Raw genomic sequence first — 121,294 nt, forward strand, 5'->3', positions numbered from 1 at the left:
ATAGATTTTTAATAAACACACACACACACGGAAAACCAAGATCCCATATCTATCAAATTGGCAAAGTTTTCTGTGTTGGGAAGAGTCTGCTTAAGGACGCAAACGCACAGACGGTGGAAGGATCCCTGAGGCCCCGCGCTGGCCTACAGGTTTGCAAAGCAGTCTGTCCGTCCTGCTCTGTGCTGGGAATGAGGGCGTGTTCGATGGCAGAAATGTTGACGGAGCCCAGGGATCACATCGGTTCACATGCAGTTCTTCCCGGGCTGTGTTCACACCGCCATCAGCTGAGCCCCAAGGCAGGGCGCACAGCTGAGCAGGGGACCCCCGAGCTGCCTGCCCACCAGAGCGCCCTTGGGCCACCGCTGGGTGCCCTCTGCCGGGGAGGCACTGTCCACACCCCACCTTCTCTCCCTCGCTCAGCACTTCATCTCCAGACCGTCCCCACACCCCTCTCCGGCAAGCAGCTTCTACAAGTAGAGCAGTTCTTGCTCTCTTTGTTAGAAATTCAATTAATTTTTAAATAGCATTTTTATTAAGATGGTTATTTTTTGTTAGTGTTGTGCTTACAACAGAGCATAATTTTCAGTGATCTGCCTTAAACATATTTTTTTCCTGTAAGTTACGTCATTTTTACTGCATGACTTTACAGAACACAATATTTTTTGGCATTTTATATGAATATATACATATATATCATATTTACACAGAACAGCTCCATATGATAATCAAAATATTCAAAAAATTGCACTCACAGCAATACGTACCTAGGGGAAAAAAATGGAGACACGCACAAAAATTTATGCATGAGTGTGTTCCTCAAGGACTTATTTATAAAAGTAAAAAATTGGGAAAAATTATCCAAATGCCTAATAGTTGATTGAATACCTGATATTCCAACTAAACAATGGAATGTATGAGCTATTAGAAGTTGTCTTTTTGGAGAGCCCTTGGAGCAATGAAAATGTTCATAATCGTTCATTAAGTGGGAAGAAAGCAGTCTATAACAATGAAAATTTCATAATATACATTATTAAATTACGTTCTTACCATTTACATGTGGCAAATATATAAATCTGTGCAGCAGAATATAAATGATTGTCAGACTCATAGGAGATGGGGTCGAGGGCATGCATTAACCAGCTCCTAGTGTTCTTCCAACAATTTCCAGGTTTTCCCATTATAAATAAAAGAAAAATGAACATTACGTTTTAAGCAAATAAAAGTCTAATGGATCTGTTTTTTGATACCGAGAGGCAAGGACAGAAGGAAGGGCGGGTAAGGGGAGAGAGGATCGGGGTGGGGGAGGCCACCCTCAGTTGGAACGCTGGCGCCACGTGCCCAGACTCTTCCCCCGGCCTCCAGAAACCTTCAAGTCCCGGAAACGTTCTGCCTTCTTCCCGAGCCAGCAATGCCTGGACACCAGGATTTCTTAAAGCACCCCCCGCCCCCTGCGGATTTTTTGCGTTCACGAGCGCAAGTCGCATATACGATTTTATGTCCCTGTTTTAGAGCACCAGAATGATCCATACCTTCCTCCATGTCACTGACAGTCTGAGCTACTTCCTCGGCATCTATGTGCCCTCAGGAGACACCCTCACAGCCCGACGTCCCCGCTCTGTGGCCCCGCGCTCTCAGACCGGTGGGTCTCATCCTTGTAGAAATGCGAAGAAAGCATCCAAAGGCTAACGGACTTGCTCCTGGGGGGTAGAATAACGGGTTACTAATTTCTACTTCTTTCCATGCTTCTGAGACATCAGTGTTTGCTATCATAGGCATGTATTAATTTTATAATCAAAAAAGTAGAAATTTTAAAACTGGGGGGAAAATCACAGTTCCCCTACATTACAAGCAAGGCCTCCAAGATGGAGCCCTACCTACAGCTCAGAGGTTCCCTGCACGCCCCACACCTGGGGATCTGCCCTGGACACCTCAGCCCGCACGTGGGCTCACCCCAGCCGCCAGACAGTCTGGCCCTCGCTACGGGGTCTCCGAGGTGTCTCCCTCCCATTGGCCCAGGTGGAAGTCCTCCGAGGATCTCCTCTACCCTCCCTCAGGGAAGCGACACCTCTCCATCCCAGAGGCCAGGGTCTTGTCACCGGCCCTGACATGCAGCTGGGGGGCTTTGCTGTGGCCCTGTCCCAACACAGGGTGCATTCCTGGCCCCCGGACTGGCCCTGCCAGAGGCAAGGGGCCCAGGTGTTTGCTCCAGTCCATTCAGATCTTAGCAGAGTGTACGATGAACTTGCTGGAAAATTTTAAAAACGTGTGATGTGCAATGTATCCATAATAAACAGAGCTCGCCTCTCTGTGCAGAAGCCCCTCAGGACAGGTCACAGGCAGTGTCCCTGAGACCTCCTCCCCCGCAGAGCGACTGACCACCAGGGAGCCTTTGAGGCAGGCCAGCAGGAGCAACGCCTGCAGCCTCGGGCAGGACCAGCCCCCCCAGAAACCATGCTGCTCCATTGCAATAAGAGGATGAGAACTGAAATGCCCTGAGCCCCCACTGCCCCCCAGGCTGGCCACCAACACATCAGGGAACTGGCTCGGGGGAGGTGGGCGGAGGCTCCTCTCCCCGGACACCTGCCTGTAAGTGCTCATCAACTCCGTGGGCATCGTGGGGGCTCAGAGACGGGCCCTGGGCTGGTCAGCACCTGCTCCCAGCTGTCCTGCTCAGACACAGCTCCCACGGAGTCCCTGGCAGGGCAGCCCGTCCGGACTGTCTCACTGGCCTGGGTCCTGAACGCCCAATAGGTGCCGGACTGTTGGATAAAATGCCGCCGGCAGGACCGGCCACAGCTACCAGTCTGCCGTGCCACTTTGTCCTGCTGCCACCGCGTGGGTCCGGCCCACTCCTGTCCCGGCCCACTGCCCCCACCCCCCGGTACTGGCGGCAACATCTCCACCAACAAGCTGGGGAAAGAGGAAGCCCGCCCAGGACTAGGAGAGTGACCCCTTCAGCCCTCAGTGGCACCTGCTAAGGAGGCACCTTTGGGGCGAGCCTGGGGGGATGAACGGAAGTTCTCAGATCGGAAACGGGGAGCGCACAGCAGCGAGCTAGGGCAGAAGGGGCTGGGGGGGGAGCGGTCATCCCACTGCAGACAGTGGAGGGAGGGCCCCGTGGGCGCTTTCTTCCCCCAAGTGCGCCAGGGGACACAGTGTAGCCTGCTAAGGTCCAGGGCGGGAGGCCACCCTGTTTCAGGGCTCTGGCATGGACAGCGCGGCCGAGCACAGCCGCCCACTCCGCACGCTCCTCTGCTCCACCCCTGCCCAGCTTCTCTGCCCGTCAGGCTCCACCTCTTCCTCCTGGGAATGGCGGGGGAAGCACGGGGTTGGGACCCAGCCACCCGAGTCTCCCACTGTGTGATGCCGGCAGGGGCCCCCACCTCCGAGCCCCGCTTTTCTTGCCCGTGAGGCGAGGATCACGAAACCCGCCTCCAGCTCTTGATTATAGAACAGAAGCCCCTCGAGGGATGCGCGGCACAGAGTAGTGCTTGGGAATCAGGGTCTCTGCTTATCACACATGTCTCATGTCCCAAGCCCCGTGGCAGCCCACCTCCTCCAGGAAGCAGTCCCAGCATGTCCACATCTCCCTTCTGGGCTCTGACAGTCCTTGCCATCTGCCCCATCAGTCCAAAGCCTGACTCCTCACTCTCTCCGAGAGCAGACACCACCCCCTCCCCTGCTCCGGCCTCACCCTCGAGAGAGGGTCCGGCACACGGTAGGTGCTCGGGCAGGGAGCTCACGGAGCAAGGGCTCTGGGGGAGGGGTTATGAGGGAAGGGGCTGAGGGACAAGGCTGTGGGTAGCAGCTCCACCAGATTCTCACCTGTTCCCTTCCTCCTCTCCCGGCAGGGACCACGGCAGAGTGATGGATGCGCCAGGGGCTGTGCTTTATTAATCACCGTAACGGCGCACATTCATCTTGGTGCAGGATTTTTACTTTTCTCCTCTAATAATGGATTAAAGCGCCCGGATCTGAATGGGCCAGATAATTTATGTTTTGCTTAAGCACAAAAAACAAACCATCAGGCCCTCAACGGCAACAGCACTCTCCCACAGATGGAGAGATCCGCCAAATAAATCGCTGAAGCTGGAGCACGCAGGGCACTCGAAGGTTCGAGGGTTCGCAGACATTTTGCAGCAAGTGCAATAGGACCTCTGCACGCAAACAATTACGCGCTCCCACCATGGGGTTTCCCCTCCTCCTTGCCTTCCCAACGGCTTGGGGGCAATTGAGCTGTTAATCCCTGGACCTCCTGTCCCTGTGCCCTGGTCACAAACTGAACAAGTCAGTCCTGGGAGCAAACACTTCATGGAGGCTCTGTACCACCCAGAGACAGCAAGACGGGCCAAGACCTTGCTCCTCTCCCGGCATGTCTCTCCTGACAGGGATCTTGGGGAGAGAGGTTTCCTGAAAGAAGAAGCCAGAGGGAAACTCTTCATCTTGACCCTCTACTTTGCACACACCGTGGAGCATCAGCCATGGTGGGCTGTCTCGGATTCTGGCCCGGGGACCAAAGCTCTGTAATGCGCCAAGCCATGGAGAGGGGACAGGAGAGCTGGTACTTATTTCCTGCGTGGCACCACTCATGGTGTGACCTTGATCAATCCCCTACCACCTTCTGGGTTTCGGCTCCCCATCTGAACAGTGAATGCTCGGTTTTGATAACTCCAGACTCTGCCATATGTGGTTTAACCACTGCTGGGCTCCAACAGTCATATAGGAGCCCCAAGGGTTGGAGCTGAGCATTCAAAAGGACCGTGCATGCTTGGTGTCCACAGGAACTGCCCACTGTCATGCTCAATGCCAAGGCAGGCAGGTGCCTCATTCAAGGCACCAGAACAGATCCTGTCTCACTGGGCCTGCTCGGTTGTAAAGGAAGGGGCACTAGGCACACTTAATCACAGGCAATATCCTGCCTCTGGTGAAAGCTTACCCTCTCTCCTCGAGTTCCCCAGAGATACAACAGATACACCAGAGGCCCTCAGCAAGTAGTTGACTTAAACAAATCAAGCAATCTTTATCTGCTGGCTTAGATAAACTCCAAGTGAGATACGCGGGTCCTGAGTAAAAGTGTTACACCAAAGCTTCATCCCCTGCAAGTAAATCTTCATCCACCAACCCTGCCCCCTGCAACACAGAGCATGTCCTCCTAGACCATCTTCACTCTCCTATTTGTAAGAATATAGAAGATTTGAACAATACCATCCACCAACTTGACCTGATTAACATTGAGAGGTCACTCCATCAAACAGCAGAATTCACATTCTTCTCAGGAACACAAGGAATGTTCATCAGGTCAGGCCATATGTGTGGCCATAAAGTGTGTTTCAAATTAAAAGATTGAAATAAAAAAAAAAGATTGAAATCATACAAGTTATATTCTCTAATAGAATGGAGTTAAATTTAAAAGTAATAGCAGTAAGCCATCTTGGAAATCACCAAATATCAGGAAATTAAGCAAAACACTTAAATAACCCATATATCAGTGAAAAAAACAACAAAGGGAATTGGGAAATATTTCAAACTGAATGATAATGAAAGCAAAACATATGAAAAATCGTAGGCGACAGCTAACACATGGGGCTAAAAGAAAGGTTAGAGCTCTAGATGCCTGTATTAATAAAGAAAAAAGGCATGAAATCAATGATCTCAGCTTCCACCTATAAATGCAAAAAAGAAAAGCAAATAAAACTCAGTGTAAGCAGGAGACAGGAAACAACAAGAAGAGAGAAAATCAATGATATAAAATTGGACGAACTAATGAAAATCAACAAAGTCAAAGTTGTCTCTTTGGAAAGATAATAAAATTGATAGCCTCTCTGAGGAGATTAATCAAGAAAAAAGGAGCGAAAACACACATTATCAATATCAGAAACAAAGAGGGGATTTCACTACAGATTCTGTATCTATTAAAAGAAGAGTAGTGGCGCCTGGGTGGCTCAGCTGCTTAAGTGACTGCCTTCGGCTCAGGTCATGATCCTGGAGTCCCGGGATCAAGTCCCACATCGGGCTCCCTGCTTGGCGGGGGGTCTGCGTCTCCCTCTGACCCTCCCCCCTCTCATGCTCTCTCTCTCACTCTCTCTCAAATAAATAAATAAATTCTTTAAAAAAAAGAAGAATAGAAACAAATCAAGGGTTGCTAGAGGGGAGGTGGGTGGGGGGAATGGGGTAACTGGGTGATGGGCACGAAGGAGGGCATGTGATGTGATGAGCACTGGGTGTTATACACAACTGATAAATTATTGAACACTACATCTGAAACTAATGATGTACTGTATATTGGCTAATTGAATTTAAATAAAAAAATTAAAAAAAAAGAAGAATAGAGATTATTAGGAACAACCTTACAGCAATAAGTTGGCAACTTAGGTGAAGTAGACAAACTCTTTGAAAAAGATAACTCACCAAAACTAACAATATGAAAGCATAAGTTTAAATAACCCTACATATATAAAATAATTTTTAATTCAATTCAAAAACTTTCCCACAAAAAAAACTTCAAGTCCAGATGGATTTACCAATGAATTTTATCAAACATTTAAGGAAGAAATAGTACCAATATTAAACAAAGTCTTTCAGAAAATCAAAGAGAAGGAAGCATTTCCCAAATCATTTAATGAAGCCAGAATAATTCTGGTACAAAAAGCTGAAAATATATTAAGAAAAGAAAATTACAAACAAGGAATCCTTATGATTAGAGAGAGAAAAATTTTTATCCAACTACTAACAAATTAAACATAATGGTATATGAAGGTGTAACACATCATGATCAAATAATGTTTATCACAAGAATGCAACATTAATATAACATTGGGAAAATGTTTGAAAAAATCAAGTTGAAAAAGTGAAATTTTCTAAATTAATGTAAAGGAAGAAAATCAGTATAATTTGCAACACTTGTCATATAAAGGAGAAAAATCACATGATTTATTTATTTATTTATTTATTTATTCATTTATTTATAAGATTTTTATTTATTTTCTGACAGAGAAACAGCAAGAGAGGGAACATAAGCCGGGGGGGCGTGGGGGAGGGAGAAGCAGGTTTCCTGCGGAGCACGGAGCCCGATGGGGGACTTGATCCCAGGACCCCGGGATCATGACCTGATCCAAAGGAAGACACTTAACAACTGAGCCACCCAGGCGCCCCGAAAAATCACATGATTTAGATAAAGCATTGGACAAAATGCAGCATCTACTATGGTTATAAAAAAATTAAACTATGAAAGAATTTCCTTAATCTGAGAGAGGTGTCTATTAAATCCCTAGAGCTAACAATATCCTACTTAATAGTAAAACATTGAATGTTTTTCCTATCAAATCAATAGCAAAGTTACCCAATAATTGTTTTCAACATTGTACTGGAAGTTTTCGACAGTGTAATAGGAAAAGAAAAATAAATAAAAATCATAAATATTGGAAATTGAGTAAAACTGTCATGATTCACAAGTGACATGGATGTATATATAGAATATGGAATCTACAAAAAAATACCAGGATAATTGAGTTATCAATCTTGCAGGATACAATGCCACTGTATAAAAATCAATGAGGGGTGCCTGGGTGGCGCAGTTGGTTAAGCATCGACTCTTGATTTCAGCTCAGGTCATGATCCCAGGGTCCTGGGATTGAGCCCCATGTTGGGTTCAGCACTCAGAGGGGAGTCTGCTTGAGATTCTCTCTCTCACCCTCTCCCTCTGCTCTTCCCTGCTTACACGCTCTCTCATTCTCTCTCTCTCTCTCTCTTTCAAATAAATAAATCTTTTTAAAAATCAATGATTGTTTTATGTACTAGCAACAAAAAAAATTAGAAAATGGAAGTGTTTTAAAATACCATCTGCAATAGAATTAATAAAAGCAGATACCTAGCAATGAATGCAATGAACAAGGAGCAAACCCGCTCTACCGAAAACTATAAAACATTGTTTTTATACTGCTGTGAGAAATGAAAGATCTTCATAAATGGAAAGATATACCATGTTCATGAATCAAACAACTTGACATTATTATGATGTCTGCTCTCCCCAAACTGATCTATAGATTACAATCCCGGATTCCAAGAAGAGTTTCCTGGGGAACTGACAAGGTGATTCTAAAATGTATAGGAAAATCCAGGTTACCTAGAATAGCCAAAACAGTATTGAAGAACCAAGTTGGGAGACTTTAACTGATTCCTCTAAAGCAACAGTAATTGCTTCAGTACAGTTTTGATAGAAGAACAGATAAACAGGTGAATGGAACAGAATACAAAGTCAAAAAAATCGACCCACACATATGGTCAATTAATTTTTGACAAAGTCGATTCAAGAAGAGAAAGGAACGTCTTTTTATAAATGGTGCTGGAACAACTGGATATCCATATTGAAAAAAAAATCTAAGCACCTTCCTCACTCCACATGCAAAAATTAAATAGAGGTATGTCATAGTCTTAAACATAGTGCTAGAACCACAAAACTTCCAGAGAAGACAGATGTTATTTTCAACACTTGGGGCAGACAATGTATGAAATAATAGAATATGTAGATATATGATGGTCTCTGCCCACCCCATCCCCCCGCCATTTCTGGCACAGAGCTCCTAAATCCTTTGGCATTGCCTGAGTGGTCAGAATCTCCTTTGTTCTAAGGAGGTGACTCTTGGTGGCTCCTGGATGGGGACTGGTCTCCAGAGAGACCAAGCCATGAATAAAAGCTTGGAATTTTTTGTCTCATTCACTGTTCTCTGGAGAGAGGCTAGAAATTGAGTTAATGATTGATTATGCCAATCATATGAGACCTCTGTAAGAATCCCCAAAGTATAGGGTTTCAGGAGCTTATGGGTGGATGAACATGTAGGGATGTGGGGAGAGTGGTGCCTGAAGAAGGCATGGTGGCTCTGCCCCTTCCCCACACGTCACCCTGGGCGTCCATCTGCTGTTCCTGAGTTATGTCCTTCTATGGCAACATGATAACCTATTTCCTGAGGTCTGGGAGCTGCTCCAGAACATGAATCAGACCCAAAGAGGGGGTCGTGGGAACCTAGAGCTGGCTGGTCAGAAGCATAGGTGACACCTGGATCTGCAATGGGCACCTGAACGGGGTGGGGGTGGGGGGCAGACTTGTAGGGCTGAACCCTACCCCCATGGGATCTGATGTTGTCTCCAGGTAGGCAAGCTGAGAATTGAGTTAAATTGTAATGTCCCCAGCTGGTGTTGCAGAGAAGTGGTTGACAGGGGGAAAACCCACACGTCTGGTGACCAGAAGTGTCAGAAGTAAAGAGCTCTGTGTGAGAAGAACAGGAGAGATGCACCGAACAGTGAGCTTTTCCTGCTCACAAAGTCTTCTTAGAACACAGAAAACAATACTCATCAATTTTTTTTAAAATGAACAAACCAAGTTTATCAAAATTTAAATTTCTTCTCTCGAATATATACCATTAACCACATTAATAAGCAGGCTACCAACTGAGAGAAGGGGACTTGTGCAGAATATGTAAGGAATTCCAGTAATCAACAGCAAAAAGACAAGTGACATGACTTTAAAAATGAGCAAAGGACTATTTTCATGAAAGAAAGTAGATGACTAAGCACTAAGACATGAAAATGCTCAATACGTCCATCGGGAAATGCAAATTAAAATCACAGTGAGATACATTTCATACCCACTGGGATGTGTTTTAACTGACATCAGGTGGGCACAAGGAATCTTTCTGGGGGAGACGGAAATATTCTAAACCAGATTCGGTGGTGATACATTTATGAAAAACCTTCCAAGCACCCCACGTAGATGATTTCTCATCGAGCTCCATGGGGAGCATCAGCCGTGGATTACAAGGGAGAGACACAAGCCTATGGGGAAATTGTACCAAATAGCTGGAGAAAGGTAAACAGAAAATTCAGGCAGTAATTACCTCAGAAAGGGTGGGAAGTCCTAAAGACAAAGAGGAAACTTCTAAGGTATTTGTAATCATTTTCCCCCATATTGGCAGCAATAGGTGGGTCGTTCATCGCATCAATACTTTTTATGCCTTATGGATAGTTTATAAATGTTGTCTTGTTTCCACCCTAGAGTTAATGCAGACAACTTCACTAAACAGATCATGGAAGAGATTGCGGTGGACCAGATAGGAACTCTCATTAGAGTAACAACCTGCCCGGCGTGGAGTGGGTGGGTGAGACTTGAGCCCCCACCAAGAAACTGGTACTAGCACCACAGGCAGAGTTAGGAGAGCCCCCAGGGATGAAAGCCAGTGGGGGCCACGTAGAGAGACAGGCGGATGGACCTGACGGGGTTGGGGGTTGCCCAGTGAGGCAGAGAAGGTGGTGAAAGACAACAATGCGTTGGCTCAAGACTGCGGACGCTCTACTCAGGACACGTGGCCTGATTTCTCCCAGCTCCCTCAGCTCAGTGCCGGTTCGACGTCACACCTTCACACTTCAGTTGAGCTGTGCGCACATCCTCCTCAGGCTCAGCATCCAGTCTGTTTGGAGAAGGTGAACGGGGATGTCGGAGACGGGGGCTGATGGTGGTACCTTTGGCCCCGAGCAGCACCGGCTCTGGGATTTCTGAGCAAAGCGCAGTGTCTGCATAGCTGGAAACACAGACGTTCCAGGCAGGGTGAGCTGCGAGGCATTCACGGTGCAAACGCAATGGGCAACCATTTCTGCCACACACCACCAGCCCGAGGATGGGGTCCTGGCTGTCGACTCCCTCATGCAGCGATTTATTTATTTATTTTTTTTTTAAAATATTTTATTTATTTATTTGACAGAGAGAGAGAGACATCGAGAGAGGGAGAAGCAGGCTTCCTGCCGAGCAGGGAGCCCGATGCGGGGCTCGATCCCAGGACCCTGGGACCATGACCTGAGCCGAAGGCAGACGCTTAACAACTGAGCCACCCAGGCGCCCCTGCAGGGACTTAAATCACACACTGGTGGTCACCTGCTGACAGCCAGGGACGGGGAAGAGGAACACCTCTGTTAGAAGCTGTGCTCCAGCGACCTTGGGGCCGATAGGGATTCCTTAGGCAGCACAAAAAGAACAATGCATCAAAGAACAAACAATGAATTGGTCTGCATCAGAATGAAAACGTTTGCCTTTTCCAAAGACACCATTAACAAAATGAAAAGACCAGAGGCACAGAGATTCCTGGGGTCCCTATATCTGATGAAGGACGTGCACTCCGAGTAGATAAAGCACTCTGCGGACTCAACCAGAACACGACCACAAATGTTTAAAAGGCCAAATGGCTTTAAAACATTCCCAAAAGGAGATACTGGGATGACCGAGAAGGACATCAAAGGATGCTTGGTATCTGTGGCCAAGGAGATGCAGCAGGAAACCACAGCGAGACGCCGTTTCCTCCTGGACTTGAGCTCCTGTCCCTGGGGCCCTGGCCCGTCTGGTATTCCAGCGGAAAGACCCGGAGTCTGCCAAGTCTTCCCAGCCTGATAGGACTCAAACTCTAAACCCTGTCGCCCCTAAAATCTGTGTTCAGCTCCCTTGGGCTTGTCACTGTTGCTTTCTCAGGCCGGGGCTCCCTGATGTGTCCTGACAGGTGCATTGGCCATCAGCCGAGGCTCGAGGGGAGTGTGTGCAGTCGGGGCTCCTTTTCGGCACCTCCCCATCCAGCCTCTGTCCACTCTGGAAGCCCTGAACTCTGGGCCAGTGAGACCGAGGTCCTCTGCCTCAGTCCCTGCCAGCCCATTCAGGGGTCCTGGGGCGTGCCACTGGGGAAAACCGTAGAAATGCACATCTCTCCCAAGGGCCGGACACCCCCCATTAATCCATGCATTCCGCAGAGCGCTAAAGCGTCTCCAGCAGTTACCACCCACGACCTCTGGGGTTCACAGCCGGTACCTGGAGGCAAGGTATTCTGATATAAACCATTCCACCAAGGCCAGAACTAGGAAACTGCCCCAAAGTATGTTTATTTTATGATCCGTGTTCTTTCTATTTCTTTGCAAAGAGAACAAAGGTAGCTATAAGGAAAAATCAAAACTTTGTTGGACTTGTTTCCACCTCTTTTTTTCCACCACTTCTTTTAGAGCTTGGTGCTGCTTTGCTGTCCCCTCCTCGACTGCAGGCCGCCATTCTCTGGTGCCCACTCTGACCTGAGTGTCTGGTCCAGCAGCAGGGTCCCCGTCCTCCCCCTGGACCCAGACTTTATAAGCCACGCCTCGGAGTCACGACGCATGGTGCTCTGTCCAGCATACATCAGGAGCGCCAGTGATGAGCCAGCGGTGTTAGACCCTTAATTTTTTAAATCAAACATTTTGTAAGGTCCCTGTGTCCATTAATTATTGGTAGAGCACAAACTGCTCCAAAGCAAAGTGTCTGAATGCACAGCACTTTGTTATTCCTCCTGTTTCCGTGGGTCGATTCCGTCGTGAGCCTGCGTTAGCTGGTGGGCTGGCGGGGCCGGGAGACCCAACATGGCTTTGCTCGCACGTGTGGGCAGTCGGTCTGGCAGTCAGCTTCCCCGCCCGGTGGTCTCGGCACTGCTTTCCAAGAGCGTTGTCCACCCAGAAGCTGCAGGGCATCTGGAGGCCAGCCTTGGATGTCATACACTATCCATTCTGCTGTCATCTGATGATCAAAGCAAGTCGCAAGGCCAGCCCGGAATCGAGGAGGCGTGGAGAAGTGGGCTTCTCCAGGGCGCGAACGGGAGGGGTGGCCAAGCCACGTGGCAAAGGGACGTACACCTTGGCAGGACTTTGCAGCCATAAACCATTCCCCATGGCACCCTTTATGACCCTTAAAACAAAATCACTCAACTAACCATAATATAAGGTAAGAATGGAGGAAAAGCGAATCCTAGTAAAACAGTACGTGTTTCAGTATTCACCGTGTAAACGCTTGGGCACGCTTGCGCCTGAAGACAGCGTGAAACCATCAGCCCTTTCCACATATGTGCAGAGCCCCACACAGTGTTCCATCGGGAATGACTTCCAATGCGCTAAATGACTGTTGCGCACATTCAAAGCAAAAGGAAACACAAAATTCCCACGCTTTGTACCCTAGTTGCGTTCCTGGACTATTTGGTGTAGATGAAACACTGAACCAAAAAGGATGGATGTTCTACGTTCACATACGTGTGAACAAATACCCTACAAGAATGTCTGGCCCAACGTTCGAAGCCCAGCAGGACAAAGGATCATTTGTCGAGAACATTGCAGAACAACGAGGCGTCCCTCCGTCTTTGGTGCAACAAAACCGCACCCTGGAGCCTGAGGGGTCCCCTCAGGAGTGGGGCTGCCCGTCGGGACGTCAGATTGGAGGCTGTCATGACCCGAAATGCACGCTATGGGAAACCACAAAGCATCACCCTCGAGGACCCCCAGGGAGACACAAGGAAGCAAAGCGGAACAGGTGCCCTGGGGGGTGGGGAGAGTGATAAGAGAGGCAGGTGCAGCTCCCGGCAGATCACCGAGCCCGTGGCTCCGTGTTTCCCGCCCACATCAACGGGGGGAGACTCAGTGATGCAGCCCCTTTGGGAGGTGGCCGGCCAGGTTGCTCACTGTACCTGTGTGGCTCGGGGACCCCATCCTGAGGGCATGCAGGTGGCCCACTCCCAGCTCCGAAATCCAGAGCTCACCCTGAGAACGAGCTTCTGCTGGGCTTGAAAGACGGGCAAATTCAGGGCCTCTGGATGGGGGTGGGGTGTCTGGGGCAGGTGCATACATCAAGATTGAATTTTTATGTCTATGCCCCCTCCCCCAGAGCTTTTCCCGAGAAATGAGGGAAAGTCACGGCTTGATTTGATGGCTGTAGATGACTTGGCCGGGTCCCCAGGGGCAGAGGGAGAAGCCAGAGCCCGTGTGTGTCTGCACACCGCACACACTTAGACGGTGATCTATGGGTTATGGAGTCGTTTCTGTTAATTAAACTCCGTAATATAATTTAGAGGTAACAGAGCTTGGCCTGTATTTCAGATGGTCCCTGGAGGACGGGGAAGTGGGAGAATATGCCATCTGGCAAAGCACCATGAAGCTTAATCACGGGGGGGACTCTGCCAGAAGTCACACTGACAGAAGAGGGACACGCGGGTGGACAAGTCCTCACGCAGAATCCCGACTCACTTCACCGAACGCTCAAGGCTGAGAGCACGTTTCGGGGTCCCCACCGCCTGCGAATCCCCCAGGGGCCGGAGCAGGCTCCCTCCACACCCCCATGGGAGCCCTACAGGGGCCAGGCTCCCCTGACTGCCCCCCGAATCGAGCCCCCTTCCTGCTCAGACGGTGTTTCCTTGGGGCCACAGCCGGGCCACGTTGTCTGAAGGCCATGCACCTTCGGAAGGAAATCAATACATAATTATGTGTCGTGTGTGTGAAGCGGGGCCCAGAGCCAGGCTATTGGGAATTAGATTGAGTAGAAGCCGGGGGGTCAGGGCTGGACCAGCAGGGACGAGCCGGGCCCAGGTCCCGCCTGAGATTTTGGAGCCGTGGCCCCCTCGTGGGCCTCCCCCACGGACATGTGGGTCCCGAGACACATCAGGACAGACAGAGCTGGGGGTGACGGCTGCTTGGCTTCTCCCTGTGGGTCTGCCGAGGGCTGGACGCCGTACAGCCACCCCGCGCCCCGCCTGCCGGCTTCCCCGCAGGGTGAAAGTCAGTCTGTGCCATCAGAGAGGCCCAGACCTGCATCCTGCTGGGTCACTGCCAGTCACCGGCCCCCCGTGGAAAAGGAGCAAACGAGAACAGCGGCTGGACGGGGTTGTCTGCGAGCGTTCCGCGAGACGGAAGACGCAAGTTGGCCTGGCACACAGTAGGCGGGCACCACGGAAGGACGAGCCATCGGCCTCAGTACCTCGTACGGCTTTCCCACGATAGCGCCGGATGAGCTGGGTCAGTGGAAGAGCCGCAGAACCGAGAAGGGACGTGCTCGAGGTCCGCCCATGCTTTGATGAGTTCTGACCCTGTGATTGAATTCTCGGGGTTCCGGAGGCTCGAGGTGCCCGAGCAGGGGGTCCGCAGACCGCTGTCTCCCCGCTTCTCCTGATCACAAGGGCACTGACCCCACCTGGGGCCACGCTCCTGGCCTCCTGTCACTCCAACACTTCCCAAGCACCCCCCCCAATACCATCACCCTGGGCAACAGGGCTTCAACATATGGGTTTGGGGGAACACAGCTCGGGCCCCAGCCAGAGTGGGCGATGGGGTCCTGAGCGGTGCCAAGCCCAGCTGGGTTTGGGTCAATGCTCACTTTCTTCATCCTCTCCAGGCCTCCTGGCAACTCGCCCACAGCTGCGTGTGCGACTCGGGGAGCCTCCGCTGTCGTTCCCGCACCGTGGAGGCTCCGAGCCTCACGTCTCCTCTCTTTTCTCATCCCCGACTTCTTTTCCTGAGGTGGTTCCAGAAGGCACACTCTCCCACAGCATTAAAAAATAATATATAGAAATAATGTTCCTTTAATGAAAGCACACTGAATGATACAATTTTTACGGCGCATGGCAGAATACGAAAGAGCCGAGCTCTTGCAGAGAAATGAATCTCTCCCACTCCGGTAGGCGCTGAACACCACGACCTCCTCAGGTGCATATAATATATTGACTTGGGAAGTTTAACTTGCAGTGTAATTGGGCCAAGCCGGCCACTCAGTTCTGCTCCAGAGAGTCCTCCGAAGACAGGCTCTCTCGGCCAGGCTCATAAATACGAGGACAAGAAGAACAAACTCAATTCTGCTTGTTCTTCATCTTCCTTTTTTTTTTTTTTATAATTAAACAGTGGATAAATTGCACGGTAATTGATTGCAAAATTGCTTTTTTAATGAGATTTAGACACTAGGAAATAGCTTTTATTCTCCAATACACCCAAAGTGAACCTGGTCATTTTGACAACAAGTCGCCTTGCTGGCCTCCTGGGCACGTGCACCTCGGGGAGGAGCAGAGAGTGGGGGACGCGGCTGAGACTGTCTGAGGCTGTCCTGCCCGCCCCCTCATCATCGGGACGCCGAAGGCCGCTCTGGGAAGTGTCTGCTGCATCTCGCCCCAGCTCACCATGTGCCCGTCTCCGGAGGGAACCGTGAGGTCCCCCGGCCCCCAGCACCCGGCTGGCAGGAATGGTCAGAACCTCAGGCTTCCCAGAATCTAGCACGGGGAGGTCTTTACATTTAGCGGATGAAGACACGGAGGCACCTCTCGGGACCCACCCCAGGCCTCCCTAATGGAATTCCAGCCCCCGCGAGTCCACGGCTCAGAGGCAAGACGCAGAAATAGGCACACCAACAGATCAGGAGGCCCCGCGGTTGGTAGAGCCCGTGTACGAGAAGGAGCTCTCGCACGGGGCCTTGCAGGGTGAGTAGGAGTTGGCAGGATGAAGCCAGAGTGAGCACTGTGCTCTCTGCTCACACCGGGTGTCCGGTGGGTGTGTCCGCGAGCGAGGCAACCGTGGCAGGAACCTGGCCGGCGCTGGGAAGAGCTTGACCAGAGTCCTTGCTCAGCCACACCCTTGATCCATTTCGGCTTCTCCACTGCTTGCCGGGGCTGTGGGTGTGAACTAGCAGAGATGCCGTCTCTGCCCTCCTGAAGCTCAGCGGGAGACGTGCCCACGTAATTGTGCGTATTCCCACTCTGCGCGGTCTGGAGGAGGAGACAGCCACCCCCCAAATGGTCACACGCACAGAAAGTGCAAAATTCCAGGATGGGGCTGATCCTGAATGGGGTGGGGGGCAGGTTCTAGACGGCTGTTGGAGGCACCCTCCCCAAGGAAGATCCGGACATCACCAGCACCCCGGCGAGGCAGGGAACGCTGCTCCGCGTGGAGGGAACAGTGTGTGCAAAGGCCCTGCGGGCAAGGGGTCGCAGCAAACCCTGGGGTCTGGGGGCCTCTCAGGAGGGTAGGGAAGGCAGAGCGGTGTCCGTGGAAAGGAGCTGTGTCTCCGTCAGGGAGGGCTTCGAGGCAGGAGTGACGTGGACAGGTCTGCGTCCAGACGAGGCATCACTGGCGGCTGTGGACTGAGCATCTGGGGGGACGCGGGGCGCCGGAGGGCAGGCAGGAGGGTCTGCAGGCAGCGCCGCCCACACACTGTCCCGGCCCCGGGAGGCTGCGTGGTCCCATGTCTCCTGTGCCCTTGTGTGTTCAGGGACCCTCCCCAAATACCGGAGGCAGGTTCGGTTTGTCCCGAGCCCCTCACTCCGTCCTGCGGCTGGGTCGGTGGCCGCGGGGAGCCAGCTCTGCACAGATTCGGAAGGAGACTCATCATCGAGAGGTCTGGAAACCGTCAGCAACCCAGCTGCACGGATCCCCGGCACACCCCCGAGCAGCTCGGGCGTCGGGCGAGGCTTCCCGCTGGGTGAGCCCCCAAACGTACGGCCCCAACCCTGACGGCCTCCTCCCGCCCACGTGAGAGTCCAGCCCAAGTGCTTGCTCCCGGCGGTGATGCATTCCCTCCACATGAAGAATGCCTCTGTCACGACTTCTCGGCTCTGCCACCCACCGTGGTGGGGAAGCAGGCACAGACTAACCCCGGGGAGGAATGGGCGTGGCCACGTGCCAGTAAATTTGACTTAGACGAGCAGCAGATGGGAATGGCTGTGTTCCAATAAAACTTTATTTGTAAAGTTTTAAGGACCAGACCAGATTCAGCAGGTGGGCTGTATTTTGTCCCCTGCTCCCCGCTGGCAACAGGGGTAAGGAGAGGGTCGAGGAACGCTCCTTGGTAGGTTCCTTCGGCCAGGATGGCCCCGTGTTCCTGCGTCCCTGCCCAGGTGAAAATCCCTCCCAGGCTGGGCAAGTGCCACTCGGGCGAAGGGCAGTGGGTCCTGGTGATGGGCTAGCCACCGGCCCCGGGACCTGAGGTACTGAGTCCTGTCCAGCCAGCACTTCCCGAGCACCCACTGTGGGGCAGGCTCTGAGCTCCTTCCAGGGAGACTGGCGGGCATAGGACTCTGCTCCCGCCTGGGAGGAACTGGGATCCAGTTTAAACAGAAAATGCAGTCTTTTTCTAAGAGCAACAGAAGCTCCCTTTCTGAGGCTTTTGGTTTCCAGACAGGTGCCCGAGATGCCGGAACCACGGCCCTAGGGGACGCTGCTGGGAGAGACACAGAATCAGCAGGGCTCCCCAAGGCAGGAGCATTCTGTTTAGTTCTCTTGAAGCCCCCGAGCTCAGCACCGCCCCCCACCCCCCACCCCCACCCACAGACGGCCCCCAGGATTGGCCAGATGGGAGAATGCACCCCGACCCCTCCTCAGAGCTGGATCCTGGGGGTTTCTTATCCTCCACAGGTTCCTTAATCCAAGCCAGAGACCCCCGGATTACTGCAAAGTCAAGGGGAATCATTTGCATCCCAAAACAAGAGTAAACACAGGTCTCTCCAGCAGGTGTTGGGGCTGGACGGGACTCCGGCCTTGCCTGCAGCCACAAGGTCTGACTCTAAGACTCTGTAACAGGAACTTGAGGATTCTTCACGCCTTAGGAAAGGCAGGCACACCCACAGCTCGAGGGGACCCTCACAAGTGACGATGGACGAGGTCAGCTCTAGTCCCTCCAGCTTACAGGAGACCACAGCCAGGGCCTAGGTGGCGAGGCAGGTCCCCCAGTGCCACACCAGGGCCTGGAGGCCAGGGCTGAGTCTGGAATCTGTGGGGGTCCGTCCCCTCCCCGGGCCTGTGGCTCCAGCCCCGAGGACACCATACCACTAAGTACCCATTTCCTTGCATCTTCTCTAAAGAAGAGTGATCCAAGGCCGGTGCATGCTGCAAACACTCAGAAGCGGTAATCTCGTGAAGTTTATAAATGAGGTGCCCTGGGGCGTGGCACAGAAGGGATGGGGTTTACAGAAAACCCAGGGACAGGGGCTGGGGGATGCTCTCCGTTCCGTGGCCTCTGGTGAGTCGCCCGCACCCTCCGTCTATTCCCAGGCGTCGAAGGAGGGGTGGGCTCAGAAGTTCCCTGGAGTCTTTCCTACTCAAGGAAAGTGCTGCAGTCGATTTTCTCAGGGCATTAGGCCAACGTCTTCACATTCCCTTAGAGGCTCCTTAGCCCCCGGAGGGGAGGCAAAGGCCCGCGGGGAGGCCGGGGCGAGGCCCCTCAGGCAGCCTCTGGACTGAGGCCCAGCAGAGAGAGCAGGGGCCCTGGGGAGGGCGGGTGGAGGGCCGCCAACTCCCCACAGGTGCCCAGAGCCCGGGAATGCTGCAGGTGCCCAGCCTCAGCTCCAGAGTAGCGGTAGCGCGGTAAGAACGAATGTCGGGGGGAGGCCCACAGGTCCTTGCGCATCCTTGGAGAGGGAGGGGGGCTGGGGTGGGAGGAAGCCGTCCCGTCAGGGGTGGGAAGCTGGGCTGGGGCACTTTCCAAATGGGAGCCCCCGCGCCGGGGAGAAGGTGACCATGGGACTTCGTGGGCGTCTGTTCTGAAAGGTCGCGAGCGCCAGGCCAGAGTCAAGATTTGTGGTATATTTTGAAAGCCGCGTGGATGGGTGCGCTGGCTGTACCAACAGTGGTGATTGCAGTCACTTGCCGTTCCCATGGCAACAGGCGAGATTAAAAGAGCAAACAAGGAGGGGAACTCTCTCCAGATTCAACTCCGCAGATTTCGGATTTTAACCACCAAGCAGCCTGCTAGAACACGGCGCCCGTGGCTCACCGTTCAAGTTCCTGGGTAAGTGACCGGGGGCCTCCAGCCTGACCGTCCCGTACTCACTCCTCCCATCCAGGGCCTGAAGGCATCAGGTAGCTTCTTGAATATCTCCAGCGACGGGGAGCTCATTCCGCCGCTGGCTGGATATGGGTGCTCAATAAAGGGGGACTCTAGGCGGCCAGGGGTAAAACCATGAAGGCATGGGGTCAGGCCGCAGAAACAAGGATGAACAGACCACGGTGGCTAATGGTTCATCTTCCTCACAGCTAACGTTTATGGAAGCATGGTTCCCAGTGTTCCACCCTCGACTGACCGCAGAGGACCAGGTGCGGTAGCTAGCGAGCAGAACAGTTGCACAGGTCACGCACTGTGCCAGTTCCTCCCTATGCAGGACCTCCTCTAGTCCCCGCCACACCCTGCAGCAGCAGCATTACTATTCCTCCTTTGCAGACGAGGGGGGGAAGCCTGGGGAGGTGAGGGCCAGGGTAGCAGAACCACGATGGAAGCTCAGACGCGTCTGACCCCAGGGGCCACGTTTGAGGGAAGACCCGGCTGGGTTTGGCAGAGGCAGGTGGTGGCGAGAAGGTGGGGCTCGGACGGCCGGGCTGGGAGATGCTGGTTGCGCCGCGAGCCTGGTCTCTGAGCCTCACGCCCCCCTGCAGAGAGGCACGCCGTCACCAGGGAGGAGCAGATTTTTGGGAAAACATCACCAAAACAAAACAATGAATTCACAGAGAAAAGGACAATTACATACACTGCCCTGGGGCACCTGGTGTTCAGCCGCAGATGAACAAGGTCCAGTCCCAAACTCAGCCCGTCTGGTCACTGTGTACCTATTGTGCACTGGGTGCTGTGGGAGCTGCTGGAGATTCAGAAGGGATGAGGCCTGGCCCACACAGAGGGAGGCTGGCATGGGGAGAGGTGGTCAAGGCCGCAAACCGCCACAGGGCAAATCAAAAGCAAGTGTCACGAGAGTGAGGTGGACTGTGGGCTGAGGCTGGGAGAGGGGGTACCCTGGAGGCCTTCTTGGAGGAGAGGGCCTTTTCAGTCCTCTTGGTCTGGCCCATCCGGAGAGGCACAGAGAGGGCCAGACAGGAGCAGAGATGCACCTGTGGAGTCAAAGGGACAACAGCCTGGGAGGGATGGGGTAACACAGGTGCCGGCATGGGGAGCGACCTCTCCAGGCCCCACGGACGCACCGGACAGAGAAGGAGCAAGGGGAGGACAGCAGAGTCTGCAGCTACGACCGTTCCAGCCACAGGCATGTGGGTTTGCCCCCACTCAGGGCCGACGGCAGGCAGAGGATCGGGCGTGAACATCTGCACCCTGAACACTGAGGGTCTGCCGGCACATACAGACCTCCAGATGAGGCCTGCGTATGCCTCCCTGGGTAACCCGCTGAAGCGGGGAGCCCGGGAGCGGCCAGGCCTCTGCTCGCTCGTCCTGCAGGGAAGCCCCCCACGCCCCCCGCCCACCAGCAGCCCAGCCCAGGTGCGGACACTGCAACCAAACTTTCACTGTCTCGCCTTAAAAATGCGCTGGGCCAGCAAGGGTCTCTAGACCCTGGAGATGACCCCCGGTGTAAGAAAGACTGAGCAGGGACCTCCGATTAAATAAGGCTAATACAGGAGTAAAAGAGACATTTCAAAAACCTTATCATCAATACCCTCAGGGAGATAAAAAAATATATATGTAAGTATATATATTGTTCCCCACAAAACTGGAAACAGAATTCCATAAAACAGAAATGACCCCTCCATAAGCAAGAGCTCTGAGAAATTAATACTAGAATAGCAGTAGTACAAAATTGAGTGGAAAGTTGTGCAAATAAGGTTGAAGAAATATCCCCAAAAAATAAGACAAGAAAAGACATGGTCAGCAGGAAATCAAGAGTATAAGGTCTGGAATATCAGTGCACGAGGTCCAACATGGAACTGATTCGAGTTCCCGATGGAACAGGGCGGGGGGGTGGGTGGCGGGAAACACAACAAAGCAGATGACAAGCGTTGCAGACGGAGCGGCTTACTGGTGGCCCGCGAGAACGGAAGTCAAGGACACGCCAAGGCATGTCATCGGGCAATTTCCTAGTGTCAGGAGTAAGGAGGGGCCCGAGAAGCTTCCAAGGGAAGTCACGTGCAGTCACATCCAAAGGCTCAGGAGTGAAAATGGCTCTCTGTACGCTCCAGGCTGACCCGCATTCCCCCAAAACCCATATGGGCAAGTCCTCACCATGACACCTCGAGTGCGATGGGATTTGGGGATGGGATCAATACTGCCATCTCTAGTTAAGATGAGGTCACGCTGCAGCAGAGCGAGCCCCAAATCCAACAGGAGGGATGTCCTCGTAAAAACTGGACACGGGCCCGCGCACAGGGAGATGCCACGTGACGGTGAGGACAGAGGTTGGGGTGATGACAGCTGAGCAAGGCCAAGGAGCACCAGAAACCTCCAGGGGCAAGGAGACGGGTGTGGAATGCATTGGCCCCCCGCCCCCAGAAGGAGCCCGCCATGGTCTTGGAGTTGCTGCCTCCAGAAGTGGAGGGGACGGAAGACTTTTGTGCAAGCCCCCGTTCGGTGGCGCTACCTCGTGGCAGCCCAAGAAGGCTGAGTCATAGCCACTGGAGGACGCTGACAGAGTGGCACAAAGCCCCCAAAGCAGCCCCCAGCCTCAAATTCTCCAGCCAGCCCAAGACCAGTCGAGCGCGGAGGAAAAATAAATACCCTCAGCCATGCGCGATCTCCATCTCCCACGCACCTTTTCTCAGAAACCCGCTGGAGGATGCTCTGTCCCCGAAACGAAGGAGCAAATGACAAAAGAGAAAGACGGGCTCCAGGAGGTGCGGAAGACAAGGCGTGCGAGGCAAAGGGGTGTCCCCAAGTGACGCTGGGCGGCAGGAACGGAAGGAATGTCACCGGCGGGAAAACCAAAAGCTGATTGATCACGGGGGAGTACCACCGAGACGGACTGCACGGAACCCACGGATGTTTGGAAGGAATTTCTGGTAGAGGCGCAGAACGCTAAGCCAGTCCATCCTTGGACAATTACTGTCAGTGCCTTCCGTGGGTCGGACACTGTTCTCAGCTCCGGGAACACGGCAGCAAGGTCGGCAGATAAACTCACCTTTGTGGGTTTACCTTCTAGTGCAGGAAATCAGACCAGAACGGAAATAGGGCCGCCTCTGGAAGTAAAGCCGGAACGGGTGCCGGGGGAGGATGGGGGCTCCGCTCCAGCCAGAGCAGCCAGGGAAGGCCTGACTGAGAGGGGACCGAAGGGGGTGAGGGAGGAGGTCTGTGGGCATCTGGGGAAACCGAGGCAGAGTCAGTGTGAAGATGCCCCAGCACGGGCAGGTCGCCGGCGAGCCTGTGTGCTGGAGGGAGCCGAATCCGGGAAGGAGCTCACGCTCCAGGAGCAACCTGATCTAACCACCTTGCCGCGGAATCACTCCACCTGCTTATTGAAACAGGGAACGGCGAAGCACGCGCAGGGACCCAGCATGGGGCGCGGCCTGAGCACCGGGTGGGAGCCCGTGGCGGTGTGGACCAAGGGGGCGGTGGCCAAGGGAGGCGGTGGGAAGCAGGAAGAACGCAGCTGCCACCCACTTCCCGCGGCCGCCCCGTGCAGACGCCGGGGAGGAAGTGCAGGAGCTCAGGCTTGGCTCAGCCCAGGCGGCACAGCCGCTCATCACCGCCACGCAACACGTGGCCGCGGCCTCGCTCGCCCCTGCTGGATGCGTGGTTCCCACCACCGCTCTGGAATTAATGCTTGGACACGTATTTACTTGGACACTCGCTCTTTACACGCCGCGCGCCAGGAAAGACGCACTGTTTTTTCCCGTAATACTGTGCTTTTCCGAGGCGATAATGTTTCAGCTAGCGGACAGTTCCACAGAAAAAAACGTTCCGGAACCGTCTGATAGAAAATGCTGTTACAAACTGCACCCTCATGACGACGGAAGGATGATCTGTGGGTTCAGGTGTATTGTTTTAAACCACTTCTTTCCCTTAAAGACACACACCTGTGACTCAGCGATCTCGCCGCAGTAAGAACACGACAGAGATGAGTTGCTTCTCCCAGTTCTGTTTTCCAGCGTCTGTGTCCCTTTCAATAGTTTGTGTTTTACTCACTCGTTTTACTTTTCCTTTACTTAAAACCAGGATGAGTGGTTCTGTCCTGTGTAGATTTTAACGAAGCTGCTGAAGGCTGCAGGAAGAAAACCCCACTGGTGAAAGATGTCCCGTTAAGGTAAGATTGAAGCCAAAATTGAAAACCGAGAGCTAATCTTTGTGTACCTTCTGAGTGGATGTATTTTCAAATTGGCAATTGGAAAAATAAAATTAGCTGGAATCACACAGTGCGATGGGGGGGGCGCGAGTTTGGCAGATTACTGTAATTCTAATTTTATTTTCCCTGTGGTGGGCTCGCAGGATGGGCGGTTAGGGACAAGGCGCAGAGCCGCTCTTTCCGGCTGGTGCCTCGGACTCTCACACCCCGAATGCTGTGGGTTCGCGGAGATCCTAAGTAGCCGGTTTCTGGGTCTTTGTGCCAAAGCTACGGGGGAATTAGGACTTCATGATGTTGAGGAATACCCACCGGAGAGCCGTGTTTGCAGACCACCCGAGACCTCCCGTGACCTCCCAAACGCAGTGGCGCCCGTCCATCTTCCTAAAAGAACGGGTCCTGGACTTGGGACCTCGCTGGTGTCATTGCCCCGTTCTTGGCAGCGTGGACTGGACTTCCCCGGCTCCCCCAAGGGTGTCAGTCTCGAATAGTCTGAAAGCCAGGACTCTCGTACCGAAGGGGTAAAATATTCTGTGGGAGACAACTGAGCCATGGAAAGACAAGAGCGGACATGGAGACCCAGGTCTCTGGTCTACAAGGCCGTGGAACCAACGAGGGGCTCGCCAGGGAGAAGCTCAGGCCAATCCCCTCGCCCTGACCGGGCCCTGGACGCTGCTGCTGACCGCCCCTCATCCAGCCGCTAACGCAGATGCTGAGCCGTCCCGAGCTCAGGGACGTTCCTGTCCATCCAGAGTCAGTCCCTGTGTGACACCGTCCACCTGGCACGCTGCCCCCACACAAACCCCGCTGCGCTCAGCTAGTCCTCCCCAGCTGTGGTAGCAAATGTCCACAAACAGAGTGGCTTAAAACAACACAACATTTACCATTTCACAGTCTTGGGGTTCAGACGTCCAAAATGGGCCTCACTGGGCTGAAATCAAGATGTTGGCAGGGCTGGGTTCCTTCCAGGGGGCTCTAGGGGCGAGTCCGTCTTCCGGGGAACATCCACGTCTCTCGGCACGTGGCCCCTTCCTCCACCCTCACGGCCGGCAGCGTCTGGCAGAGTCCCTCTCTCAGGCCCCTCGCGGTTCCGATGACCCACCAGACACTCCAGGGTCATCGCCCCATGTCGGGGTCTGCTGATTTCACTCCTCAGCCGTGGGGGCCCGGCCCCCAAGGCAGCGGCAGACCCAGACGTGGAGCTGGGGAGGAGGGCTTCCGGCAGCCGGTCCTCCAGCCGCCGCTGGTACAGAGACGCTGTCGCACCAGCTCCTCATCCAGGAGCCCAGCAAAGGGATTCGCCGCGAACCAAGAAAAGCAAGATGGGGGACAAGCGCCTGGAACGGTAAAGGCACAGGGTGTTCGAACCCCCCAGAGCCTGTCCCTTCCTCTGCACGCTCAGGGCAAATGTCAGACACTTACGTATGCTTGGACCCCGTCTCCTCCACACCCACGCGGGGGCCGTCCCAGCACGGCAGACCGTGGGCTGCAGGGCTCCGCACCTCTGCACCGTGGGCAGTGCTCATCCTCATCGCCGACTTGGCTGTCCTCACCCAGGAGAGCCTCAGCCCCTCATCTCGTCTGAAAACTGGGACGATAATCCCCACGCACGTGCACGTGCACACTCGCGCACACTCGCGCACACTCGTGCATGCCTCACCCCTCCCCCTTCGATTCCCTGGTGCCCTCTGCCTGCAAGTGCAGCTGGGACGTGTGTACCCCACGTGGGACCTGCTCTGGCGGGCGCCCCCTCCCTGCTCCGAGGCCCCGCTGCTCCGCACCCTGCCGCCCTCCAGCGTGTGCATCCTGAGTCTGAAACGGAGCCGCTCAGGGGTGGCCGGTGGTCTTGCGCCTGTGATTTGGCACGAGGCCACCCTCTCCTCCAGGGAAGCCACTCAGGGCAGGAGCCTGAGCGAGCCCCTCACTGGACTGTGACCTCCAGTGAGGTCGGGAAACAGTCTGCCTCCCGCTCACCTGCCTACACTCAGGCCTGAGGACCTGGAACGTAGTAAGCAAGCTCTCAGTCATGAACCCATGAATCAACTCATCGCTCATGGTGGGTCTGCGAAACTTCCACTCTCGTCCCCGCGGGGAGGGAGCGGCTGACGAGGGCCCCCCCATTCCAGCGAGGACAGCCGCTGACCACCATGCGGCCAGCTCTGAGTCCCTTGGCCCTGAGTCCTTTCAGGGAATGACTCACGCAGGCGGGGACGTGATGGCTAAAGACAGGGCCAGGGACAACGGGATGTGTGCCCGCTCTGCTCCGGACCTGCTGCTGGGCCCGGACCACAGGACCTCACACCTGCTTCCGCAGAAGCTCGCATACTGGGGGGGAGGGGGTGGCGGAGAGGGGGCTGGGGGCTGTGCTCACTGGGCACGACCCCGGACCTCCTCGGTCACAGCCACCGACAAGCGTTGGGAAAGCAGGTTTTGACAGAAGGCTCCAGAAGGGCATCCTAAGCGCCCACACCCGGGCCGCACTGCGGTCCAGAGCCTAACCTGCAAGAAGGAAGAGCCTCCTCGCCTCAGGTAAGCGGGGAGCCAAGCATGTTCTAAGTGGTTCCCACGGGCACAGAAGTGGATTCCTGTAAACAGGAGGGGGGTACCCAGCTTCTGGTCTCGGATTCTTTCCCTCCACCCACAAGGGCTGCACCCGAGTTACCCAGGGGCACGCACGTCTGACCGCAGAGGGGACTCCCGTTCTCCCGCGTCATCACGGTCCGACCTCGCGCCAGGGAAGCATCGTCCTCCTCGCGCACGACTTTGACCCTACAGATCGCGGGCCTGGTCATGGAGTGCTCGGGAGCACCGACCCCGCGGAGCCGCCCACGAATGAGTCGTCGAGTGGCCTGAGGCCGCCCCGAGCAACCACTTTCTGCTCCCGGCCCCCGGCCCCCGACATCAGGGCCCGCCCTCTGTTTGTCACCCAGACATCTTCCAACAAGCGACTCATGTCCAGCCCTGAGCCGTGAGTCGTCCTGGGGTCTGGGCACCCTCTGTGCAGGGCTCTGTCCTCGTGACACAGGGCACCATCGGCTGCCACAGAGGAAGGTGGGGGGCCACGCCCAGAGCGGCCCACGGCGCCACCGCCGCGCTCCACGGGCCGGGCTCAGGCCCGCGGGCATCCACCCAGGGTCACACAAGCTTCCCTCCGCAGCGGCAGGTTCCCAAGCCGCATTCACGCCCCCCGGAGTGGCGGAGACTGCCTGCTCGCCCTGCGCCGTGGCCCACCCTGCGAGAGCTGGTCCCTAAATCTCCAGCTAACCGCTGCCCCCCTCTGGCAGCCTTCCTGGGAAGCTGGCTTCCGCACAACCCCAGAAGTCGGTTCCCACTGCGGGCAGCTGATCTTAAATTAGCCAGAACAAGGCATGGGGGGAGGGAGCGTCTGGAGAGGCGGCTGACGGCTTCACAGAATCTGAGGGGCCTCTCTCCCGCCCCTGCGCTGCAAGCCTCCCCTCCCTCCCCCGTTTGGACTCGAGGGCGTCTGCAAGCCCAGAGCTGGGGCCTGGGGATGTGGGCCCAGGAACTGACAGGGTGGCCCGTGGGGCGGCCGGAGATGCCAAGTCCTGGGAAAAGAAAAGGCATTTCTAGGAGACAAAAGCAAAACTGTCAGCAGATGAATACAAAGTTTCCGGATCAGGGTCACTTTCCTCGCTCCGAACGCCCCACAGGGGTCCCGAAAAGCCCTGCGAAGGAGGTGAAGACTCAGGGTCGGCCGTTTGCGGGACTGATTATGGAAATGGCCATTCACATTGGCACAAAACATGCAGCAGGCTCCCTGAGGCCGCGGATCCCTCCTCCCACGCGGGCGGGAGCTGCTGGGCTCCAAGTGGGCTGAGGAAGTTCACGCTTGCCCAGAGCCCAAATCCAGAGGTGCCTGAGCACGGGCTCGCAGGCCGCACACGGGGGGCCGGGGTGGCTGGGGTGCGGCCTCAGTGTGCGAGGGGGTGACCCTGGGCCCACAGCACACGGGGTGGTCGTAATAATGAGTGAGCCCATCGGCTGGGGTTCGGCTGGGATGCCAAAACACCGTCAATGTGGGGAACTCGGGGAGAGTTTCTCGAGGGGACTTGGCGGAGGTGCGGGCAGGACGCAGCGAACCCGTGGGGACCGGCCCCCAGACCGCGGCAGTCAGGGGGCCGCTCCAGGCCCAGGACGCGGGGGTGTGGTTACCGGAGCCCCAAGTACAGTGGGTCGGTGGGAGCACGGAGTGGAGGTCGGAGGTCACAGAGGGAGAGCCGCAGGGGTGCCCACCCGCCCGCCCTCGTCCGGGCTTACCCACCACCGCAGCCCAGCCACCCTGCCAGGAGCTTCCGCTGCATGAAACAAGGACCCAGGGGCCCCGGCATCACTGGTTGGCGGTCGCTCCTGCGTGGCCCTGGCCAGTGTCAGATGTGGACATCGTCAGGCCCTGCCCTCACACACTGACTTCTCCAGGCCCGCCGAGCGGAAACGCAGGGCCAGCACTAGCCAATATGGCAACCGAGCAAATTAGGAAAAGCTGTGCCTTTCTCAAGACGCTTCCCTGCCATCTGCTGGGCACTTGCAGTAACTACATGTACCTAAGATGACAAGGATGTAAACAGGGGCCCCCCCGGATTGTGCAGTGCACAATGTGCACAACTGTGAAGGGCAGCCCGGTGGCCTTTCACAGAGCCCCATCACAACCGGAATGATGGTGATGATAGGTGGCGTCTTTTGGCCTGTTGTCTGTCCCCCTGGGGCCCACCATCCACACCCGCCAGCAAAGGCCACCAGGAGAGCGCCTCTGCTTGAACACACTAGGCTTATTCACTAACACAGTGAGAAAGCGCAGGAGAGAATACACTGTCAGAGCGTGTCCATATGAAGCTCCGGAAGGAGTCTAATTAGTGTGTGGGACCGGAGCGGGACAGGGTGCGGGGCCCTCCTTCCCTCCCTCCCGGGGCGCCTGGTCAGTGTCGACAAGTGCCCCCGTGCCTGGTTCTGTCCGCGACTACTGCGGCGACCTCAGATACGCCCCTCCTATCTGCGACCTCAGTTTCTCCATCCACAAAACAAGGGCTTGGGCTGACGGCTTCTGAGGGTCCTTGCGTGTGAGGCCTGAGATGTTTCCCGTGAACAAGTGCTCTGGCTCAGCCGATGCGCCTGAGCCCCCGTCCGCGGCGGGCATTGTCCTCACAGCTGCCACGGCGCCCACCCAAACAGGCAGATGGCGCCGCCTGCCCGAGATCGGCACGGTCTGCCGAAGCCGCTGGGGAGAGACCGGTGCCCCAGCCGTCCTCCGACAGGGTCTTTATTGGTGGTGATTCTCGGCAGACGAGGACCTGAAGTCAGGAGCTCTGCACACGGCCAGTGGCCACCACGAAGACGAGGCTCTGCCTGACCTTCTAGGGGCGCCTGCAGCGGGCAGGGTCGGGGAAGGAGGCCCCCCAGACCGCGCGGGCGAGGCGCTCTCTACGGCCTGTGCTTGGACCATCCGGTGCAGGTGAGACTGAAGACCGTCTTTCCCCAAAGATGCCTGCGGCCTAATCCCCAGAACCAGTGAACGAGTCCCCTGTTGAGGCAGAGGGACCTGCCGTGTGACCCAGCTAAGGGCGCTGCGCAGGGAGACCATGCTGGGTGGTCCAGCAGGCCAGTGCATTCACAAGCGTGCTGGCAGGAGGGAGGCCGGGGGCCGCAGACAGGCTGGGGGACCCAATGGCCGCCCGTGGGGTGCACAGAGGCGGGAAGGCGTCTGCCACCGGCTTGAACCCAGGGGCTCCCAGCCCAGGTGTTCGGGTGGCCTCTAGGAACTGCAGACGGCGGGGAAGCCAGCATAGGGGCCAGAGGCCAGGGTGGGGCAGCCGCGTGCTGCGGGGGCCCGGGCCAGCCCCCCACCCTGCGCTAGCCAGATGTGAGATGCCATGGTTCCCGAACAGTGTCCTGTTGTCCTGCCCTTGGCCTTTGGGTGGTAGTAACAATAGGACGAGGTGATCCTGCTCACTCGCTCTCTCTTTCGTGAACACGCACACGCACACGCACACTGGTAAGAAGCGTGCCTGGCAGGGCAGACATTACCAGGGACGAGTGCAGGGAGGCTCAGAGGGCCGGGCCTCCAGGAGGAGAGGCCGCGTATGCCTGAGGCTGTCACAGGCACGGGACCCTTATGTCCACCATAAAAACAAAAGGCAGGTGGAAAGGCTGGGGGCCGGTGGGGCTGGGAGAGAGCGGACCTAGAAAGACATGAGTGGAAATGTGGCTGATCGTAATCTGCCGGACGGTGTGGCCGAGGAACCCCAGTGGACCCTGTGACGAGGGCAGGGTCTCCAGCTGCGCGGGCCCATCCCTGCCTGGAGCACTAACACCAGAACAGCCCTCAGTGTCCCCTCTTCTCTCTGGGTCTTGCAGAGGTCCTGGGGCATCAGGAGGGGAGATGCTCACAGGGGACCAGGCGGGGTCGTGGAACACATTTGGGCATCGGCCCTGCTGGGTGGGACTACAGTTGGGGGCGGTCCTCGTGGACCCCAGAAGAGAGGACAGCCGGAGGGAAGGCACACACAGGAAACGGGAAGGACCACGGGGGCTGGGAGTCCTCAGGCCGTAGGTCCTCAGGCAGGCTCTGCGTCTGCCTCTGAGCCACACTGGAACCTCTGCTCGCCCAGCCTCGCAGGGCCGTCGGGAGGCAGGTGACCGTCCCCCGCCAGCCTCCCCAGCTCACAGCGTCCCCTTGCTCTGACCTCCTCCCCTCGGGCCTTGCTGGCCATCCCCCCGGGCGGCCCTTAGCCATGAGCAGAGCCTGCCAAACATCAGCCCTGCTTCCTCCGCAGGGGGAGGACCCACACCTCAAACCTCCTGGTGCCTGAAACGGGGGAAGGAGAGAGAAAAGAAAACATCACGATGTGCGTGGCCGCTCCCGACACCTGGAACAGCCTCATTCTGGTGGCCCTGGGGGCCGTGGATTTGGAACCACAGCAAAAGAACTGTGATCACAGTGCCACGCGGGGCCTGTGGGGAAACTTACACTGTTTATTGTTTTTTTTCATTTCAGAGTCAGCCCTCGGACAAAGCACAAAAGACTCAACTTTGGCTACAGACGGAGCACGGGTGTTAACAGGGGGGAGAGGGGGAGGAGCAAAGTTCCAGCGGTCGCCCTGCGCAGAGGGAGTGGTAGAGACTCGAGAGAGCATTCTAGAGGAAGTGTATAAAGCTACAAAAATGACCAAGGAGAGGCAGGGGAGGCAAAGGAGGCCAAGGGAAGCAGGGGAGGCCAGGGCAAGCCAGAGGAAGCAGGGGAGGCCAGAGGAGGAAAGGAGAGGCAAGGGAGGCCAGGGAGGTCAGGAGAGGTTAGTGGAGGCTGGGGAGGCCAGGGGAGGCCAGGGGTTGCCAGGGGAGGCAAGAGAGGCAGGGGAGGCCAGGGGAGGTCAGGGGAAGCCAGGGGAAGCAGGGGAGGCCGGGGGAGGCCGGGGAGGTCAGGGAAGGCCAAGGGAGGCAGGGGAGGCCAGAGGAGGCAGGGGAGGCCAGGGAGGGCGGGGTAAGCGGGGGAGGCCAGGGGAGACCAGGGGAAGCAGGGGAGGCCAGGGCTTGCCAGGGGAGGCAAGGAGAAGCAGGGAGGCCAGGGGAGGCAGGGGAGGCCAGGGAGGCCGGAGGAAGCCTGGGAGACTAGGGGAGGGCAGGGAGGCAGGGAGGCCAGGGAAAGCAGGGGAGGCCAGGGGAGGCCAAGGGAGGCAGGAGAGGCCAGGGGAGGCCCATTCTGCACCCTAGCCCAGCATGTTCCGGCATCGGAGCCGCTCTTCCTCCCGCTTCTCCTCCATGCGATTTTCCAAAAGCCTCAGCTCCCTGCGCACCACCTTCCCCATGGACGGCTCCAGCTCCAGCACTTTCTGGAGGTCCGCCCTGGCCTCCGCCTCGTTCCACACCTCCGCGTGAGCCCGGGCCCGCACGTAGTAGGCCTTCGCGATCCCTAAGGGAGGATTAGACTGCACCAGCTGAGCCCCTTGGAGGCACACGGCCTTAGCAACTCACAAAACTCTTAACCTTGACCATGATCCTTAACCTCTCTGTGCCCCCTGAGCCGCCTCCTCGGCTGTAAATGGAGGTGATAACAGCCATAGCAGGACCTACTCCCCTCCCTTGCAGAGACCCTGCCAGGGCCGCGGAGCAAATCCTAAATCCGTAACTTCCCCTGGGGTTACGTAGGCTCCCCGCATTGCGCGGGCTGCAGGGCCCCCGTCCCGGGCCCCGAAGGAGGTGAGGAGCGCAGGGAACCCCCGCGCCTGGCGCACAGCGGAGCGCCGTGTCAGACCCCACCCGCGGCCCCTGCGTGAGTCTCTGCGTGACTGCCTGGCTCTCAGAAACACCTGCTGCGGGCCAGTGGCGCGAGGGGCCCGTGCACCTGCGTGCGTGCGTGCGTGTCCCAGCCGCCGCGCAGGAGCGCAACGGCCTCCCGCAGGGGCCCCGCCAGCCCGCCCCCCCCCACGGCCCGCGGACCCCCCCCCCCCCCCCGCCTCCTCCCGCCCGCGCGGCGCCGCGCACCTGGGTGGAGCCGCAGGATGTCGCTGGTGTGCTCCAGCACCTCGTAGTACTCCTCCTTCTTCAGCAGACACTGACAGTAGTTCACGATCAGGGTGTTGGTCATTTTCTCCAGCTTCAGCCACTGCACCTCCCAGGGCTTCTCCTGCGGGGTGGGGGGCACGCCTGCCTGCCGTGAGCTGGGCCGCCCTGACCCTAACCCTGCCCCCCGACCTGCGCCGACCCCGTGGGCAGCCCCCCACCTTGGTCTGCAGGTTCCTCAGGCAGACGATGGCCTCCTGGTACTTTCTGGAGGCTTCCTCGTAACGGCCCAGCTTGAAGAGCCGGTTCCCTTCCCCGTGGAGGATGGGCACCGCCCGCATCTTCTCCTCGTTGTTCAGGCTCCACGTCTCCCTCTGGTACTCACTCGGGGCCTCGACCTGGCCCGAGAGCGGCAGGCGGCTAAGGCGGGGACTCCGGGAACCTGTGCCCCCGCAGCTGGCCACGTCCATATACAAAGGGGACAGAAGCCTTGGGGCCCTGCCTTAAATCAACACCTTTGTATAAGTTAGGAATAGACAGCCCTTTGTCAACACTTGACTTCCAATATTCGGAAGACTGTCTCCATACTCATTTGGGTAGAACAAGACACTTTGCCATCTGCTGGAAAATTGTCATCAGAAAAGTTCAGACCTACAAGGTCTATAATGAGCACCTCAGAGGTGAGGCCCTTGTGCAGTGCACAAACCGCACAACTGTCCTAGCAGGCCCACAAAGGCCCTTTTGTTGACACAATTCTCATTTGTTCCCCCATGTAGCCCTCGGGCTGCACCTCATGCTTGGCCATAAGCTGAGTCCCCACCTGGGCTGGACTTTCTCCCACCACCCCACAAACATGGCTGTGGTTTATGAGCCCTCTCGTGCTCTAGAGAGGAAGCGGGTGATGCCCAGCGACCAGCGAGGCGGGGCTCCCCGTGCTGCCTGCTTGCCCCGCGTGCTCCCCCCATGCTCCCCGAGGCTGGGACAGCCCTCTGCCCACCCCCATCCCCAGGCACACCTGCAGCAGCTCTATCACGAAGATCAGAGGCTGCGGCTCCTTCTGCAGCTCGTCCAAGTCTTCGTAGCCCAGAGTGTGGTAGGCGAACATGTTGGCCAGCCCACACGTGTGTACATGCCACTCCGTGGGGTCTTTGCCCTCTGCCACCTGCCGCAGGCTCCGGGACAGGATGGGGTAGACCCCTGTATGCTGGGGGGAAAGACGGCCGATGGCGTCTGGCCCGTGTGCTCGGAGCTAGCCGGGCCACAGGGAGCCCCCGCTGCGTCGGGCTACAGCCGCCCCTGCCCCGTGGTTGTTCCTGCCGATTGCCCCCAACATGCCCCCACGAATAACCGTGGTGCGCCGTGTTCCAGGCCGACGGCTCTACCGGGTCCTCTGTCAGCTCCTTCCATCCTTCAGACGCCCCAGTGAGGGAGGCACTTACACCCCTTCTATAGGTGGGGAGACTGGAGCCCAGAGACATTAAGTAAGGGGCTCAAGGTCACACAGCTGGGAAATGACGGAGCCAGGATTCACGCCCGGCTCCAGAGAACACGCTCTCGCCTCAGTGCCATGCTGCCTCTTGCTGGCCCTTGTGGTCAGCCCTGACCTGTTTCTCTCCCGGGGAGACCTGAGCCCACGGGTCGGTGCCCTGCAGGGAGGGAAGTGTGGGCAGTAGGGGAGGGAGCAGGCCCCAGGGGCCAGAGGGCCGGATTGGCATCCCCAAGGTGCTGTTGAATAGCAGTGAGCCTGGGCACCTGTCTGAGCTACGGTCCCCTTGGCCGCACCTGTAGAGCTGGGTTCGTGGGTTAGAGGCGGGACTGGTAGAGGCCCGGCTCGTCCCAGCCTCCCCCTGCACTGGGCGCGGGGCTTGCCACCCTCGGGGTGGAGGAGGGCCAGGGAAACCAGCCCCTTGGGCCTCAGCTTGCCCCTCTGTGGGCTGTCTCTGAGAGCCCCCCTCTGCGTGGACGGGGTTCAGAAACGGCCCATCTCAGGCGCCTTCACGGCAGCTCCAGGACCTGAAGGGGCAGAAACAGTTCAGCTTGTCCTCCAAGTCACCAGCGCGGGGATGAAGGTCAGCCCTCCCAGCCCCCCACAGCCCCCCACCCCCCGCCGCTGGGATTAGCCCAGAAAGCCCTGCGGAGACTCCTTTGTGAGAGAGGCCACCAGCTGGTAGTTAATCCCGCGCGCGGGGATCAAGGCTGACCTACGGCAGGGAGAGGCCCAGCAGCAACTGGCCAAGGGAGGGGCCGCTCCTGGCCCTACAGGCGACCCCAGCTCCCAGGCCCTGCGTCCCGGCAAGTGCACTGAGCAATCGGGCCCCAGGGCCAGGTGGCTGCCTGGGCAGAACCTCGGGTAAAGACTTGTCCCATGAGGTACCCACACCCTAGCTCTAGCAGAGCCTCAGGGCAGCACGGTGGGCTGGGGGTGCCGCCAGGAGCCCCAAAAACTCCAGGAAGGAGGAGGAAGGCCAGAGGAAGGTCCCGAGTCCTGTGCCCAGCCGGCTGGCACCTCCTTGGAGGGAGGGAGCAAGGGGTATAGGAGTCCCAGCTCTGTGTCAGTCTGGAGGCCAACTTGCCTGGCTGGGGGCCACAGAACAGCCAGAACCACACGTGGGGCTCTGTGGAGCTCGCCTCCAGCGCTGGGGACAGAGACCAGGCCTGTGACCGAGGCAGGGGGCCCCGGGATCCCCACACTGGGTCTCCTTCTGACTGCAGGGCCGTCTACACTGGCGAGGCTGCAAACTGGCGAGCCACGGGCCATATTCAGCTCGCAGATTGGTTTTGTCTTATTCCTCACCTTGTGGAGCTGTTATCGACTAGCTCACCAGCATTCAGATGCTGAGGGAGCTCGCATGCTAAGGAAGACTTCTGGCTCATCTTAGGAACTCAGAATGGCCAGCCACGCCGGGCCTGCCCCTTTCACAAGGTGACCATCCAGTCGGAGCTGAGGACTGGCTGCCCCATTTGGATGAGGCAGATGATCTGCAGTCAGCCAGAGCTCCTGGCCCCTCGTGGAATCTGAGTTTGCAACCCGTGGCCTCACAATTCCGGGTACCAGCACAGAAGTCCCACACAGAGACCAGCATCCTGTCGAGGCTGGGGGCGCGGCTCCTCACTGGCCCTGTCTCCATGGTGTAGGGGCAGGGGAGGGAGGGAGGAAGCCCCCTGCTCTTCAGAGTGATCCCGTGAGGACTATCCAGGAGGAGGGCTCTGCGGGGAGTGATGAGCAGCACTGCTGGGGGAAAGCCAAGCCCTCCTAAGTCCTCTGTCGAACAAAATGATCATCCCCCTGAATGCTGCCGTCTTTCTAAAACTCAGATTCTTAAATGGAGAGATGCCCCCGGAGGGGAAAGGGGCTAAGCAAATTAAGCATGCCAAACCTTCTCACACTTCCTGGCCTGGATGCCACCCGCTCCCTATGGGCAGACCTGGTGAACTCCTATGCATCCTTCAATACCCAGTTCAATGTCATCTTGGAGACGTTCCCCCAAGACTCTAAAGAATTAGTTGCCCATCTCCTGTGGCCCTGAAGCAGTCTGCCCCTCACCTGCTTATGTCATGGGACTGGCTGCCCTGCCTCGAAATTGCTTGAGTGTTCGCTCCTCCTCCAAGAACTGAGGTTCCTTGAGGGGCAGAACTTGGTCTGTTTCATTCCTAACACACAGCAGAGTCCAAAGCTGGTGTCCAGTGAACGTTTCCGGATAGATAGGCACAGACCACGATGCGAGGATGCTTAGTGAGGTGGGCAGTGCCCTCCTGTGACTGTGGCCAAAAGGACGTAGACAGCACATGACACACAGCCATGCTCACTTTAGGGGAAGCTCTGCAGACAACAAATCAATCAGCCAATCCAGGATTTATTGGCAGCCCTCCATGCACTCAGCTCTCCTGCATTAGCGAACATGCACCCTATGGAGGCAGGGCCCTCGCTGGTGGCCAAGCCTTGTCTACCCTGCGGCCTGAATGACAGGTTCGCGTGGGTCTAAAACGTGCAGGGCATCCTCACTGTAAGCAAAGATATTGCTTTAGATAGATATTATTTTAAATTATCTGAAGCCGCAAAAAAAAAAGCCCATTTTCTGAAGACTTGGCTTGTTAAAAACAAAACATCTTTAACATCTTTCTAAGCACCAGGACGAAGAACAACACAGACACTGGTAGGCAAAGAAAAGTCGCTCACCTGGTATTTGCCAGGTGAGTCAAGAAATGAGGGACGAGGCGGGCGGGCGCCCCTGGCGGTAGACGACGGTACTGCAACCTGACTCCCCGCTATGATGGGCAGCCTCCCTGGATGGGCAGTGAGGGGACCAGGGTCCCACCCTGACCCTGTCCCTTACCTTGTCTGACCCAGAGCAAGTCACTCACCTTCTCTGCCTCTTACGCTTCCTCATCATCAAAACAGGGGAGTCTGTCTCCGAAATTCTGCAAGCACTTTTCAATTGCCTGGTCCTATGACTTGTCTTAGTCACCACCACCTCCTGTAATACCCCCAACAGCTGCTTAGTGTAGGGTTTCCGTTATTTATAGATGAACGAAAGAGAGTGCCGGAGGGAGAAAGGACTTCCCCGGGGCCACACAGCCAAATGACAGAGCAGAGCTCAAACTCAGATCTCTCTGTCTCTCTCTCCCAAATTGCTCCTTCGAAAGGTCAGCGGCCCCCGATGAAGGGATGGGTCTGAGGATCTGCCATCAACGGCTGGTTAGGTGAAAGCCAAGGGGGAGCTTCGTCATGGCTGGATCGGGCTGGCGGCATCTCGACCCGTCAGCCGATCACGGTAATAAGATGCCTCCCGGCGGGCGAGGCCAACAGACAGGGAACGCTGCCCAGTGGGAAACACGCAGCACGATTTCTAGAAACTATGGGGACAGAGGAACATGGCAGACAATCCCATGGCAAAGCAACCACCAAAATCAGAATGTGGGGACTTCTGTCGGACAAGTGATCCAATTCCTTCAACAAATCCATGTCAAGGTAAAAACGGGGAAGGAAACAGAGCCCCGAGACATGCACCCACAAAGCCCTGGGCACGGACTTTGTTTGGGTCCGGACTGGAACAAACCAACCACAAAGAGTAAATGAGGTGACGACTGGAGAAATTTGAACAGTACCAGAGGGTAATTGGCATGAAGGAATTATTGGGGTTTTAAAAAAATGTAATAATGATACTAAGGTGATGTTACTTTGATATCCCTTTTACAGATACAAATTTTAGTACTTTTAGATGTAACGGTAGGGAGTCTGGAGTGTGATTTAACCTTTCGGGATAAGGAAGAGCAGGGGACAGGGGTGGAGGAAGCAAGCCTGGCTGGGGTCCACGGTGGCTGGCGTGGGGGATGGGCGCGGGGGACGTCTCTGTACTTTCTGTCGACTTCTGTGTATGTTTGAAAGTTTCCATAAGAAATGTTTGCTTAGGGCGCCTGGGTGGCTCAGTCGTTAAGCGTCTGCCTTCGGCTCAGGTCATGGTCCCAGGGTCCTGGGATCGAGCCCCGCATCGGGCTCCCTGCTCCGCGGGAAGCCTGCTTCTCCCTCTACCCCTCCCCCCAGCTTGGGCTTGTGAGCGCTCTCTCGCTCTCTCTCGCAAAAATAAATAAACAAAATCTTAAAAAAGAGAGAGAGAGAGAGAGAAATGTTTGTTTAAACGTTCTGTGGCCCATTTCTGTCTGGGCCACGGAATGAGGAGGCGATCCCAAGAGGGCCACAGATTTGCGGATAGTTTTAGATGTGGCTCACGGGAGCAGGGAGGAGGGCGGGAAAGTGACCAGTGGCCAAAAGTGCTCAGGATCCGGTAATCGTGTTTGGGCACGGCCCTGGTGCCACGCTGCCCCAGCCAGCCACGACAGCGATGGTCACTCTGGGGGCGTGTGGTTTTGGGTGACTCTCCTCCACGTGCTCAGTGGCAGAGGGAGAGGGTGCAGGGTTTTACCTTCACCCCACCTTTGCTGAAAGGCAGCAGCCCCACAAAGGGGCGGGCAAGCCCTGCAGGCGGCGGGGGCGGGCGTGGCCTACTTACGATGGAGTCACACCAGAACTCGGCCACCTCGCCGAGCCGCATGGACGTCAGCAGCACTTCCCAGACCTCGAGCTTGAACATGTTCCCAAGGATAATGTGCATGGGGTGGCCCACGCGCTTGCTGTCATCTATCACCGTCCGTTCCTCGTCGCATTTCGTGGTGCGGAAGTGAAAGATCACCTGGCCAGCAAGAGGGGGACCCTGGTCTTAGACACACCTCCCACTGTCGCTCACGCAGCTGTCCTCAGGGCTCCACTCACTCAACCCCTGCCAGATGCCCAGACCCCACAGCTAGCCCCACGCTGCCTGCACTCACTGGGGCTGGGAACCCCCCCCCTGCTGAGAGGACCCCGTCCCACTGCCTGGAAGCTCTGCGGGTCCGGACGGCCTTGCTTACAGAAGCCCTGGATCTGGGGCCACAGACCCCGCCACGCCGCCGTCATCCAGGGAAGCCCACCAGAGATTTGTGGACAAAACCACGAATCCTGAGGGCCTCTCCTTTCAACTCAACATTTGGGGCTCCAGAAAAATTCCCAAAGCCCTTCCCCCAGCCCACGCCGGAGTTTAATTTGCCAGTATCGAAAACGTCCAGCGAATGGGCACCAATTCCGAGTTACCCAGAAGCTCAGGGGTTGATAATTCTGGGAAGGGCCCTCCTGGCCCTGTTTTGGCAAAGCCGAAAGAGGCACAGCAGGAATGCAGAAGGCTGCCGTGGGGGGGCCCCGTCTGGTACGGGGAGAACAGGCCCACTCACCCGGGACCCCGTGATGAAGTTTGGGAGCTCGCCTGTGCCTCCATGCAGAATGGTCTTCTTGACCCCTTCCACGTTCAGGAGCAGAGCGGCATCCATGGCTCCCGGCCGAGGGAGGTGTCGGGCTCAGGCTGAGATAATCTCCCGGGAGGGAGACACCCAGACCCCGGGATTGGCCCTGCCCCGGGGGCGGGTGTGAGCCAGGAGTAAGCCGGCCGGCGCCTAGCACCTGCTCCTAGCAAGGGTGACGTGAGACCTCCACCTGACACCTGCCTTTGGTTTTCCCCCAAACCAAGAAGAAAGCAGCCGGAGTGTTCTCAGGGAAGACGGGGAGAGGGGTGGCAGGACAGAGGCCTCAGGCCAGCCAAGGGGAACAGGACCTGGTGTCCGTGCCAAGGCCCTGTGGTCTCTATGGTCCCTGCCTTCCCCCCTTCTTCTTCCCTCCTTCTCTCCCGCAGACTCTGTGCGGAGAGGGTGCGACCCTGGGGCGCGGGGCAACCAGGTTTCTGGCCTGGGAGGCTCTAAAATGAGTAAGACAAGGGGCAGATGTGGGAAAAGTTAAGGGCGCCCCCCAGCCCCTCTCCAGCCCCCACTCCAGGTCCTGGAGGTGGGGAGCGGGGCTCCCTCTCCCCCGCTGGAGGGTCTCATCCCTGCGCCCTGTGCCCTGTGCCCGGGAGAGCTCAGTCCCTGCACCTGGGATTCCCCTTTCTGGCCTCGGTGACAGGTGGCCTGAAGGTGTGGTGTGTGGCGCCACCTTGTGGCCAGCGGAAGAGGCTGCGCTCGGGCTCCCAGGGTCCGTCCTCTGGGGGACCCCAGACTGAGAGCGGGAAGGGGCGGAACACTGGATCGTCGGAGCCACATACAGCCGCTGACCCCACCTCTCATTTCCTGACCTGCGGCCTTGGGTGTCTGCCACCCTCCTTAATTCCATCGTCCCCACCGAAACGTGGAGATCCATCTGCCCTGCCTCCTTCCCCTGGAGCAGCAAGTGGGACCCCAAACCCAGCCCCCCAATTCTCCCACGAAGAACCACTGGCATAGAGGAGGCCAAGCCTGAGCGCCCAAACCCAGCCTGGACCAAGGGCCCAGATCCAGCCCTCCCTGGGGGCAGGGGGCACGGGTGCCGGGGTCCTGGGGTCCTTCTCCTCCGTCCTGCCCTTGCCTAGCCACACAGCGACCTAGAGGGGTCCGAATGCATAGGAAGCAAGAGGGAAGCTCAGATGCTGAAAGCACACAGGGAAATAAAAGTGATTACCATGAAAGTGGGGGGAGGGAGAGACGGAGGCAGGACCCAGGGGGTGGGGGTGGGGGCTGCTTCTGGGGTCCTGGCAGAGTGCCGTCCGCTCCCCCGACGATGGTGGTGTGGCTGTTGGCTTTGTACGTGTTCGTCATGCTAGACTTTCCCGCCAGTGACAATTGATTTTTTTTTTTTTTTTTTTGCGAGAGAGAGAATGAAAGAGAGAGAGAGCACATGAGAGCGGGGAGGGTCAGAGGGAGAAGCAGACTCCCTGCCGAGCAGGGAGCCCGATGCGGGACTCGATCCCGGGACTCCAGGACCGTGACCTGAGCCGAAGGCAGCCGCTTAACCCACTGAGCCACCCCGGCGCCCGACAATTGATTTCTTGATGTAATCCGCGGTGGAAGAGAAAGTTGACTGATGGCTCTGCTCTAGATCCGGTAGATCTGGGCCCCGGTGGGCAGGGGTGGGAGTGGGGTTGGAACAGAGGCCAGAAGAAGGAGGTGCTCAGGCCACAGCCTCCAGACGGGCCCCCAGACTAACCTCCCAGGGGACTCCAGGGAGAGGCAAGTCGAATAACCCCACCCCTCTTAAAACCCGTCAAGGCTTTCTGCGGCTCTCAGGATAAGCCCCAGGCTCCTTCCCGGCAGTGGATCAACCCCTGCCCCAGGCTGCCTGCCCCAGGGGGCGGGCCCTTAGTCCTCCCTCCGTTCTCGAAGCGGGTGGCGCTCGGGCCCCTACCCTGGCCTTGGCAGGGCCCTGTGTTGGAAAGCCTGGCCACCCCCCTCCACCCTGCACTTTGTCCCCTAGCGCCTCCCCTAAAACCCCGCATGCCAGGGGGAGCCTGCCCTGCCCCCGCTCACGTGGGGTTCCCCACGCCCCTTACTCCCCTTCCTCACCCCGAGCACCCCTCACGCGTGGCAGCTGGCACCATGTAGTGTCTGCTTCTTCCAGCACCCACCATTCTAGGAGGTCACGGGAACTGGCAGGAAATTCTGCTGCTGGACGGGGAGCCCCCCCCCAGGACAGGGCAGGGCTGGGGCCCTGGTCCTCTCCGCCTGGGACTGCTTTGTCTCCTTTCGCAGGAGCCCCTGTCCCCTCCTGCAACCCCCCACTAGGACCCTGCCCCCCTCAGCACACCCCCTCTCCTTCCCCCGCCTGGCCTCACTGCCCCGACCTGCTCCTGCAGGGGAGAGCCTCTCATTCAGAAGAAAACGTTTCTTCCTCCCCTCGTTGCCACGGACACTGCTGTCCCTTCACCTGGGCTGCCGGGGACATTCTGAGGGAGGGGGTGCAAAGCCCCACGTGGGCAGGGGGCCCCCGTCAAGCATCCCTCCATTCACGCCTGACCCTGAGGAGGTCCCGCCATCCACGACGGTTAAGCATTCGGGGTGGGAAGCCGGACTCGCAAGGGTTTCTGTTCCAGCTCTGGCTGCCGTCCGTGTTGGGCCGGACACTTTGCCTTCCAAATCTGCACTGTCATCCAAAATGGGACTAAAGGGGCGCCGGGGTGGCTCCGTCGTTAAGCGTCTGCCTTCGGCTCAGGTCATGGTCCCAGGGTCCTGGGATCGAGCCCCGCATCGGGCTCCCTGCTCGGCGGGAGGCCTGCTTCTCCGTCTCCCACCCCCCCTGCTGGTGTTCCTGCTCTCGCTGTGTCTCTCTCTCTGTCAAATAAACAGGTAGAATCTTTAAAAAAAAAAAAATGGGAGTAAAAATAGCACCTCCTTCGTGGGCTTGGCCCGCGCTCGGGATGGACAAACGCAGGCTGTCCTGTGATGGCCGGACACAGCGGGGACCAGCCCCTTGGAGCTGAGGCTGTTTCCCTTTCACGGAGCCGCAGGTTAGTTTTCAGAAGAACAATGGGCACTCACTTCCCCCCCCCTCCCCGTGTCACTGGTGAAAGGCGGGACTCGAATCCCCTAATTACAACCCGCACGCCTGTCCCCAACAGGCCACAAGTCAGCCTCAGCGCGCGGAAGGCGGGGACAGGCAGATGAAGCAGCAGAGCCCAGAACCCCAGCACACCGCTCAGAGTCCAATATTGTTTCCGGAAACTTCTGTCTCACACATCTGAGAGCTGGTGTCCGACCGTGGGTGCTGGCCCCTCTGTGCCAGGACCCCCCCGCCAAACACATTCTCTGCTCCCTTAGCTCATTCCGACCGCCTGAGGCGTAAACGGGCCATGTGGGCGCCTTCACTGCGTCATCATTTTCCTTGATTATTGGTTCTTTGGTTCATTGACACCAGTCTCTCCGCACACGCTAGATCTGAGGAGTGGGTGCAGGGACCCTCATTCCCCACCCGGGGAACCCTGCCGCCCCTAACTGAGGGCCACTGGGGCCCACCTAACCTCCCCAGACCTCAGTTTCCTGGTCTACTCCTAGGCTGCCCAGTGAGGTCATCACGGAAGGGCACACGAGCACGTGGGGCGCCCCTCCGCCACCCCCCGAAGGGCACACGAGCACGTGGGGCGCCCCTCCGCCACCCCCCGAAGGGCACACCAGCACGTGGGGCGCCCCTCCGCCACCCCCCGAAGGGCACACCAGCACGTGGGGCGCCCCTCCGCCACCCCCCGAAGGGCACACCAGCACGTGGGGCGCCCCTCCGCCACCCCCCGAAGGGCACACCAGCACGTGGGGCGCCCCTCCGCCACCCCCCGAAGGGCACACCAGCACGTGGGGCGCCCCTCCGCCACCCCCCCCCCGCTGCGGGGAGGCTGCCCCTGAGCCCGAGGCCTGGGGTCACCCAGGTCTGTAGCGGCCGGCACAGAGCTACGGTGAGGGGGGAGCGCCGGTGGAGACCCCGCCGGAGAGGGGGCGCGCTGCCCGGTGGGGAGCCCTGTCGCGGCCCGGGACAGAGCTACGCGGTGAGGGGCCCGAGGCCGTGTGAGGTGCGCAGCGAGGACGCCGGGGGGCGGGGGGGGCGCAGCAGGGTTGCCCTGGGGCCGCGGAAGCAGGGAGGGGCTTTCCAAGGGGCTAGGTTGGGGGCTTGTGCGGATGCTCGGGGGAGGGGGGAGGGCTCGCCCTGGACTGGGGGGCTGCTCTGGAGGAGGGCGGGGCCGCGGGGCCGAGTCTGCCCCCCCTCCAGGATCTTCCGGGGTCCAGAGTGCGGGGCGCGTTTGGGGAACCCAGAGCAAGGACTGGAGGCAGAGACACACCCGCGCGGGAGCGGGCACGTCGCGAGCGCACCGGGGAGACCCCCCTCGGCGGGGCGCCGGGCCGCGGGCACCAAGGGGCGGCGCGGCCCGAGGCAGGAATGGGGCGGCCAGCCAATCGGAGGGCAGCATTCCCGCCGCGGGGGCGGGGGCCAATCGGATCCCGGGCGCGGCCGCGCTGCGGGGACAGAGCCAATCAGCTACGAGGACGGCCAGGGGGCGGGTCCGCGCGGAGTTTCAAACCGGCCGGGTGGGCGCCGAGCGGCCGTGCGGGGCGTGCGGTCGGCGCCGGGCGCTCTTGGGTGAGTGCACCCCGGGGGCTCGGCGGCCCTTCCGTTCCCACGGGACCCGGACGAGGCGGGGGGCTCCGGTCAGGACGGGCGCGCATGCGGGGCCGGCCGAGGATTGCAGGATGCGGATCGGGGGCTCCGCGCGGCGGGAGCGCCCTGGGCCCCCGCGCGTTCGCGAAAGGGCCGCCGATGGGGCCCCGGCGCAGGGAGGCTCGGCGGCGGCCGGTCCGGACTCTGCCCGCCTCCGCGCTGGGGTCAGAGAGCCGAAAGGAGGCTGATGGAAAGACACGGCTGTCGCAGACACGCGGAGCGGCGCGTCCACCCTCCGCCCTCTTCTGGGCCTCGCTGACCCCTCTTCCAGGAAGCACCCTCCTTTCCGCACCCACGGCTGCCAAGGGCCTCACGCCCAGCCCGGGCTGCCTGTGTGTCCGTGGGGCCTGGGGAGGTAAGGGGGATGCCTTGCTGACCCTTTGGCCTCCCCCGCAGGCTCTGGTGGGCTGAGCAGACCCTTGACCACGCAGATGGCTTCCAAGTGGCCGGGCGTGGGGGCCTCGGTGCGCCCAGGATCGCTCCAGGACCAGCAACTGCTGGAGGAGAAGGAGGTGCTGCCGCCTGCCGCCTGCCCTCCGGAGACCTCCGGGGGGGCCCTGGGCTCCCTGTGCAGACAGTTCCACAGGAGGCTGCCCCTGAGAGCAGTCAGCCTCAACCTCGGGGCAGGGCCCTCCTGGAAACGCCTGGAAAGCCCCGAGCCAGGCCAGCAGGGCCTCCAGGCTGCGGCTCGCTCAGCGAAGAACGCCCTGGGTGCCGTGTCCCAGGTAAGGCCGGCGACGTTAACTGTCCCTTGGCTCAGGCTTCCATGGTGCCAGACGGCTGAGGCCTCCAAGGGCCCCTGTGAGGAGGCAGACCCCATGAGGACAGGGGCACTGTACAGAGGAACCGAGCCCCACGACGCAAGATGATACAGCTGCGTTGTGCTAGGGTGGCAGGCGAGGGCGAAATGGGGGGACACCAAACAGGAGGGCTTCCAGAGGAGAGGACTCCACGGAACCACCCAGGACAGGGGCCGTGGGAGGAGGTTGTAAGGCAAGCGAAATAGCTTGAGTCCAGATCCAGAGCTGGGGGAGAGCAAGACGCAGGAGAGAAGTCTGGGTGTGGCCAGAGGGCAGAGAGCCAGGACGGGAAGGGCCGGGGTCCCGGGGCTGGAGGTGTTTCTAGACTCTCCCACGAGCGCTGGGAGCCAGGCGGGAAGATTTTCAACAGGGTTGGAATCTGGCCGGATTAGCAGATCAGCACGGTTCTTCAGCTAGGTGGTAGAGGGCGAGAAGAAGCTTCACCTCCGAGAGGCCTGGGGGCCTCCTGGCCTTGCAGAGGCTCAGAAAGGTCTGCAGGGATTCGTGTCAGGTGACAGGTGCGGGGTGCTGGTGTGAGGTGCCCGTGGGCTTTCTGGGTGAACAGGTCTCCAAACCCAAAAATGAGGGAAGGTGTCACCTAGGAGGGACAGAGCCGTGAGGACAGACCGACCCCCAAGGAGAGAATGAGGGTGGGTATCTCCTTGGGGTCTGATTGGGGATCTGAAATCCACAGACCCTCCGCTGAGAGGTCTCTGAGCCAGACGTCAGTCTCGTCTGTAGGAGCCCCGGGACGGTTTTATTCCCGGGGGCTCAGGGGCGTGAAATGAGACGGTCCGCCCACAGCCACACCACGCTCCACACGGAACTCGGGTCTTACTCTAACCTCCGGCCTCTGGCTCTGCCGGGGGCACACGTTCTGGCTGAGAGGAGCCCAGGCGGGTCCGAGAGACCCCAGGGCTCAGGCTTGCCCCGCAGGCCGTGAGGAGCCCCAGAGGGCTTCCGAGCCCTTGAGCCTCCTGAGAGCTGGCCCTGCAGAGGACTCTGCACCAGCGTGGACGGGGAACTGGTGTGTGAGGCCAGAGGCAGGTCCTGGGGGGCAGGCCTGGGCTCTGGGCCTTGCTGGGAGAGCCAGGGTCCTTATGGGTCCCGGGAGAGGGTTTGGGCTTGGGTGAACGCGGACTCTGACCAGCGCACTCACTCCCCAGGTGGTTCTGAGTCGCCGGCTGCCGCAGGCCCGGTTCCCACGGACTCACCCTCCCCCGGGACCAGGGGCCCAGAGCTGCCAGGCTCCGCAGGCCCGCTGGGGGCCGAGGGGTGGGAGGTACAGCCAGGACACTGGGGAGTAGTGCCCGCTTGGCTTTGGTCCCTGCTCAGCTCTCCCTGTACCCGCCACAGAGAATCCAGGAGTCCTGCCACAGCGGCACCAAGTGGCTGGTGGAAACCCAGGTGAGAGCCAGGAGGCGGAGGAGGGGGGCACAGAAGAGCACCCGGCTGTCTGGAGCTGCCCCCGCCTACGTGGCCCTGGACCCGTGGGAGAGGGACGGTCACCGGCTCCCTGCCCACGGGGGCCCACGCGCCTACCCCCTGCGGCGGCCCAGGAGAGAGGCGGCCCTCCGCGGTCCCTACTCCTCGACAGAGCCCCTCTGCTCCCCCAGGTAAGAGGAGCAATGCCTGGGCCCCCCAACGCGAGCTGGGCCCCCTCCTGCGGCTGCCAGGGGCACCCTGAGCTGCCGGCAGCGGTGCTCTGGCCCAGCTCTGCCCCAGTTGGCAGGGGGCCTGGGGGGGGGGGGGTCCTCCAGGGCCTCAGTTTCCCTATCTGTCAAAGACGCGAGCCTCTCGGCGAGCCCAAAGCAAGTCTGGAAGCCCTCTGGAGGCCGAGGCTCAGGTTCCAAGGGGGCAACAGCAGGGCTGACCTGTCTGCAAGGTCACCTGCCCTTGACCTTCTGGGCCTTGAGCTTTCTGTTCTGTGCCCTGCGCTCCAAGCCGCACCGATGTCACTTCCTGGGGGGAGGGGAGGGTCTGGGACAAGGTGTTCCCAGCTCCCCGGGCATCTCCCTGGCCTGCATGCCTGGCCCAGTGCCGCTGAGGGGGGCTGGGTTGGCTACAGGTTTCCACGAGTCTTGGGGGCGGCTTTTCCTTGTTTCAGCGAGTCTGACGGTGACCTAGAGCCTGTGGGAGCAGGACTTCAGCATCTCCAGCAGCTGTCCCAGGAGCCGGACGAGGCCAGCGTGGCTGAGGAGAGGTGAGCCGGCATTTCTGGGGCCCGTCTTTGCCCCTGGGTCTGACCTGCTGTGGGACCCTGGCCTGCCCCTGCCCATCTCTGGGCCCCCCTGGTGCCACATTTGTCCGTCACCTGGAAGCCCCCCAGGCCAGGTACCTGGTTCCTGAAAGACCTGCCCTTCCTCCAACTTTCCCCATGGCTCCCCGACTCCTGCCTGCCCGTGGAACTGGGAAGAGCTCCGGGGGCTGGTAGGGAGTTTCTGGTCTGTGCTCAGGACCCCCTCCTGGAGGCAAGCCTCGGGTCTGCAGCTGCCCTAAGTTGGGGCCAGTCCCCCGTCCATCCAGTGGCCACGATGGGCTCCTGGGTGGGGCGCGGCCAGTTCTGGGGACACGGCGGGAGGGCCCCTCGAGCCCACGGCACCCACGGCATCTGTCTCTCCCGCCCTCCCACCTGTAGCGGCGACGTGACCGTGTCTCTCATCCGAGACTGAGGAGGACGGTGCCTGCAGGTAATGCCTTCCTCCGAGCATCTTCCCTGGGCCCCCTCCTCCTCACGCACAAACATGTGCAAGAACGGAGCCTTTTCTGGAAAACCCCCCGGAGCTGACGGGCCCAGCAGGCAGGAAGTGTGCGAGCCCCGCCCCCCCGCCCCCGGAGCGAGAGCTGCTGACCTCACCGACCCCGTCAGTAGCCGAGCACACCGGCCACCTCCTAGCTCCTGCTTCCGGGGGACGACCGTGGGGCCCCTACGTCCCTGCTCTGAGCATGGGGAGGGGGCACGAAGGGAGCTGTGTATTTGCAGGAAGCGGGCCACATCTGACCACCACGCCCTCACACCAGGGCCCGTGTGTCCCCCCAAGCCCCCGAGCACTGCCCTTGGGCTCCCCTCCAGGGGGAGGCCGCTCAGGAGCCTCTGCTCGGCCGGTTCTGCCCTTGAGCGCCCGCCCCAGCCTGAGACTCACTGGGTTTGGAAACTCATGCCGCACTCGAGCTCCGTGGCGGCATCTACAGCAGGAAGCCCGGGCAGCAGAGATTCTGGGGAGCCCTGAGCCGTGCACCCAGGAGGGGGACCTGCGAGGAATCAGCCCCTGGGCGGCCCAGGGACCCCAGCTCCCGTCCCCGCGGCCCCCCCAGAGCCCCGAGACCCTGGGCCCACAGACCCCTACTTGCCCTCAGCACACGGCGCCGTGGTGTGCGGGCAGGGGTAGCACTGCTCAGTGGCGGTTTCTGCCCTCGGTAAATTATTTAAGAAACCCGCTTTGTCATTTTATCAGAAAGAAACCAGCGTGTGACTTCCCTGGAGATAACACTGCTTTTTCATAATAAAGACTCTGCTTCTGAGTGTGACATCTGTTCTCTGTGTCACACACACACACACACACACACACACCAGTCGGGGCAGTGGGGCTGCGCTCCCCCGTCCTCCCCGGGCCAAGCGGCCGGCCCCCAGCTCGCGGGGAGCACGAGCAGCAGGAACTGTCTCTCAGCTTCACTCGAAACCAAGAACACCGTAAAGGCAAATAAGGTTTTTATTTAAGTGACAACATCCGAGAGTTAAAAACCAGCTCACGTCAAAATCAAGACCAGTTGTAAAAATCTTTTAGCTCCGTAACGCGGTGTGTCTTGTTAGAAACCTGGTATTTTACATTTTCTCCTCTAACGGATTTTGTACAAGGCAGCCATGAGGAGTAGGGGAAGACCTTTCTTTCACCACAGAACCATCCACCACAAGTAATACTGAGAGTCACACATTTAGGAACAGCCAGACCACGGACAAGGTCAGACAGGCTGCCGCCGCGGAGTAAACAGAGAACAGGACAGTGGGGTCCCGGGGTGGAGGGCCCCTCGAGCGGGCTGCCTCCTGTCCTGCCCCTCGGTGTCACCTGCCGATCCTCGTGCCGGTGAGGGTGGGGTCCCACTGCGTTCCCTGCCGGCCCCAATGGCAGGGCCCGGGCCGGGCCTCGCTACTGCTCGGGGACATCACCCCAGCTGTGATTTTTAAGAAGGTGTCCCCAAGCCAGAGGGAGGGTAAGGAGAGAGGGGTGGCTTCTTTTGGCTGAGCCAAAGAGAATAGGTTTCCAGAGCACTTGGCACCCAAACCCCCAGGATTCGGCGGGAAATTGGTTATTTAAGGCGGGGGCAAGCTGCGAGGCTCTGCCGCAGAGCCCCTCCGGGGCGGGGCGGCACTGAGGCTTGGGGCAGGGGGGGGGGCGTCCGAGCAGAACCAGTGCCACCTCCCCACCCGCTGGGACTGGGTTTCTTTCAAAAACCGGCGCCCCGTTTTGCCTGCAGGACACGTCGGGAGCGCAGACTCTGGGCTCCAAGGCGGTAGAAGGACCGTCTCAAGACCGTGAGACCCGGCCTCCCCTCTTTGAGGGAGCCCACGCCCCGGCAACCTCCGGAATGCGGGGTCCACACCTGCTCTTCCACGGCCCGGCACCCAGACAGGAGGGCCATTCATCCAAACACATGAAAAGAGTCAACTTTTTTAAATACGTGTTTTGTGGAGCCTAAGGGAGGGGTCGTGAGATCTTCCAGAGACAACCCATGATGCCGGGAGAGCAGGCGCCGGCCAGGGGTGCACCCCGAGCCCCCAACAGGGTGAGTGTGGGCGAGGGCAGCAGGCAGCGCTCCGGCAAGGACAGCCCCGGATCGGGAAGAACAAACATGCCACGCGAGAGACGAGGAGCTTTGGTCAGGCAGGAAGAGGGGTTCCCAGCCCCCAGGGAGCGGGCACACCGGGAACTGGAAGGGTTCTCTGCAAAACAGCCAGACCAGGTCAAGGAACTGCTCCGGGGAGGGGCAAGCCCCCTCCAGAGGACAGCACCACTGGGTGCTTTGTTTTTCTCGGCCCGGAGTGGACGGACACACAGAACAAGCCACTGGTACAGGAACGTGTGTTGGTTAGAGTCTCCGGGAGAACCGAGCAGCCTCCCGCTGCAGAACCCCACCCCGCACGCGCCCCAGCTGGGGCTCCCGCTCACTGTGTCCCGCTGTACACCTGCAGCATCGGGGCGTGGGTCCTCCAAGCCCCAGACAGCAAGGCGGTGGCCTCCGGCCAGGTGCCCCAGCCCAGCTCGAGCCCAGGCCCTGGAGCCCTGCTCACGGGACGCAGGCTCCCCTGCAGGGTCCTGGCGCTCTGTCTCTGTCTGTCTCTCCCAGGCTTCCGGCCTGGGGTTCGCAGGCCAGAGGAAGCCTAACTCGGGAAGAAGGAACTCCTACTAAGGACTTTATCACCTCCATCAGCAGCTTCCGCGTAAAGGGACAGGAGGCAGCATCAGAGAGGCCGGCCGTCTGCCCACGCTCCGTCCAGGGCATATTCTGGAAAGGGTGGATGCGGCTATGCCCTAAGCGCTGGGTCCTCACGGAGCGCCCCGCAGAGGGAATGTGGAAGGAAGGGTGGCCCGTGGGAACCGGGAACCGCTGGGAGGCAGGGCCAGAGAGCGAGCTGCCCGCGGCTTGGGCTCGGGTGCCGACAGCCCTGCAGGTGGAGCAGGCCAGCCGGCCGTGCCAGAGAAGGCTCGCGTCCCGGAGAGCGCGGCCTGGGGGCTGGGAGCCTGGACCCCCCCACCCCGGCCCCAGCAGGGTGCCCACTTTGCCAGGCAATTCACAGGGCAGTCGCCGTCTGGGGAGAACACGGGCCACGCAGGAGCTGCGAGAGGTAGACGCCGAGCGGAGGCGACATGGGGCCCACGCGGGTGCCTATTGCGGATGCAGAGGTCTGGGCTCTGGGGCAGCCCGGCCGGACGCAGCCCTGCTTGGAGGAGCTGAGCTAGCCTTGGGGACGGCCGGGGGGGGCCAGAAGCAGGCCGCGGCAGCCCCCGGGGTTGGGAGTGGGCCCAGCCGGACAGCAGCGGGGTGCAGGGACCCAGGCCCCCCGGCCAGGGGCTCGCAGCAGGACAGCTTGGGCAGGCTCTGAGGGGCCCCCCCACCCCGGGAGCCAAGCCCTGCCAGCCTCAGGGGACGAGCCAGGAGGAGGGTAAGGGCACCAAACCCAGCGGGGTGGCAGGCAGAAGGGAAGAGAATACAACAGTTTGAGCCAAAAATCACATGAACCCCCAGAATGCCGGGATGTCAGCTCTGTGCCTTCCAGGAGCCAAGAGGAAGAATCAGTCTGAGCAGAGCTGGGGAGGGCGAGTCAGATCAGTGCCCTCTGGGGCAGTGTCCCCGTTCCTGGGACACCTGGTTCGGGCATCAGAGCAAAGCAAACTGCCCCGTGGAGCAGCAACCCCTTCCCACCTTCCCATCCCCCTCCCTCCCCACAAGGGCTTCCTGTGAACTGGTGGGGCACTCGGTGCCCGCGAAGGGCCCCCAGAGCCCCCTCTCAGACTGCGTGCAAGGTGCACCCTGGGCTCTGTGAGAGGCTCCTAGTGCGAGACAGCCCAGGAGTCAGAAACCCGCACCAACCTCAGCAGGGAGACCCGTCCAATCCCATAAGGAAGGCGGGGCCCAGAGAGGGCGAGCAGTGGGCTCACAGGCAGCCCAGCTGGGCCAGAGCCTGAGGCTGCAGCCTCACGGGGGAGGGCGCCAGGCGGGACCCTGGGAAGAGGAATGACTGTCCTCACGGGCCACGGGAGGGTGGTGACAGTACCAAGGACAAGACGGGGACAACGGACAGCTGCAGGAGGACAGACCGTCAGCACCAGACCCCGCCCCCCCAGGGTCGTGGACAGACACTGCGAACACACGAGGACCCGGGGATAGCCTCTCACTCCCAGAAGGTGGCCACTCGGCCCCAGGAAAGCCAGGAGGCCCAAGACGGTGACCCGGGATGCCACAGGGAGGGCGTTGCCAATGCCGCTCGCCCCTCCGGCAGGAGCTGTGCCCGCCGGGGCCGCCGGGGCCCGCTCTGGGGGCTTCTCCCCGCCGGGCCTGCCCAGCACCTCCGAAGCCTCGGGGCCCCAGAAGGATGGTCGACTCTGCCCAACCCTCCCGCTCCGGGCAGGCCCGCTCCCCAGCGTCGCACACGCACCGGCGCTGACCCGGCTCGCGGTCACGGGCCCCACACGGGGAGGCAGCCGCGGCTGCACACAGACCCTGGGCTCTCCCCCCGGGGCGCGGCTGGGTCCCTCCCCGCTCTGGTCGGACACTGCTGGACAGACACGGGAGGGAAAAAGCAGGAAAAGTCCTGTCTCGGGGAGAAGCAGCCCCCCCGGCCCACAGGCAGGGCCCCCCTGCTCTGCGCACAGCCCGGCCCTCAGGGCACTGACTCGAACTTGGGGGGCCCACGCGCCCAGCTGAGCGCGGCCAGGGGCCGCTCGTGGTCCTTGTCGGACTCGGGCTGGCTCTGCGCCCGCTCGGGCTTGGGGTTGGCGGGCGGGTCGGGCTGCTGCACGGACATGGTCCTGCGCAGGTGGTTACGCTTCCGCAGGAACTCGGGCTGGGCGTGCAACCCGAAGCTGCCCTTGCGCAGGACCATGCGTGAGTTGTTCTTCTTGGGGCGCGAGCGGTGGCCGGCCTCCAGCGCCGCCAGGTGGGCTGCGTAGCCCTCGCTCAGGAACTGCGGGGGGGGGGCGGGGGGGGCACAGGCGTCAGGCGGGAGGAAGGGCTGCGAGCTGCCGCCCCTGCACCGCCCATGCCCGCCCTACCCGGGTCCCCAGCTGCACCGTGGAGCCTGGCGGGATGGGGAGCTCAGGACCCAGAATGGCCCCCCGCGCACCCTGAACCTCTGAGCACACCCATCCGCAGCCCTGGGGCGCACAGAGCTCTGGGCTCTTGATGGGGGGTCCCTGTCCCCCTTTGCCACTAAATCCCCCAAATGCAAGTTTGTGCCGTCACCCAGCCCCCCTCCACGGACTCCATCAGGTCCCGGCCCCCACGGCGGCCTTCTTGCCCATTCCCCCGCTGGGTCCTCACACCCTGCTCCCCAGAAAGTGAGCTGTGGACCCGCAGCAGCTGCAGGCCCTGGGCCGACGGGCAGGCTCTCCGGCCCCACCCAGGCCTACGGATGTGACCACGCCCCAGGACACCTGTGCATCAGCGCCTGAGAAGCCCCGGGTCCCACTCTGGGGGGCACCGTCTCTGCGCTGCACCTGGGGGTCGCTGTCACACCCCGCAGTCCGGGGAGTCATCACCTTCCCTTCAATCCCCTCGTTCTCCAACCTGCTCTCAGTCCCCGTGACGGCAGCACCTGTCTGGTCCCCCGCGCCAGAAACCGGGCGCCGTCCGCGGCTCTCCCTGTCCTTCAGCCCACACGTCTGACCCGGTCACTTCGGGCTCCAAGCCATCCTGCCTCGCACTGTCTCTCGGACGCCTCCCCTTCTCCCGATGGGCCTTCCACCTGCAGCCTGGGGATCGCTCTGAACCACAGACTCACCGCCAAGACGTCGAGGACACGGGCCGTGAGACAGGCGCGCGACTGTGGCCCCCAGCCAAGCCGGGGTCCTGCCACCACCCCCCACCTCTGCTTCTGCTGCTTCTGCCGCCAGTGCCCCTCCCACCTCAAGCCTTTCCTGGACAATTCCTTCAAAGTCCCGAAACCCGCCCCCCATCTTCGCTGTTCCTCGCTGGGGGCCCATGACCCCCTGTTCCCCGCCACGCATCAGGCCTCCGTTTCATTCTACCCCGCTGGACGGGGTGACGTGACATCTGGTCCTACCAGGAGCCTCCCGGCGCCCACACGGGGCCCGGCCGGGCACGTGCCCACTAGCGCCGGTGGAATGAAGGGCAGAGCAGACAGAAGAACCAGCCGCCCGTGCCGCCCCCCCACCGCGCCCCCCCACCAGCCGCCACCCACCTGGCACTGGGTTTGGTACTTCTTGGCGGGCCGGCCCACAATGAAGATCTGGGAGGGCGGCAGCCCCAGCACGCTGTAGACAGAGATGTCCTTCGTGGAACCGTAGGCTGCACTGATTCTGATGAAGCACTGGAACACAGGGCGGCCGGCTTCACCCCGCGTCAGGAGGCGCCCCTGCAGGAGCCGCTCCTCCCGCCCTGCCCTGCACCCCAGGCCAGCTCCTGCGGGAGTCGGAACCTCAGCACCTCTGACCCCACTGGACAGAGCGCTACAGGACCCAGGGCCAGGACTGGAGGCCGGGTATTCCTGGCCCCCGACCCCCAACCCTGTGCCGCCCGCACCCCCCAGACGGTGGTGCTCACACAGCTCCCGGTCGGCTGGCCACCCCTGATGCTCACCCTCCGGCTGCTCACTTTGAGCCCCCACTCTGGTCCCACCATCGCTGGGGAGAGCCCACTGACCACCTCGGCCTCCACCTTGGCTTCTTCAAGGGCACTGGCCTCCAGGACTGAACCCAGAACTGCCTCTCTGGGCTCTGAAGGTCCACCTCCCCACTCTGCCCCTGCTCCTTCCCTTGCAGTCGCTCACAGCATCACCTCTCAGGGGCCTGGACCCTTCCTCATCCCCCGCCCCGCCGGGCCATGCCTCCGCTGCTGATGACCTCCAGGCCTCTGATCCTGCTTGACCTGGGCCTGACCCTGTACACACGAGCCTCTGAGACCATCCCAGGCTCGTCTACCTCAGTGCCTTTGCACAGGCCATTTCTTTGGCAAACTCACACGCACGCTTCAGGACTCAGCTCAGAAGATGCCACCTCCTAGAAGCCTTCCCTGCCCCTGCCCGCAGCCCCCGCCGCCCCAGGCAAAGCCACCTCAGTCCTTCTGTTTGCCCAGAGGCCTGTGCCAATCTTGGACCTGCAGGCTGTCGGTTCACCTTTCTTTCTTTCTCTGGGGCAGGGACTGGCAGACTTGCTGTGAAAGCCCAGATAATAAGTACTGTGGGCTCTGCACACGCGCACCCACGGTTAACACCACATAAGCAAATGACGTGGCCGTGTTCCAACACAACTGTTTACGGGCGCTGTGCTGGGGCCTGGGCCCCACGGTGAGGACCGCTCCAGGTCACCGCTCCGGAGGAGAGGACAGCTCGGTGCCCCGAAGCAGGACTCGGATGGAGCACAGTGGCCACTTAGGTGTCCACTGAATGAATAACCAGATGCAGAGACAGAGTTCAGGCTTCGGAGTAGGAGATAGAAGAGGACACGTCTGACTCTGGGGTCGTGGGCGCATCACTGAGCCCCAGTGAGCTGTGTCGTCCTCATGGGTCCCTGTGGACAGCACCCACCTTGCGGGGCCGTGCGGGCTCGCAGCGAGACGCACGGAGGTGCTCTGCACCCAGGTGCGGTTACGGGTGGAGGGTGGAGGGGAGGAGCGTGCAGCAGGGTCTGGGGGCTGATCTCTCCCCTTCCCTGCTGCGGGGACTCACCTCCTGCACGAGGTTGCGGAGGAAGATGGCCTTCTGCCGCAGCGGGTCATGCACCAGCCCGTCCGAGAAGAAGATCATGCCCTGGGGGAAGTTGTGCTGAGACAGCCAGGACACCACCCGCTGTTTCTGCATGTCCGGCCGGCCCGTGATGTACAGGATCAGGTAGCCCAGGTCCTGCCAGTGTCTGTGGACACACAGCACGGCGGGTCCAGCCCCAGGGCCTGCAGCCGCCGTGCTCCCCGCCTGCCCCTGCCCTGGGCAGCCTCCCCCCGGTCTGCAGCCCTCCTGAGGAGCCCCCAGGGAGAGCCAGGGGGAAGGACTCCAAAGCCACACTGGGGCTGAGCCCCAGGAGCCCCGGACATCTCCCAGATGGCCAGCAGACACCGCATGCCCACCACCAACTGACCCCCACCGCTGCCCCCTCTGCTCCAGTCCCCGCCCTGAGCACCTCTCCTCTTTCCAGCAGGATCTGGCCACCCTCCCCCTCAGCTTGCTTCTCTGCCCTGGCTCACAGCTCCCCCACTCCAACCCAGCCCGGGCAGCCCCCAGGACTGCAAGCCCATCTGTACGGTGGGGGCACAGGGGGAACTGCCACCCAGGGCTGACCTAGGGCCGACAGCTGGGCCTGGCAGGGCGTGCTGCTGCAGCCTGCGCTAGAGGGCCGCTTCCTCATTATCCTTGGGGCTGTTTCCACGGAGACTTCTGTCCATCACAGACCTATCCCCTCGCTCCATCCTGGCTCCCCTGCCGCGTCCTCAGGTCTCCCTCCTCTGCGCACCTGGGGCCCGCCACACCACACACACAGCAGCTTTGCTGCCCACAAGCCTTGTGCTCTGCGGCTGCCGCCCCCTCCCCTGCACAGCCTCCCTGGCTTCCTCTCTTCCCGTGCCCATCTCCCTGTCTTTCAGGGCCCCCTCCTCCAGGAAGCCTTCCCAGCCTCACCCGGGATCCCGGCTGCAAGACACCAGCTGGGCCCGACCTGCTGGGGCTGCTGGGGCACTAGCCACCCCTGGCTTGTCAGAGACCGGGGTTTCCAAACCTGGAAACTGACCTGAGAGATCGGGGAGGTTTTGCAACAAAGCACGGGCCCAGGGGTCACCCCGGGGACTCCGGTGAGCTCTGAGCTGGGGCCCAGTCGTCTGTTTATCAAGAGCAGCTTCTGATGAGTGGCGAGGTTTGCAGAGTGCCACCGTGTGGCCCAGGCACCCAGGCGGACAGGCCCGAGCGCTGGAGGGTCCCGGCGGGGCAGGACCACAGTCTCCCCTTCCCAGCTGTGGGAGGGGGACGTTCACTCACTGATTTGGGCGGGGGCTGGAGATGTCGTAAGAGGAATGAATGCCCCCCCCAGGGGGAGCTGGACCCTGTCCAGGGCCTGCAGGAACAAAGGGCATCTAGCAGTCAGCTGACTCTGGGAGCCCCTAACCCAGGCTGGCCTGCTCTCCCCACAGTGCCCACGGCTACTGCGTGCGAGCAGGGCCTGGGCTCTGTCCTGTCTTGGGGTTCTGTGCGCTTGGAGTCCTGGGTTACAGTTTCTCGTGCCCGTGACTTGTCTTCCCCACGGGACTGAGCTTCCTCTCTCTAGGAGTTCTGTCTGCCTCAGTGCCCAGCTTGAGCCTGGAAGGGTGGAGGCAGGGAGGGAGGGAGAAGCAGGGAGGGAGGGAGGCAGGGGTGGAGGCAGGGAGGGAGGAAGGTGGCCCCTCTCTTGCTTTCCTATGGGCAAAACCTTTCTGCGGGCTGTTTCCAGCCACAGCTGCCGCCCCGTCCGAATCCAGCTGCCGACCCGGTCCCGCCTGCTCCCCGCACGCACTCTACCCTTCCCTGTCCTCACGCTGCATCGTCTTTCTGGCTGATCAAAATCAGCAGTGTGTTTTCTTCTTCTTGCTTTTCTACGTTTGCGACTCTGTGCAACGGCGTGGACTGGAAACATGCATCCATCCATCCTCTAGAGGCTGTTTCTAACGCCACCTCTCTCAGGAAGCCTGCCCTGCTTTCCCCAGTCTCCCACTTAGCCCTGTGCATTAGCTGGTCTCAAAAGGTGGCCCCCAGGGAGCCACAGGTCCCACATTCACACCTTCACATGGCCCCTTCCCCGTGAGTCAGAGTGGATTCCACCACTACTTACAACCCATAGAACGCAGTGCAAAGGTCACTGCGACCCCCAAGGCTGGGTCATAAGAAGGCTTGCAGCTCCCCCTGGGTGTCCAGACTAGCCACGGAGGGCAGCCATGTGGGCAGAGAGCGAGCCCAGCCAAGGAACAAGAGCTCACATGCGTCCAGAAGCCACATCGAACTGCAGCCTAGGGGGCCTGCAGACGACCCCAGATGGCCACCTGGCGGCGAGTCATGGGGACACATGGCAACATCAGCAGAGCCCTGGCAACCCACAGAACCACGAGAGATGGAGTGATAAATGATTATTTTTGGCTGCTAAATTTGGAGGCATTTCTCACAGAGATAATCTGAGTACACCCACTGTATCCTGACCAGGATCGGAAGGCGGGAGACCAGGCCTGATTCGCCGCAGAGATAAGTGGACGCAGGGAGGGAGCGGGGAGCTGGGGTCCGTGAGTGGCAGGGTGCTTCCGGGGGGCCCTGAGTCACTGAGACCAGGACTCCCCAGCTCCCAGCCCAGACAACATGCGGCCATCTCCCCGGGCTGTGGGTTCCTGCCCCCGAAGGCAGGACACCTCCCTCGCAGGGAGGGAACACTCACCGGACAACATCCACTGCCCCTGGCCGAACCTTGGGGTCACTTCCCATGATGGACACGCTGGCGGCGAAGGACCCGTCGATGCTGAACACCACGCACTCCATGCCCCGGGGCAGCACCGTGAGGTAGCTCATTGCAAAGGTCTGGTCACCCCTAAAAGGCACCTGTCTGTGGTCAGCCGTGCATCCGGGTCAGGTGTTAGCCTGAGGCCAGAGGTCAGCCTACAGCTGGGGCCAGAGCTCGTGGGGGGCCAGGGTCAGAGGGAAGCTGGCTGGGCCTCCCGGTGCCACGGCGGAGACCCTGTCCATCTCCGTCTCTCCCCACAGACAGGGATGAGCCCGCGGGAGAGCACAGTCCGCAGGTCGTGAGATCGTGCCCGGCATCTCACCTGACAACCATCTTCACCGGGTAGACGCCAACCCCCAGGCGCCGGGGCCGCGGCACGCTGTATGTGATCCGGCCACTACTGTTGGTGATCTCCGTGTCCAGGTGCACCCAGCGGCCCGAGGACGGCTCTGCCATCACCAGGATGTCCACCTACATGCGGCGGGGGGCGGGGGGCTCCCTGAAGGCCGGGGAGCTGCCAGCATGGCTGAGGGGTCAGGCCAGGGGGCTCTCCGCCCGGTGCCCCTCCCGCCTCTCAGACACACCGAGGTCACGCCTTCCGCCAGCTCACCTCCGCGACCTGCTCCGGGCTCCACCACCCGCCTGCCCCCCCAGCCTTCGCCCCTCCTGCCCCGTGCAGCTCGCGAGGGACGGCGCAGACCCCATACCTTCTCCCCGGTCAGGGCCACCATGTCGAGGGGCCCGTACATGAAGCGCCCCACCAGGACCTGGGGGCCGTCTTCGGCCGCGATCACATCGTTGGCCCGGTGGTTCGCAGTCACGTTCTGAAAGGACAGAAACGGGCTCGGCCGGAGCTTGCTTCTTCCTGACACCGTCCTTAGGACGGCCGGAGGGACGTGTCCCTGCCGCATCACGCCTTCCCGGGTAGACCTGAGCCACGTTCCTGCGGGATCTGCGAGAAACACAGACCCATGGACCCCAGCGCAGTCTCCAAGGACAGACAAGCACGCTCTGCTCCTGACCATCCCGCACGCCCCGCGGGAGCGGTCAGGCCCTGACTGTCCTCCTTCCTGGGTCCTGGCTGGACGTGGCCGGGACGCCTCTGGGGCTCCCTTCCTGACCCGCTCACATCCCACAGCCATTTACTGGGAGAGGGGGACGTACCAGAGCGGAGGGAGCCATGGGCGCCCCTCACCAGGCACAGCTGCTCCGGGCCCCCCTCCCCACACTCCAGAGCATTCTGGACTGGAGTCCTTTTGTCCGTAACTGCCCCCATGTCCCCATCCTTCCAGTTCTGGTTTCCATTCATCCTGCAGCTCAGAGGCCTCCCCGACCGCACACCACCCCCCGCCTCGCTCCCAGACCCGAATCCCTCAAGTCGGTGACCCTCCCCTTACAGGGCTCTCCGCACACCGGCTGGGGAAGCACCGTGGACTCATGGCGCCCACGATGACGTCCGGATCCTGAGCTGAGCCCGCATGAGCTTCCAGTGCACGTCCTGCTGCTCCCTGTCCAGCCCGTGGTGCTGCCCCCAGGCCTGGGCTCACCCTGGCGCCCCGACTCCGCGTGACCCGAATGCCAGCCCACCCACCACCGCAGCCTGGCCCGGCCTCGCCCAGAAAGCACCTGCGGACTCCTCTCAAGCCCCATGGTGTCTGCGTGCAATTCAGGCAATTCAGCTGCAGGCCCCTCGCGGGCACGAGTCCCTGGGCTGGGTGCCCGGCACGTGGGGACGAGGCAGTCAGGGATGCTGACCTGCACACAGTCGGGGGGCGACACAGTCCCCCCTACAAGAACACTCGAGGGGGGAGAGGGGACTCGTGCAAATAAACACACGACAAGATGCCCGCGCCGCCCGTCGCTGGGGAGCGCAGAGCCACACCACCAGGAGACCCCAGTCGCACTCGCCGGGGCCGCCGGACGCCTCACCAGTGCCCGCCCCCCACACGGTGTAGACCGGCGCAGCGGCCTTGGAGAAGCTTGCCGGCCCCTCCCACGGACAGACTGGAGCTTCCCTGCTGGGTCCGCACCCCACAGAGCGAGAACACGTGTCCACGCAAAAGCCCGTCACATCGCTCCAGGCAGCCAGCCAACGGTAAACGGGTGTGTCCCTGCGAGGCGAGACCGCTCGACCACCCGCTCGGACAAGGGACGCCCCGCGAGAGAAGCCCGACGTGGAAGACAGCACGTTGCGTGACCCATACACGGAGGGCCCACGGTGGGTGAATCCACAGACAGCAGTGCTGGGGGTGGCAGTGGGTGAGGGGCACGAGCAAGGGGTCTGCTCCTGAGGCCACAACCATGTTCCAGAATGGACTGCAGCGATGTTTGCCCACGTCGCGACCACGCTGACACCCACTGAGCTGGGCACGTTTACACGTGGTGTAAAACGTGGCTATAACTCAATATATACGTTTACAAAAACAGAGCTGATTCACGGAGTGCCAATTACCTTCTGTCCTCGGGACTGTTCTTAGGGTCCACGTCAGATGTTCCCACCCGACTAGAGGCGCCCACCAGGCCGGGGGCTGTGTCCCTAAGCGCCTACACTCCCCCCAGCAGAGGACACAGTGGCCACATCCACACTTGATGATGGTTGGCTCAGTAAAACATGCATTTATGCCTCCCAAACTCCTGTTGCTGCTTCAACACCTTGCAGAGGTGACTCCTGTGCACGGAAGGCCTGCGTGGCCTGCCCCGAGAGTCCCTTTCTCTTTCTCCCTCTCCCTCTATTGTGGCGAATACCACAGCAGGCCACGCTCAGTGGTGAAGCAGACGGTGGGCCCCACGGTTGAGGGCAGGACTCTGACTCACGTCCACATCTGCGGAGGCCGGACCTCCAGCGACTGCTGCACAGCTGGTACCCCCCCCCGCTAGCCCCCCTGCAAGCTGACCCCAGTGCCCAGGCCCCGGGACCCCAATCCCCCAGCCCCACCACAGCCCGCTCCCGGCGGCCGCCAGTGAGCACGCACCCGCAGCTTGACCTGGGTCCTCTTACGGAGCCACTTCTCCCGGGGGTTGGTGGGGCTCGGTGCCGCGGGATCCAGGCCTGTGCTCTCCTTGACGGTCACACTCTCGTAGCGCATCACCTGACGAACAGCGGAGCAGGCTCCGGGTCAGCCCGGCCGCCCTGCTCCCTCCGCCCGGGCTGTCAGGCCCAGCAGCCTGTGGCCGGCCAGGCCTCCCCACCCGCCAGCCTGGGACCCTCAGCGGGGCTGGGAGCCCCGGGACCTGACAGCTGGGGTCAGAGCACGGGGCTCTCGGACGCTCAGCCTCTGCCCGCCGCGCCCGAACCTCACGGCGCCCGCTCTGTACCCCTTCTCTGCCCCACTCCTTCCCTGAGGCCGGCCCCTCCCTCCTGCCCACTGCGGGCATTGCTCTTTGCCGCAGCTCCCCCCCACCCCCCCACTTGGTCCCTCCCCCCCGGGGCGTGCCCTCTAGCACCCGAACATGCTGCTCCCGTGCCCGTCCTGAGGATGGTCTCCATGCCTCTTAGAGCCGTGGCATCTCTCCGTGGTCCCCCACAGCCACACCCCACGAAACACCCACCCCACCCCGTGCAAGCCTCCCGCCCACCCCACCCCTCCCCTGCACCTGCTCCTGGCAGGCTCGCCCCAGGCCCCCCAGCAGCCACTGTGCACGAGGCCCCCTGACTGCGCGCTGCCCAGCTCAGAGGCTCACTCCGCCTTCTGCTCCGTCCCCCAGGGACTGGTCCTCCACCCTCCGGATCCACGGCTCCCTCCCCGGACGTTCTCTGCCTGCATGACTCCCTCAGCGTCTGGGGGAGCGTGACTACAGACCTAGTCTTTGTTTCCGGCGCAGAGCTCCTAAAACCCTTGCAACTTCCTAAATGCTGAGACCTAAAGGTGCCTTTTGTTAATGGGGTGGCACTTGGACCCCACCTAAGGGGAGGCTGGAGGCCAGGAGAACTCCCAGTCCCCCCGCTGACCAGTGCGGACGGATGACGGACGGGCTGGAGGTCGAATCAATCACCAAAAGCCAATGGTTTAATCAATGGTGTCTAAGTAATGAAGCGTCCACGAAAGCCAAAAATAGGGTGAGCGCACGGGGGTGCTGGTGGATGGGGCTCCTGGAGGGGGCACGGCGGCCCTGCCCCTGCCCCACACCTCGCCCTGGCCTCTCTCCCCGCTGCTGTCCCTGAGTTGTGCCCAACAAACTGACAATCCAGTGAGCAAGGGGTTTCTCTGGGGCCTGGGAGCCACTCTCCCTAACTGACGGAACCCGAGGCAGGCGTGTCGGACCGCCCGGGAGGCCCAGGCGACAACCTGCACTTGGGATTAGCTCCTGCGGAAGGGGGCGGCCTGGTGGGCTGGGCCCTCACTGTGGGCAGGTGGGGTCAGAGCCGGGCTCACGCTGTCTGGAGGAGGAGAGCTGCCGGGCGTGGGGAACCCAACGCAGGGGGCCATGCCCGTCACTGGCTTACGTGCCACCGCATCTGCCCCAAGCTCCAGACTCCGCCCCCCCGCACTCCCGATCCCCGGCAGGCACCCCACTCTTCCCTGGTGCAGAGCCAAGACTCGGCTTCCCACACCCCAGCCTGGCCCTGCTCCTCCCCAAACCTAGAAGCCGCCCCCGCCCCCAGGTGCTCGGGGGACAGCAGGGCCTGCGGGCCTCCCCTCTGTCGCATCCGGTGGCCCCCTGGCCCCCTGCACCAGCACCCGGCTGCCATCCCGAAGTCGGGCTCCCAGGCTGGCCCCACAACGGGCCGCCTGCTTTCTCTCTGGCCCACCAAGCAGCAGACATGGGATTCCCTTCCAGACATACGGTCAGCTGACCGCTCTCCCTCGCCCGAGCCCTGCCGTGGCTTCTCGTGGGGCACAGAACAGAATCCCTCTCCTGCCCTCGGCCCCCGAGGCTGCACGTGGTCCGGCCCCACCTCCCGGCCTCCTTCCTCCCAGACCCCCCCAGTCGCTGGCCCCTCTGAGGACCCTGAGGCCCTTGGAGGGACAGGCATTTGTCCCTTGTCTCCAGGACGGAGATGGGTATGTACTCCCAGGGACTTTCTCTTTCATTTTCTAGAAAGTACCACACTGTTGGCCAGAAGCCCGTGCTCTTCACGAGACCCACCTTCTGACCTTGCGACCCCCCACCTGGCTAACAGCTCCAGGGCCCAGGGTGGCCTGCAAGGTCACCCTCTCCCTTGCACAAGGACGGGCCCTCCAGGAAGGGGCGCAGTACCTGTCTCAGGATGAAGGCCACCACATCTGTGGACTCCCAGTAGCTGGCGTGGAAGAGGTGAGGCAGGGCCGCCGTGGGGAAGGCCGTGAGGACATCGGGGCAGTAGAGGGCATAATCGATGCGCTTGGCGCCCCACCACTTGGCCGTGACTGTGGGCCCGAGAGCAAGGTGAGGACAGCGTGGCCTGCCTGGGCCTGGACCCACGGGGCCGTGTGGGGCCAAAGCACCCAGCTCACACGGAGCTCCCAGCTTCCCGCGGCCAGCAGCCCCTTCACCTGCCGCCCCCAGGACATCCGGTCTCATCCCCGGGATGCAGGGATTCCCAATGGGAGAACGGAATGTCAGGGTTAGGGCTCGGGCTGCGGTCGAGGTCAGTCTAGGCCACGGCTCTGTCCACAGGGCTCTGTCCAGGCCAGAGGTCAGAGCTCAGTCTGAGCTTCCTTTATGGTTCCTGGCCTGCCCTCAGCAGCCGCCCCAGGGAAGGCCCCTCTCCCTCCAGCCAGGCAGGGCCCCGAGGACCCTCACTCACTGTGGGAGGCACCCACGGGGGCCAGGCTGTCCGAGGACCCCGAGCTCTCGCTATGGGAGCTGTCCTGGCTCATCCTCCGTCCTGGGTGCTGGGCCCGCAGGGCCTGGGGAGATGAGGCGGGGGCGTCCGGAAGCGGTGGGCTGTCCCGCGAGCTGCCCTCCAGGAAGAGGGAGCTGTGGGCGTGTAGAGCATCAGCTGCAGGGGGGACGTCACAGTCAGGGCGAGGTCGCGTGTCCCCGAGCTGCCCACACTGTGCCATCCCCATGCGGGCGGGAGCCCGGGCACCCGGAGGCACCAGCCACCTCCCACCTCCCACTTCCCACCCTCTGGGGCCCCCGACGGGCCCCCTGCACCCCCAGGGCCGGCTGGGTTCCACCTCCGCTAAATCGTGGCCCTCGCGGGCACAAGGGAGTCTGCACATCTCTGGGAGAGTGCTCCAAAAGCACGGGCCGAGGTCACAGGGTGACCCACCACCACATGCTGTCGCTCAGACTCCTCCCTGAGCCACGGAGGGCTGCGGCCGAGCCTGCACGTGAATGGCTCTCCAGCCTGGGGGCTAAGGTGCTCTCTGGGGGCAGGGTGTGTTAGGGTGCGCGGGGGGGAACATTCAGAGCCATTTCTGTCTGTGGAAGCTCTTGACAAGTAGGACTTTGGAAATTAAGTTTCTGTTAAAAATTGGGGGGGGGGGTGAGCAGGGCTGGTTTTTAATTCCCAACGAGCCACAGGCACTGCACTCTCCACCCAATCTGCCCCAAAGCTCTGAACAGGCTCTGGCCAGACTTCCTCAACGGGGATATGGAGCCGAGGCCCTGGTCTCCTAGCCCTGACCGCCCAACGCAGGCCTCCCCTTGTCCATGCCTGGCTCACTCCACTCACGCCCCGGAGGCCACTGGCCCTCCCCCACGCCCCCTGCCCTTGCTCCCCCTGCAAAGTTCCCCTGGACCCCCATCCTCCAGGTCGTCCCTACCTGTCCCAATGCCATGTCCAAGGCCCCCTCTTCCGTGATGCCCACCGGGTGGGGACACTCCGTGCCCTGCCCCTCCAGCGTCAGCACCCAGCGTAGGCCCCTGGACTTGCAGCCAGGTCTGGCGGCTCGGGCACTGTGCTGGTACCAGCTGCAGGAAGCCGTCGGGGGCACAGCCTGGAGCCCCCAGGCGCCTCCCGCAGAGCAGGTGCGCACACGGTGGGATGCTGGGAAGGCAGGTGAGGCGCTGCTTCCCTGGCCTCGGGTCGGTCGGAGCTGGCAGACCCAGCTCTGCAGGGGCTCGTGCCTCCTTCAGCTACCCTGGCGGGACCCAGCCCCGGGCGCAGCACACCCTCGCACCCCTGCGAGCCTACCCAGGAGCAGGGACTGTCCATCGCCCAGCGGGAACCTCTGGTAGCGGGGCACGCTGACAGGCGGCAGCAGGTGGAACTTGGGCTCCAGCAGGGGCTCCAGCCGTGAAGCCGAGGGGTCCGCACAGTGGAAGAAGCTGTATACCTGGCCACAGGCGGGACGTACCTGGAAGCCTGGGGGTGAGAGGTGATGGGGTGACGGGGTGCTCCCCCCAAGTGCAGCTTTGAGTCGCCTACCCCCTGCTCAAGCACCTGCCTCAGCTCCCTGCTACCAACAGGGGCAAGGCCATTGTGGAGTTCGGCACTCAAGGCCTTGCCGATCTGCCCCCTCCCCGCCCGGGACCAGCACCGGAGGCCCCAGCACTGCAGCCGAGGTGCTCGCCTGCAGCCCCCCACCCAGGCCACGGTGTCCCCCTGTCTCTGGGCCCCTGCTCACACAGCCCCTCCCTCCGCTATCTCCCTGAGTCAGGCTCCCGCAAATCCGTCCGGCTTTCATGTAGCCGCTGCCTGATCTGCAAGGCAGACATGGTCCGTCACTGTGGCTCGGGGCCCATCCCCGAGGCTCCGCGCCCAGGCTGCAGGGTAGCCGGGTTCACCGCCGCCCAGAGCCGGCAGAACGCTTCTCCCACAGACCAGCAGGTGTCTCCACTGGGGCTCCCTGTCCACCGGGCTCAGGGGCCTGGCCGGCCCCCCGTGTCCAGGGAGCCCTGGCTTCCTTGGCAACGCCAAGGGCGGCCGTGAGATTCTGCCTCACTCCCCAGCCCGCCTCGGGCCGGGCGCCCCCTTCTCATCCATCCCATTGCGTTGGTGAGCGCTGGCGCAAAAGCAGTTTGAGAAGCCCCGACATGCGGACCCTCGAGGCGCCCTCAGAATCACGGCGGAAGCACGCTGGGCAGATCACTGCGCTGCGTGGTTTAGAGCAGTGGGGGCGGCCGTCCAAGGCTGAGGGCACTGTGTGCACCTGGGCACACGCAGGGGGCAGTACAGCCGACCGGCTGCAGCAGGCCTGTCTGCCTGGGCGCCGGGGATGGGCGGCCGCAGGAGGGTAGACTCGGCTTCTCTGAACAGGGGCGTGAGATCCACCAGCACTGGCGTACCTTTGCCCTATCAGGGGAAACCGCGCTCCCGTGCCCCCGAGCCCCTCCCCAAGCCAGAGGGCCTGACCCACCGCTCCAGACACACAAGGCCTCTCAGGCCCCAGCCCGAGCCACCCACCATCCAGCCCGGGCAGCACCGTCCTCCGCATGGCCAGAACCAGGCCCAGGGGCGAGCCGAAGAGGAAGAAGTCAGACACGTCGAAGTCCAAGCGACCCAGGCTGACCTCGGGCGGCTGGGAACCCCCGGCCGCAGGGGGCTCGGCCTCATCCTTCAGCACGCTGGAGTGGATGCTGCCCCAGGGAGAAAGAGCCGGGAAGGCCGTTAGGGAAGCGTGCAGGCTGAGCGGGGAGAGCCCAGCCCTCCATCCCCGTGGCAGCCTCCAAGCCCACGCCCAGCTCCGTGCTGGCCACCAAGGCCTGACGTCTGGTGAGGGCAGGGGTCGGCCGGCCCACGTTTCCTCTGAAGGGCCACATGGTAAGCGTTTCAGCCTTCGGGGGCCGTGGGGCCCCTGCCCCGTCTAGTCGGCAAGCAGCCAGAGGAGACGCTTGGACAGACACGCAAGGCCGCCATCCAATAAAGCTGTATTTTCCCAGCGGGGCTGAGAACCTAGGAGCACCCAAGCACCCCCGCACAGGGGCACGCCTGCCTCCACGGCGCCGGCTCTGTGGGGGCCGCCCTGTGAGCTCCTGCTGGGGCTCCGGAGAGGCCTGCTGCACACACCCCCGCCCGCCGGTGACGTCAGGCCCACCGGGACCGGGCCTTTCACCGCAGCCTGCAGACACAGCCGCACAGGAAGGGGGGGCCGGGTTCCAGCCAGTCCCGCCCCAGGCGCCGCTGCTCAGAGCCCAGCCTGACCTTCAGCCAGGGACCCAGAGCGGCTGCCCAGGACAGGCCGCAGAACCGGGGGCTCCCTGACCTTCCCGTTGGCCCTGACGCACAGCTCAGAGTTTAAGACCACCCGGGGGATCCCTGGATCGATGAGGCGATTAACTGAACGCAAATTCAGCCAGAATCCTCAGGGTGGACATGAAAGGGGATTTTAGAAATAACAATGAGCGAGGGTCCGGGACGGTCCGGGAGCGGGATGTGAAGGCTCGCACCGCGAGGATGGCGCTGGTGTTGGGCGATCCGCACGTCCCTAAACACGCAGGCCAGCTTCCTTGCTGCCCGAGAGACAGCCATCCGTCCCTGCCACAGGGAAGCTGGCTGTGCTGAGCCAGCTACGAGGGCCTCCGACCTCTCGTCATTCTCCAAACCAGGGGCCTTCTTAAAGGATTTCTCAAGGATGAACCAGGAATGTCGCAATGTCACCTTGCAACCCGCCTTGAAAGGTGGCTGTCAGAGCAGCTTTAAATACTCCGAGATTTGACTACGCAGAGCCTCTGATCTAGCGGATTCCCCTCCAGGAGTGCACCTGAGTGAAACAGCCCTCACACACACAGACCCGTTTACGCGCAAAGATGTTCATCGGAGCGCCACCTGTAATTTCAAAGCACGGGAAAAGCCACGCAGCCAAGTCCTGGGACGAAGTGAGGTGGCCATTCACTCAATAAAATATTCCCTGTAGAAAATATTCACCAACTACTTACTATGTAGGGAAAAAAATCAGAAAAGATCACAATAGGAGGGTGTTTTTCTTTTTTTTTTTAAGTAAAACTAAACGGGAAGCATGTAAACGGTATATACAAAAAGGAAATTCTTAGAAATGCTCAGAGCAGGTCTGTTTTTCAGAGCTTGTGACGACCTCACGGTACTTGTCAGCGCGGTAAGAAAGGAGAAGGGACAGAGGGCAGGGGCAGCCCCTCCTGGGTGGGCTAGCACCGGCCCGTGTCCTGAATGAACCTGCAGGTGACTCACGAACTCCGGGCAGGAGGCACCACCCCGGGGTCTGGGAGCCAGGACGCTGGGCCCAGGGCTTTGGCAGCTGCCCATGCGACCCCAGGAAACTTCCCGGCCTAGGGGGGCCTCTGCTGCCCCATCTGGGAGATAATAAGAACACACACCCGGAGTGCATCCCAAAACACACCCACATCCACTCTTGGACCACGTTCTCAAAGCCATCGGCGAAGCAGGCCGGCAGCGTGGGCCCTTTGGCAGAAAGAAGGCGCAGCGCGGCCCAGGGAAGGGGACGGGCTGTCCTGGGCCTCTGCCAGTCGGGACAGAGCAGGGACAGGGTGCAGGGCCCACACAGAGTGGCCAGGGTCCCAGCACTTCGTGCTCACCCACGGGGCCCCGGAAGGGCCTGGCACCCATGACCGGTCTCAGGCCTCCCAGGGGACTCTGAGCCGGGGGCCCCCTCTGCCGCGGACACCGTGCTAGAAGGAGCGCTTACCTCGACAGGAAGGCGTGATGCTGGGTGATGGCCTCACAGTCGTAGGTGGAGGAGTCGCTCTGTTTCCGTGGCAACGGCCGCTGGGGCTCCTCATCCTCCGGCACGCTGGACACATCGATGCTGCTCTTGCTGAGACGCTTGCTGCTGGCCAGACCGCACGCCTCGTCCGCCACAACGGGGCTGTCCTTTGGGGCCACGCAGAGGAGAGGAGGGCACTGAGCTCACCGGAGACTCCGGGGCCCCACCTCCTCCCCAGGGTCTGCGCGAACCCCTCTCTCCTGAGGTGTGAGGGCGGCATTCTTCCGAGGAGCCCCACGGCAGCAACGGTGGGATTGCAGGCACGGGCGAGCCCCTGGACCCTGGACAGCTGTCCAGGACCTGGCCCTCAGTGAGCCCCACTCTTGGGGGACCGTGAAGCAACGCTGCATAAGCTAGCTACCGCGGACAAATGGGAAGGCTGACGTCCCCTCCCCCAGGAGAGGCCCCTGCTGCCCTGGGGCTGGGGGGCTCCCAGGGACAGACCCCCGCCCCATCCCCACCGTCTGGCCCGCACCTGCGTGCTGCTGACACTCCCCTTCCGGCTGTTGCTGCCCGGGCTCTCACCCGAGGGCCCCACACTGTAGCAGATGGCGTCAAAGGCCAGGAGGCCCCCCACACAGTCCCCGATGAGACACACCTGGAGAAGACACAGCTGGGGCTGAAGGCCTGCCCACCGCCGACCCCGCGCCCCCATATCCAGCCAGAGCACCAGGCGCCTACCATGGGAAGGTAAGGAACCTGTCCCGGCGAGACACGGAGAGAGCCCCCGTGGGGGACAGGTGCTCATTCTGCGGTCATGGTTGGCCTGACGACAGCACTCAGGCTAGGGGGTCAGGGGTCAGACTCGGGCCAGGGTCAGCCTGAGGATGGACAGCACTCAGGCTAGGGTCAGAGGTCAGACTCAGGCCAGGGTCAGCCTGACGACAGCACTCAGGCTAGGGTCAGAGGTCAGACTCGGGCCAGGGTCAGCCTGACGACAGCAGTCAGGCTAGGGGGTCAGGGGTCAGACTCGGGCCAGGGTCAGCCTGAGGATGGACAGCACTCAGGCTAGGGTCAGAGCTCAGACTCAGGCCACGGTTGGCCTGAGGACAGACAGCACTCAGGCTAGGGTCAGAGCTCAGACTCGGGCCAGGGTCAGCCTGACGACAGCACTCAGGCAGGTTCAGGGGTCAGGTCGGCCTGAGGACAGAGAGCAGGCAGGCCAGGGTCAGGCTAGGTCAGGGCAGGGTGGGGAGTCCGTCCTACCTGCCCACTGAAGCCGATCCCATCAGGGGACTTGAGGAACTCCGCGTAGACCTGGTTGGCCCGCTCGATGACGGTAGCCACCGCGTCCTGGTAGTGTGGGGAGGAGATGGCCAGCAGGGGCAGGGCGGCCAGAGGGACGTGGTCCTGGCTGTTGCCGAGGCAGCCCTCATCATGGCTGTAGGGGTTCAGGCTGCAGACAGGGTCAAGGGAAGCCCAGCCAGGCTCAGGAGCGGCAGGTGTGGGGCTGCGCACCAGGCAGAGGGCGGCGCAGGCGCACGCTGGCCACAGTTAGGCCCCTGTTCGGGGCTCTAGAGGACAAGCTAGGCAAGAGCCAGAGTAAACAGGGCACAGGCGGGGGGCTTGGGGGGGCACTGTGCTGGCTCCCCTGTGCATCTGTGCCTGCACCAGCCTGGGCTGTGGGCCTGAGGTCCCCTAGGGTAGCTACCCTCCCCTTCCCTCTTCTGCTGGGCCCCAAGCGACACCCCGATTGTGGAGGAAGCCACCTGGTGCGGAGCAGGGCGGGGACATATCAGAGCAGACTTCCTGGAGGAGACGGAGTTTGGACTACGTCTCAAGGAAGGCTTTAGGGGCGCGAGAAAGGAGGAGAGAGCGCCTTCCAGGCGTGGGGTCCCATGTCAGCCACCACTTGCAGATGGGCACACAGCTGCACGCATGACCTTGTGTCTGTCCTTCTCGGGAGAGGGTCAGAGCCTTCGTGGGCTTCGTGGAAAGGACCAAGAGAGCCTGCCCTACAGCATCTTCACGGCCAGGAGACAGTCCAGCCCCCTCATTCCCCTGCTTTCTCACCAGCAAGTCTCTCCCCCTGTGGGTGGCTCAGACCCCTCTGGGGCCAGCTCCCAGAGCCCACCCCGCCCACACCCCCACCTGGCCTGCCTCTGTCCCCTGGCCGGGAGGGACCAGCCCCCTGCCCACGGCCCAAGCTCAGGCTGACGAGGGCCCAATGCTGATCCTGCTGGGGACCTGACAGAGACCAGGACAGGCGACGGGGCTCAGGGTTTTCTGAGCAGGTGGCAGAGCCCTCATGGTGCGCAAGCTGGCCTAACAGCCCTTGCTCATCTCCGAAGAACACAAATTAGAGGAAACAGGCCTCAATTGCAGCCGGAGAGATTTTAATTAGCTGAGCAAGAACTCCCTCCCGGCAGTGACTGGTGTGATGGATGGCCAGGCAAGGGGCTGCCTGGGGGAGAAAGGCCGTTCCCCCACCCTCCCCTCGAGTGGCCGGGCTATCCATCTTGCAGGTGATCAGGCCGGGGCTGGCTGACCCAGCTCTGGAGGTCAGACGTCCTGTGGGCGAGGGCCTGGGGTCCTGAGATCGAGAGCACGGTAACTCCTGACAGCCGGAGCGGGGAAGAGGCCACTTCCCAAGTCCCATCGCAGGGCAGGTGCCCAGGACACAGGTTCCAGGGCTCCTGCCCTCCTGACCGGGGACCCCAGGGTGAGCCCTGGAGTTCTGGTTTTAACAAGAGTCGCGTCGGGCTGGGGAACTATGACTCATCCCGCCCCTCCTTCCAGCTCGGATGGAGACCTGCCCTGTGTGTCCCGTGACCACAGACGGTCAGAGGGGAGGCTGCTCTGGGTCCTGGAGGCAGCGGAGACCCTCCTGTCTCTCAGAGGGAGGGGTGAGCCCCGCACGCACTGCTTTCTCCCCCAGGGCCCAGGGGCAGGCTTGGGTGAAGAGGCCCGGCCCAGTGAGCACGCTGCCCCATCCCCTCCACCGGATGCCCACGAGAGCGCCGGCCCCCGGTGAGGACGAAGTGAGTCACAGCTCACCCCTCACTGTACCTGCTGCACCAGCATGCGGGACCCTCACAAAATCTCCAGCAGGTACCTAGGACATGATTATCCCCATTTTACAGATGAGGAAACCAGCACAGGGCAGTCTCCTGGGTCCTCCTCGGTGCCCTGCGCCGCCTGCATCAGAACACACATGCCCACTGGGCTCAAGAGCGAGGCTGCCCGGGTTGGACTGCCGGCTCCAGTCCCTGGGTACCCCTGGGGGGATTTGCATTAGCTTCTCGGGGCCTCGGCATCCTCCTCTGGGCCAGGAGACCAGGGTCTCGTGAGCACCGGGAGCAGGTCTGCACCACCGAGGGGGCTGGCGCCACCCGGCCCGGCAGAGAAGGACACGCTGCATGGCTGTTCACTGCTCTGGACTCTGCCCACTTCCCAGCACTGTGCTCCGGTCGGTCAGGGGCTGACGTCCCAGGGAGGTGCCCCGGGCAGGGAGCCGCCCCATGTCATCCTCACCAACCCCGGCCCGTCCAAAAGGGCAGGAAGGACTTAGAGACTCACTGAGAGACGAGTGAGAAGGCGTCCGAGCAGACAGCCGGGCAGGGCACAAACTTGATGAGGATGTGTCCCAGAGCCGCCGGGAAGTGGGCACGCGTGACCTTCTCCAGCACAGAGCTGAAAGTGTGGATGTCGGCCGCCTTGCAGGACGGGTCCCCCACGCCCGTGTCCAGGATGTTCCCCCCATGCAGCACCAGCAGGAGGACGTGCGTCTTGCAGGAGCGCTGTGGGCAGCCTTCCTGAGAAGGACATCAGTCGGGGTAGAGACAGAGGCAGAGACCCACCATCGCACGCACAGCTGTGGCTGGCCTGTCTCCACTCCCGACGTGGCGGGACCTCCTGTGCATTCAGAGGGAGGCGCACAGGCAGCCGGGTGACCAAGCCCCCCATTGTCGGGGCAGGAAAGCTCCTAAGAGGCCCTTCTTGTTCACACGGGAGCCAGCAGCCTGGAGGACAAGCCCAGGGTCCCACGGCAAGTCCAAGGATGAGGCAGTCAAATGTCTGCCAGAAACGCTGACCAGAGGGGGGCCCAGACACCCCCAGAAGCCCAGCCCACCTCGTTGTCTTCGTGGATCTCGATGCTTCCCTGGGCTGGGAACCTCTGTCTTCTCAAGGAGACCCGATACAGTTCTCCTGCGGGGGAACAGAGGACTCAGCACCCGCAGGCCTCCCTCAGGCCGGGGCCGCAGGTGCTCCCTGGGGTCCAGCTGGAGGGACAGCGTCCAGCCCCCGGCTCCAGATCAGCGGCACCAGAAACCTTCGTTCCGCACCCCTCCCCAGGAAGGGAGGCCAGCAGGGGCAGGCCCCCGCACGCGCAGTCCCTGGGGCCAGGGAGGCTGTCCCAGAAAGCACTGTCCTGTTTTCTTCACCCGTGACAACAGCAACAGCAGAAATGCCCTCTGCTGACCCCGGCTTCCAGCTGTGGACGCAAATGTGGGCCGAGCATCCTCTGAAAACCGGAGGCCCGTTTGAAGTATTTTTTAAAACATCTGCTTGAAGCCATCAGAGCGAGAGCAAGGCCTTGAGTTAGGGGCCTGGGGCAGGCACAGCCCCAGAGAGGCATGGCAGCGTCGGGCCCACGCTCCTCACCACTGGGAGCTCTGCCGTGAGGCTGCCCCCACGGGAAGGCTGTCCCCGCCTCCCCCAGCTGCCACTCCGCCTCTGGGGCCTCCAGCCTGAGCCCTGGGACCCGCAAGCAGCAGCCGCCGACCAACTCTGGCCCGCCACCTGTTTTTGTCAATAAAGTTTTATTGGAACACGGCTGGAGCGCGTGTCTGCTCACACAGGGGCCTCGGCAGCAGACTTTCCTAGTTGCCACAGAGTCCTGCAGAGCTGGCATATCTGCCCTCCGGCCCTTACAGAGAAGTCTGTGCGATCGATACCTACGTTCCCGAATGTCGCCGCCCCGGAGTCTGGGGTGGAGAGAGGCCCCCTCGCCGCCCGCCTGGTGCCACCTGCCACGCTGACCTTGCTTCCTTCCTCTCCCTGCTCCCCACGGGAAGGATAGCATTTTCTCCATGAGGCTGCACCACACGGCTAGACTATGACTTGTGTGCCTTCAGTGACGGGGAACTCACTCACCTCCTAGAGCAGCCGGTTCCATGCTGGGACGGTCCTTTGTTTCCTTGCACACACACACACACACACACACACACACACCGCCCCTGCCCAGAGCCTGCCCCACCTGCTAGGAGGCACGTGGGGATGCGGAGGCTCCTTCCGGGGACTCTGCGGGCAAGCCTGCAGCAGGGAAGGGTGGGAGCCCGGCCGAGGGTCTGAGTCCGATCTCCCAGCCACCCCTGGCCCCACGGTGTTTGGTAACAAGAAGTCTTTCTTGGAGGGCAAGTGCATTTCTGAACTCTTCGATCGTACAGACATGGCCCTGGTCTAAGGGCAACCGCTTTACGCGCGCAGGGCTGCCACCCACACAGGCGTGGGATGGTTTCCTCTATGATGGAGGTTTGGCCTGGAAATGGAGCAGGGAAACCTCGGGGTGAGGGAGGCCTGGCTCGGCCCGCACTTCCTCCAGCTCCTCTGGCCGCTCGGCTCTTCGTAACATCCTGTGGACCCTGGGCCCCGACCTCAGGACGGGCCCCCAGTACAACACACGGGGAGCTGGCCCGGCTTTTGCTGAGCACTTACTGTGTCCCGGGCGCCATCTCCTACTCCCCACAACCGCCCCGGGGCTTTGGATCTCTGGGTATTAGTCCCATTTTCGGATGAGACATCCAAGCCTCACACCTCCTGGGTCACGTGCCCCAGGCCCCACCATGAATAAGGCTGAGTGAGCCTGCACACAAGCCCCACGCCCAACAGAGGACAATGCCCGACGGTGGTCCAACCTCCCCGGGGGGGGGGGGGTGACACCATGATCCCCGTCCGCAGGAGAGGAGACGCTCAGGCCGCCCGGCACAGACCTCCCCGCCAGAGCAAAAAAGCCACACTCCGTGGTGCGCGTGGCCTTGTGTGTGGCTCCGGGGCCGGTGCAGACCAGGAGACCATGACTTCCGAGGCTGGGGCGGACCTGCTTTGGAGCCAGAGTGTGCCTGAGTCCAAGTCTTGCTCTGAGCGGCTGTGTGAGCGGGGCTCGGTTTTCTCATCTGGGACATGGGGATGGCAGCCGCCCAGGGCAGGGGCCGAGCATGAATGAGCTCAGACGTACACAGCGCTCAGAGCGGGGCCGGCCACACACCAAGTCTCTGTCCGTATCAGTCGTGCACGCGGAGGACGAGCTGGGGCCAGAGCTGGCGGGGACACGGCTGCCTCCGCACACGCAGCCCTGCCCCAAGTCCCTCCTGAGCCTGGCGGCGACTGCGCTTCCAGGCTGCGATTGCTACCGATTACCATCATGAGCCTAGAAACAAGCCGCAGGGAAGACATGAGGGTCCCGCCGTCTCCCGGGCACCGTGCCCTCCGCAAGCTGGGGCTGCGTCCTGTGCCTTGGGCCCCCGCCATGCTCCGGGCAGCGAGCTGATGCTGCATCCTGGCCACCTGGCTCAGCGGGGACGGGCCTGGCAGGGCCCTCAGCACCCCCGCGCCTTCCCTGGCCAACGGGAAGAGCCTGGCTTCATTTCAGTGTGCAAGAGCCAGAGAGGTTTGGCAGGAGGGGAGGCCTCACCCGCAGACCTAGATCCTGCCCCCGAGGGCGGGCTAACAGGCCTGGAGGTGCCCCCCGGGGTCACGTGCCTCTGCAGACATGCAGAAAGGCAGCCTTGAGGCCCCCCCTGCCTGCGCCTGGCCCACAAGCCTTCTGCTCTTCTGCGAACCAGACACTCCCCCCAGGGTAACGGAGGACACGGGCTCTGGCTCGCCCACCAGGCCCGGCAGGTCCACTCCTCCCTGTCTTGGCTCATGCTGAGCCTCTGCCGGCAAGGCCTTCCTCCCTGGGCACACCAGCAAACTCCTACCTGTATCGCAAAACCCTGCTCACCTGTTCCAGCCTCTGGAAAGCCTGCTCAGATCTACTTAGGCAGAGATGGTCACCTCACACCGTGCTCGGCTGGGCCTGGCTCATTGCCGTGAGGTTACTTGTCCATTTCTGCATCAAACTCGGGGGTCCCCCGAAAGCAGGATCATCAGCGGCCAGGGTCTAGCAGGGTGTTTTTGTGAGAACCCACTGCAGGCGAAGACCCCAGGCTGAACGTGGCCTGTGAGGCATCTCAAGCTCGTCAGCCGCTGGGAGAAATCCTGTTTAGGGAAGCGAAGTCTATGGGGACGTGCATCTCCTGGAAGGCCCCCGGGGGGCTGGTGTCCGGGAACCACGGCGAGCTCTGGGTCTGGCCTGGGCCTTATGTGTCCTCCCCTCCACGGGCTTCCCCAGAGCCTCCGGTGACGGGAGCGGCTGGTGGGATCCTGGGAGGAGAGGAGCCCAGGGCCTCGTGGGCCGGCCGCCTGTTTCTCCTGATGTCTTTGTTTCCGCGGGCACGGCCTTATTCAGGCGGGGTCCCTGCGGTATGGGGTTCTGGGTGGGGTGCGCCCATGACTGTTTCTGTGACCGTGTCCTGTGACCGCAGCACCCGCCCCCAGCACCCTGCCGGCCCGCCCAGCTCCCCGGGCTCCTGCTGCCAGCTGGAGAGGGGAGGCTGTATTCGCTTAATCACAGCCTTGGAAACGCACAGATTGTGACCACCCTTCTAATTACCCAAGTGCCACACTGTCCCTGACACAGAAGCCGAAGTCAGCACCCACGCGCTTGGCACGCCAGGCAAAGCGTCCCCGGCTCGGCAGAGGGACTGTCTCCATCTCTGCTGCCGCCAGCCGCGGGACCCACGAGGGCTGGAGGCCGTGGGTGCCCCCGGCTGAGGCTGGCCGCTCCATCCCACCAGCCCCTGCGGGCCCCCACCTGCCGCTCGTGCCCCCAGGCGAGCAGAGCCGGGCCCAGCTCGCGACCGTGTGGCACGCCCTGAAAGCGACCCCATCCTCCGTGCGCACGCACAGGCGTAATTCTGCGGACGAACCCCGAGTCTCTGCTGCCTGCTCTGAGTGGGATGCAGGATGTGGACCAGGAGTGTCTGCGAGGAACGAGAGCCTCATTCCCCGCGAGTGGGGGGGAGCTCCGTGGCCCCGAGCCCCTGAGTGAACGCGTGCAGACAGGCACACACGTGGGGGGCCGGGGTGGGAAGAGCCGGGGTTGAGGACGGGCGCCCCCGTCTGCGAGGTTTTGTTTGGATGGGGGGACAACGGGTGACCGTTCCCTGGACTCCGCACTACTTTCCCATTTTTCTCCGGTGAGCCCGATTTCCTTCGGCGTAAAGCCATTTGTGAGTGCATGTGTCACACTTAGAGCAAGAACACTTTAAACCAGCCGCAACCCCTACCTTCCCAAACACACACACCAGAGCGGCAGGCCTGCCCTCGGGAGCTGGGGGCTGGCGAGGGGAACCAAGGGCGCGAAAAGGGGAAGGACGGCGTAACCGTGAGACTCGACGCACGAATCAAAATCCTGCGTTTGGGTCACAAAACCAGCTGGACACCACGGCAGCCTCCTGCTCCGCTGGCTGGGGCCCAAACGCGTGTCCGGGAGCCCGAGGACCTCAAGAACACGGGCCTCGGCTGGGCAGGGGGCCGCCTCCACGGCCTCCGCGTTGCAGGCTCCACGGCCTTCAGTGCAGGAGGAGGGCACGTTCCTGCAGCTCAGGCCACTCTGGGGGCTCAGATGGAACCCAGTAACTGGCAGGGGGAGGGGGCCCCCGCCTGGGGAGGAGCAGGCTCGAGGGGACGCGGTGGCCCGCGAATGCCCGGGAGCTGCATTTGGGTCACGGGACTGAGGTCAGAGCCTGGCCACCAAGGTGGGGCGGTCTCTGAAGGGTGCACAACCGTCCCGGAGGGAGGCTGTATGAGCAAGTTGTGGAAGTGGACGCCGGGCAGGTGGACGCTGGGCAGGAACTCCAGGCAGGTCAGGGCCCAACCCCGTCATCCAGGCTGAGGAGGCTCAACCCCCAGTGGCCGGTCAGGCCCCCGGAGGCGCTGGCCCACACAGAGGCCTGACCACTGCCCTGCGGAGTGAGCCTGCGGGGGGAGGGGGAGGAACCGCCACGGAGCCCACCCGGCCCTGCTGGGAAGTGGGCACAGAGACAAGGAGTCATCAGCGTGCTCCCACTGGCGCACGCCTGCACACTAACCCCCTGCCGCGTCCAGAGAAAGGACAGGGCATGGCTTCTAAGCATGGCCTCTGAACCCCAAACCTAGGGATGCCCACCGAAATTACTCCAGAAGGCCTTTTTCTCACCTCCCAGATTGGCTTTCCCGTGCTGCCGGGGTGTGGGGAAGCAGCCCCTCCCCGTTCATGGCTGGAGTCCGCGGAGGGCGGTTTGGCAAAGTCACCGGAAACACCCAACTCCCTGGACACCCCGGACCGAGCCTTGTGCAGACAGGTGCACGCAGGATGCCAGCCACGGCTGCGCGGTCATGCTACAAGCACGGAAAGCAATCTGTGCCCACCCGCGGGGTCGGTGAGACAATTAACGCCACGGTGAGACAGGACACGCCACCAAACACACTGAGAAGCTAAGAACCCCGACAGGTGATGATCGCCCGCGAGGAGCAGGGGGCAGAAGGCGCTGCGTGCGACGTGCCTAAAAATGCATACAAGTGGGTATTTATGGAGACGTCGGCATGTGCAGGGAGTATGTCCAGCCATCACCGCCGCGGGACGGGAGGAGGGTGCGTCACCTTCATCCTTTTAGAATTCCCATGGTCGCCGGGCGCTGCCCACTCAGAAGTCAGGTTAAAACGAGACTTTTCTCAGGGCCCGTGGAGCTGGCTGACTTCCTTTCAGAAATACTAATTTCTGTTTTCTCCCTGCTTGGGTTTCTTTGCCTTTGGGGAGGCTTGTGGCTGTGCTTCCTGGTTTTTGTTTCCAGAAGCTCTTTTGTTCCCAGGAGGAAAAGATTTGAGGAAAGGGATTCTCTCGGGCTGAAAAGAGACCCCAGCCCCCAGCCCAGGCTGAGACCAGTGGGGGGTGCCCTGAGGGGCCTGGACCACGGGCCAGGGGCTGCAGAGCGGGACGCACACGCAGGACTACAGGGCTGGGGCTCCCACGTGCCAGCGCCACGGGGTGGGGCTCTTGGCTGCGACCTGCAGGGCTGGGAGCCGCCCAGGCCTGGTCCTGTGCCCCCGAGTTCCTCTAAACCTGAGGATGCGGTCCTTTCACTGGGCCCCCCTCCAGCCCCGCATCCGCACAGACCTTCCTTCTCCGCTGGAACCCTGACCAAGTCACGGGCTAGATTCTACCTACTCTACAAAACCCTGTGCTACGTTACCACCCCAGCTTCTCCTCTGGGCTTCAGCACCAGGCCATAGAATGGTTTTCAAACCTTCTCCCTCTCACCACAGGGCCTTTGCACATTCTCTTCTTCATGCTACTGTGTCCAAATATTCCCTCCTGAAACCTCAGGGGTCCTGCCCCTGGGGGCGTCCATCCTTGCTCTCCTCCCAAAAGCACTGCGGCTCTCTCTTCCGGGACAAGTCCTCAGACTTCTGGCTTCATGGTCACTTGACCTGGCATTTCCTCCATCCCCAGGCCGTGAGGTCCTGCAGGGTTTGCTTGTGCTCCATTTTACCTCCAAAGACCGTCCAGACGCTGGCATCTAAAAGATGCTCGTGAAATATTTTTCAAACAAATGAGTGAACAAATATCTTGTTCCCGCTTTAGACCCTGCAAGTGTCAGAAGCTGAGGACGTCCCCAGCAAAGCGCAGACGCTGCACAGACTCGCATGGACACACACGCATCCTCGTGCACTCACACGCACGCGCACACGCCTCGGCACACACACAATGGGCCTTGTCAAGCACAGACGTGCACACAGGCAAGAGGAACGCTCCCCAGGCGGCCGTCTGCCACCCTGAGCTCAGTAAAGCCGGCTAAATATAGCCTGTCTGCAGCTGAGCTCAGCAAGCTGCCCACACAGCCAGGAAAAGACACATTACCCGGGGCGGGGGGGGGGGGGGGGGCGGGGCGGCCGCGGGCAGGGGGCTCCGGGCACCGCAGGGCAGGGGGTCCATGGGGGAGGGCGTCCACAGGCAGGGGGCTTTGGGCTCAGCATGGGGGGGGCCAGCAGGGAGGGCGGCCGCAGGCAGGGGGCTCCGGGCTCTGCAGAGTGGGGGTCTGGCAGAGAGGGCGTGCACGGGCAGGGGGTTCCAGGCTCAGCATGGGGGTGGGCCAGCAGGGAGGGTGGACGCGGGCAGGGGGCTCCAGGCTCTGCAGGGTGGGAGTCCAGTAGGGAGGGCAGCCACAGGCACACCAGAGGGAAAGCCCTTGGTGGTGGTCCAGGCATCTGAGCTACTGGTCTGGCTGCTGGCCCCAGGCCCCAGCCAGTGGGACGTGAGGTCATGCCCACACACAGTGGGGGTGGGTGGTGCTGGACGGCCACACAGGTTCCACAGGTGGTGAGACCACAGAGCCAGGCTCAGTCAGGACACAGCCCGAGACCAAGCGGGGCTCCGCTGGAGGCCAGGGCGGAGGCTTGACTGGGGCGGAGTCCACGGGTCAGAAGGAACCAGGACTGGCACTCAGTCTATGGTCGCATCTTGGTCCGGGGACAAGGGAAAGTTCAGCATCCCACCGCGCCACCTATAGCCTCTCCACGGGGACGCACCAAACGCTCCAACTTCCCAGCGAGCTCCTGGGGAAGCCGCTGAGCGTTTGTGCGCTCCTTCCAGGAGTGGGAGTGGGAAGGATGGGGAGGGCCGGTGGGAAGGGTGGCCGCAAGGTCGTGCTGGGGAGGATGGCGGGTGGTCTGCCTCCGTCAGGAAGGGCTGCCATGGGGAGGCCGGGAGGCCAGGAGGCCCGCGTGGAGGGCAGCATGGAGGCCCGCGTGGAGGGCGGCATGGAGGCCCGCGTGGAGGGCGGCATGGAGGGCGGCGTGGAGGCCCGCGTGGAGGGCGGCATGGAGGGCGGCGTGGAGGGCGGCATGGAGGCCCGCATAGAGGGTGGCGTGGAGGCCCGTGGAGGGCAGCGTGGAGGGCGGCAGGTCTGGGAGAGAGTCAGAAGTCGAGCAGGACCTCTAGGTTCCTGGCTTGAGTTTGTGGAAAAGGCGCCTTCACTTTGGACGGAGGAACGGGAACGAAGCTGGGGGAGCAGCGATGAGTCGCAGCCCCTGCATCCCGTGCCAGGTCAGCCGTGCCGGAAGCTGTGGGTGTTTGCTGGGCTTGGAGCAGCGAGAACTCGGCCGACAGACGGGACCGGGAGGCACAGACAGCGACGGAAAACCAGAGAGCGCTAGAGCGTCCACGCTAACGGGGCTCTGAAACTCCACGTGCACGCGTCCCGGACCCCTGTCCCAGGCCCCCTGTCCTCGGACCCCCCAGGCTCCCTAGGTTCCCTGAACGGAACAATCTAGTTCCAAATAACGGGCCCAGGCAGAGGCCGCGGGCTGCCGGGCCATCTGCAGCTGCAGGATGAGGGTGGGTGCGGCCCCCGAGGAGGAGGGAGGACACCTCATGCCCACACGGGGGAGCTGGCCCAGGACACAGCTCTGAGCAGGGACCGCCGAGCGGCCACAGGACCCTCAGAGCCCACGAAAGACAGAGCTGCGTGCGGTCCTGAGATTCATCCCCGCACCTGCAACCAGGCGTGACCGTGGCCAGGCTCGTCGGAAAGCCAACCACATGCGGGAACCGTGAATGCGTCCCGCGTGGGAGGTGTGGCCACTCCGCCCCTCAGCAGCCCTGGGAATTAGGCCTTATGGTCATCTCTCCACAACGGAGAAAAGGGAGGCTTGGAGACGTTAGGGAGCTCGCCCGGAGCGGCCCAGCACGGAATGAAGGAACAGGCCTCAAACCCAGGCCCGGCTCCCTTCCAGCTCAGAGGCTGTGGCACCAGCCCCAGGACTTTCTGATTCCTGATCCAGGGTAACTCGTCCCAGCCCCCACTTTATTTCTAGTGAGGTTTCAAAAACCGAGTAGAAACAATCGAGAAGACCGCGCTCGGGGAAGAAGGCCGCGGCCAGGAAAGCACATCACGACCGTCACGGACTTGCACTCTGCCGATTCTGGATCATGAGCAAACAAAGCACCACGGACGACCACTGTCATTTCAAAAGCAAGAGTGCCCGCGCGCCAAGCTCCATGGACGGCGCGGCACAGCGGGTAAATGGCAGCACCACCAAGGGGCCGCGTGCCCGGGGGGAGGGCGTTCTGTGCTGTAGGTCTCGCCGTCCAAAGGCTGGCACTAGACTCAGCCCACCGGCCCCGCCACCACGTTCTGGCGCGTCCTTCCCGAATAAGAGGATCCTGAAGGCGCAGACTCGCAGGACAGCCTTCAGCACAGAATTCTGATGAAGATCTATAACCACGGTTTAAAAACAAAGAGACTTCGCTTCCTCTTAAACACACGTTTTTTTTAGCCCGGTCCAGAAGCGGCAGACGTGGGGTCAGCCCTGCTGCTTTCCCTCTGAGGCGGGCCCTCCCTCCCTTGCTGAGGGACGTGGCCAACCCCCCCCCCCCCGCCACAGCGATGGGAGGTCTGACATCTGGGGGCGGGCGGGACCTGCCGGGAGAGATGCCCTCCAGGGGCTGGCTAATTCCCAGAGATGAACGAGCCTTCCACCTGCAAACACCCAATCTCGTGGTCCAACCACCTCCTTCACGCACGAGCCAACCCTCCCCTGCCCTGAATCCCCCCAGGACAGACTGCTGACACCCCCCCATTTCTCAGAGTCGCTGCTCCTAAGCCATTGCCACCTTTGCTGTGGAAAACACTCCCTGGGCTCCAGGCTATGTACCCCCAGGCTCCATCCATTCCCCCCTCCAGGGCTGTGCACCCCCCATGCTCCATCTGACCTGGGGGCCGTGCACCCCTGCACTCCACCCCCGCCCCGGGCCCGGGCCAAACCTGGCACTTCCCTGTGGCCCTTCCTCTTGGGAAATGTGAATGTATTGATCTCTCCAGGTCTTCACTCAGCCACCTCTGTAGGCTAAAATCTGGGTGCACGTTCAGACGCAGGCCCGCTCATGCTGAGCCCCACACACTTGTGGCCTGAGCTTTGGGGGTGCCCCTGACAGAGGTGCCCGGGCCTCCCAGCCCCTGACGGGCCTTGTCCACACCTGCCCCTGCGTGCAGAACAACTCCTCTGCACTGGCCCCTGCCATGGGAATGCAGATACCCTTCTGAAGCTGAGGGATGGACGAGCCTGGGGGGTGGGTGGGCAGCGTGGGCTGAGCCCCCAAAGCTGCAACCACAGATCCAAACAGCAGGAGAGAGAAGACAGGGGTTCTGAGCCCCAACTTGCACCTTGACCCTCCCCGACCCCAGCCTGCTGAGAATCTCAATACTGCCAACAGCGGACACGTGGCTGAGACGGCCCACCAAGTCCACCCAAGCGTCCAGGGAGGATGTCCTCAGATCATGGTGTCACCCACGGACACTCTCCCAAGTGGGTCCCTGGGTCAGGCCCTGCGGGAAACCTCAAGAAGCCCCATTCGACGGACGTGAAGGTCAAGGAGGACTTGGGGGCAGGCGGGGAGGGTCAGTGTCTGTGTCACCCAAAGAACCTTGTCTCAGAAGCTCAAAGGCCTTGCACCCCGTTCCCGTCCTGCCTCTGTCCACAGGCAAACGACACATGAGGCTTCGCGGGGTCCCATCTGCTGTGCTGGGCTCAGCCTCCTGGCCCACCCGCCCCGAGCTGCCTGGCAGGTGGGAACTCGGGACCCCGAGCTCAGCTCACAGGGCAGGGAGGGGCCCGGGGCCCAAGGAGGCTGGACCCACCGGGGAGAGACAAGCATCCTGGGGGTCAGGCTTAACTCACGCTGCTTCTCCTGGAGGGCGCTGGAGGTGCACGGGGTGCTCCCGTCTCCTGCAGAGAAACAGAAGACACATGAGCGGACTCCCATCACTGTCGTGGACGCTGGGGGCCGTGTGGGGCTGCCGCCGGCCCCTTCCCGGAGCTGGGGGTGGGTGGAGGTCTCCCACCCCTCATGCACCACAACACAGGGAGCCAGGATCATGGGGCCTGGCCTCTGCCCACCTCAGCCAAGGCACCACCTCTGCCCCCAGCCTGGCGGGCTGCCGGCCCTTCCCCCCATCCCCACACAGTCAGTCCCCAAGTCCTGTGGGGTCTGGCCCCACAGTGTCCACCGGTGTCCCCACGCCTGGCACAGTGCTTCTCAGCCGCACACGCTCCCCATGTGCGCGACTCCAGCCGAGCTCCGTGGACCATGGAAATAGCCTCCCCATCCAGGAGAAGCCATTCTCGGCAATTATGAAAGTCACAGAAACTCCTCATTGACAATGTGGGAAACACTAACAGACATAAAGAAGGAAGAAATTATCTCATGATCCTGTCACGGAGAGAAAGCTGGCGATGCCCTCACGCCCGTCCTTCCAGGCTCTTCCAAACGCATCGTTGGGGCCTGCCGAGGTCACATCCGCGGGGCAGGCGGGGCCCCTGTCCCTTGTTCCGGAGCTGCCTCCCCCGGAAGGCATCGCAGACCACAGCGAAGCACAAAATACGCATTCTGTACCTCACATTCAAGCATAAGCGATTCCCCAACCAAGTCACAACACCCGTGAACATCCTCCCAAGGCATGAGAAGAACGTTCTGCAGGGGAGAGATCACGGCTGACTTTAAAACGACCGAGCTGGAGAGAAGATGCGAAATCCCGCCATCGTACTTATGCCCACAACCGACATCTCTGGGGTTGAAGCTCTTTGTGCATTTTTAGTGACCTCCTTGAAATCACACAGCCACGGAGGGGAAGTCCGGGTCCACAGCAGGGAAGGGTGGGCCCCAGCCCACACAGCCCCTGGGGACCCCTGCTATCGCCCGGCTGAGCTCTCCGCCTCCGGTCGCCAGACTCACGCCTGGACGCGCACTCTGCCCAGGCCGCTCTCCCGCCTGCGGGCCCGCAGTGGCTCCCCTTCATCGCGGTTTGAGCCTGGCAAGCAAGCCTCTCGGGAAAGCGGCCCCTGGGTGCCTGCTCAGCCTTCTCCCGCCCCAGTGGCCAGCACAGAGCCAGGGCCAGCAGAGGCCAGCTCCCTCCCTCCAACCCACGGCTCCCCCAAGGGATTGCTCAGAAAGGAGACCAAGCCGGAAGCCCCCGGAGCCCCCAGACCCAGCCGGCCAGGCCCCAGCCCACGGGGGCCCAGGCGGTCAGGCCCCGTGCACGACACATGCGGGGCCTCAACGCTCACATCTAGCCCACCAGCTGAACGGCCCTCGGCTCTGCCCTCTCTGCGTCCAGACCAGCCGAGGGACGGCAGAGAAGTGGCCCGACCAGGGTCTGGGGAGCGAGGTGGCGCCCCGGGGCAGGACCGTGCCCACAGATCGCAGCCTCCTGAGCAGGCCTGAGTTCCCTGAAGCAGAGGTGTCTGCCGCATCCCCAAGGACCCCCGTTCTCGAAGGCGTGGTTCAACGTCCAGGACACCCTTCCCAGGCAAAGTGACTCTTCCCTGCCCTGCAGAACGCAAGGACGCTCAGCTGGGAAACCCCGCACCTCCCGCCAACCATCCAGGGGCTGATGGCAGCCCGGAGCTGCCTCCCCGGAAGCCTGGAACTGCCTCCCCATGAGTGAAGCGGCCCCAGAGCACCCGCAGCCCCTCCCCCTGCCCGCCAGGGCCTCCTCTGCAGCTCAGGTCCTCACAGGAGTCCCAGTCGACCACCTCCCTCCCCACTGAGGCCCAGACCTGAGTGCTCACAGAGGCTGCCAAGACCAGAGAGGGGAGCCGCAGAGCTGGGGGTGGGCTCCCACTGACTCGCTCTTGCTGTGTGACCTAAGGCAGGTCACCCTCCCTCTCCAGGCCTTGTTCTAGCACGGTGGCCCGAGCTCTCGGGTCCCTGTGCACACTCAGGTGCAAACACCTGTATGCAGACACTGGGCCCTCCTGTGCTAGTGTGCGGCCCCTGGGCAGGTCACTCTGCGTGCCTCAGTCTCTGCCCGATAACCTGGGGAGCCGGTGCTGCCCACCTCGGGGGGCATTCATGCGTGGAGAGCCCTGAGCACACAGCCGGGCGCACGGCGAGCACTCAGCAAGTGGGTCCTATCTGCTTCCCGACTCCCAGCGACTGGGGCAGGATGTGTCCCCGTGTCCGTCAGGACCGTGGGCAGAGGACGATGGACAGAGCCCGGGTGCGAGGGAGGTGCAGACGAGCGCAGGGGCCTGGCCTCACAGAGGAGCCCGCTTGCAGCATGATGAGGCGGCCACGGCGGCGGCTTCCCCGTGCTGAGCCCGCAGATGCCGCGGAAGCGAGGAAAACCACCGCCAGGCCCACAGGTCAGGCCGAGACCAGCGTCCCGTCTGAGCCCCATCAGGCCCACGGGGAAGTCAGCTCCCACCTCCCAGAGACATGGGGCCCAGCGTGGACATTAAGACCCTCCTGTGCTGAGCACCTTCCACCTGCCCAGCATGGAGGGAGGGGCTGGGGGGATGTGGGAGGCCGAGGGGGGACTCATTCCCACCCAGGGGCCCCAGGGACGCGTCCAAGGGAGAGCGGGGCTGTGGCGGAGCCTGGCCTGGGAGGGAGGCCCATTTCCCGGGGAGGAAACCGAACCCTGGAGAGGCAAAGCCCAAAGCCAATACTTTGGACGGCTGCTCTGCCCTGAGACGCCCTGGGGCACGTGCCCCTGACCCCAGCCCTCCCCCACCCAGGCCCCGTGGGCAGGTGCAGGGGAGGAGACACCCAGGGAGACCGGGAGGGGGCAGGAGGCAGCCCCAGTGCACACTCTCTCCCCATCCCACCTGGCTGCACTTACAAAACACAGATTTAAAGATAAAATTATTCAGATCTGGGAACACTGACCCCCAACCCAAGGCCCTTCAGAGCTTTGGCCGCAAGCCCTGAGCACAGCACACACGCAGGGGTGTCCCACGGGCACCTACTACGTGTGAGGGCACGGAGCTGAGGGACAGGCCCGGTCTGACTCATGGTCGTCCGTTCTCGCGCCAGGCCCTAGGGGTGACTCGCCTAGACAGTTTCTGAGCCACTGACACCATAAAACACTTTCGTTACCAGAAATGGAGCAGGCCTTGTATCCCGGGCAGGATTTCAGTGGCTGTAATGACGGGTAGGGAGGTGGAGCAGGGCCGCGGAAGCCTGAGGCTGGGGAGCAGGGGCGCAGAGCTGGAGGAAGCCAGGAGGGGGGTCTCTGCAATGCCAGTGCCCCCAGGACACATGCGGGTCGGCTGGGAGGAGGGAGGCCAGGCGGGAAGGCAGAGCCAGCCCCAGGACCGGGGCTTTATGGCTTGCCTACTGCGTCCCCACACGCTTGATCACCGAGATTCGGCTCAGAAGGATAAAGTCGGTACCCAATGTCTACATCTGGCCCCTCTGGACGCCCCGGTCTGCCAGGGGCTCGTCCCGTGCCCCTTGCCCCGTGGGGGCTCCTGGGATGGCTCAGGCAGTGTGGACGGTGCTTCCTCCGGGGGAGGGGGTGTGCCCAGGAAGGCTGGGCTGCCTGGTGCTGGTGTCTCCCGTGGTGAAGCCTGAGCTGGGCGTCAAGGGGGCTGGAGAGGCCACGGATCCGACCACGGGGCAGGAAGGAACCGGCTGCAGGAGGAGGTAAAGCCTGGAGCCCTCCCTCTTCCCCGGCAGGGCTGAGCCCCGGCTTCTGCCCTTCCTGCCAGGCAGGCTCCTCAGAGGAGGACGACGAAGCAGGTATGCACCAGCTCGGCTCTTGCTACCCAAGGAGACCCCACTTGGCTGCACCCCTGCCCCAGCAGACAGGAGGGGCCGTGCAGGGGGCGGAACGCAGGGCAGGGCCCCGTCTCCTCCCCACAGACGCGGTTTCCCCTCCCCACCCACTTCCAACAAACCAGACCCCCCCACTCCGGGATGGAGAGAAGCATTTCCACCACACACCTGCCTCACGGAAGTGGGGGGAGCATTTGGGCAGCCGGGGCCTTGGGGAGGAAGGCGCTAGGCACCCTCCCCACCGCGGCAGCCTGGAGGGCAGAGCTGATGCCCTGGGCTCTGCCAGCCACCCTGGAAGCAGGGCTGAGAGAAAGACCCCCACCCTCCTGCTCAGGGTGCCCCTGCACATGGAGCCTCCAGCATCTGCTGAGCGGCAGGGTCAGGGCTCCCTCATGACCTCTCACCTGGCCCCCTGCACCCCTGCACCCCTGCACATATTCCCAGGCCCTCCTATAGCCTTCTTATTGGCTTCCAGAATGAACTTTCTAGAAAGTGGTCCTGCTTGAACTATACCCCATGGATCCCGAGGGCCCCCCCGGGAAGGCCTGGACTCCTCGCCATCCCAGGGCTTTGGCTTCAGCCTCCCCTCCCCACCGCTCACTGTCCCCAGCCCTGCACCTCGCACTCTGACTTCAGGCAAGAGGAACCCTGTGTGCTTCCCCCATTTCCTTGCTGCTCATCCCTCCTCTGCATCTCTGCACCTGCAGCTCCTTCTGCCCGCCCGGGGCACCCTCGTGGGTCGGTCCAGAGCCCAGCAAGACCTCCCGGCCCTGCATGTCCCTGCTCACGCTCCACATCCCGTGGACCCCACTGTTGTGAGGGGTCAACCCACTGGACTGTGTCTGCCCGCCCCCGTCTGCAGCCGTCAGTGTGTCCCCAACGTCGCCCAGCATGGAGTGAGTGCCAGCACGCGTGGGTCGAACGCACAGCGAGGGAGGGAAGGCATGAATGTGCGGTGAGCCCCTCCCCGCTTCAGGTCCGGAGAGGCAGGGCTGTACACAGCAGGCTGGTCGGCACTGCACACAAGAGTCCCCCTAAGCCGTGTGGGGCAGCGCGGAGGCAGTCTGGGAGAGGCTGGGCATCAGGAAGGCTCCCGGAGAAAGTGCTCACGGTCAGCAAGCAGCCGCCTGGTGGCTTTGGCTAGCGCACCGGCTGAGCAGGAGAGGAGGGGGAGCATGGCCTGGAAGTGAGGACTACAGAGTCGAAGACAGCCTTGGGATCGGTCTGACAGCCCCCTACAATGTCCGTGGTGGGAGCCAGCCACGGCTGATTGACTCCTGGGGCCATGGTGAGCTTACTAACCCTGGACAATTACAACGGCCGGAGGGAGGGCGAGAAGCTCACTGATGGCCTCCGTGCCCAGCTGGGGGATTTACCCTTCACTCCTCAGACAAGGAAAACCCACGTGCCGGCCTCACTGCAGAATGAAGTCATTGGGTTTACAGCACACTGGGGCTGAACAGAAATGGTAAACGGATAACATGATCCAGGCTTTTTCTCCTGCCCCAAATCCCTAGAAAATGACACCAAATATTTTCCTAGGAATTGGTCTTTAGCAGTACTATAAAATAAGAAGGGGGTGTCTTTGGCAGACCAGACGGTGTCAGGCACACCAAGAGGTAGACAGCAGAGAGAACGGATGGGGGTAGATAGCGCTGGTGACGGGGTTTGCAGAGCCCATGCAGAATGAAAACGTGGGGACCCTTGCTCAAAAGTAATAAGAATTTTAAGATAGCAACAGCAGAGCATAAAATCAAGTGTGAGACCCTTGTCAGCATGGAATTCCCGAAGACTTCAAAGGTCAAACGTCCCTTACGCCGCCTGAGGAGAGAGGAAGCCATAACCTGCATCCTGCAGAGGAAGGAGGGCCGGCCAAAGGCGGGAGGAGGGAGCAGGCTCCTCGATGGAAAATCCAGGGGCCAAGGAAGCTTGTGCAACTGCCTGGGTGTGTGCTCGTTCTCCTTCCAACACCGGCTTGTACTGAGCAGAGGCATCTGCCTTCAGGTGTGGGAAGCGCTGAATGTTTGAGGAACGGGACACCCTGGGAAGCTAAAAATACCAAGAAGAACAAACCAGAAGCTGATGTCACCCAGCAGCATGTTCTACCCTCCCCAATAATTAGATGGCAGTTGTTTGCAATAAACAGACACATCACATCACCCAGCAATAGGCTGGGATATGGGGGAAGTGCGACTACGAAGTTGGGTTCACAGACAGTATCACCCAGTATCACAGGAACACCGACAGCATGGAAGGAAGATGCCAAACTCAGTGACTGAGGGAGGTGAGTCCAGGAGAATGGACCTGCGGACCCCTTGGCCAGCTAGTGGCACCATAATGAATGGCCCTCAGATTTCAGCAATCACCATAAGGACCTAAAGGGTAGTTAAAATGCAAATTCAGTGAGTCTGGGAGGCGGCTCCAAAATTCACATTTCTGACAAGTGTCCAAGTGATGCTGTTGGTCCAGGGACCACTCTTTGAGAACATTATCTAGACACAGGGCATAAGCCAGAGTCTGAGAGGAACGATGGGGAAAATAAAATAGCTCTCTGGAAAGGCAAAGGCAGAGAAGGTGGTCGGGGACTCCTGGGCAGTGCCTGCTTCCCTCCTGTCAATAAGAATGTGGTCTTGATGACACCGTTTGTTCCTAAAACAAGACTGTAAGCAGTCCCTTAAGTGACAGCTCATAGACTATTAGTATAAATAATTCTGAAAGACATATGCAAACTCTGAGCATAAAAGATTAGCAACATGTCAAGGACCAAGTGGAATATAGCTCAGGAATACACATGAAAAGCAATCATAGTACTGGCAAACAGGACAAAACCCACAGGATCATCTCAATAGATGCAGAAAAAGCATTTGGCAAAACTCAACACCCTTTCACGATAAAAGCACTGGTCAAACCCAGAATCGGAAGGAACTTCCTCAACCAGGTAAATGACAACTACAAAAAACAAAACAAAACAAAACAACCCAAAAAACCCAGATAGCATCATATTTAACAGCGGAAGACCAAAAACTCCACTGAAGATTGGGAACAAGACAAGATGTCAGCTCTCACCATTTCTACTCAGTATTATACTAGAGAATCTAGCCAGGGAACTCAGGCAAGAAAAGGAAATAAAAGGCATCCAGGTTGGAAAGGAAGAAGTAAAACTACCTGTTTGGAGATGACATGATCTTGTATATAGAAAATCCTAAGGAATCCTCCCCCTAAAATAAACCTAATAAATGATTTCAGCAAAGTTGCAGGATACAAGGTTATACACAAAAATCAATTGCATTTCTACATACTTGCAAATAATCCATAAATGAAATTAAGAAAATAATCCAGTTACAATCACATCAAAAAGAATAGAATACTTTGGAATAAATTTAACAAAACAAATGCAAGACTTGTACCCTGAAAACTACAAAACATCACTGAAAGAAATTAAAGAAGAACTAAAGAAACAGAAAGACAGCCCATGTTCATCGATGGGAAGACTAAAATTGTTAAGATGGCAATACTCCCCAAACTGATCTACAGATTCAACACAACCCCTATTAAAATCCCAGCTGGGTTTTTTTGCAGAAATTGAGATGCTGATTCTAAAATTCACATGGAAATACAAGGAATACAGAATAGTCAAAACAAACTTGCAAAAGAAGAGCAAAACACATGGATTCCTGCTTCCTGATTTCAAACTTACTACAAGGGCATAGTAATCAAGACGATGTGGTGCTGGCCTCAGGATACACACATATCAGTGGAATAGAATTGAGAGTCCAGATACAAATCCATATGTTTCTGATCAATTGACAAGGAGGCCAAGACAATTCAAGAATTGTCTTTCCAGGGCACCTGGGTGGCTCAGTCGGTTAAGCATCTGCTTTTGGCTCAGGTCAGAATCCCAGGGTCCTGGGATCAAGCCCCGTGTCTGGCTCCCTGCTCAGTGGGGAGCCTGCTTCTCCCTCTGCCTCTATCCTTCCCCTCTACTCATGCTTTCTCTCTCTCGCTCTTGTTCTCTCTCAAATAAATAAATGAAGTCTTAAAAAAAAAAAAAAGAATTGTCTTTCCAATAAATGGTTCCAGTACAACTGGTTACCCACAGGCAAAACAATGAAGTTGAGCCCCTACCTCACACTCTACATAAAAATGAACTCAAAGTGGATCAAAGACCTAAATGTAAGAGCTAAAACTATAAAACTCTTAAGGAAAAACAAAGGGTAAATCTTCATGACTTTGTATTAGTTGATGGCGTCTTAGATATGGCCTCAAACATAGAAACAATAAAAGCAAAAATAGATAAATTGGGCTTCATCAGATTTTCAAAAATTTGCACTCTAAAAGGTATTATCAAGAGAGTGAAAAGACACCCACAGAATGGGAAAAAATATTTGTAAATCATATAACTGATAAGGGTCTAGTATCCACAGTACATAAAGAACACTTACAACTCAACAAGAGAAAGACAAACAACCTGATTTTAAAATGGGCAAAGGATTTGAGTAGACATTTCTTCACAGAAGATGAACAACAACCAATAAGCACATGAACATATGCTTATCATCATCAGTCATTAGGGAAATGCAAATCCAAACCATAATCAATCATATGCCACGTCACACCCACTAGCATGGCTATTATCAAACAGTTGACAATGACAAATGTTGGCAAGAACGTGGATTAGTCTGAACTCTGGCACAACACTGGTGGGAAGGGAATGTGGCAGCCCAGCACTCCAAGTCGTGGGTGCATGCCCAAGAGAACTGGAAGTGTGTCCCCACAAAAACCTGTACATGAACACTTACAGCAATGCTACTCATAACAGTAAAAAAGTGGAAACAACCCAAATGTCCACCAGCTGATGAATGCATGAACAGTATGTGGAACTATTATTCAGCCATAAAATGGAATGACGTTCTGGTTCATGCCACAGCACGGATGAGTCTCAGAAACACGATGCTAAGGCTGACAGCAAATACAAAAGGTCACATATTGTTGGATTCCATTTATATGAAATTCGAGGGTTTTGATGAGAGAAAAATGGGGAGTGACTGCTGACAGGTATGGGATTTCTTTCTGTTCAGGAATTAGGCAGTGGTGATGGTTGCTCAGATTCATGAATACACAAAATACACAGAAAGCACTGAATTGTATACAATTTAAGAGCGGGGATTGTATGGTCTGTGAATTATGTCTCAATTTTAAAAAGAACTTGGCAGGACCTGCTTTCCTTGGACAATGTTAATAATGGCAGCCCTGTGCTTCCCGAGATCATTGGACTCAAGCTCGCTCCTGTTCTGTGTCATAATCTCACTTAGGGATCTCTGGCTAATTAGCCCACACTGAAGTGCGTGGGGGCTATTTCCATCCACTTCTAACCCACCAGGAGGCTCTGAAACTTAAAGGAACGGGAGCATAGAGACCTTACAAAGCACAGAATGAGTCCATGGCACCTATGGATCAATATATAGGTTGTTACGGAAAAAAACCAGAGGGCACGAAAATGAAAGGATGATCGCTTAAAAAATAAAAAAAACAACAAACTCCATGGAAGAGCTGAGCAAAGGGATGGCAACAACTGGAGAAGACAGGACTGGTGAGCCACAGGCGGGGTTAGAGCCGAGCAACATCGCGAGAGCCCAGCAAGGACCAAGAAATAAGAAGAGGAAGGGCAAGGCGAGACCCAGCTCTGGCATGTCTCTAAGGTAAGTCCGGAAGGGGAGAGAGAGAAAGAAACACCTCAAGAAATAATAAAAAGGAAGCGTGTGTGTGTGTTTACACACAAATATGCACGTATTACATTACTGTACTGCGGATACACCCGTGGATACATTGTACTACACGTTATATATAGTGTGTGTACACAGTATACGTTATGTCTTACTATATATTCTAGACTGCATGTGTGTGCATCGTATATATCATACATCACGTGCCGTCAGGAATGCGGAGAGCGCGAAGCGGCTTCGGGTGTCGGGGCAGAGCTGGGCAGGCAGCTACCGAACAGCTGACTCAGGAGCCCCGGGCAGAGGTCGTGGCTGAGACGGACTTGGGCTCACCACTGAGGGCGGCGGAGACTACCCAGGCTGGTTTCGAGGGCAGCCTTCTCCTGAAGCGTCCTCGGGGCTTCTGCCGCCCAGAGTCATGCCCGGGTCTCCCTCCCGAGGCCCCGCGCTCCACGTCCTCCTGCACGGGGTGACCGTGGCCAGGACCCTGCTCCTCCTTGGCTGCCAGAGGCCGTGCCCACGCTGAGCATGGGGGCAGCCCGTGTCATGGCTCAGTAACGGCTGGCCGGTGAAATGAATGCGTGTGTTCTGCTCTGTGGATGAATCACACCACCCCCAGGGGCTGGAGACACAGCGGGTTCCCGCTCCTCACCCTCCCTGCTCCCCACGGCCCGCGGGGAGGAAACAGCATCAGCATCATAGCCCTGACCCAACGCACCCCTCCCAGCAAGCCCGCCAGGTGCTTGCCAGAACGCACTTGTCCCAGCATTATGATGACCCAGGACGGAATGCACTTGGCAAGTCCTGACTCACTTAATCCTCACAAGGCCGGTACTAGCCCTGCTCTGCCCACGAAGAAACAGAGGTGCCAGAGGTAGCGTGAGCTTGCCTGGCCCGCAGAGCCAAGTTCGTGCACGGAGAGTGCCCCAAGCTCTCCCTCCGCGTCCCTCCCCCTGCCCTCCGGCTCCTCTCCTCACCCCTCCCCAGCTCGCACTGTGCTGAGTCACATTCTCTGGGCGCCAGGGGGCGGGGGTGGGAAGCCGATGGCCAGATGGGCCCTGAGTGCAAGTCTGGACTTGTCTTATGGCTCCTGAGCACTTTCCCGGGGAAGTAGCTGGAACCTGTGACCCCTTCTGGGCCCCTCCAGGGTTTGGGGCGAAGGCAAGAGCAGGGGGCCAAGGGTCCGTCTGCAAATGTGCAGCTGTGACAACGGGGGTGTTGCCTCTGGACGAGCCCTGGGGACCAGACTCGGGCCTGCCCTTCCTGGGAACGTGCCAGTAGCCCAGGGCCTTTCTGTAAGACCTGACTACTCTGCAGAGGCCCTGGACCCCGCCTGCGTCCAGCTGGGGATCGGGACGGATCTGAGCGCCATGCCGCCACCAGCTCGAGGACCTTGGGCAAGACACAGCTTCTGTGAGCCTTGGGTTCTCCATCTGTAGAATGAACAGCCACCTCTGGTGTGTCCTTTTCTCGGACAGCTCTTGGGCATGGCGAGAGCTCCAAGCCAAGGGGGCGGAAGGGGCTCGAGGGAAGCGGCTATGGGCAAGACGCCAGCACCGAGCCGGCTGCCAGCAAGACAGCCCTTCCCTTGGGCTGGGCCAGGACCATCTCACGGAGCACCCAGCCCATGAGTGAGGAATGACGGGAAGTGAGGAAGAGGTGCTGTATGGGGTGGGAGGAGGGACGGGTAAAATGAGCCTGGGGACAACACGTACACAGTTAGCACCCTGGACCCCAGGCAGGGTTCTAGATCTGCCCCTCGTTCCTGAGTGACCTTAATCCATCACAGCCCCTCTCTGATTATACGGCCTTCCCTGCCCCTCAAAGCCTGGCTTCCCTGACCCCTCTCCCCCTGGGCCCAGCGACCCTCCGCCCAAGCCTGACCCCTTACATCTTGTCTGGTCCTGAGTCCCCATCACAAGGCAGCGGCCCCAGGTGAGGCACCTTGGTTCCGCCTCCTGAATGACGCAGTAGGTGCTCAGGAAACATTCGGTTAGTGGTGCGAAATGGCCCAATGGGCAGGATGCCCGAGAGGGTGGGCCCGCTCTGTTGATAAGCTCCTGCCCAGCTGGCCTCCATGAAAAGCCGTGTGGATTAATCCCCAGCCGCACACCCCTCTGCAACCACTCAGCCGCTGGACGTTACAGTCCACCCTGCTCCCCTTTCCGGTTCCTTCCCAGAGGTACCTCCACTGCCGCCCCAGCTTAACCAGCTCTGCCAACACCACAGGTCTGGCCATCCAAGGAGCGTGGTCCCCGCCCCCTGCCCCTGGGAACGTGTGCCCCTGTGGTCATCCTGTGGACAGAGGAAGCTCAGCCACTCTGCACAGAGAGCCCCGCACGAGAGCCCATGGGGATCCCTGCAGGGCACAATGTTCAGGGACCGTAGATTCAAACAGGGGAGGCACCCGGAGAGAAGCGAGACTCTTCCAGAAGACCCGATTTCTAGCCACGGCTGCCCGCACTCCGGCCCCCCTGCAGCACCTCGTGCACACGCCCCGGGCGCCCAGAAGCAGAGGCTCACCCTGATGCTCCTCCAGCTTCCCCATGGTCTCCATCTGCTCCGCCAGGTCGTTGGAATTCCACTGGCTCATCCCGATGAGGATGGCGTTCTTCCCTTCAGCCACCTCCTCTGTGGGCGGAAGCAGAGACGAGCATGAGCGCGTGGGCTGTGTCCAGGGGACCCGCGGAGGCCGACTGCCACTACCGAAGGTGTTTGTGCTTGTGGACAGCTGCGACACTTTCCAGAAGCTTCCACTGCGAGCAGGCATTGCTGCTGCACCCTACGGGGCCCCCACAGGCTGCAGCCAAAGACAGGAACGAGGAGATGGCGATGAGAGAGGCTGAAAACCCCATTCGTATCTCCATTCCTGACGCAAGAGTGGTATTTCCTGAGAGGAAGTGTGTCTGAAGGAAAAGGAAAGCCATGCCCCTAGCTCACGGTTTTTCTTTGGGTAAGTTACTTGACTTCTCCAAAGCCTCAGTTTTCCCATCAGAAAAATGGGTATGGCAAGGTCCACCCCGCAGAGCGGCCGTGAGGATTCAACGAGGTAATGGGGTAAAGGTCTCAGTGCATAGGGGGTGCTGGTTGATAAAGACAGTAAGGTTATTCCTCCACATGAGAAGGGGGTTGCCACCAGTATTTGGGGCTTGAGTGGGGCAGGAGCAGCTCTGCTGTACCTGGGAGAGCAGAAGACATCTGGCTCTGGGCAAGCCTTGAGCTTCACAGAACCCCCTTGGCTCTCACATCTACCTTATACCCAGTAACGCCTCCACCCTCCCCGACAGCCCCCTCAACCCCGTCTCCGTCTGTGCCCCTCCCCAAAGAGCTCAGGGATGGGTCCGAAGGAGTCGGTGGGGCCATGTTCCCCGACCACACTGAGCACAGGCCCCTGGGTCCCCCACGTCATCGGGTGCAGTCCCCCATCCCAGAGAGGGGCATTTCCTCTAGAATGAACCCACAGGCATCTGCTGGCCCTGCTGTTGAAGGGATGGGACTTCCTGGCGAAGAGCGCTGTGCCCTCTCTCATAGGGCAGACATTAACGGGCCAGTGAGGAGAACCCTCAAGCTCATGACAGCCGCGAAATGGGGCACAGGACCCATTTTGCTGCCCAAGACGGTGCCAATATGGCGGAGCGGGAGTGCGGGGAGCTGTCCAGAGTTCTGACCACCCCCGACCCCACTTCCTGCTGGGACGCATGCTCCTGCCCGGCGCATTCGCCCCGCTGATGCGTTCAGCCACGCTTACCGGATGCTCACTCTGCCCTGAGACCGTTCAAGTGCTTCACACACATCCCCCACTTGATCCTAACAATCCCCCAAAGGTAACGATCGTTATCACTTCCCTTCTATAGACTCAGAAAGCGAAGCAGAGAGTTCAGGACCTTGCGACCTCCATCGGGGCGCATGGCGACACCTGTGGGCAGTGCTGTGCTCTGGGCAGACCCCTGGCCGGATTCCGGTTCAGACGCTGCCCCACGTGACCCTCAGCTGTTCCTGTCCTCATATGTCTTCCATGGGGCCCTGGTTCCACAGCCCTTTGTAGCAAGCTGTCCTGAGGACAAAGGATGATGCCCTAAATCTGCAAAGCTGCAGAGGCCCACGTGCGGTCAGAAAGTGTCAGGTGGCACTGCCTTTGGGGGAGCAGGACCACCAAGGGGTTAAAAACTCAGCTCTGGGGTTCGACGCACTCTCTTCAACCCTGGACGCACCGTCTGCTGGCTCTCGGACCTCGAATGGTAACGTGTGTTTACGAACCTCAGTCTTTCTCACTGTAAAACCGCATCGTGGCATCAGGGACTGCCCTGGGGTTAGAGGTGGTCAGCACGGTGTCTGCGGGCATGATGACCACAGGGCAGAGCATGGTCCTGGAGAACAGCCCGTGAAGATAACAGCACATCGCCGCCACTGCCCCAGAGCGGGCTGTGCCCTGACCCTCCGCTGCCATCTGCCTTGGGGCGTCCCGTCCGAGGGGCAGGAGGCATGGGCAGGATCGGCCTGCAGCCACCTTGAGGGCCTGGTCTCCCAGCTCGGTTTCCCAAGCACACAGCTGTGCAACCTTCACTGCACACCTGCTGGGTGTGGCATGAGACACGACCCCCATCCCACAGGAATCCACTTTCGTGAGAAAACACAGCAGTGTGCTGCTCTGATGCAGTAGGACGGTGAGCCCCAGTGCTGGGCATCCAGCATCACTTGTCCACACATCCGAGTCCCTCTTCCTCCACAGAGCTTGAGCCCCCCCGGGCTGTGTGCGAGGTGGTCAGAGCCCCGGGGGCCCCAGGGCTCAGCATGGAGGCCCCCTCCTCTCCTGGTCCACGGCCCCCCTGGGCTGTGTGCGAGGTGGTCAGAGCCCCGGGAGCCCCAGGGCTCAGTGCAGAGGCCCCCTCTTCTCCTGGTCCACGGCCCCCCCAGGCTGTGTGCGAGGTGGTCAGAGCCCCGGGAGCCCCAGGGCTCAGTGCGGAGGCCCCCTCCTCTCCTGGTGCACAGCCCCTTGGTCTGTCTCTTTCCAGCAAGCGCACCATCCTCACAGACGTGCCGCCGTGTCCCTGTGCCTGGCGTCGGCCCGCCCCACGCAGCTCAGCTCTCACCTGTGCCTCCCCAGGGCTCTCCCCATTCCTCTCAGGCTGCAGCAGTCTCTGTCACACTGTCCCCCACCACCCACGGCAGGCCTCGCTCTGGCCACGTGCTCCACTCCTGCTCACTCACTCTCTGGGCTCAGGACCTCTCCGTCCCCGTGGGTCCTTCTCCGTCTGGGTCTCTCTCAACAGCCCCTGGTTCACTCCTGGGGAGCCGCCCTCCCTCACTCTGCTTTCTGGAATCTTCCATGGCCTTCTCGCACTCTCTGCCCCCACACACCCCTCAACCCGCTCTCTCCCCCTCCCTGGGCCTCCCCTCTGCCTGGTCTCAAACTCAGCCGGGGCGGGGCGGGGGGGGGTTTACTCTGCCAACAGTGGGTTCCTCCCCGAGAGGACACACACGCGTGCACACACACCAGGGGCCTGGTGGCCGCTCTGTCGGCTCTGCGTCTGCCGCGGCCACGTCTTCTGTGTCCTCTGCTGTCTCTTGTCTCCATGCCCGGCACCGGTAGACTCCCTGCTCCCCTCCTGGCGGGAGGCTGGGCCCGAGAGCTGCACTCGGTCTGCAGACACCCTGCTCCTTCCTCCAGTCCCTGGCTTCTCATAGTGAAGGAGGTGGGATAACCATTGCATTTCACTGACCACGCGGGTCTCGTGGAGAACGTGGGCACAGCTCTAATCCCAGACACCCACGGCCTGGCCCAGCTCAGGGCAGCAGAGAAGGACAGCTTCACCTCTGACTGCCTTGCTTGAGCCAAAGAAACTCCAACGGCCTTGACCAGGGGACCACACAGACCCCACAGGAGGTGGGGAGGGGGCAGCTCAGAAGTAAGGGCGCCTCAGCAGCCTGTGGGCGGCCCCTGTGGCTGAGGGCTGGGGTGCTAGGCTGTGGGGAGCAGCTAGCAGGGTGGGGGCAGGACCCTCCGAGGGGAAGCAGGTGAGCAGGCCTGACCTGCCCACGCACAGTGCCTCCCGCCACAAGCCCTCCCCATCATCCGGGAACCCCACCCCGATGAACTGCAAAGTATGTGAAGTAAAAGTGTTCTGAGCATCAACATACTGACACTGTTGTTGTCACACTATAGGCAGTTGCCCCCGGGAAGCAGCCAGACACCAGTGGGGGCAGCAAACGAGTCCCAACTGGGCCGGTGCAGGGTTGGCCTCAGGGCCAAGACCCCCTGCCCAGCTGGGCTTCCTGGAAGGCACCTGCACTGGGCATTCCCCATTTCTGGAGGCGCGGAGCTCACAGGGAAACTGAGGCCTGGAGAAGATCAACAGCACGGCTGAGACCATGTCCCAAGTGTCCGCTCGGGTCCGAGGTCTTCCTAGCACACAGTCTGTTTGTCTTTCAAGACCCTGTTTTGCCAGGCATTTCAAAGCTGGCCGTCCCAGGAGTGAGCCGAGCCCCCAGATATGGTGCCTCCCCGGGGGGGCCAAGCCGGCCAGTGAGGACCGGGGCCCCTGGGTGCAGGAGGAGGGCCCTGGTGCTTCTCATCCACCCCCACACTGGCCAGGCGAGCGGGGCCACGGGGACCCACCCTCGGAAAATCTGGATGGACTCCGCTGTCACTTCCTGTGTCTGGAAGGCTCCTTCCCCTCGTCCCTCGTCACGGTGGAGAGGGTCCCACGGACCTCCCCACCCCGAGTCCACCAGGGACCCGCCATCACCGTTGCTGTTAACACCTGGTGCCTTTTACTCAGCGGCATGCTTGCCCCTCGGGCGTGCGTCTCCCTCGGTGTCACCGTTGGATTCCACCCCCCCCCCACTAAACCACAAGCCCGGGCAGGGCAGTGCCCACGCCCCGCGGACTCTGCGGCACAGCGAGCGCCTCGCATAGCCCCCGAGCTAGACCCAGAGAGCTGCAGGGTGAAGGCAGGACCCCCTGCCCTGGGACTCACAGATTGGATACCTGTGAAGTGTGGGACGCGGGGTCCAAGGAGGGGGAGACACTAACCCCCAACAGGGATCCCCTTCCTGGGGCTTTGAGAAAGGCCATCTGGGCCATGAGGGGACGATGGGGTGCACTCACCTCTGGCATCAAAGAATTCATCGTCTGAGCTCTCCACTGAGTCGCTGAGGACGTTTCGAAGGTGCCAGGGCGTGCCGCCACCCGGGGGAGGGCCACCTGCCAGAGGGAACACAGCCGTTAGCCAGGCCTGAGACCGCGTCCGGCGTGAGGCAGGTAAACCCGTGCCTTCAGACCAAGGGCCAGCCGGCGTCCCCCGTCCCTCGGTCGGTGCCCAGCACCTTGCTGAGCCGGCCAGACACCGTGCTTGCATTTGGGCCCCCAGTCCCTCTCCGACATGCCATAGTGGGAGCCCCAAAATCGAGAGTGGAGGTGGTAAGGCATGCCGCCAAGGCGACCCGTGCACCAGAACACACGGTGGGCCGTGCTGCGTGGGCGCAGGGTCTCTACCGGTGGGAAGGGGGCTCTGTTCACGGTGGCCACTCAAAGGCGCCACCACCTACGAAGCCGCCTGCTCAAAATGAGACATCAAGGTCGGCGGAGCAGGGGACGAAGGCCCAGAACGTCACAGCCAGTCGTGGACACGTGTTCCCACATGCTCCCGGCCATGCCCAACGGCGACAGGCGGGTGAAGGGGGGGAGGCCGACGCACCGACACCCACACAGCGTGTGCAGGCCTGGACCGCCTCCTCCGCCTCCGGCAAGACACACAAGCCCCAGCGGGGAGGGGCCTGGGCCTGAGCTCCACCTCGCCTCGGCAACCCGCGCCATCCTGTTTCCAGCCACAGCCTAGGTTTTCCTCCCGTAAAGTACCGGCAACCATCAGTCCCGAGCTCAAAGGATCAGAAGGAATGCATGCTCAGTGTCCGCCTCTCCGAAGGCCCAGACCCACGGCCGCTGGACCATGACTAACACCCACAGAAGGCAGGACGGGCGCTGACGGCTCTCGGGGCAGGGCGCACACAGAACGTGGCCTCCTCCGCCCACCTTGCACCCCTCACCAGGCCGGGCCAGGAGCCCCTCTCTGAGCTCCCTCCCTCCACAGGCAGCTGGGGACTCACACGGAACCAGCCCAGCACGCCCTCGCCCGCCCCCCAGACACGTGAAGACCGGGGGCTGCAGGTGCATTAAAATCCATCACAACTGAAACCATCAAAGCGTTAGGAGAAAACTGACCTGGTAGTTTTTTTGAGGAAGCCATCCGAGAACGGTTAACCATCATGTCTGACAACACTGGAGCCTGGAAGATACCCTAGCGTCCGCGTGCGGGGCCGGGGCGGAATGGTGCAGCGGCTCGTCGTGTGTGGACGCAGAAGGACGCCCACAGGGTGTGGCTGGGAGGCGGGAAGGCAGGTAGGGCCCAGAACAGTATGTTCCTCTTGACCGTGTTTGGAAAACACGCTTGTATCTGCCCACGGAGGATTCGGGCGGCGTGTGGGTTAAGTGCTCAGGTCTGAGGAGGGGCAGGCCTGGATTCAAGCTCAGGCTGAGCCCCCTGCCCCCTCTGTGCCTCGGTTTCCCCGGCTGTAAGGTGAGGACGGCTCACACCTGCCTGGGGAGTGTGTAAATCTCTAACCGAGGCTCACAGCGCTCATTAGCACATGGTGAGCGTCCACAACAGAGATTATTGTATAAATTTACGGACAGCGGCGTCAGCACATCCGGAAGGACACGCACCAAGGCGCCTGCAGATGTTATTCGTACAGAGTGAATCTGACAGGAGGAGGCAGAGAAAATGTGGTTTTTACACAGCTCACGTGATTTTATGACTGTTAATTTCATAAATCATCCTATTTTATCAGTTCTAAGAGGCGCATTTTCTCACGTTTTCCCATCTTTAAAACTGGAGTGCATCGCACATCACGGCTTGTCATAGCTCATGCGGATCCTTGAGCGACACGGGCCTTTCAATAAACACACGGGGTTTTTCTTTCAATAAACTTCCTCACACGTTTCTTAATAACGTTTTCTTTTCTCCAGCTTAAACTACTGTAATTGCATAATATGTAATGTAGACAACAGACTGACTACGTTACTGGTGAGGCTCTGGGCAGCAGTAGGCACTACCGCACCTTAGATTCTGTGGAAAACAGTGAAACCACCCTGCACACAGGGCTCGTTGTCCCCGGGGCATCAGCCCTGGCCAGCAGGTCACCCGTCTTGTGTCTGGAGAAACCCGCATTCCCGTAGGAGCCATGTCCCTGCCTTGGCTACCCCATCTGCACAGTGAGAAGCCTGACGGACACTGTCCCTTTTCAATTCTGACCGAAGCTGGAGGGGCCCGTCTGGCACACACAGCAGATGCCAATGAGCAAGTGAGAGGGGGGTGCTCCCCCAGCCACGGCTACGGCGGCGGGGGGGAGCATCAGCCCTGCCCCCACCATGCCCAGCACCGCTGCAGGATGCTGGCACTGTCCCCTGCCCTGAGCCCAGATCCCAGAGCATAAACTGTTCCTGAAGGGCAAGGCCAGCCCTGTTGGCCCAGAGACGGCGCCTCCTGCCCGTCCTTCCTGCCCCACCCACCACAAACTCCCAAACACACACCCAGCCTGAGCAGCACGGCTGGGGCCAGGCGAGAAGCACATTCCAAGGCGTGCACCTCTAGGTGCAAAGCTGGGTCTGGCCCACATTCCCCCTTAGAGGGGACCCTCTAAGCTTTCGATGCTTGCCCACCACGGCGGGCAGTGTGACAGGCTGGACAGCAATTTCCTGCTCACAGGCCCTGGATTTACTGCAAGGGATGCACCCATGTGGAGGAGGGTCTGGCTGGTACAGCAAGACAGGAGAAGAAACAGTAGGTATACGTATTTGAAAGGAAAAACCAAAACCATCTCTGTTCTCTGATGGCATTGCTGTCTATACAGAAAACAAAAGCTCTACAAAATCTACAAAAAAGCAAAACAAAACATAGCCCACCAAAAACGCTTCTGGAACAAATAATTGAGTACAGCAAGATCGCCGGATACAAGACCAATATACGAAAGTCAATATATTGTCAATGAAGAACCAGAATTTGAAATTTGAGAAACAGTACCATTTATAAATGTCACCCAAAACCCCCCCAAAACACAAAGAAATGCTTAAGTGTAAGTCAAGTGTATATAGCAATTTCTATGATTCAAAAAGTACAGTCATTTAAAATTCTTGCTGAATTTACGTTAATTTTATACGTGTTCCCAGTCAGCAGATACTAAAGGTATAAAAACTACCGTCCACACTATATTAATATGCAGATATTCCTTGCTGTGCACATCCATTCTGTTCCCAAGTAGCGAGAGCCTGGATGGTCAGGACAGTCCTACTGCCCCTGTTACTTGGTCCCTGAGTGTTGGACGGGGGCAGCAAGCTCACCGGAAGATGTGCCCAAGTCTATCTGGTTCCTGAGCTTGAAGAGCAAAGGCTCCAGAATTTGTGGCTCATGCACCACCCCCACCACACCCTTCCCTTCCGGCCACGGGCCCCCTAGGTCACTGCCACACTGAGGACATGTGTGACAGGCTGGCCTTGGTGGGGGTCCCAGCCAGAGGGAATGGCTGCGGGGAAGCCGGGCTGGCTCCATCTGTGGGAGCCATTCACCCCACTAGATGTGGGCAGAGAGGGAAGGGGAGCCCACCCCCAGAGACCACGCCAGGTGCGGGGGATGCCGTGGCAAAGGAGCAGGGGAGGGCGGGGACCTCGCAAAGCTTATGTTCTTCAGGGGGACAGGGGTGCAGAGCTGGGACAAGTAACTGACGAAGAGAATTTCAGCAGCAGAAAGCGACACGGAGACGATAGGATGTCTCCCTCCTATCTCTGCGGTGCCCCCTTCCCCACACATCCGACAGCAGAGTCAGCCTAAAGAACAGACCAACACGGATGCGAGTTACAGTCACTGAAGCAAAGCTGTGCCTCCCCTTTCGAACAGACTCTCCTCTGTGGACAAAGTCTATATTTGAATTTCTTCTCAAAGGCATATTTCATCGTGTTTACGATCATCCTCCTTGTTTTCAAAATGGGTTCCTGCATTGGTTTTTAAAGATGCACTCTATGTTTGTTCAGATGCGTTATAAATCCCACCCTGCTCTCAGGCAGGGGTTGCCCCAAACAACCTCTGGAGAGGGGGTGCACGGGGTCTCAGCTGTCCACACCTCCAGGATTGAGAACCTATGCAAGCAGGTAACACTGAGCAGCAATCATCACCCGGCTTCTGTGCAGGGGGTGCGCCCTTCCTCTCTTCCTCCCGCAGACTTTTTAACAAGGTCACATTTAACAAAGGGGCACAGCGGCGGGATGACTTGGGAGGGTGTGAGAGGTCTTCCTATGAAGGTGTCAGTCGATGAGAAGGAGCCAGACACACTGAGCGTGTGTGCATGTGTGTGTGCACACACAGTCCTGCACATACTCGTGTGGGGTGCACAGGCAAGGTGCATGCATGTGACCTGTCCTACAGTTGAGGATGCACGACGCTGTTTGCTCGAGGTCTCAAAGCCTGTAGGTGATGGAGGTGGCACTGGAAGCCAGACCCGTCCAACTTGCCCACCAGGTCTGCCAGTCAGTGTCTGGGTATCCTCGTGTTTGCAAAGACATCTGAATGTGCACCTACCTTCCTTGGAGAGTGCCACCCTCCCCAAGCCCCTCTCCCTTCCTGAGCCTGTCCTGAAGACACATGCGAGCACACACGCTCCCGTATAACCCCCTCCCCATCTCTGTGCCTCACGCACACACCAGCCTGCAGGCACGGGTGGAAACTTTGCAGAAACCTTAGCACATGGGCCATGGAGCAACACCAACCTGGGCTCCCGCTACCACTTACAGGCCCACAACGGAAGCACACTGACCTCGTGGGGCCTCACTCCTGTCATCTGCAAGGTGGGCATTGTAGTTGCAACCTCACTGTTAGGAATTCAGCACCGACTGCAGCGCCCAGCACCCTGGCACCCCATCAGCCGCAGAACTGAGAGGTAGACAGGGCCCATGGGGGCTTCCAGGCAGCCCCCCAAGGCCACAGACCCATCTGTGTCCTCCAAGGCCCACCTGACATCCTCCAGCAGACTCTCCTCCTCTACCACACTTACTTAAAGCTCTAAATCAGAACAAAAGAGCAAGGGGAAAACCCATCCCCCCCAATCCAGAGAGAAGCAGAGGATCCTTTGCACCCATGATGCCCTGACCCCCAACAGAGCTCCAAGTGGGGTGGGGGGGCAACCTCACTCTCTCCCTGCCTGCCTACCCACCGCCTCAGGTGCAGCGTAGCCTTATGACCTTGTCACGGACCTGGCCTCCCCAGTGTGGGCGCAGCTGGGGGTCCTGGCTCAGATCACCAGCCACCCTGCCCCCCCGACCTGGGCCGGCTCCCAGGGACACAGCAACAGAGGGCCAGATGGACAGGAGCCACCTGTGGATGCTCTGCCCTGTGCCAGGGCCCCCCCAAGGTGCTCCCACCTTGGGGGCAGGAGCCCACCAGAAGGGAGACACCACGCTGTGCTCAGGAGCCCAGCCTGAGGGGAAAGGCATTGGTTGACTCTTCTGGGGCCAGACCTTGGGCCAGATGGCGTCCTGGGGTAAGGAGTTAGGGAAAGAGCTAACCTGGATTGGTCCCTGCCCCTGGGACGCGGCCTCAGGCCCAGCCTCGAGGAGCCCAGGATAGATGAGGGCAGCCTGGCCGCTGGGCCGAATGCCTATCCTGTGCCCCACAGGTGTGGACAGCATGTCCTGGAGGCAGAGGCCCTGCAGGCTGGAGGGCCCAGAGGTCTTCCTGGGGACAGGGCCCCAGCTGAGCCTTAAGGGAAGTCGTGGGCAGGGTGGGGGAAGGAAAGACACAGGTCAGAGCAATCAGGCCATGTCTACGAGAAGCTGGATCGAGAAACTTCTCCTCCAGAATGGGAAGTCTGGCTCATGAGAACAGGAGGGGACCCGGGCGTCTGCAGTGACGGCCACGCTCTGTGGGTGTTCAAGTAACACCTGCCAACTCCCAACCCTCCAGGGAGCCTCAAGCGCCTCTGAGTGGCCGGGAAGGGGTGTCTGGCACTGGGCCTGCCGCCAGGCCCTGCCTGAAGCTGTACCAGAAGCCTCGGCTGGTGCGCTGCATCCAAGGAGTGTGCGCCTCGGGGCAGAAAAACACTCTGCTGTGGCTCACTTAGGCCCCTTGTCCCCATTCTCTCCCTGTCTGTCACACACACAGACACGCATGCACAGATATACGTACATACATAAACACACAGGGACACAGAGTTGCACAGATACACACCTGCAGACACGCATACGCGTATACACACATGCACAGACACGCATAAACACGTGCACACACATGCAGACACGCATACACGCATAAACGCATGCACACACATGCAGACAAACATGCATACACGCGTACAAAAACATGCAGGCACGCATGTGCGCATACACATGTGCAGACACGCCTACATGCATAAACGCGCGTGCACACATCCAGACACGCATACGTGCATAAACGCGTGCACACACGCACACGCGCATACACACGTGCGCACACATGCACACAGACATGCATAAAGGTGTGTGCACACACGCACACAGACACGCATACGTGCATAAACACGTACACGCACACAGACACACATACGCGCATACACACGTGCGCAGACTCCATACACGCACACACACACAGACACAGACACACCGGCACACAGGTTTCACAAGCCCGCACATCAGGGTAACTGCCAGTTGTCAACGCTGCTGAAAGGATCAGGCCACCGGACTTCCCGTGGGCAGTGGGGGCCATGTGGACACAGAGCCGGCAGCCCACACGTGGCGCACACAGCCACCCGCAGCCACACACAGCCTCACACCTGGTCCCGCAGCACAGTTAGGATCCTGCCTCACTGCTCCTCTGCACTGGCCCGGGCTCCCAGGGGCCCACGAACACGTAGTGAGACACGGGGACCAGCCGCGGCCCCTCCTCCGGCCCTCTGCCCCAGAGCCTGGCTTCCCACCTCAAGCGTGACCTGAACCACGGTCCCGCTCACCCTCCCAGCGGAGGCTGGTTCAAATCCCAGGCCTGCCTCTCATCCGTTCGTTGTGCACCTCAGCGTCTCGACAGCACGTTGTGCCTCAGTTTCCTGCTCTGTGACGTGGGGGAGATACCAGCACTTCCAGCTGTTGGCGTAAGCTGCCGTACAGCGGGCAGCTATGAGAATTGCACGCATGAGCACCTGGCACGGTCCGCAGGCATTTGCGCGCAGACTCTCCCACAGGTGGGCCCTCCCTTTCCCCTCCTGGAACGGGCCCAGGGGCACCACAGCAACTGCTCTGAGCAGGCGGGCCCCCACCCCCCTCCCAGTGCAGCTCCCTGTCCCCCAGACTCCGAGCTGCCCCAGGACAGGACCCACTCTCTCTCCACCTGCCAGCCGGGGCTCCTGCAGCGCACGGCCCCTGGGAGGCCCCCAGACCAAGCTCCTGCCTGTCCCCATGCCCCAAGTGCCCGGACTGCCATCTGTGCTTGAGGATCAGCTCCGGGCCTTCGGGCCCCAAGGCTGGTCTGGAGCCTGCCTCCTCCGCGCTCCCCTGACGTCCTCGCCTGCGCCCATCAGAGCACCTATCCCCTATCTGCAGCCAGGGTCCAGGCCTTCCTGCCCCACTGGGCGGTGGGGTCCCTGGGGCACACACCTGCTGGGAACGCTGCAGGCCCACAGCCCCTCCCAGCCCAGGGCTAGGCACAGAGGAAGCCCGCGTTCTGCTCGGCACCGCCCACTGCCGGGGAGTCCTCGGGCACGGCCCTCTCGGGGGAGCATCCCACTGCACCTGCCCTCTGGGTCAGGATGAGTCCGGGAACCAGACCAGTCCAGGCCCAACCCACCCAGGCTCAGCCCTCACGGGGTGTGGGGCCACCAGGGAAGGACGGACGAGAGGCCAGGAGAAGCCTTGAAGGAAACCAATGCAGGTTGGGGCTTGGTTGCTATGGAAACATGTCCTAACTACTTCCCAAACTGCTGTATGCGCCACTGATGAGCTTATGGGCTGGGCTGTCTTGGGGACTCACAGGGAGCCCTGGGAGGGCCTGTCTTTGGGTCTCCCAGCACCTGGAGCCCAGATCCTGGATGACCCGGAAGGAACCCCGCTTCTGGGGGACCAGGTGGCTCCATGAGTCCAGGCTGCAGAAGGACCCTGAGACCAGCCACAGCCCAACCCCGGCCCCGACCACAGCCTGCGCCTGGAGTGGCAGGCCCCAGACGGAGTTACGGCCACGGGCACACAGCAGGCCACGGCCCCCATCTCCAGCCACACGGCAGATGCAGCCACAGCCCGGCTGCAGACCCAGCTGCAAATCTGACACCAGCACCAGCCGCCACCTTCCGCCGGACCCTGGCCGTGCTAGCCTGAGGCACCACCGAGGGGCTCGGCCTCGGCCAACACAGACTTCTGTGCAGCGCATCACACGACAGCCCGGGGCCTGCGTGGCCTGTGAGGCCAGCGAAGAAGGGCTGTGGCCCCTACCTGCAGCTCAGGGCGGAGGCTCCCCGAGGGGGAAGCTGGTCTGCCCTACTGCCCCACCCCCGTCCCCAGGCACCGGCTGGAGGCAGATTAGGACCCCAGGCTCCCCACAGGACACATTTGGCCAAACCAGGTACTTTGAAAAAATATGCTTTTTGAAGACCTTCTGGTAGCTCATAAATATACCACGGAAATGCCCATTACCTTATTGAGGAAATAATTAGTGATTAATTGCTTTGGCTACCTATGGTATTTTCATCAGCTCTGCCAGTCTGCCTCCCGACGGCTCCGACTGACTGGAAACACGCCCCTCCGTCCCGCCAGACTCCTGCTTTCTCCTCCCGCTAAAGGGAGCTCCACAGTGCCCACCGCTGTGCCACGTGCAGGTGCTCAGGAGGGTGGGGGAGCACAACATGGGACAGGGGCCCCCTGCCAGTCACCCCGGGAGCCCCCGTGGGGAGTGGGGCGCCGAGGCCCACGACCCAGGCGTCCAGCTGGGGCCGCAAGGATGCTGCGGAGAGCCCCGCTCCAGGAGCGGCCGCATCTTGGCGAGAGCAGCACAGGTTACCATGGGCCCTACCAAAGGCAGGCGGCACGGAGCCGTGAGGGCCAAGGTGACCCCGTGGGGGCCGCTTTACCACCTGCTGCTCCGAGGCTGCTCCCGAGCAAGGGTGGGGCCCCAGTCGCCTCCGGCCCACAGGCTCCCCATCTGGTGCCAGTTCACAGCCCAGGAGCTCCAGGTTACACCCCACAAGAAGGGAACAAAGAGACAGCAAGGGATCAACGCCCCACACGCCCATACTGGGCAGCAATGGGAGGGCTGAAAATAGCTCTTTCCACCACCAGGGGTGACTCCAGAGTTGCTCAGCCGGGACCAGCCTCCCAGGGGAGGGATGTGGTGGGGACACAGGAGAAGGAAGCCTCAGGCCACGGCCGGGCAGAGGCGTTCGAGGAGGAGGTCGCTGATCTGAACATCCTGGAGCAGTCCAGAGACGGTCAGAGGTGTGCAAGCGGTGAAGGGCGGCCACGGACACTGCACAGCCCAGTCCTGCACCCCTCGGGCTGTCCCTGACTGGGAGCAACACAGGAGGTGACCGGCCTTGGCAGCAGCCGGCGCACAGAGGCCTCCTGAATCCGCCCGAACTCAGCGCCCCTCCCAGACAGAGCCCGGCAAGCTTCCATTTGTGCTTCCAACCCTTGTTTGGCATCCCTCTTCTCTAGAATAACGGGTCATCTGGGAAGGGGACCGCCTCCTCGCTGGCCTCCCCCACGCAGGTCTGCAAATAAGCAGGTGACTCTCCAAGGAACACAGGCTCCAGACTCCCCGTGGGGCACCCACCCCTGCAGGGTCAGCCCCGGGCTCTGCTGCTCGGCCCAGGGAGGAACCGCACCAAGAAGCCAAGAGAGAGCAGCTTGACAGTCAGGAACCCGCAGCAGCACCTGCCCCCCCAGCCCCAGACACACACGCTGACCCCCTCCCCCCAGGGCCACAGAGCCTTCCCCCGGGGCCCAAACTCGCCCCACGGACAGGCTACCCCTCATCTCAGAGTGAACCTCCTAAACGCTGCCCTGGGGACGGCCTGGAGGCGGTGGGGGGCGGGGCACGGCAGGGACCCAGCTCCCGCCCCAGGGCCGCTGACAGGCAGGAGGCTTCCCCCGACCCACACGCGTACCCCCGTGAGGACTGTGGCCACACGGCTGTGCTGGCGGGCGGGCGTGGCCTGCATGGGGGTGGGCGGGCGCGGGCCCTGGAGGTGGCATTTACCTCCGGAGTGACTCACTAAGGCTCCATTCCTTTGCAAAAGGGGGTGCAATTTAGCATTTTCTTTCTCTTTAGAAAACAAGAATTTTAAAGCCAGGAGTAGAGAGAATTTGAGGGCGTGTGTGGGGGGCTGGGACCTCATGTGATTTCCAAGCTCACTTGTTCTGTGCTCTCGGCCCCCTCCCACCCCAGGCCTTGGGGGGGGACCAGCCACCCCCTCCCCGGGCTGCCTGCAGATCTGGTGATGGGCGGGCCAGGGCCCCCGGGACCCCCAGAGGCACGCATGCTTTCTGTGCCAGCCCCACCCCCTGCTCCCACCACCCTTCTGGGGTTGCTGGGGGGGGCAGGAGAGCAGGGAGGAGACCCCCCCCAGGCATAAGCCAGCAGGGAGTGGGTGAGAAAGAAGAAAGACCGGTGTTAGAGCAAATTTCAACCTGGTCCTGGCCCCCGGGGCTCATCCCTGCCCCTTCCCCAACCCCCACCCTTGAGGAAACTGAGGCCCAGAGGGGCAGGTGAAGGTCAAGCAGTGACAGAGCCAGAGTCTTCATGACACAGTCTAACCGCTAGGAATGCTGAGTGCAAGCATCGGCGAGCCCCGAGTCCTACTTCCAACCCAGCCTCTGACTTCTCGGGAGCCTAGAACGAGACACTGTGTCTTCCTGGGGTTCGGTTTCCTCATCCGCAAAATGGGAGTGACAGCGAGCCTCCCCCCGAGAGACGCCGTCCAGCCAGCAGGTAGGAAGCAGGTGACATCACAAGCCAGGGTATCTCGGGCCCCCACACCCAGCACCCACCGGAGCGTCCCACTCCCCACAGAGCGTTCACACGCCCGTCCTGGAGGACGCAGACCTCAGGAGAGGGCCCTGTGCCCTCCAGGCCTCAGCCTCCCGTCCTGCTAATCCGCAGGTGGGACTGGAACCCTCCTGGCAGACGAACGAGTCTGCAAGCAAACGTCACACCCTCTGGCCAGTCATGCACAGATGCAGCCCCAGCAAGGGGGGCGTCTAGCCAGGTGTCCCCCTCAAACACCCACCAGGTAGACAGGGGCTCCCGGGCCCAGGGCCACAGGCCTGAGATGAGACTCACGGACCCAGCACCCCGCACAGCCCAGGCTCACAGGCAGCAAAGGGTCTCTGGAGGGGCCTCGGCAGAGGAGGAAGAGACCCGCCCGAGCCCAGCACCTCCAAGACAGCAGGGAAGTCCATGAAGGCTTTCCGGAGGCAAAATCTCAGACAGGCCTTGAGTCGGGCACGGGCCTCTGATGTGGCCCCCACGTTTCCCCCAGGCACCCAGAAAGGGGAATCTGCAATCGCCCTGCAGAATGCAATACCCATCCCAAGATACCCACGCAGCAAAGCCATCCCGGTGCCCTAGGCCTGGGAGCTTCTCCAGCACGCTGACGCTGCACCTCGAATCCCCGGCCCTCCCCAAAGCACTGAGAGTCCCTTCCCTCCTCTGGGAGATCGGGCCACTGGAGGATCAGGCTCCTCCCCTTGGAGCTGGGCCAGCACCTGGTTCCTCCAGCCTGGGGCCCTGCCCTGCTGAGAAGTGGTCCCAAACCGCTGGGGCACGGGGGGTGGGGGGCGCAGGCGGTGGCAGGAAGCAGCCCCTCCCCACAGGGCCGGCTCTGCCAGGCTGGCCTCACCTGCCTCGCTGAGGGCAGAGGGGCTGCCAAAACCCAAACGTGCCACCCTGCCCCACCCTCCATGCTGCTCTCCCCCCTGAGCTCTGTCCAGCCCCCAACACCCCTGCGGGGCCTGTACCCTTGGGCACCTCCGGCCAGCCTCCCCGACCCCACCCTACTGTACCCCTCCACACTCACCTCTTCCTACGCCCAGCCCCTACCAGACCCCAGGCCTGCCCCTCGCCATCTTCCTGTCCAAATGCACCAGCTCTAAGGCGTAACTCCTACGGACCACCAGCCTTCACTGTCTCGGACTCTCCTGTTCTGTCCTGCCGCCCACAGGTAGCCCGTCCACCAGACCTAGAGCTGCCTCGGGCCCTCCCCTCTCCTCTCCAGACTGGGTGCAGGGCACCTCAACAGCTCTGGCCTGGGTGACTGAAGTCTCCCCAGACAGCGGCACCTGGTAGTAACCCGTTTGGGATCCACACTCTGTAATTCATCCAATCCTTTCTGGAAACTCCCAACATGTTTTCCTGCACCTGGTGTCTCCTGGCAAAGTGAAAGTCCTTTTACTGCTTCTCTTCAGCACCTGTCTGACATAGTTGACACAGCTATGGCTGGCTGCTCAGGCTGGACACTGCACAAGTCCAGGGACGCCACTCACTAGACCACAGTATGATTATCCTAGAGTCATGCACTCTGGTGACTCCGGGACACAAACCCCTACCTCCTCCCTCACTAGGTGGTCCCTTGGCCAGTTTTCAGAGGGAATATCTCGCAGGTCACAGAACGTAGCCCTCACTCACAGGCTGGCCTCCCACAGCCTCCACCCTCAACCTTCAGCTTCCCTTGGTTCCAGTGTCACCCCCCAGAGTGGCCTGATCATTTCTGGCCATCGGTCTGCCCATCCACAGTAGACGGTCCCGAGCATCCACCCGTCTGTGTATGACCCCTCCTTGCGCCCCAGTTTCTCTAGCTGTGGAGAGAGGGGTATGGGCCCCCGTCTGTGAGGCTGCCTCTGTTCTAAAGCTCGCCAATCTATTCTGCACCGGCTTTGCCAGTGTGGGCTCCCATACACGCATCCTGAGAGCCGTTTTCAGGTCAGTAGGCTTAGAGCCTAAAGAGCAGAAGGGACATTTACAAAATGCAAAGCAGCCCAGAAGGGCTGAGACAAGCAGGCATCGTCCCATCTTGCTGGTCAATCCCAACGGCTCCTTGGAGGGGCAGCTGAGTATGGGAGCGAGGAGCCCAGGCACGTGGATCCACAGAGGAGGGGGGGTCCATGCTCCCTAAAGGGAAGGGCCGAGCACGGAACAGACGCCGAAAAGACAAGATGTTCAGAACAGCGTGAGGCACCCGCTGCCATCAGCCCGGGAACCAAATGACCCACAGGCCATGGCACAGGGGCCAGACCACACCCCCAGGCTGTGGGGGTGACCCGACAGGCCATGATGGGGAGAGTCCATCACTTACCACCCTCAGAGTCTGGCGGCCCCTGCCCTGCGCCCAGGCTCTGCCCAGACCCTCTGTTTCCAATGCCTTAGGAAGGGGGAGAGAGCCATTTGCCGCCCCCCCGCCCTGATCACTGCGCACGGTGCCTGGAACACGGTTCACGCATGCTGATGGCCGTGCCCCGGCAGGTGCTCTCTGCAGGGCTGTGCACGCACACGCACACGTGCACACACGGAGTGGGGGCAGTGGGCGGGACACACGCCCTACCATGTGCCCTCTGGGAGCAGTGGGGGTGGGTAAGGCTCCAGGACGAGGGAGGGAGACAGCGTTTTCCAGCCTGCCTAGTGTCATCTCCCCATGCCTCCCGCAGCACCTCAGGGAGAAAGGGGTGTTTAGCTGTGCCCCACTCGGCCTGCCCCACCCCTGCAGGACTCCTCGGGGCCCTAAATCACATGCCCAGCATGTGCACAAGGGGGTCCGGACGCGACCCAAGGTCCAGAACGGCATATGCGGGGAGGCAGTGGATTTGCACAGAGCCCAGGGTGCTCACACCCAGTGTGCATACGGGTGAACTCACACTCATTCCATCACGGTCATGGCTTGTGGGTAGAGGGGTGGAGTTCGTGCCAGACCAATGCCGCGTCCTGAGGGATGGCATAGCACCTGCCAACGTCACAGGCTGGGTGTGAGTTCTGGGTAGATTTACACATACCAGCCTCCCCAGACCGCCCGGCTGAGACCAGGCTTGCTGTCGCCCACACCGTGTGGCCGGCCTTGTGGGCTCTCCGCACCCCGGGGCCCAGCTCAAGGCCTGGCACACAGCCGACGTTAGTGAATGAACGTCTGGCTGAATGAATGAATGAACGAATGACTAACGCCCACTCCCTCACATCGTGGGGCTGCACCGCCTGCGCCTGGGGGAGGGCAGAGGCCACGGGACCCCAGAAGAGGCCCCACTTCAGACCCCCGTACCTGACGCTCCGCCTCGGGTCGAGTAGGGGGAGGGGGCGGGACGGCTCCCAGGCCGTGCGGCACGGAGCACCCCTCCTTCCCAAGAAGAAATCTGGGTCTCCTGACTGAGCTGGGGGCGGGGGGATCGCCGCGTCCGGGGCAGAGCGAGCGGCAGGACAGGGGGGCGCGTCCTGGCTGGCGCTAGGGGCGTGGGATGGAGCGACGGCCGCGGGATAGCCCCTGCGGTCTCCGCGCCCCGGGCTTGCCCGTGGAGGTGGTGGGGGAGGCCTCCGGGGGAGGGGGCAGCCTTACCCAACCGGGGCGCCGCAGACCCGGCCCTCCCCCCGCCGGCGCAGTCCCTCCAGGTGCCGGGGGCGCAGGAAGGACGCGGGGCGCACGGCCCTCCCGGAACCTCCGCCCACCTGCGCGGGGGCTCACCTGGGCCCGCGGCCCCTCCTCGCGCCGCGCGGGTCCCTCCCCCCGGCCGCCGGCCCTGCCCTCCCGGCGCCCGCCCTCACCTGCACGGCCCGCCTGGGCCATGTCCCGGGCGGCGGGCTCCGGCTGCGCCGCGCGCACTCCTCGCCGCTCCCGGGGCCCGGCCCCGGCCGCCGAGCCGCCTCCGGCCCCGAGCGGACTCCGCGCGCCGCGCCCCGCGCCCCCGCCCCGCGCGCCTCGGCCGCCGCAGCCACCGCCTCGCCGCTCCCTCCCGCTGCCTTAAAGGCGCCGAGCGGCGGCCGCGCCGCCCCCCGCGCCGCCGGGGAGGGACTGACGGAGGAAGGCGCCCGACGCCGCCCCCGCGGGCCCGCACCCCCGCCCGGCCGCGGCCGCCGCTCTCCGGCCACCACCGCAGCGCGCGGGGGGCGCAGACGCGGGGAGGCCCTGCGGTGCGGGCGGGGACGCCGGCGCGCGGGCCGGGAGACGGGGCGCGGGGACACGGGGGGCGCAGCGCCAGGGAGACACCCCTGGGCCGAGACACCAGCCGGGGAGATGGGAGAGGGAGATCAGAGAAGACTGGAGACCCAGAGCCTGGCGCGGGAGAGACACCGAGCAGCAGAGGCGAGGAGAGAGGGAGGTGGCCCCGGGATGACTCTCCATCAGCGCCCCCGCCAGGGTCCAGGGGCATGCCCAGGGTCTGACCTAGCCTCAGCCGGGAAGGGACCTCAGTGCCTTTAACTCTTCAGGAACGTGTGCGACACACGCAAACCCCACCTGGGATTCCGGGGCGGGAGCAGAGTTTAGGGAGGCCAGCAGCCCAGCAGGGGAGCTGCGGCCGGGGCACTTCCCAAACCTGGCTGCAGACATTCCCGGTGAGCAGGCCCAGGGGAGGCTTCTGCCTGGCCACAGCCAGGGATCCGCGGTCCAGCGCAACCCAACCAGAGGTGGCAGTTTCCCCTGGGGGTGCCGGGGCCAGTTCCCTGGCTCCCAGCTGCTGCAGAGGGGTGACTCCCACCGGGCCCTGCCCCGGGAAGATGGCCTCTGCGGAACTGGCAAGGGCTAAGCTCAGTCACCATCTGCAGCCGGCGCCCCACCCACCCTGTCCCACCCCCACCTTCTGGAGGAAAGTCCCCCTTGGGCCAGCCTCAGTCCTCAAGGCAAGGTCCCTCTAACCCCTCCGTGGGAAACTGGGCACTCACAGGCGATAGGGGGCCTCAGCGAGCATCTAGTCCACAAACCCTCTGGGGCTTTAACTCCACCCAGGATTCTCACCAAGTGGCCTACACCTCCTGGTTGATTATGTCCAAGGATGGGGAGCTCAGTAGCTCAAGCAAGAGTTCTTTCATCTTTGGATGGTGTTGACCCTGAGAATGTTTTTCCTCATTTGAGCTGAAATCTGCATCTTGTATGACCCAAATATAGGTCCTGATTGGTGCCCCACCTAACAAAGCCAAGGCTTCCCAGGGCCCTCTGTCCAAACTCCCTAGTGTATCTTCCCCAAGGAGGACCAACCGTCCTGGTTTGCCAGAGACTGCAAGTCCATCAGTCTGAGAGCTCTGGATCCCGGGACCAGACCACAGCGCTGACTCCAGCAGACAGAATTTCAGAAGCTGGTCACCAACTGAAGAGTGAATGGATTCCTGCCGCCCTTCCCCAGTACTCCCGCACGGTGGGGATGGGGGCAGTGAGCAGTATTGGCTGGACAGGCAGGATGCGCACGGCTCCACCTGCAGCCGCTCCTGTGACCCGCAGGGCCTCCCCGGAGGTGTGCTGCACTGTCCCCGGTTCGCACAGAAAGAGACGGAAGCTGAGAAAGTTTGCTGTGGGTGGTCATGCAGCTTTACGTCTCAGGCTCTGTCTGGGGCGCCTGACTGTCCTCACCCTCCCCTGCAAGTGGGGCAGTCAGAGGCCTGACCACCTGGTCTGCGGCTGTGAATGGTCGCAGGGGGGGCAACAAACCTGCCTCAGAGGGGACATACCTGGACCTGAGCACCCCTCTGGGGCCTTTGGCTCACAGTGGTAACAGTGACCGCAGTTTGGCAGGGGCCCTGCTACTTCCTGGCACTGCCTTCTGTGTGTGCATGTGTGTGGATGTGTGTGTGTGTGGATGTGTGCATATGCGTGTGTGTGGATGGGTGTGTGTATATGTGTGCATATGCATGTGTGTGGATGGGTGTGTGTGCGTATGCGTGTGTGTGGGTGGGGGTGTGCATGTGTGTGCATATGTGTGTGTGGATGGGTGTATGTGGGTGTGCATATGCGTGTGTGTGGATGGGTGTGTGTGTGTGTGCGTGTGTGTGTGTGTGGATGGGGTGTGTGTGCATATGCATGTGTGTGGATGGGGGTGTGTGTATGTGTGTGTGGATGGTTGTGTGTGCAGATGCATGTGGATGTGTGTGTGTGTGCATATGCGTGTGTGGATGGGTGTGTGTGCATATGCATGTGTGTGGATGGGGTGTGTATGTGTGTGTGCATATGCGTGTGTGTGCATATGCGTGTGGATGGGTGTGTGTGCATACGCATGTGTGGATGGGGGTGTGTGTATGTGTGTGTGCTTATGCGTGTGTGTGGATGGGGGTATGCATATGTGTGTGTGCATATGTGTGTGTGGGTGTGTGTATATGTGTGTGCGTGTGTGTATGCATGCACACACACATTCTGCTCAGGGAAGGTGCACGGCGAGGCGAGCATTGAGACCCCTCCACACCACTCTGTCCAGACACCGCAAGCCCCTGGGAGGGGTGAAGGGAGCAGCTCCGGGGAGGCGTCAGGTTGGTTGGAACTGCAGACGCCCCACGCCCCACCCCTCAGATGGGAAGACAGTGAGTGGGCAGGAGGCAGAGGGCACTCCTGGGCCCCGTGCTTGGATCTGGTCCAGCCAGGAGAGCGGGGCCGGCCCCCAGGGCAGAGCCTGACTGCGCCCGCGTTGCTGGCTGCCAAGGAAGTTCCGGCCCTGCCTCTGGGTAGAGCAAACACGTCAGGGACGAGGCCATTAGATTAACTGGTGGGGGCTAACTTCCTGCATCACAAGAATCACCCTTAACTGAAGAAAGAATAACTAGCGATTCAGAGGCGCTGCCTGTGGCCACCCTCACAAAAGCAGGAGCCGCTGCATCCTGGGCGCCCAGCTCAGTGGCGAGGGTCGGTGTCAGGATTCTGGCAGACCCTTCCCCTGGAGTGGCTGGCAGCTCCCAGGCCCAGCCACGCACTACTGCCCGAGAATGCGTGCACAGATTGGACCCATCGGAGAGTTGCAGGCAGGCAGGGAGCGGGGCTGGCCTGGACCTGGGTCCCAGACAGCTGGTGTCCCGGCACTTGGAAAGGGAAGCGACCAGAGCCAACACGGCCCCACAGAAAGGCAGTCACGCCCGGCTACTCTCATTTCCTTTCTGGGCATGCGGACTGGTGGGGTAGGTCCTGCGGTGCTTGCTGGGCCTGGCACGGCCGCTCCCAGCTCAGGCCCGGCCAAGCAACTCATCCCTGCCCACTGCTGATGGACATCGGGGGAAGGCCCGGGGCAGGACGGGGCCGGCCCTGTGCCTCTGCCAGCGCACCTCCTGGTCGCACATTCCCTCCCTGCAGCCTTCCCGGCCCCTCCTCACTGGTTCCCACACCGTGGTCTCGGACTGCTGTGCACTGCCGCGGGGGCCACCTCCATTCACAAAAGCAGCCTCGGAAACAGATGCTCCTGTCTGGAGCTGTCCGAGTCCTGCCCGCTGCGTGGGACACCGGGTGAAAGAGCTCTGCCCCCCTTGCTGGTAGCTGCAGCTTATCTACAGCCTGCGCTCAACCTCCCACCCCGAGAGGGCTCAGGACCACGGCCTCACCCTCACAGCAGAGTCTGTAAACCAGGCACTGGGTGGCCAAGGCGCTCACTTGTGATCCCGTAAGATCAGCACGTGAGCCCTCGGGTGAGCCCTGGCCCCCATGTGTAAGGGCCCCCAGCCAGGGCAGCCTCAACCCGGCGGGCTGTGCCGAATGCTCCACGGTTCCCCCGAATGCCACGGTCCCGTCCGTGCCTACAAGGGTGGACTGAGAAATCCAGACAAATCGTGTGCACACATCCTCAGCGTTTCCCAAAGACGTGTGGGGAGGTCTCACAAAACCCGCTGAGTGCCAAGGTCACCGAGTGTCACGCCGCTCAGCCTGCTTCTCGGTCGCGCCAATCAGGATGCGCCGGTCACGGCACTTGGGTGAGTCTGCAGGGGCTGGGGCAGGTTTTCCAAGGGAGACGCAGTTGGAGGAGGCTGTGCCGTGTGGCACACAGTAGGTCCCTCCTCCACAGTCCACCTCCCCCTTCAGCCTTGCAGTGGGGCTGGTTTTGTGTTTGATGTCGAGACGGCCCGGAGCAGGCCCAGCTGTCTGCATGTTATTCTCAGACCAAACACGGATTAGGAAGTGGGTGGAAACGGACCACGGGCGGGGGGAGCAGCCCCTCCTGTGTGCTCACGGCAGCGCCCGTCGGCACGGCCTCAGCCTCGTCGCCCCTCCGCTCTGGCCCCACACCCACTGCGTATTCGGCACAGGTTACAGATGGCAGATTACGGCCGCCGGTGATAAGGACTTAAGAATCAGCACGTAGACGGGGAAACCGCCCGTGGTTCCCGATATACCCCTGCAGCCGTAGGAACAAGGGCAGGAAACCACAATCACATCACGTGGACAGGCCGTAGCGGACAGTGGCTTCGCACACCGAGAACCCGCTCCGCACCTGCTCCCGAGCACCATGCCTCGGGCTTCCCTGCTCGGCCTGGTCCTCACGGGGGCCCAGCAAGGCCACACCGCGGCCCTGAGAGGCACACAACTGGATAGCGCAGGACCGGGGTGTCTGGGCACAGCCCTGTGTGTGTCCACTCGGCTCCTCTCCCCGCTCCCCTCCTCCACATGACGGCTCCCGATCTTCCTGCGGGGGCTCCTCCTCCCGCGTGCTTCTCACTCTTCCCCTGCCGGTGTGTTTGAGCCGTATCCACCTCAGTATTTGTAGATTTGGCCTCTTTCTTTTGACTGCTACGTAACATTTCACAGGGTGCAGACACCTCGTCTCATCATTTTAACCCCTTAGTGGCCACTTAGGCCGGAGAGCCTCTCACTGTCCCCACAGCGCCCTGCACGTCCGTGCTCCCGGCAGCCGACTCCAGCACACCCACAGCATGGGGATGCTGGGGCCATCGGGAACACACACGTTTCCCTAAACACTGCATCACAAGCTGCTCTCAGAGAGGTGGCTCTGCCAACGCCTTCCGCAGTGGGGCGACTCAGCCCAGCGTGAGAACCTGACTTCCAGCCTGGGCCCTGCCACCTGGAATGCTCCTCCGGCCCTGGGGACCCCTGGCGTGTCCCACAGAGCCAGCACGGCCACACACGGCAGCCTCACCGAGCTGGGACACAAATTGCATCTCCATCCTCAGGCCTCCAAGCACAATGATGTCCCCCTGAGAGGTGCTGGGGAAAGAGGTGGGAGGTCTGCACTGAAGTCAGGTCAGAAGGGCCTCCTTCACGGTGGGGATAAACCTTGGCAGCCCCATCGCCATGGGCGGGGAAGTCTCCTGTGGCCGCCAGGGGCGGGCAAGGTTGTTGTGGCCGCTGTGAGGCTGGGCGCCCCATACACGCACAGCCCGCACTTGCTGATGCAGCTCGAAGACTGTGTTGGCTCCCCGGAGAGCACCCGCTGCTCGGGGCTCAGGCCACAGCTGGATAAGCCAAGACAGGGTCCCAGGTGGAGGGAACCCCAAACAAGGGGTCACAGTGTCCACTCTTCTGCCTCCAGACTCTCCCAGAAACTAGGGACCTCTGTTGGGCTGGGAACGGCGGTGACGGGGGCCCTCTGAGCAGCCCACGGGCCTCGTACATGTTCCTCGCGAGTTACCATGTTTAGTCTTGAGAGCAGCCCATCGACCACTCCCATTTTACAGATGAGGGAACTGAGGCTAGAAGCCAGGAATCTTCCTTCGGGTCCTAAGTGGTGGACCAGGTCTGCCGTCTAGGATGCCCTCTACCTCCAGAGGGAAGACGACCTAGAAGAGCAGGAAGGCAGGGCCCCAGGAGTCGGGGGCTCTGCCTGCAGCCGGGCTCCCCACCCACCATGGGCCCCACAGTCTGCCCGCGAGAGCACAGCCCGCCTGGCCTGGGAGGCCTCCCTGCGGTGCTGCCGGGCTGTGTACCAATGACCAAAAGGCTGAATTTTACAAGGGTTGGAAAGTGAATTGAGTGCACTTATTAAGGATATACTAGATTTCCGGCGGAGTGCAAAGGCACCCCAGGGACCCCGGGCAGCGCAGCCTTCTCCGAAGGCGGGAGCCTCCCTCCAGAGCCGCGTCCGGGAAGCCACGGTGGGAGACATCACACCCGGCAGGTGCCGATTAGATTAGCGGCTGAAGGACCGCAGTCAGTCAAGGAAACATCCGGCCCAGAAGGGCTGAGGGCGAGAGAACAGGCAGATCTAGAAAGAGAAATCCCCTTGGCATGTAAATCCACGTCCAAAGGCAGAAGCAAAGGCGGCTGACGCCAGCGTTCATGGAGGGAAGGGGTGCGGAGGCCAGGAGCGGCGGAGGGGCACACGCTGCGCTTCGTTTTCAGAACGGGGGTTCCTGGAGGGAGCCAGAACACCCCAACATCCTCTCTGCCAGCGAGGAAGGACCCCAGACCCCAGTCAGGGCCAGCTCCAGCTCGGCGGACCCGCACCTCGCTGCACAGCTGGGGCCGCGCGGCCCCAGGTGCTGGGGGTCAAACGGGGCTCCTAGCGCCCCGAAGACGCGGGGGATCCCTGGCTTGTGGTCAGGAGCCCCTT

The 121,294-nt window shown here is 60.8% G+C and overlaps 3 protein-coding genes across 6 annotated transcripts; 1 reads left to right on the forward strand and 2 right to left on the reverse strand.

Moving 5' to 3' along the window:
* Positions 1 to 31,552: 31,552 nt before the first annotated feature.
* AIPL1 (AIP like 1 HSP90 co-chaperone) lies at positions 31,553 to 39,218 on the reverse strand. Of its 4 annotated transcripts, none has more exons than XM_028125141.2 (6): positions 39,108 to 39,218; positions 38,354 to 38,533; positions 33,361 to 33,549; positions 32,567 to 32,743; positions 32,328 to 32,469; positions 31,553 to 31,755 (listed from the first exon to the last, which is right to left on the reverse strand). In XM_028125141.2, the coding sequence occupies exons 1-6, from the start codon at positions 39,201 to 39,203 to the stop codon at positions 31,553 to 31,555; spliced, it is 987 nt and encodes a 328-aa protein (XP_027980942.1). In that variant the 5' UTR covers positions 39,204 to 39,218. The 4 variants fall into 4 exon arrangements, with proteins under 4 accessions (XP_027980942.1, XP_087884187.1, XP_087884186.1 ...); XM_088028061.1 differs by having other exon boundaries at positions 38,354 to 38,474; positions 39,115 to 39,203; XM_088028060.1 differs by having other exon boundaries at positions 38,354 to 38,497; positions 39,108 to 39,203.
* Positions 39,219 to 43,750: 4,532 nt separating this feature from the next.
* PIMREG (PICALM interacting mitotic regulator) lies at positions 43,751 to 47,429 on the forward strand. Its single transcript, XM_028124815.1, has 5 exons — positions 43,751 to 43,797; positions 44,272 to 44,600; positions 46,032 to 46,291; positions 46,783 to 46,878; positions 47,314 to 47,429. Exons 2-5 carry the CDS (start codon positions 44,307 to 44,309, stop codon positions 47,345 to 47,347), a joined length of 684 nt encoding a protein of 227 aa, XP_027980616.1. The 5' UTR covers positions 43,751 to 43,797; positions 44,272 to 44,306; the 3' UTR covers positions 47,348 to 47,429.
* A 4,384-nt stretch (positions 47,430 to 51,813) lies between these two features.
* On the reverse strand, positions 51,814 to 109,083 carry PITPNM3 (PITPNM family member 3). Its single transcript, XM_088027047.1, has 25 exons — positions 108,724 to 109,083; positions 107,872 to 108,251; positions 105,401 to 105,569; positions 103,187 to 103,313; positions 100,117 to 100,281; positions 99,899 to 99,994; positions 95,314 to 95,421; positions 83,188 to 83,235; positions 72,497 to 72,573; positions 71,944 to 72,179; positions 69,631 to 69,820; positions 69,095 to 69,208; positions 68,900 to 69,022; positions 68,347 to 68,531; positions 66,132 to 66,304; positions 64,920 to 65,090; positions 63,582 to 63,776; positions 63,053 to 63,201; positions 60,826 to 60,942; positions 58,561 to 58,677; positions 58,176 to 58,324; positions 57,791 to 57,955; positions 55,078 to 55,261; positions 53,593 to 53,721; positions 51,814 to 52,356 (listed from the first exon to the last, which is right to left on the reverse strand). Exons 1-25 carry the CDS (start codon positions 109,081 to 109,083, stop codon positions 52,054 to 52,056), a joined length of 4,230 nt encoding a protein of 1,409 aa, XP_087883173.1. The 3' UTR covers positions 51,814 to 52,053.
* Positions 109,084 to 121,294: the final 12,211 nt, after the last annotated feature.

Source organism: Eumetopias jubatus, unplaced genomic scaffold, assembly GCF_037043125.1.
Source record: "Eumetopias jubatus isolate StellerSeaLion01/CBP00866 unplaced genomic scaffold, mEumJub1_p1.0 scaffold_10, whole genome shotgun sequence".
NCBI classification, from domain to species: Eukaryota; Metazoa; Chordata; class Mammalia; order Carnivora; family Otariidae; genus Eumetopias; species Eumetopias jubatus.

What these genes read in the sequence shown, in the direction of transcription:
- PIMREG (XM_028124815.1), top strand. Translation starts at nt 44,307, where the DNA reads ATGGCTTCCAAGTGGCCGGGCGTGGGGGCCTCGGTGCGCCCAGGATCG. An exon ending in CCCTGGGTGCCGTGTCCCAG is followed by an intron (nt 44,601 to 46,031) that starts GTAAGGCCGGCG and finishes TACCCGCCACAG; the next exon opens with AGAATCCAGGAGTCCTGCCA. An exon ending in GCCAGCGTGGCTGAGGAGAG is followed by an intron (nt 46,879 to 47,313) that starts GTGAGCCGGCAT and finishes TCCCACCTGTAG; the next exon opens with CGGCGACGTGACCGTGTCTC.
- AIPL1 (XM_028125141.2), bottom strand. Translation starts at nt 39,203, where the DNA reads ATGGATGCCGCTCTGCTCCTGAACGTGGAAGGGGTCAAGAAGACCATT. An exon ending in TCGTGATAGAGCTGCTGCAG is followed by an intron (nt 32,744 to 33,360) that starts GTGTGCCTGGGG and finishes CTCTCGGGCCAG; the next exon opens with GTCGAGGCCCCGAGTGAGTA. An exon ending in CATCCTGCGGCTCCACCCAG is followed by an intron (nt 31,756 to 32,327) that starts GTGCGCGGCGCC and finishes ATCCTCCCTTAG; the next exon opens with GGATCGCGAAGGCCTACTAC.
- PITPNM3 (XM_088027047.1), bottom strand. Translation starts at nt 109,083, where the DNA reads ATGGGCGTGTGGGGCGTTGATCCCTTGCTGTCTCTTTGTTCCCTTCTT. An exon ending in TGAATTCTTTGATGCCAGAG is followed by an intron (nt 95,422 to 99,898) that starts GTGAGTGCACCC and finishes TTCCGCCCACAG; the next exon opens with AGGAGGTGGCTGAAGGGAAG. An exon ending in CCCCGTGGGTGCCTCCCACA is followed by an intron (nt 63,202 to 63,581) that starts GTGAGTGAGGGT and finishes TCGGGCCCACAG; the next exon opens with TCACGGCCAAGTGGTGGGGC.